At 46.0% G+C, this 140,885-nt stretch overlaps 5 protein-coding genes across 9 annotated transcripts; 1 reads left to right on the top strand and 4 right to left on the bottom strand.

Moving 5' to 3' along the window:
• Positions 1–12,864: 12,864 nt before the first annotated feature.
• Positions 12,865–14,794, bottom strand: FOXS1 (forkhead box S1). The gene has a single exon (XM_087888963.1). It carries the CDS (start codon positions 14,755–14,757, stop codon positions 13,315–13,317), a length of 1,443 nt encoding a protein of 480 aa, XP_087745089.1. The 5' UTR covers positions 14,758–14,794; the 3' UTR covers positions 12,865–13,314.
• Positions 14,795–24,571: 9,777 nt separating this feature from the next.
• On the bottom strand, positions 24,572–47,531 carry LOC117657233 (interferon regulatory factor 4-like). 2 transcript variants are annotated; one of them, XM_034405371.3, is made up of 8 exons: positions 47,097–47,531; positions 46,023–46,218; positions 40,312–40,403; positions 32,683–32,773; positions 30,519–30,635; positions 28,423–28,818; positions 27,375–27,493; positions 24,572–24,823 (listed from the first exon to the last, which is right to left on the bottom strand). In XM_034405371.3, exons 1-8 carry the CDS (start codon positions 47,268–47,270, stop codon positions 24,656–24,658), a joined length of 1,353 nt encoding a protein of 450 aa, XP_034261262.2. In that variant the 5' UTR covers positions 47,271–47,531; the 3' UTR covers positions 24,572–24,655. The 2 variants fall into 2 exon arrangements, with proteins under 2 accessions (XP_034261262.2, XP_034261263.2); XM_034405372.3 differs by lacking the exon at positions 30,519–30,635 and having other exon boundaries at positions 47,097–47,319.
• A 7,385-nt stretch (positions 47,532–54,916) lies between these two features.
• Positions 54,917–70,526, bottom strand: DUSP15 (dual specificity phosphatase 15). Its single transcript, XM_087888965.1, has 7 exons — positions 69,774–70,526; positions 68,541–68,574; positions 64,163–64,245; positions 63,136–63,185; positions 62,108–62,182; positions 58,233–58,407; positions 54,917–55,562 (listed from the first exon to the last, which is right to left on the bottom strand). The coding sequence occupies exons 1-7, from the start codon at positions 69,792–69,794 to the stop codon at positions 55,341–55,343; spliced, it is 660 nt and encodes a 219-aa protein (XP_087745091.1). The 5' UTR covers positions 69,795–70,526; the 3' UTR covers positions 54,917–55,340.
• A 3,769-nt stretch (positions 70,527–74,295) lies between these two features.
• Positions 74,296–103,546, top strand: TTLL9 (tubulin tyrosine ligase like 9). Of its 4 annotated transcripts, none has more exons than XM_087888960.1 (15): positions 74,382–74,506; positions 75,884–75,930; positions 78,469–78,561; positions 81,592–81,703; positions 83,240–83,425; positions 86,327–86,395; positions 87,115–87,279; positions 88,746–88,836; positions 91,019–91,059; positions 92,938–93,025; positions 94,807–94,865; positions 97,177–97,373; positions 99,066–99,179; positions 101,671–101,792; positions 102,990–103,546. In XM_087888960.1, exons 1-15 carry the CDS (start codon positions 74,492–74,494, stop codon positions 103,058–103,060), a joined length of 1,470 nt encoding a protein of 489 aa, XP_087745086.1. In that variant the 5' UTR covers positions 74,382–74,491; the 3' UTR covers positions 103,061–103,546. The 4 variants fall into 4 exon arrangements, with proteins under 4 accessions (XP_087745088.1, XP_087745086.1, XP_087745085.1 ...); XM_087888959.1 differs by lacking the exon at positions 74,382–74,506 and adding an exon at positions 74,523–74,899; XM_087888962.1 differs by lacking the exon at positions 87,115–87,279 and having other exon boundaries at positions 74,296–74,506.
• A 1,837-nt stretch (positions 103,547–105,383) lies between these two features.
• PDRG1 (p53 and DNA damage regulated 1) lies at positions 105,384–117,461 on the bottom strand. The gene is made up of 5 exons (XM_087888966.1): positions 117,010–117,461; positions 115,500–115,575; positions 109,219–109,293; positions 107,223–107,303; positions 105,384–105,920 (listed from the first exon to the last, which is right to left on the bottom strand). The coding sequence occupies exons 1-5, from the start codon at positions 117,340–117,342 to the stop codon at positions 105,838–105,840; spliced, it is 648 nt and encodes a 215-aa protein (XP_087745092.1). The 5' UTR covers positions 117,343–117,461; the 3' UTR covers positions 105,384–105,837.
• Positions 117,462–140,885: the final 23,424 nt, after the last annotated feature.

The raw sequence follows: 140,885 nt of genomic DNA, 5'->3' as shown, positions 1-140,885 counted from the left end.
CATGCCCACCCACGATTTCCGCTGCTGGTTGGGGGAACCGGTCCAAACCAACTGGATGCCACCTCTGGTCCCTTCCAACTCTGATATTCTGATTACAGATTAATAGAGTTGGAAGGGATCTTGTAGGTCATCCAGACCAACCCCTCCTCCAAGCAAGAGACCCTCCCTACCCCATTTCTGACAAATGGCAGCCCAGTCTCTTTTTTAAAAAACCTCCAGTGTTGGAGCACCAGGAGACTGTGAATTCTAGTCCCGCATTAAGCAACAGAAACTAGTCAGATGACTTTGGGCCAATCACCAGGAGACAGGGAGTTCTAGTCCTGCCTTAGGCATGAAAGCCAGCTGAGTGACTCTGAGCCAATCACCAGGAGACGGTGAGTTCTAGTCCTGCCTTAGGCATGAAAGCCAGCTGGGTGACTTTGGGCCAATCACCAGGAGACGGTGAGTTCTAGTCCTGCCTTAGGTATGAAAGCCAGCTGGGTGACTTTGGGCCAATCACTAGGAGTCAGTGAGTTCTAGTCCCGCCTTAGGCATGAAAGCCAGCTGGGTAACTTTAGTCCAATCACTAGGAGTCAGTGAGTTCTAGTCCCGCCTTAGGCATGAAAGCCAGCTGGGTAACTTTAGTCCAATCACTAGGATGGAAAGGATGGAAGGCTGAGTCGACCTTGAGCCTGGCAAGATTCGAACTTACTTTAATTGCAGACAGCTGGTGTTAAATTGCAGTGCCTTGTCTGCAGAGCTATCCAGGCTCCTAACTGGATAGCTAACTCCTATCTCATCCACCTAACTGGATTCTGGGGGGAAACTCTTGAAATGCCAAATCTCTTGTAGACCTTGGCTCGGCTTCTGAGCTCAACGGAGACCGTAGCCAAAAAAAAAAAAAAACCCCAGAAAATAAAAATCCTTCCGCGTTCCCAGACAGTGTCCAGCAGACAGCCGGTCCTTGGAACCTCCACCCAGAAGCAGGAAGGGGAGAGTTTGTGGGGTGGGGGCTCTTCGGTGGAGGAAGGAACCGATCCAGGCCACCTACCGAGAAGGAAGGAGAGAAGGTGGGTGGGCAGGACGGAAGAGGAACGGAGACCTGACCCACTGAAGAGGAGTTTGGGAACGCTGCTATGTGCATGCCCTTCACGGAGAAGTCTGAAAGGATGCGCTTGAAATCATCTCTTTTTTTCTTCTTCTCTCTCTCTCTCTTGGAGTTTGGAGAGCTTTAAGCCAGCAGGAAAAGAGGTCCTGGGCAAAAAGCTTCCCCCCGCCAGCCATCTCAAGAGGCCCTTCTTTTGACTGCCATTACCAACTATTCTCCAATGATTTGGTCATTTGCAAGAACATAGAACAGATAATAGAACAGATAACAGAATAGGAGAGTTGGAAGGGATCTTGAAGGCCTTTTAGTCCAAGGGTCTCCAACCTTGGCAACTTTAAGACTTGTGGACTTCAACTCCCAGAATTCCTCAGCCAGCGGCTGAGGAATTCTGGGAGTTGAAGTCCACAAGTCTTAAAGTTGCCAAGTCTTAAAGTTGCCAAGTCCACAAGTCTTAAAGTTGCCTAGGACCCCTGTCCTAGTCCAACTGCTAGCCCATGCAGAAAGTTCTAATATATACTGTAATGTAGTATACAGGTAGTCCTCGACTTACGACAGTTCATTTAGTGACCGTTGAAAGTTGCCACGGCACGAAAAAAAAGTTGACTTAACGACTGTTTTTCACACTTACGACCAACACAGCATCCCCACATGATCAGAATTTGGATGATGCTGGGCCACTGGCTTATATTTGCGACGGTGTCCAGTGTCTCGGGTGTCATGTGATTCCCCCTTTTGTGACCCTCTGAATAAGCCAAAGTCAATGTGGGGAGGGGGGGAAGGAGACAGATTCACTTAACAACAGTGTTACTCATTTAACAACTGCAGGCGTTCACTGAACAGCCGTGGCAAGGAAAGTTGTAAAATGGGGGCAAAACTCACTTAACGAATGCCTCACTTCCTTTCCAATAGGAATTTTGGGTTGAAGTATGGTCGTAAGTTGAAGACTACCTGTACATGTGTACTGTAATGTAGTATATACATTATGGGTTGCTTATGCGTTATTTATATCCCCATATATCCTTTATGACAGGGATATCCTTGTCTTTTAGAATAGAATAACAAGAGTTGGAAGGGAAGGGACCTTGGAGGTCATCTAGTCTGACCCTCTGCCCAAGCAGGAGACCCTGCACCATTTCTGACCGATGGCAGTCCAGTCCCTTCTTGAAAGCCTCCAGGGATGAAGCTCCCACAACTTCTGAAGGCAACTTCTGTTCCATGGGTTGATTGTTCTCGCTGTCAGAAAATTTCTCCTTATTTCCAGGTTGAATGTCTCCTTGATCAGCTTCCATCCATTGTTCCTTCTCTGGCCTTTGATTGCTTTGGAAAATAGCTTGACCCCCCTCCTCTCTGGGGCAGCCCCTCCAATATTGGAAGATGCTCTCCTGTCTCCCCTGGTCCTTCTCTTCACTAGACCGGCCATGCCCATTTCCTGCAACCGTTCATCGTATGTTTTAGTCTCCAATCCCCCAATCATCCTGGTTGCTCTTCTCTGCACTTTTTCTACATGAGAGGACCTTCAGTTGAGCTCAGGCCAGCAACATACAAACTGTGTGACTCCGTTTTGGGGGGGGGGTGTTTGTAGATTTTTCTTGAGTCTGATGGAATGAGGACGATTGACATGCGAGGGAGCAGCTTCTAAGATTATAAGCTTACTTACGACCAACTTCAGCTCAGGGAAAATTTAACATCTTTTCATAAAATGTTTGGGTTCTTACAAGAGGTGTTATTTATTTAGTTCGTTGGATTTTTGTGTGTGTGTGTATTAGTCTGTCCTTATTTTTTTTATAAATAACTTAAGGTGGAGAACATACCCAACATACCTTCCTCCTCCTATTTTCTCCACAACAACCCTGTGAGTGGATTGGGGTGAGAGACAATAACTGGGACAGTCACCCAACTGGCTTTCGTGTCTAAGGCAGGACTAGAACTCACCGTCTCCTGGTGCTTGGCCCAAAGTCACTCAGTTGCTTTCATGCCTAAGGTTGCACTAGAACTCACCGTCTCCTGGTGATTGGCCCAAAGTCACCCAGCTGCCTTTCATGCCTAAAGTGGGACTAGAACTCACCGTCTCCTAGTGATTGGCCCAAAGTCACCCAGCTGCCTTTCATGCCTAAAGTGGGACTAGAGCTCACCATCTTCTGGTGCTTGCACCAAAGTCAGTCAGTTGCTTTCATGCCTAAGGCAGGACTAGAACTCACCGTCTCCTGGTGATTGGCCCAAAGTCACCCAGCTGCCTTTCATGCCTAAAGTGAGACTAGAGCTCACCATCTTCTGGTGCTTGCACCAAAGTCAGTCAGTTGCTTTCATGCCTAAGGCGGCACTAGAACTCACCATCTCCTGGGCTTGGCCCAAAGTTACCAGTTAGTTTTCATATCTAAAGCGGAACTAGAACTCACCGTCTCCTGGTGCTTGGCCCAAGTAACCCAGTCAGCTTTCATGCCTAAGGCAGAACTAGAATTCACCATCTCCTGGTGCTTGGCCCAAAGTTACCAGTTGGCTTTCCTATCTAAAGCAGAACTAGAACTCACCGTCTCCTGGTTTCTAACCTGGTGACTTCGCCACTAGATTCTGCCTGATGTTGGGGTTCCTGATGCTTTTGAACTCGGGTCTTGGAGAAGACATGTAAGAATATAATGGACACCCATTAAAGCTGAATACTCAACAAATCCACCCAATTCAGACCCAGATTTCCAGGCGCACAGTTTTATTTATTTATTTATTTATTAGTCATATTTCTATGCCGCCCACTTTTCAAGAGGACTTTGCTTCTAGCTGCAAGGAAGGTCGGCTTTGCTCTCAGCCTGGCAGCCAAACCCCTTTGGAAAAGTGCCCGCCTGGGGTCAGGGAGGCAGTGCAGGAGGAGGAGGAATGCCCTGGCTGAGAGTTGGCAGAGCTTCTGGGAAGCTTTAGAGCTCCAGATCCTCCTCCCCTCCCCACAGCCCTCCCCTCCTCCAGGCCCAGAGATTAGGAGCTGAAGGGATACCCCCACCCCACTGGTTTTAAAACTCCTTGCGGTTTTAAATTTATAATTGGTTTTAATTGGGTTATTTTAAATTGGTGGCCAAAATTATTTAATGTTTTTTAAATTGTTTTAAAATTTTATATGTTGTGTTTTTACCGTGGCTGTTCACCGCCCTGAGTCCTGTTGGAGAAGGGCGGTATACAAATAAAATAAAATAAAATAAAATAAAATAAAATAAAATAAAATAAAATAAAATAAAATAAAATAAAATAAAATAAAATAAAATAAAATAAAATAAAATAAATAAAGTGCCTCCAGCCCCCTCTGGGTGACCCCCACTGGAGGTTTTGAAGAAGAAATTGGATAGGCATTTGTCTGAAATAGTATAGAGTTTCCTGCTTCGGCAGAGGGGTTGGGATCGGGGTGAAATCCAACAGGTTCTGACAAGTTCTGGAGAACTGGTAGCAGAAATTTTGAGTACTGTTAGTTCGGAGAACCGGCAAATACCACCTCTGGCTGGTCCCAGACTGGGGTGGGAATGGAGATTTTGCAATATCCTTCCCTCAGGAGTGGGGAGGGAATGGGGATTTTGCAGTATCCTTCCCCCAGAGTGGGGAGGGAATGGAGATTTTGCAGTATCCTTCCCCCAGAGTGGGGAGGGAATGGGGATTTTGCAGTATCCTTCCCCTGCCACGCCCACCAAGCCATGCCCACCAAGCCACACCACACCCTCCAAGCCACGCCCACAGAACCGGTAGTAAAAAAAATTTGGATTTCAACACTGCCCTATACCATTTCAGTTGTCAATCTCTTCTTGGAAGCCTCCAATGTTGCAACAGCCACAACTTCTAGTGGCAAGCCGTTCCACTGATTAATTGTTCTCACGGTCAGAAAATTCTTCCTTATTTCCAAGGATCCATTGTTCCTTGTCTGGCCTTCAGGTGCTTTGGAAAATAGCTTGACCCCCTCGTCTCTGTGGCAGCCCCTCAAATATTGGAAGATGCTATCACATCTCCCCTGGCCCTTCCCTTCCCTTCCCTTCCCTTCCCTTCCCTTCCCTTCCCTTCTCTTCTCTTCTCTTCTCTTCTCTTCTCTTCTCTTCTCTTCTCTTCTCTTCTCTTCTCTCCTCTCCTCTCCTCTCCCCTCCCCTCCCCTCCCCTCCCCTCCCCTCCCCTCCCATCCCATATTTTCCATTCCTTCCCTTCCCTTCCCTTCCCTTCCCTTCCCTTCCCTTCCCTTCCCTTCCCTTCCCTTCTCTTCTCTTCTCTTCTCTTCTCTTCTCTTCTCTTCTCTTCTCTTCTCTTCTCTTCTCTTCTCTTCTCTTCACTTCACTTCACTTCACTTCACTTCACTTCACTTCACTTCACTAGCCAGGCCCAGTTCCTGCAACCGTTCATCGTATGTTTTACTCTCCAGTCCCCTCATCATCCTGGTTGCTCTTCTCTGCACTCTTTCTAGAGTCTCAAGATATTTTTTCTAGTGTGGTGACCAAAACTGGATGCAGGACTCTAGGTGTGGCCTTACTAAGGCTTTAGGGTCTCCTGGTCTGAGCAGGGGGTTGGACTAGAAGACCTCCAAGGTCCCTTCCAACTCTGTTATTCTATTCTGCTAGTTTAATGAAAAGGAGGACTGGGGGGGGGGACAGGATAACAGTCTTCCAATATTTGAGGGGCTGCCACAGAGGGTGGGAGGAGGGGGTGTCAAACTATTCTCCAAGGCACCTGAAGACCAGACAAGGAAGAATCAAGGAGAGATTCAACCTGGAAATATGGAGGAATTTTCCGACAGTGAGAACAATCAACCCATGGACCAGAAGTTGCCTTCAGAAGTTGTGGGAGCTTCATCACTGGAGGCTTTCAGGAAGAGACTGGACTGCCATCGGTCAGAAATGGTGTTGGGTCTCCTGCTTGGGTGGGGGGTTGAACTAGATGACCTACAAGGTCCCTTCCAACTCTGTTAATCTGTAAAAAAAGGATGCTGAGACTCTAGAAAGAGTGCAGAGAAGAGCAACGAAGAGGATGAGGGGACTGGAGGCTAAAACATACGATAAATGGTTGCAGGAACTGGGCCTGGCTAGTCTAGGGAAGAGAAGGACCAGGGGAGACAGGAGAGCATCTTCCAATATTTGAGGGGCTGCCACAGAGAGGAGGAAGGGGGTCAAGCTATTTTCCAAAGTCAGAAGGAATCATGGATGGAAACTGATCAAGGAGAGATTCAACCTGGAAATAAGGAGGAATTTTCCGACAGTGAGAACAATCAACCCATGGAGCAGAAGTTGCCTTCAGAAGTTGTGGGAGCTTCATCACTGGAAGCTTTCAAGAAGAGACTGGACTGCCGTCGGTCAGAAATGGTGTAGGGTCTCCTGATTGGGCGGGAGGTTGGACTAGATGACCTCCAAGGTCCCCTCCAACTCTGTTAATCTTTATCTGTATGTGTAAATTGAAGGTAGTCTTCAACTTGTAGTAAGACCGGGGCTTAGGAGCAGGCGCTCCTGGCTGGCTCGGGGGCTGCTGCGCCTTCCCAGCGAGCGGGGGAGCAGCTGCGGTGCGGGGCTGCGTTCCCAGCGCTGGAGCGCGGGAGGCCGGGCCGGGGGTGTGGGAACCAGACAGCCCGGGCACAGTTCATCGGGGGGCGGGGGGGGTTGTTGAGGCTTCCTCCAGCGCCCCCAGGGAGGGTCCGGCCCCTTCTTCCCCCCGCGGACGCCAGCAGCGGCTCCTCCGTCCCGACACGGGCTTTGCGCTGCCGGAGCGAAGCGGGGAAAGAGCCGCCAGTGGCTGTCTCTGCGTCCCGCGTGGGAGTGGGTCTCCTCTTGCCTCCTTTGGCCCCACAGCCGGCCGCCCCGACCCTGGAAGCTGCCTTCGCACAACCTAGAAACTCAGGGTTGATCCGTGCGGACCCAACTAGAGAACAATATCAGTGATCAGTGGGAGGGAGGTTTGAGGAGGAGGCGGACGAGGAGGACTGGGGGGCTCCTTAGTGCTCTCTGGGCTTGGTGCTTTTCTTGCAGCCGTTTTAGGACCCAACTACCGAACATCATCAGTGATACAAGGGAGTGAGGTTTGAAGAGGAGAAGGAGGAAGAGAAGGAGAAGGAGAAGGAAGGAAGATGGAGATTGGAGGAGAAGGAGAAGGAGAAGGAAGGAAGATGGAGATTGGAGAAGGAGAAGGAGAAGGAGGAGGAGGAGAAGGAGGAGAAGGAGGAGGAGAAGGAGGAGAAGGAGAAGGAGAAGGAGGAGAAGGAGGAGAAGGAGGAGGAGAAGGAGGAGAAGGAGAAGGAGAAGGAGGAGGAGAAGAAGGAGAAGGAGAAGGAAAAGCAGAAGGAGAAGGAAGGAAGATGGAGATTGGAGAAAAAGAAGGAGAAGGAAAAGATGGAGATTGGAGAAGGAGAAGGAAAAGGAGAAGGAAAAGGAGGAGAAGGAGAAGGAGGAGGAGAAGGAGGAGAAGGAGAAGGAGGAGGAGAAGGAGAAGGAAAAGCAGAAGGAGAAGGAAGGAAGATGGAGATTGGAGAAGAAGAAGGAGAAGGAAGGAAGATGGAGATTGGAGAAGGAGAAGGAAAAGGAGAAGGAGGAGGAGGAGGAGGAGGAGGAGAAGGAGAAGGAGAAGGAAAAGGAGGAGGAGAAGGAGGAAAAGGAGAAGGAGGAGAAGGAGAAGGAGGAGAAGGAAAAGGAGAAGGAGAAGGAGGAGGAGAAGGAGAAGGAAAAGGAAAAGGAGAAGGAAAGAAGATGAAGATTGGAGAAGGAGAAGGAGAAGGAGAAGGAAGGAAGATGGAGATTGGAGAAGGAGAAGGAGGAGAAGGAGGAGAAGGAGAAGGAGAAGGAGAGGAAGAGGAAGAAGAACCGGAAAAGGAGGGGAAGAAAGAAGGAGGAAAGAGGAGGAGAGAGGGTAAGAAATGGAGGAAGAAGAAAGGAGAGGGGAAAGAGGAGAGGAAGTAGAAAAGGGAAGGAGAGGAGGAATGAGGAAAGTAGAAAGAAACAGAAGAAGAGAGAGAAGGGAAGAAGAAAAGGAAAGGTGGTATTAAAATAAAGGAAGGAGATGGTAGAAGAGCAGACCTGAACAACTAATTAACAAATGGAAGTTAAAGAACAAGATGAATGAATAATGATTAATGATGGACAAAAGACTGTACATTTGAATATGTTGATAAAAAATAAAAATAAAAAACTTTTTTAAAAAAAAGGAAGAGGAAGAAGAAGGAAAAGGAGAGGGAGAAGAAGGAGAAGGAGAAGGAAGAGGAAGGGGAAGGAGAAGGAGAAGGAAAAGGAGAAGGAGAAGGAGAAGACAGTTGCATTCTCAGTGGTCCCTGGGCTTGATAGTTTTCTTGCAGACATCTCAGGACCCAACTATGGAACATCATCAGTGATAGAAGGGAGTGATGTTTGAAAAGGAGGAGGAGGAGGAAAAGGAAGACTGTGGGGTCCTTGATGATCTCTGAGCTTGGTAGTTTTCTTGCAGATGTTTCATTACCCAGTTAGGGAATACCATCAGTGCTGGAGGAGGAGGAGGAGGAGGAGGAGGAGGAGGAGGAGGAGGAGGAGGAGGAGGAGGAGGAGGAGGAGGAGGAGGAGGAGGAGGAAGACTGTGGAGTCCTTGGTGCTCTCTGAGCTGGGTGGTTTTCTTGCAAACGTTTCATGACCAGACTAGGGAACATGAGCAATACTAAGGAAGGAAGGACCTCCCTCCCCCACTAGCGCTACCACTGATGATGTTCCCTAGTTGGGTCACGAAACGTCTGCAAGAAAACCAGATAGAAAGGTAGGAAAAACACATAAATAAAGACATTAAATTAACTGCCCACCACCAGGGTAACAAGATATAGTCTCCTTTAATTGTGTAGATTTTTTTTAAAAAGATGGCCATGATCAAGAAATGATTTGCCACGGTTACTTTCAGGATATTCTCCCAACTGTTCAGCCTAAAGCTTTCCTTGTGGTGCCCCATCCGAGGACTAAAACCAGTTTCTTTGCTTTTCCATATCAAGAAAGACATGCTGGCTGGGGAATTCTGGGAGTTGAAGTCCACCCGTCTTAAACGCTGGCAAGGTTTAAGAAACAAATTGCAGATAGCATCTTTAAACACACTTAATCTGGTGTTTAGTCTAGTCTGGACGAACGTACAAAATTCCCCATTACCGCATCCTTAATTAAAGCAAGCGATTGGAGAACAGGTCCATGCAAAATCACACCGAGTGGGTTAACAATGCTTGTGTTTTATTACTGAGTGGGTGGCTGGGGAATTCTGGGAGTTGAAGTCCAAACAACTTCACAGTTTGCTCTCTAAGCAAACAAGGACGGGGAAATGGGGAACTTCCAGCTTCCTGCGGATTGTGACTCACACCCTGGCACAACACTGCTCTGCCTTTAGCTATCTAGCCATTTAAGGCTGGCAATCATCCTCCAACAGGGCCACGCTTGCAACTTCAACGGCAAAGAAATTGGCAACCGGATTGCCAACTGACCAGATGTGCTTCACTGCTATGTTTAATTCGATTTGCAGAAGAAAGCAAAATTTGATACGATTTGGAGACCTCGGCCCTGGCAGGCAGGCAAACGAACCCTTGCCCTTTAAAGAGTTAGAAACACAGAACCATCAAGACAGGCAGTCCTCGACTTACAACAGTTCGTTTAGTAACCGTTCAAAGTTACAGCGGCGCTGAAAAAAAGGAACTTACGACCATTTTCCACACTTACGACCATTGCAGCATCCCCGTGGTCAAATGATCAAAATTCAAACACTTGGCAATTATTCGATTTAGAATAACAGAGTCGGAAGGGGCCTTGGAGGTCCTCTAGTCCAACTCCCTGCTTAGGCAGGAAACCCTACACCACTTCAGACAAATGGTTATCCAACATCTTCTTAAAAATTTCCAGTATTGGAGCATTCACAACTTCCGGAGGCAAGTTGTTCCACTGATTCATTGTTCTAATTGCTCTAACTGATTCATATTTATGACGGTTGCATTTTCCCGGGGTCACGTGATCCCCGTTTGCAACCTTCTGGCGAGCCAAATCCATGGGAAAGCCAGACTCATTTAACGACCAGACTCACTTAATGTTACTTAACAACTGCAGTGACTCATTTTACCACTATGGCAAGAAAAGTTGTAAAACGGAACTAAACTTACTTAAATGTTTCATTAGTGGCAGGAATTTGGGGCTCAGTTATGGTCATAAGTAGAGGACTACCTTTATTTGGGTTTGCAGCAGGAGAACTCTCTCTTTAAAGGGCCAGAAACAGAGAACCATCAATCAAGAGGAAATTATAATTCATTTTTAATTTTGGAAAGCCTGGTCCAGCTCAGACAAATTCTTTTCCTCTGCAGCCAGTCCCACTCCCCAAAATCTTCTTTAGTCTGAAGAAGACTGAAATAAACTTGCTTTTAAAAAAAGCTTTCCTGTCCATTCCTTAAAAAGACAGCGGTTTTAAATCAAAGTTTCTTTCTCTCTTTTTTGTTAATCTTTAAAATAAAACGGTGCTTTCAAATACGATGACTTTTTTTTCTTTCCCTTTTAAAATGTGGTGCCTCTCTTATTGGTCTGGCTGGATAGGAAACATGTAAGTGAATCCCTGCCTTCCGTATTGTACAATTACAGGCAGTCCTCGACATATGAGCCTTGATAGTACAGTGGTCTAAAGCACCCTGTTATTAAGACCAGCTGCCTGCAATTACTGCTGGTTCGAATCTCGCCAGGCTCAAGGTTGACTCAGCCTTCCATCCTTTCTAAGGTAGGTGAAATGAGGACCCAGATTATGGGGGGCAATAAGCTGACTTTGTATAAATATACAAAAGTATGAAAGCTGTTGCTTAACGCCTTGTAAGCCGCCCTGAGTCTCCGGAGAAGGGCAGCATATAAATAAATAAAAAAAAAAAAAATACGACCACAACCGAGCCCCAAATTTCTGTTCTTGCTAAGCGAGACGGTTGTTAAGTGAGCTTTGCCTCCATTTTACCACCTGTCTTGCTGCAATCGTTAAGGGAATCGGTGCGGTTGTTAAATGAGTCACACGGTTGTTAAGTGAACCCGGCTCCCCCATGGACATTGCTGGACAGAACATCGCAAAAGGGGACCGTGGGACATTGCGACCGTCATAAATATGAGTCAGCGGCCAAAGCCTTTGAACATGGGACCAGGGGATGCTGCAATGGTCGTAAGAGTGAAAAACGATCCCAAGTCACTTTTTCTAGTGCCGTCATAACTTGGAACGGTCATTAAATGAATGGTCATAAGTCGAGGACTTGTTTTTGTTTTGTTTTTTTCCCTAGCCCATTCTGCAGTAAAGCTAAATATCTTGGATCTTCCTTGGCTGTGTTCACACAACATACTTAAACTGACGAGTGCATTAAACCCTTTTCTGGATTTGCAACCAGCAAAAATCAAGTTCAAACTGATTTGAATTTAGGAAAGTTAACAACAGCAGACAGGTAGTCCTCGACCTACGACCACAATGGAGCCCACCATTTCTGTTATTAAGTGAGACATTTGTTCAGTGAGTTTGGCCCCCGTTTTACGACCTTCCTCGCCTCGGTTGTTAAAACGTATATCACTGCGGCTGATAAGGGAGTAACCCGGTTGTTAAGTGAATTGGGCTTCCCCCATTGACGTTGCTTTGTCAGAAGGTCGCAAAACCTAACACCAAGACCGTCATAAATATGAATCAGCTGCCAAGTGTTTGAGTTTTGATCACCTGATCATGGGGATGTTGCAAAGTTAATTACTGTGAAAAGAGGTCATAAGTCACTTTTTCCCAGTGCCGTCGTAACTTTGAACCGTCACTAAATGAACAGTTGCAAGTCAAGGACTACCTGAACTTCTTTCACTCATTGGTGTAACAGTGTGAGTGTGCAAAGACCACCCAAATTTGCACTGTAAACTGATGACGTGGCTTGTTTCAGCCTTAGGACCTTCCTTACGTAGGCAATCCTCAAGTTACAACTGTTCGAAGTTAGAACAGAAGTGAAAAAAGCCACAAAGTACCAGTCCTCACACTTACGACCATCTTCAGCATTCCTTCCCCCCCCCCGCAGTCACATGATCAAAATTTGGGCCCTTGGCAACCGGCATGCATTTACGACGGTTGCAACATCCCGTCGCTCTGTGATCCCCATTTGTGACTTCCCAGCAAAGTCAAATTCGCTTAACGACTGCATGATTCACCTAACAACCACAGCAATACATTTAACAACTGAGGCCAAAACCATCGTGAAATGAGGCGCAACTCACTGAACAGCTGCCTCGCTGAGCGATGGAAATTTGGGCTCAACGGTGGCCATGAAGATTCGGTTAATGACCACATAATTCACTTAACGACAGCAGCGGTTCGCTTCACCACAGGTTGTAAAATCGAGCGTGACTCGACCTTTCTGGCCACCGTTGTTAAGTGAGTCACTGCAGTTGATAAGTTAATAACGCTCAATACTTAATGACCGTCTTGCTTAGCGATGGAAATTCTGGACCCAATTTGTGGTCATAAGTCGAGGACCGAAAGCAGGGGAAATTTAGATTTCTGCTCCCATTGATCCCAACGGACAAAACCCTTCCTTCCTCCTTGCTTTAACGCACTGCCACAAACTACAGCATGAGAAAACCATCGCTCCAAAAGTGGCCAAGCGTTTTAAGCTCCTCCAACCCCAATCTCTGGGGAGGACTGTCACCCCCGTTCCCATGATGTCATTCCTCCCAAAACAGCCAGCCCCAAAATAAACACACAGGCAACGAAACGATCGGGGATAAAATTGCCTCTGACCCTACGCAGAATGCCCCTTCTTCAACAACCCTGGGATTAAAAAATAATCACCCCAAAAAACGGCAAAATTCCAATTTTTTTTTTTTTTGGCTGGCATTTAATGTTTAACAATTTCCTTGTCAATTTTTTTTTTTGCCAAAGGCCGGCGTACTAAGGGTTCAAATGTCCCCTCTCTGCCCACCCACCCCTTAGTATCCACATTGCAAGAAGCTGGTTAGGTTGCAATGCTGGGTTTGGAAAGCTGGAATCCAAGGCGGGGCAGGATTCGGCCATCGGTGCGTTTCTGCCTTTCGCCTCGGGTTTGCGCTCCTGCCGAGGTCCACGAAGCCACGGATTCAGTGGAGAAGGAAGGGCCTTTTATTCCGATACACTAAAAATTGCGGTTTGATCAATCCGATGGGATCAAAATGCAGAGCTGGGGAGGACTCAAACAGCCTTCCCGTATTAGTTCTATCTCTAGATTTCCTTGAGTTCCTAATCTCCGGGGCCTTGATGGGGGCGACAGGACCCATAATTCCTCCCCGTCACTCAAAAAGGAACATACCCGGAGTCCTGTAGAGGCAGTGGGGCAGCCCCAGCTGATAACTGCTCCCCCCTTGGCGGGAAAAGGGGCTCCCGGGCCAGGCTTCCTGTTCCCCCGGCAGCTGCACGAAGGACGGGGGCTGGATGGGCGCCGCAGAATTGGCAGCGGGGGGTGAGGTCAGAAGGTGTTCCAAAGTGGGGCCCCGCATATTTTCATTGACGCAAAAATTCAAGGCCTGCAGACGGCACTGGTAACCCCCACCCCGAGATTCGGGATTGGAGTAGCCGAAGATGGGAACGACCGAAGCTTTGGCATAACCTTCGTTGCCGTCGACGGTGGGGAGGCCGCTGGGCGATGGATGCTGCCTGTGGGTGGGCTGAGACGCTTTGCCGGGCCCCATAAGAGCCGGGAAGTTGGGTGCAAGCTGGCCAAACGCTTGGGGGACCCCCTTGCCATCCTGCCCAGGCTTCGGTGGCCCCTGGGAAGGACGAGAGCTGTTCTGCAGGTTTCCATTTATCTCTGGGCTGGATCGGGAGGGCAGCCTCTCCGCAAGAGGGACCAGGGGGGCAACCTCGAGGTCATCCAGAAGGGCCTCTTTCACCTGGTAATTATTTCCCAGGGAGCAGAATCCTGATGGCTGGCTGTAGAGCCCAGCTTTGGGGCTCGGGACCCCGTGCAGATGAAAACACGGCATCTTGGCTCCCGAGGGGTTGATCTTGGCACAGGGCTGACTCCGGGGGCTGAGGAGCTCCGGGCAAGGCAGGATTGGATCCTCACCCTCCTGCCCACCCATGAATGGATTTAGGGGCAAGACCCCCTCAGGCCCTGGCACTGCCCGGCAGGAACTGTGGCCCTGCCCGGAGGCATCTTCTATCGGCGAGCCGTCTTCCATCTTGACTGCCTTTCCTGGCAATCTCTGGCCACTCGGCTGGCCCCTGCCACCCCGGGGCCCCTTCTTGGGCCCTTGGCCGTCCCCTGTGGCCCTGGACGGACCTCTCTTACGGGTGAAACGCTGCCGACGTCTCAGGAAGGAGCCGTTCTGGAACATGTTGTGGCACTCGGGGTCCAGCATCCAAAAATTCCCTTTGCCCGGTTTCTTGTGGTCCCGGGACACTTTGACGAAGCAGTCGTTGAGCGAGAGGTTGTGGCGGATGGAATTCTGCCAGCCTTGCTTGTTGTCTCGGTAGTAGTCGAACCGGGAGGTGATGAACCGGTAGATGCCACTCAAGGGCAGCCTCTGATCCGGACTGCTCTGGATGGCCATGGCGATCAGCGCGATGTAGCTGTAAGGGGGCTTGGTGCCCTCGGAGGACGGCAAGCGGGCGCCCACGCAGGATTCCGGGCCGTAGGCTGGGGGTCCCGCGGACGGAGCTCCACCCGCGGCGCCCGCTTCGCCCACGCGGGACAGGACCGGCCGTGGAGAGCCTGCAAAGTCCAGCTGCATCGTCCTTTGGCTGCCCGGACGGTCCCTTCGCCGGGTTTAAATTGCGCTGCGGTCCAGCCTCTGGGCTGCGCCGGGGGAAGGCGCTGGACGGCCCCACCTCCTCCCACGGGTGGGGAAAGCCGAGGCAGACGCGCGGGGCTGGCTTTCTCAGCCCACGGGGCCGGCCGAGCGGCTGGAGAAGGGTCATCTTTGGAGCGAGCCCCCCCCTCCAGGTGGGGAGAGAAGAGCCGGAGGGAGAAGGGAAAAACCCACGAAGGACGCGGGATGCTGGATTCCCAAGACCAGCGAAACACGTAGAAACGCGTCGACAGACAGACGGACACGGACCCACGGACACACAGTGGGATCTGGGCGCTGCCCTTTGGGGCTTCTTCCCCAGGTCCAGCAAGATTTTGGAAACGCGCGCGAGCCCACGCAGACACACCAACCAACCAACCGACCGACCGACCGACTCCGAGTTGGGCAAGAGCAAACCGAAGGGTTACAACGAGCCAGATGCTACTTTCCGAAAATCAAGCGGGGTGTTTAAAACACGCGCTCGCCTGCGCGCTCACGCAGGCACACCCGTGGGTGCTTCAACGCTGGAAGCGGGAAAGCCATCTTGTCAGAGGTGATACAGGGTGTCCTGCTTGGGCAGGGGGTTGGACTAGATGACCTGCAAAGGTCCCTTCCAACTCCGTTCTTCTCTTCTCTTCTCTTCTCTTCTCTTCTCTTCTCTTCTCTTCTCTTCTCTTCTCTTCTCTTCTCTTCTCTTCTCTTCTCTTCTCTCCTCTCCTCTCCTCTCCTCTCCTCTTCTCTCCCCTCTTCTCTTCTCTTCTCCTCTCCTCTTATTCTATTCTATTCTATTCTATTCTTTTTTTTTTATAGAAACTTTATTGAGATTTTTTACAGAACAAAAAGGAAATAAAAAAACAAACAAACAAACAAACAATCATTCAAACAATAACGTAGAACACATAAATATAATAAACATTTTCAATTTGTATCAGATATGCAGTGTTTTAACTATTTACATAAATGATACTTGTTGATATTTTGACTCACTTTTAACCAATATTTAACACACCTATTCTATTCTATTCTATTCTATTCTATTCTATTCTATTCTATTCTATTCTATTCTATTCTATTCTATTCTATTCTATTCTATTCTACTCTACTCTACTCTACTCTACTCAATTCAAATCTTTATTGTCAGTGCACAACATATGTACAATGAGATTGGTTGAGCTCCCTCAGTGCACCCCTCAACACAGAACAACTCATAGTGAAGGCAGAAAATTCCTAACCCAATAAATCATATTAACAAAACACCCAGTCCTATTGCATTGCATTCCATTCCATTTTCTATTCTATTCTATTCTATTCTATTCTATTCTATTCTATTCTATTCTATTCTATTCTATTCTATTCTATTCTATTCTATTCTTTATATAGCAACCCATCTTATAACCAACTCTACGCTGCTCCCAAATCGAAAGTAAAAACAAAAAACATGATAAAACTATAAAACAGCAATACATGTATTAAAAACAATGAAAAATGTGGCCTCTGTAACAGGCCCTGTCCTGCATATGAAATTGAAGTGTCCGGTGTCTTTTGCCAGCAAGACAAGAAAAAAACCTGAAATCCTCAAGAAGTTGAAACCATCAGGAAGAACGAGGAAAAGAGCCTGGAGAAAAATAGCCACGGCTTCCCTCTACTGGAAGATCCCATAAATAAACTTAAATCCAAAATTTAGATGGCTAGCTTGCACCTATCACCACCTGTCTGCCTGTCTGTCTATCTATCTATTACTTCTTTTATTTCAATGTATCATGATCTATATCATCTACCTATTTCTTATCTATCTACTGTATTTTCCTGAAAATAAAACCCTGTCTTATATTTTTTTGAACCCTGAAATAAGCGCTTGGCCTTATTGCCATGTGCTCAAAAGCCCGATTGGGCTTATTATCAAGGAACGTCTTATTTTTGGGGAAACAGGGTATCTATCTATCTATCTATCTATCTATCTATCTATCTATCTATCTATCTATCTATCTATCTATCTATCCATCCATCCATCCATCCATCCATCCATCCAACTATATCTATCTATCTATCTATCTATCTATCATCTATCTATCTATCTACCTATCTATCTATCTATCTATCTATCTATCTATCCATCCATCTATCCATCCATCCATCCATCCAACTCTATCTATCTATCTATCTATCTATCTATCTATCTATCTATCTATCTATCTATCTATCATCTATCTATCTATCATCTCATATATATATATATCTATTTATATATCAATATATCTATCTCTTATCTATCTCTTTTATCTATATAGAATAGGATAGAATTCTTTATTGGCCAAGTGTGATTGGACATACAAGGAATTTGTCTTGGTGCATACGCTCTCAGTGTACATAAAAGAAAAGATACGTTTATCAAGAATCATAAGGTACAACACTTAATGATAGTCATAGGGAAACAGTCAATATAAATCGTAAGGATACCAGTAACAAGGTTACAGTCATACAGTCATAAGTGGGAGGAGATGGGTGGTGGGAACGATGAGAAGATTAATAGTAATGCAGACTTAGTGAATAGTTAGACAGTGTTGAGGGAATTAGTTGTTTAGCAGAGTGATGGCGTTCGGGGGAAAAACTGTCCTTGTGTCTAGTTTTTTTGGTTGTTGTTGTTGTTTAAATTTGATTTATATGCCGCCCTTCTCCGGAGACTCAGGGTGGCTTACAATATGCTAAGCAATAGCCTTCATCCTTTTGTATATTTTATACAAAGTCAGCTTATTGCCCCCACAAACTGGGTCCTCAATTTACCCACCTTAGAAAGGATGGAAGGCTGAGTCAACCTTGAGCCTGGCAAGATTCGAACCTGCAGTAATTGCAGGCAGCTGGTCTTAATAACCCTGTTATTAAGGTAGCCCTGTACTACCAAGGCTCAGTTGTTCTGGTGTGCAGTGCTCTATAGTGTTGTTTTGAGGGTAGGAGTTGAAACAGTTTATGTCCAGGATGTGAGGGATATACAGATACAGAACAATTAAAACTCGGACCACACGTTTTCTGAATAGTTTTAATCCCAGAGCTATAATTGCACTCAACAATGAACTAAAAGGCCACCATCAGTGAGCTGTTGGACAGCGTTACTTGGTCTGTTGTGTGGATGTTTGGATGGTTCAGGGGTGGGGAATTTGTGGTGGGTGGGAGTGTGTTTGGGGATTGTTATGTGTGTTGGACCTGGTCTTTGGGTATTAAGTGAATTTCGTTGTATGGGTATTCTGTGTATACACTTACAATAACAATAAAGTTATTATCTATCTATCTATCTATCTATCTATCTATCTATCTATCTATCTATCTATCTATCTATCTATCTATCTATCTATTTATTATTTCAATTTATATGCCGCCCTCCTCCAAAGACTCAGGGTGGCTTACAATGCACTTACAGCAATAGCCTTCATTCTTTTGTATATACCTGCTTAGTAGGGCTTTTGGCCCCCCCATAAGTGGTGTTTCTACAAAGTCAGCTTATTGCCTCCACAATCCGGGTCCTCAATTTACCTACCTCGGAAGGATGGAAGGCTGAGTCAACCTTGAGCCTGGTGAGATCTGAACTCGCACTAATTGCAGGCATCTGGCAGCTAAGTGCTACATAACAGCACTTAGTCCGCTGCACCACCAAGGCTCTATCTATCTATCTATCTATCTATCTATCTATCTATCTATCTATCTATCTATCTATCTATCTATCTATCTATCTATCTATCTATCTATCATCTATCTATCTATCATCTATCTATCTATCATCTATCTCATGTGAAGTATTATAAAGGCTCTATAAAGCCCTTAGTAAGGCCACACCTGGAATTCTGCATCCAGTTTTGGTCCCCACATTACAAAAAAAAGAGGTTGAGACTTTGGAAAAAGTGCAGAGAAGAGCAACTAAGAGGATTAAAGGCCTGGAGACTAAAACATACGAAGAACGGTTGCAGAATTTGAGTTTGGCCAATCTGGAGAAGCAAAGGAGTAGGGGAGGCACTATAGCATTTCAGTATTTGAGGGGCTGCCCCAAAGAGGAGGAGGGGGTCAAATTATTCTTCAAAGCACCTGAAGGGCAGGACAAGAAGCAATGGATGGAAACTAATCGAGGAGAGAAGCAACCTGGAACTTAGAAGAAATTTATTGACAGTGAGAACAGTTTATCAGTGGAACTGCTTGCCACCAGAACTTTTGGGTGTTCCATCACTGAAGATTTTCAAGAAGAAAAGACGCCTGGAGGGTGGTTGGAGGTCCTCCCGATCCGAATCTGACCGGACATAGCTAAGAACCCATATTAGGTCTTATCTTGTGGCAATGGAAGCAGCGAAACGGCAGGACTTCGCCGCTCTCATTGCATCTGCAGAAAACCGCCCAGCCGCCCTGTTTAGGGTGACCCGCTCCCTCCTTAATCTTGGAGCGAGGGAGGACCCCTTGCAGGGCTGAACTGAGGATTTTGCACAGTTTCTGCAAGATAAAATCGCTCAGATCCGGACCCGGCTGGACTCCGACTGGGCAGAATCCATTGAGGAGACTGGGGTTTGTCTTGGCGGGGACATCTGGGTTGAGTTTGAGCCTGTTTTGTTGGATGAAGTGGACAGGATTATGGGTCGGTTGGGGACCTCCACGTGTTTATTGGACCCGTGTCCCTCCTGGTGTCAGCGCTTCAAGCTGCATTTACTCTAGCGCTGACATAAGAAGGAGAAGGGAGGCGTCTGGAAAGGGACGTTTGATTTTTCACCTACTTATTTTCCCTGGAGATAATATCCCCTAGGAGATGGGATGGGAGGGGGGAAATTCCTTTGAGCTGGAGCAATAGATTAGGGATAGAATTATTATTATTTTTTTTATTAGATTTATATGCTGCCCTTCTCCGGAGACTTACAATGCGTTAAGCAATATGACTTATAAGAATGACTTGGAAGATGGCCAATGAGTGCAGGGGAGTGGGGAACGGAAAGGGAGGGTTTTGGGTCTGGAAGTCAGTGTTGGCTTCTATGGAGTCGGATCTAGAATGTCATGCTTAATAAATAGGAGTTTTTCTTCAAAGACTTTGTTTGAAATGCAATTTATTTGAGACGACCTCGAAACCTGACACCTGGCTTGTTTCGGCAGCCAGGGAGGTGACCGGAGACTGGATCCAGGCTGTTGTCAACGCTTCGCTGAGGGAGGGGGTCTTCCCCGCTGCACTCAAAGAGGCGGTGGTTCGCCCTCTCCTCAAGAAGCCCAACCTGGACCCTGACTCCCTTAATAACTACCGTCCAGTCTCCAATCTCAAGGTTGTCGAGTCCGTGGTGGCACAGCAATTCCCTCAATTCCTGGAGGAAACTGACTACCTGGATCCTTACCAATCTGGTTTCAGGCGCTGTCACAGCACGGAAACGGCATTGGTCACCCTGGTGAATGATCTCTGGCGGGCCCGTATGGGGGTTGTTCCTCCATCCTGGTCCTTCTTGACCTCTCAGCGGCTTTCGATACCATCGACCGTGGTATCCTACTGCAGCGACTCAGGAGGTTGGGGTTAGGAGGTACTGTTCTTCAGTGGTTCTCCTCCTATCTCTCGGGCCGCTTGCAGTTTGTATCAGCGGGGGGTCAGAGATCCTCCCAGAAGCCCCCCACTTGTGGGGGTCATCGTCCCATGCGCTCCCACAGAGCAGGCCGCCTCAGGGTGCCGTCGGCCAAACAGTGTCGACTGGCGGCCCCCAGGGGGAGAGCATTCTCTGTCGGAGCGCCGACTCTCTGGAATGATTTGCCCCCCAAGCTCAGAATAGCTCTGGACCTCCTCTTTTTTCGCCGCGAACTGAAGATGTGGCTCTTCCGTCAAATAACTTGATCTGCTAGGGGTTGCACAAACTGTAATAATTTTAAATATGGTTTTTAAGGGTTTTTTGTAACTTATTTTGTTATTTTGTGATTTGTATTATTGATTGTTGCTGTAAGCCACCCTGAGTCCTTCGGGAGAATGGCGGCATATTTATTTATTTATTTATTTATTTATTATTTATTTATTTATTTATTTATTTATTCATTTATTTATTTATTCATTCATTCGTTTATTTATTCATTCATTCATTCATTCATTCATTCATTCAATTTCTATACCGCCCTTCTCCTGAAGGACTCAGGGAAAAATAAAATAAAATAAAATAAATAAATAAGAGACCAGCCAGCCACTTGTCTGAAATGATATTAGGTCTCTTGCTTAAGTAGAAGACCCCCGAAGTCCTTTCCAGCTTCTCTTTTGTGTCTATTCTGTCTGTCTGTCTGTCTGCTATCTAAGCATATCGTATCTGTCATCTGATCATTTAGATAGTACATACTTAGAATAAATAAATAAATGAAACCATAGCAAACAGTGGCTTTACTTAATGACCGCAGCATTCATTTTACAACTGCCACGTTCGCTTTATGACCACTGCATGTCATAAAATCAGGTTTATGACTGTCACAACATATGACCATGAATTTCTCTGTCGCTGCGGGAGAGTCCATGGGTTAACTCTGTCTTTCTGGAATAGACTGAGTAATTTTTGGAAGCCCTTAAGTAAAGAGCCTCGGTGGGGCAGCGGACTAAGTGCTGTTAAGTGCTATCACTTAGCTGCCAGCTGCCTGCAATTGGTGAGAGTTCAAATCTCACCAGGCTCAAGGTTGACTCAGCCTTCCATCCTTCCGAGGTAGGTAAAATGAGGACCCGGATTGTGGGGGCAATAAGCTGACTTTGTATAAAAAAGAACACCGCTTGGGAGGGCCAAAAGCCCGAATAAGCAGGTATATACATAAAAGTATGCAGGCTATTGCTATAATGCATTGTAAGCCGCCCTGAGTCTACGCAGAACGGTGGCATATAAATTGGACTAATAAATAAATAAATAAATAAATAAATAAATAAATAAATAAATAAATAAATAAATAAATAAATAATCTCTCTGTTTTCAATTCTGGAAAAAAAGAAACAAAAACGCATGAAAAGTCTGCAAATCCTCATTTTTATTTTTATCTTTATTTATTCCTTTTCGGTGGGCCGCACAGTTCAATCGAGCGATTCCACGCAGCTCAGGTAAGGTTGGTTAAACTGTTCTGCATCTTAAAACCTGCACCAATTTGTTTCTCTCACACTGCAATCCTCACACTCACACATACACACAACACACACACCCTGCAAAGACCCACAAGGGAGGCTGATGTAACTTCACAAGAGTTTAAAAGAATAATAATAGCAGGCATCACACGTAACTGCTGTGAAGAATATCAGAAGCTAGACTCAAGGGAGCCCTTGATTTAAGAGCACCACTGAGGCCAAATTTCCATTGCTAAGCGAGACAATTGAGTTTTGCCCCATTTTATGACTTTTCTTGTCCCAGTTGTTAAGTGAATTATGGCGGTTGTTCAGTTAGTAACATGGTTGTTAAGTGAATCTGGCTTCCCCATTGACTTTGCTTGTCAGGAGTCACAAGAGGAATTCATGTGACTCCAGGACTCTGGGACCGTCATAAATATGACTCAGTTGTCAAGCGTCCGAATTTGGATTACGTGACCATGGGGTTGCTACAAGGGTCATAAGTATGAAAAACGGTCATAACTCACTTTTTTTCAGTGCCATTGTAACTTTGGACAGTCACTAAATGAACTATTGTTAAGTGGCGGATTACCTGTAAATCTTCCTTTGTATCTTTTTCCTACTTTTTCCTTACTGCACTTTTCACTTTTCCTGTTGTTTTTCTTTTTCTTCCTGTTTTCACAGTTCTATTTTAGTTTACATTCATTCCTGTTACTGTCCTTCAAACGCTTCATAAATATTATACATATTAAAAAAAAGAACTTCCATGCCAAACACAGAACCCCTTTCTTTGTTATTTCTTTTCCCCCTGTTTTCTCTGTTCTGTTTTAGTTCTTATTGTTTAATTCAATTAAACAATAGTTTAATTCCTATTGTTCTTGAAATGTTTAATAAAAATTATAGATATATATTTAAAAACAGGACATCCAGGTGAAATCACAGAGTTCTTATACATACAACTGTTTTTCTAATTCTCTTTTTTCCTTGTTTCCTCTGTTCTATTTTAGTTTATATTCATTCTTCTCATTGTTCCTAAAATATTTAAAATATTAATTAAATTAAATATTTTAATTAAATATTAAAAAAGCAAATTCCAGTGCTCTTGTTCATAAAAGCTTTTTCTATTATTTCTCTTTTTCCCTTGTTTTTTTTTTGTTTCCTCTGTTCTGTTTAGAACACAGCAATCTTGAAATAAATACACTCAAAACCGTAGAAATGGTGGTGGATTTTAGAAGAAACCCTCCCATACTTCCACCTCTCACAATACTAGACAACACAGCATCAACTGAAGAGTCCTTCAATTTTCTAGGTTCTACCATATCTCAAGACCTAAAATGGACACCCAACATCAAAAACGTCATCAAAAAAGCACAACAAAGAATGTTCTTTCAGCACCAACTCAGGAAGCTCAAACTGCCCAAGGAGCTGCTGGTCCAGTTCTACAGAGGAATGATGGAGTCTGTCATCTGCACCTCCATAACTGTCTGGTTTGGCTCTGCAACCCTACAAGACAGACGCAGACTTCAGAGGATAGTTAGAACGGCAGAAAATACCATGGCTACCACCCTGCCTTCCATGGAGGACCTGCATACTGCACGAGTCAAAAAGAGGGCTGGGAAAATATCTACAGACCCCTCGCATCCTGGACATAAACTATTCTATTCTATTCTATTCTATTCTATTCTATTCTATTCTATTCTATTCTATTCTATTCTATATTTCTGTCTATCTGTCTGTCTGTCTGTCTGTCTGTCTGTCTATCTATCATCTATCTATCTATCTATTTATCATCTATCTATCTATCTAATCTTTCTTTTTATGCACACTGAGAGCATATGCACAAAGACAAATTCCTTGTGTGTCCAATCATACTTGGTCAATAAAGAATTCTTTTCTATTCTATTCTATTCTATTCTATTCTATTCTTTTCTATTCTATTCTATTCTATTCTATTCTATTCTATTCTATTCTATTCTCTGTTCTATTCTAATTCAACTCCTACCCTCAAAACAACGCTATAGAGCACTGCACACCAGAACAACTAGACACAAGGACAGTTTTTCCCCGAACACCATCACTCTGCTAATTCCCACAACACTGTCAAATTAACTTGGCCAATAAAGAATTCCATTCCATTCCATTCCGTCTATTCTAATTATTTCAAATTCTATTCTATTCTATTCTGCATTTTATTCTATCCTGTTCTGCATTCTATTACATATATATATGTAATATTTCTTTATCAGCAAAATATAAATTTGATATAAATATATATATATATAAACATATTTTATGTGTATATATATAATACACATTTTAAGAATGATAAGAATGAATATAAACTAAAATAGAACAGAGGAAACATATATCTATATGTTTTCTCAGGTTTTCGCGGGTGTTTGTATGTAGGTCTTTGGTTATTCGGGTCTTCTCCCACGTAAAATTGGAAGTAGCATGGAAGGAGCATTACTCCTGGAAGCATTGCTCCTGGAAGCACGAAGCCGAGAACACCAGCCTGAAGATGACGAATGAGACTTCGTCGAAACGTCGCCAAGACACTTCCAATTTTACGTGGGAGAAGACCCGAATAACCAAAGACCTACATATATATATATATAAACAAGGCTCACTCTCCCCCCTCATATTTTTTAATACAAATTTGCATATATTAAAAAAGTGACCTCCAGGCCAAACACAGAGTCCTTCTTCCTACAAGATTTCAGCCCAGACCAGCCATTGAATCCCTGAGAGAAGAGGCTGAATCTCGAGGGAGGGCTCCCGTGGTCAGGACTTCTCTATCAGGTCAGCGGTGACATCCGGAGCAGGGCAAGAGGAAGAGAGCTGCTGCAGGATCTGGATGATCTTCTTGGGCGTCTTTGGAGGGCAGGTCCGAGAGCCCTGGAGATACCGCTGGGCGTGAAAGCAGAGATTGCGGGCAAACACCGGTTCCACCTAGAGAGCAAGTATTAAAGGGAGAGGGGACATTTGTCAAGAGTATGCACAGGTCTATCACATGTATCAAACCAGGAGCAAGCCAACAGTCAACAGTGGTTTGTATCAAATAGTGGTTTTTATCTACCATAGGAATATGGGAATACTATACATACACATGCTACCCACAGTATCTAAATAAACAGCAATTACAGCAGGGAAGAAACTCGACAAACCAACCAACGTTCTAGCAGGGCCTCTTATAATTACAGAGGCTCTTAAAGGGATAACAGCCAAAAACACTGCTGACTCATTCCCTTCATTGCATCAGATGGTCAGCTCTCAAATTATCACCTTGACAACATTCCAGATGTATCCTCAAGCTTCTCCAAAGTGAGAGGAGGGCCCAGAAGTTGCATCTTACTAACGTGAAGATGACCAAGGGAGCCTCTCTAGAAAGCATGGTTATGGAGGAGAAGGAATTGAGAATGTTGACTAGGAATGAAGCTATCTAAGAAGAGATCTAGCAGGGGGAAATAGACATATCTCAAGGTTACATAGCTATGGAGTCCAAGAGGGACCTGGGAGTCTTAGTGGACAACCAGTTCAATATGAGCCAACAGTGTCCGGCGGCAGCCAAAAAAGCCAATGCAATCCTAAATTGCATTAACAGAGGGATACAATCAAGATCAAGGGAGGTACTAAGACCGCTCTATAAAAGCGTAGTAGGACCACACCTAGAATACTGCATCCAGTTTTGGTCACCACACTACAAAAAAGATGTGGAGACTCTAGAAAGAGTGCAGAGAAGAGCAACCAAGATGATGAGGGGACTGGAGGCTAAAACATGCAATGAACGGTTGCAGGAAGTGGGCCTGGCTGGTCTAGTGAAGAGAAGGACCAGGGGAGACAGGAGAGCATCTTCCAATATTTGAGGGGCTACCCCAGAGAGGAGGAAGGGGGTCAACCTGTTTTCCAAAGCACCCAAAGACCAGACAAGGAATAATGGATGGAAACCGAACAAGGAGAGATTCAACCTGGAAATAAGGAGAAATTTTCTGACATTGAGAACAATCCAATGATGGAACTGAAGTTGCCTTCAGAAGTTGTGGGAGCTTCATCACTGGAGGCTTTCAAGAAGAGACCGGACTGGCATCTGTCAGAAATGGTGTAGGGTCTCCTGCTTGGGCGGGGGGTTGGACTAGATGACCTATAAGGTCCCTTCCAACTCTGTTAATCTGTTAGGTGCTCTCTGAGCTTGGTTGGTTGTTTCCAGAAGTTTCTGCAAAGAGGAAGAGATCTCCAAGGATATGCACGTTGTATGGTCTTCCTGGTGTTTCCTAGAAAAACACTTTCTGGAGACCTCCGTGCAACCAGAGCTCTTCTGTTGATATTGCAATGGCCCTCATCCCTGGCCAAAATTCCACATTGGATGAAACAATAAGGTAGTCCTCAACTTATGACCACAATTGAGCCAAAAACTTTGGCTAAGCGAGACACTTGCTAAGTGAGCTGTGTCCCATTTTACAATCTTTCTTGCCACAGTCCTTAAGTGAATCACTGCAATCAACAACACGGTTGTTAAGGGGATCACATGACCCCGGGACACTGCGACCGTCATAAATTTGAACCAGTTGCCAAGCATCCGAGCTTTTATCACATGATGTGATGCAACTGTTGTGTGAAAAATGGTCGTGAAGTAACTTTCTTCAGGCCATTTGAATGGTCACTAAATGACCAATGTTGTAAGTCGAGGACTACCTGAGGTCCACAACGTATGACCGCAATGGAACCTACCGCATTGGTTGTTTGTTGTTACAGTTGTAAATTGGGTCATCCACGTGACCGACTCTATTTTACAACCTTTTTTTTTATGGTCGTTAAGTGAATCACTATGGTGAACCCACTGTTTGCTAAGTGGTGATTTTGCTGAAAACCATTAAGGAAATGCTGATTGTTGTAAATCACAGTCATAAATGCAGGTTAGTAGTTGCCAAGTGTCCAGAATGCGATCATGTGACTGCAGGGGGAGGGGCGGCCATCAGAACTTCGGAACTGGGTCGAAAGTCTCTTTTGGGACGGTCCGTTGTAACTCCAAATGGTTGCTAAGCATCTGGTTGCAAATCGAGGATTACCTACATAGAATTCCTTCCATGAAACGTTTGGTGGCCCATGAAACTAATCGCGAGACTTCGTGTCTTCCCATTGGCCAGCGGGCGCGAGCAGTAGCCAATCACTGCTTGAAAAATATGCTCCCTCCAGCCTGCTGGGAAGCGAGTTGTGCAGTAGAGAGAAAGAGAGGCCTGTTTTTTTGAGCCTCTCTTTCTCTCCAGCTCTGTATCCAGGAGGATCAGAGATTAAAAACGGGGTCATGGACATGTGTTAGATGTTTTCAGAACACAACTCATTGGATGGAGTTACTTAAACCCCGAATGTTCAGGGTCTGAGGATTAACTGGTCACTCCACTGACCCACTGTGATGTTTCTGCAATTCACAAACCCTCCATTAACCTGGTTAAGTCAGGAAAGATGGTGGCTCAATGGGACCCTTCGTGGTCGCCAAAATATTCACCTGGGCCGTAATGAACCTGTGGAGCTTCTGGTTGGGAACAGGCGGAAATTCTTCTCCAAAGCAGAGATGGATCTGGTACTGCGGTAGCGGCTTTCCGTGTCTCAGGAAACCTCGTAACTCTGGGAGAAACACAAAAGAGTTTTTAAGGATTTTTCTTGATAAAAAAACTGAACATTTAATTATATCGAAAAACGTGGACCTTTTTTTTTTTGCGAGAAATGGAAAGAAATGAAATTTTCATTCTGGGAATTGATTAGAATTATATGGGGGCACAGGAATAATATAGACCACTGATGGCTAACCTTCTTGCCGTCGGGTGCCAAAAGTGGGGGGAACTTGGGGGGGGTTCGCGTGCATGCCCACACCCATAATTCAATGCCCCCCCCGCCCCCCCGCACATGCATGTGCAGCGTGACAGCAAAAAGGTGAGCCCGGTAGGCCCGTTTTTCGCTCTCCGCAGGCTCCAGAGTCTTTCTTGGAGCCTGGGGAGGGCAAAAACAGCCTTATACACACACATCCCGGATGCCCTCCGGAGGCCAGAAACGGCCCGCTTCCCAACTTCTGGTGGGCCCGGAAGGCCTGAAAATCAGCTGGCCGGCCCGCACATGCACGCTGGAGCTGAGTTAGGGCAACGCTTGCGTGCCCACAGATATGGCTTTGCGTGCCACCTGTGGCACACGTGCCATAGGTTCGCCATCACGGATATAGACTAATATAGGACTCTTCAGAGTCCTATAGATGGCCTTGGCCCCCCAATTTCTGTAAACCCCCCTCCCCCTCACGCTAGCATTGCCATGAGCATCACAGGTGCCACAAGGACCCTACTGTCACAGCAAGCACCACGCACACACTACCATCCCGTAACCGTGCTACTGTCACTGCGAGTGGTGCATGTGCGCAACCATCGGACTCGCGGCCCCGTTCATGCAAGCACATGTATGCGTAAAGGCACCGCGCCCCCCGCCTTTGGGTCGCCAATCCAGAAAGGTTGGGGAACTCTGTTCTAACCTCCCCAAGCGAAACCTGAAGTGAGCAGATCGGGACTCACCCTGGAGGAATTGTTGCGTGTCCAACAGCCAATACGTTTTCTCTCTCTCCAGCTTGTTGGGCTGGTCCTTGTGGGGTGCCAGCGGCCCCTTCCAGTAAACCCGACTCTGGCACTGGCGTTTCATGAAGACTCCTTCTGGAGCTACCCAAAGGAGCACCCCACGATTCAAGTGGGGGAGCAACTTCTTCAAGACCCAGATGGCCTTGGGCCCCCAATTTTTGCAGCTCAGGATATCCGGAGAAGGGAACTGGATTTCTTCCATGCCGCTTGGACCATACAGGTCATCGTTCTCTGCCACCACCGGCTGGTAGGTGATTCGGCAACCTTCCGCTACGCTTGTCATCATCTCTTTCACTAGCACATCGTGGTAATAGAGGCGAACATGAAGGCAGCAATCTGGAAGGGGTTAAAAGGCCAGCGAGAATCAGAAATTGACACCATGATGTAGTTATGGAGTCTGTAAAGCCATATGACTCTTTTGGCTTGAAAGCAGAATCACAGAATTCTACGGCTGGAAGGGACCTTGGAGGTCTTCTAGTCCAGCCCCCTGCTCAAGTCAAATGGTTGTCCAGTCTGGGTTTTTTTTAAAGCCTCCAGTGATGGAGCACCCACAACTCTGGGAGTTAAGCCCTTCTGATGATTACAAGTAGTCCTCTATTTATGACAATTGAACCCAAAATTTGTGTTGCTAAGCGAGACAGCTGTTAATTAAGTTGTGTCCCATTTTACAAGCTTTCTTACCACAATTCTTAAGCAAATCCCTGCAGTTGTTAAGCTAGTAACATGGTTGTTAAGTGAATCTGGCCACTTAAGGGGATCACATGGCCCCGGGACACTGCAACCGTCATAAATGTAATTCATTGGTCAAGCATCTTGTTGTGGCCCGTCAGTGGCCTGTGCAGCTAGTAGCTGATTCCGACAGTGAGGAGGCTGGTGTGGTGCTGCGCCAGCACCCTGTGCAGCTGGCACTCGAGTCGGACAGTGAGGAGGCTGGAGAAGATGCGGTGCCAGAGGTGGGGATTCAGCCAGGGCCTTCAGAACCTCCAGAAGCTCTCATAAGTGAAGAGGAAGAAGAGGAGGAGCCTCTTCTCGATGCACAGGTGTGCACAGCTGTTAAAAGGCAGGAGTGGCTCCTCAGGAGGAGGTCTCCTCGAGAGTAAGGCTTGGGGCTAATTGGCCACTCCCTTAGCCTATTTAAGGAAGGATGACAACTGAGGCAATTTGCAGGGAACAACTTCGTTCACTCTCCTTTATGCCTTGATCTTAAGTTCTCTGCAAATTGCTTCTGGGCTTTCTGCCAACCCTAGTAAGATTACAATTATTTATTCTTTGGATTCTTGTAGGCTGTTAAGAAAGTTAATTAACAGCCTTTATTTGAAAAAGACTGATTTATTTAGTAAACTAAGGTTTGTACAGATTTTGTGTGTACTGCATTCTTTGGGGTCCGTAGCTGGGGCAGAACACATCTGAATTTTGATCACGTGACCATGGGAATGCTGAACACATATGACCATTGCAACATCCCCATCGTCACATGGTCAAAATCTGGACGCTTTGCAACTGACTCATATTTATGACGGTTGCAGTGTGAAAACTGGGTCCTCAGTCACTTTTCTCAGTGCCGTTATAACTCTGAACAGTCACTAAACGAACGGTTGCAAGTTGAGGACTACCTTTTGCAAACATACATGCTCATCTAAGTCTTTAGTTCATCCTGAAGAAGGTCAGTCTTTGCGGCTACGATTGGTGGACACTGATCTGAAGGCATTTAATCAATTAATCAATCAGCGTTTTTACTGTTGCATTTAGCTAATTTTTTTGTAAACTGCTCCAGCTTGCAACTTCCTTTCTCCAAATGAAGAAGAAAATAAATAGTTCTTCGAATCAATTGCAATTCCTCTTTCTGTGTTTTGTTTTGCTTTCCCTGGTCAATGATATGGAATGACTTTGTGCCAGCCTTCCCAATCATACCTCTCTGTGCCTCCCATCCTAAAGCCAACCAACCCCGACCCAGCTTAGCTTTTACAAGCTTAGGCTCTGGTCAACGAGGTGCTGAACAGGACGCGGTGAAGAAATTCTCAAAACACCTCTCCTACCTGAATTGATGCTTTTGCTGGGGACAAACTGTGAACTTGGACTAACGAAAGCCCGGTTTGGAAGCTGGTAGATCTGTGATGGAGCCCAAGTGTGGAAAAAACCTTTCACCTGACACCCTGTGGAGCGGAGCACAACAAATGTTAAGAGTTGCTTGAATGAAGTACTAATTGCATTTATCCACTTTGGCTGAATCCATTCTGATGGGTTTGTAGAAAATCCTGAAGTAATTCCAGGAGCAGATTTTCCTGCCGGCTTCCCCAGAAAGTCATTGGGGAAGCCATTGGGGATTTTTTTTAGGATCCAAGCTTCGTTTCGCCAGATCGGCACAGGAGTTTCCTTCTGCCTTCTCCTTCCTAAATAACTCTTTTCTCTCCATCTGCTTAACGACCACACGGTTGCTTAATGACAGCAACTGGGTGAGCCAGGATTGCGGTCGTTGTGCAAAGAAGCCACGTGGGCATCTTATTTAACAACTGCTTGACTTAGCAACTGAGATTCTGGTCCCAATAAATCGAGGACTATCTATACTGTAAATCTCCAGAAAACAATTGTGATCCTGGAATACCCCGCTTTGTTGGTGCATTATTGTTTTTGTTGTTCCACTCCATTATAGCATACAAACCCACCCCAGATCAGACCTCATTAAACATACAATGCTGTTATTTTTATTTTTTTTATTGATTTGAATCCCTCCTTGGATTTAACTGTGCCACCAAGGCACCAACTGTGCCTTGGTGGCACAGTTGTTAAAGTGCTGTATCACAGGAGAATTCTGCTGCAAACTGCCAGCAGTTCGATCCTAACTGGCTCGAGGTTGACTCAGACTTCCGTCTTTCCGAGGTGGGTAAAACGAGGACCCAGATTGTTGGGGGCCAGAGGCTGACTCTGTAAACAACTTAGAAAGGGCTGTAAACCACTGTGAAGCGGTATATAAGTCTAAGTGCTATTGCTATTACTATTGCTATTGCTAGCTTCCTTCCTTCCTTCCTAGCTGTGGTGGTGCAGTGGCTAAAAGGCAGTATTGCAGGCTGACTCTGCCCACTGCCAGCAGTTCGATCCTGACCGGCTCCAGGTTGACTCAGCCTTCCATCCTTCCGAGGTAGGTAAAACGAGGACCCAGATTGTTGGGGGGCAAGAGGCTGACTCTGTAAACCGCTTAGAGAGGGATGTAAAAGCACTGGAAATAGAGGCGGCCAGAATTGCTCTGGCACAAATGTGGAAACAGATCAATATACCACCCGAAGAAATAGTAATTAAAAAGATCCTCAAATGTGCTGAAATGGATAAAACGACAATGGAGATTAAAGAAACAGATGATTCAGACTACTATAAAGTATGGAATAGATTCTATACATGGCTAGAAAATAGAAATCAAAACAAGAAATAAGACTGTAAATTGAAATTTGATTAATTGGAAACTAAGAGTATTGAATACTGGTAAGGATAAAATATTAACTATATTAATTAAATAGGATGTAAGTATATGTAACAATTTAGTTCATAAGAATGTTCAATATGCTTACACAAGAATAAGAGAATGATAAGATTGAATTTAAAAGTAAAGATAATTGTCGATGCAGAAAGTTGTAAAATATTATATAATGTTGTTATTATGTTTTGTATTTTAACGTTTGGTGTATGTGTAAGTTCTTTTTTTCTTTTTTCTTCTTCTATTTTTCTATTATGTTTTTGGTTTTAAAAATGTAAAATATTCAAAAATATGTAAAAATTATTATTTTTTTAAAAAGCACTGGAAACGGTATATAAGCCTAAGTGCCATTGCTATTTGTACAAATAACTCAAAGCAATGCACTATCCTTATCATGATAGGGATAGAGCCGAGGTGGCGCAGTGGTTAGGGTGCAGTACTGCAGCTACTTCAGCTGACTGCTAGTTCAGCAGATCAGCGGATCAAATCTCACCGGCTCAAGGTTGACTCAGCCTTCCATCCTTCCGAGGTGGGTAAAATGAGGACCCAGATTGTTGGGGGGGGGGCAATATGCTATTTAGTAGACTGTCTTTGGTGTAAGCCGCCCAGAGTCCTCGGAGAGTGGGCGGCATAGAAATATGACTAATAAATATGAATAATAAATCATGTCCTCAAAATGGGTCTCCATAAATATTTCAGTCAGAGATGCAGAGAAGCCCTCGCTTCCGCCTTACCCTGGAGGTCTCCACTCCTCAGCTTCTGTGGGAGCAGAGCACTCCCTGGCTCATTTTGCGTTTTCCCATCAGGCTCCGAAGATGGCTTGGCCTAGAAAGAAAGGAAATAAAAGTGGTTGAAATTGGGAAGAAGGCACCTAAATGCGCATTCTGGAATTTTGTGGTGGAGGGGAACAAGCTATTTTCCTGAGGGCCAGACAAGGAATAACGGATGGAAACCGATCAAGGAGAGATTCAACCTGGAAATAAGGAGGAATTTTCCGACAGTGAGAGAACAATCAACCGATGGAAGAGAAGTTGCCTTCAGAAGTTGTGGGAGCTTCATCCCTGGAGGCTTTCAAGAAGAGACTGGACTGCCATCGGTCAGAAACTGCGTAGGGTCTCCTGCTTGGGCGGGGGGTTAGACTAGATGACCTACAAGGTCCCTTCCAACTCTGTTAATTTGTAAAGGATATTGAGACTCTAGAAAGAGTGCAGAGAAGAGCAACCAGGATGATGAGGGGACTGGAGACTAAAACGTACGATGAACGGTTGCAGGAACTGGGCCTGGCTAGTCTAGTGAAGAGAAGGACCAGGGGAGACAGGAGAGCATCTTCCAATATTGGAGGGGCTGCCCCAGAGAGGAGGAAGGGGGTCAAGCTATTCTCCAAAGCACCCGAAGGCCAGACAAGGAATAATGGATGGAAACTGAACAAGGAGAGATTCAACCTGGAAATGAGGAGACATTTTCTGACAGAACAAACTACTGATGGAACAGAAGTTGCCTTCAGAAGTTGTGGGAGCTTCATCACAGGAGGCTTTCAAGAAGAGACTGGACTGCTGTCTGTCAGAAATGGAGTAGGGTCTCCTGCTTGGGAGGGGGGTTGGACTAGATGACCTACAAGGTCCCTTCCAACTCTGTTCATCTGTAAACCTCGAGCAAGAGGGTGTTAAAAGCTTGGAGTCCTTATTGTGTTGAAAGCAATGGAGACATTCCTCTGCCTCGTACCCCCTCCTCCCGGAATTCCTGAAGCCTGTCAATCCTCCTTCAACTTCAACCCTAGGCAAGAACGATCTATGACTCCATTGTTAGTGTGGGGTATAGTTTTACTAAAGTCAAGTCGAGCACAAGCAGTCCTTGACGTGCGACCATAATTGAGCCCAACATTCATGTTGCTAAGCGCAACATTTTTTAAAATAGTTTTTTAAATTAGTTTATAATATAGCATACAAAGAAAATATAAAAGTAAATAGTAAGGAAAATAGGAAAGGGAAAAGTGAGGGGAAAGAAAAAGGGAAAAAGAAAAAAAAAAGGCCTTGACTTCCAACTCCCTTTGATGCCGTAGAATAAGGCATTAACCTCAAACCTCATCTTTTTACTTTTACGTAATCGTATTAAGTAGCCATTTCTATAACAACAGATCTATCTCATCGGTAAACCCCAAAATCAAAGTTTCTCTTTTTTTTCCTCCCTCGAGCATGAAGTCCAGAAGAGGTTTCCAAGTAGAAATAAAAATATTTGTATTTTTTTTCCCGCTGATCAAAGCAGTCAATTTAACCATCTCTGCTAACTCCATCAGTTTTTGCAGTCATTGTGGGGATCGAGGTGACCTTCACTAAGCGAAACCTTTGTTCAGTGAGTTTTGACCCATTTTACTTTTCTTTTCCCCCACGGTTGTTAAGCAAATCATTGCAGCTGTAAAGTTAATAACCCGGTTGTTAAGTGAATTTGCCTTCCTCGTTGACTGTGGGGAACAGGGGTGATTTTAGTAGGAAACTGGCATGGGAACCTCAGACCTGACTTTGCCTTATTGTATGGGCAGTCCTCAACTTAAGAACAGTTCACTTAGTCGCTGTTCAAAGGCACAGTGTCACTGAAAAAAGTTACTCATGAGCATTTTTCACACTTATGACCGTTGCAATATCCTCATGGTCAGGTGACCAAAATTTGGACACTTGGCAACTGATTCACATTTATGACGGTTGCAATGTCCCCAGGTCACCTGACCCCCTTTTGCGACCTTCTGATGAGCCAAGTCAACGAGGAAGGCAGATTCACTTAAGAACCGGGTTATTAACTTTACAGCTGCAATGATTTGCTTAACAACCGTGGGGGAAAAGAAAAGTAAAATGGGTCAAGACAGGATAGCAGTCTTCCAATATCTCAGTGGCTGCCATAAAGAAGAGCTATTCCCCAAAGCCCCTGAAGGCAGGACAAGAAGCAACAGATGGAGAGTAACCAAGGAGAGAAGCAACTTAGAACTAAGGAGAAACTTCCTGACAGTGAGGACAATTAACCAGTGGAACAGCTTGCCACCAGAAATTGTGGTTGCTCCATCACTGGAGGTTTTTAAGAAGAGATTGGGCAGCCATTTGTCTGAAATAGTATAGAGATTCTTGTCTGAGCAGGGGGTTGGACTAGAAGACCTCCAAGGTCCCTTCCAACTCTGTTATTCTATTCTATTCTATTCTGTTCTGTTCTGTTCTGTTCTGTTCTGTTCTGTTCTATTCTATTCTATTCTATTCTATTCTATTCTATTCTATTCTATCCTATTCTATTTTATTCTCTCTTCTATTCCATTCCATTCCATTCCATTCTTCATTCCAATATCTATTCTATTCTATTCTATTCTATTCTATTCTATCCTATCCTATCCTATCCTATCCTATCCTATCCTATCCTATCCTATCCTATCCTATCCTATCCTATCCTATCCTATCCTATCCTATCCTATCCTATTCTATTCCCCCACCTTCAGCGCAGAGACCTTAGGAAAACTCCTCGTTACAGAAAGTTGCATTTTGCCTTCAGCTGCTGCCCCATTGCCAGGTCTTCCTTTCTCGATCGGTTAAGTCTTTTCGCTATTTTGGAATCGTTCCGTGGCCCAAGAAGCCACGCCATGCGTCAGACAAATAAGACCATCCGGTCCCCCCTGGAATCTCTGCACGCAGTGGCAAACCATATTCCACTTTTCCCAAAACTTTTTCATGCGCCATAGAAAAAATCCCAGCATGGAGGAAATTTATACCAGGAGCTGTCGCCGATTTGACAGCAGATAATCCATTCCATTCCATTCTCTGTTATCTCTTCTATTATCTCTCTTCTCTTCTTCTCTTCTCTTCTCTTCTCTTCTCTTCTCTTCTCTTCTCTTCTCCTCTCTTCTCTTCTCCTCTCCTCTTCTCTCTTCTCCTCTTCTCTTCTCCTCTCTTCTCTTCTCCTCTCTTCTCTTCTCCTCTCTTCTCCTCTCTACTCTTCTCTTCTCCTCTCTACTCTTCTCCTCTCTACTCTTCTCTTCTCCTCTACTCTACTCTTCTCTTCTCCTCTCCTCTCTTCTCCTCTCTACTCTTCTCTTCTCTTCTCCTCTCTACTCTTCTCCTCTCTACTCTTCTCTTCTCCTCTCTTCTCTTCTCCTCTCCTCTCTTCTCTTCTCCTCTCTACTCTTCTCTTCTCTTCTCCTCTCTACTCTTCTCCTCTCTACTCTTCTCTTCTCCTCTCTTCTCTTCTCTTCTCTTCTCCTCTCTTCTCCTCTCTACTCTTCTCTTCTCTTCTCTTCTCTATTCCTCTCTACTCTTCTCTTCTCTTCTCCTCTCCTCTTCTCTCTTCTCCTCTCTACTCTTCTCTTCTCCTCTCTTCTCTTCTCCTCTCTTCTCTTCTCTTCTCTATTCCTCTCTACTCTTCTCTTCTCTTCTCCTCTCTTCTCTCTTCTCCTCTCTACTCTTCTCTTCTCCTCTCTTCTCTTCTCCTCTCTTCTCTTCTCTTCTCCTCTCTTCTCCTCTCTACTCTTCTCTTCTCCTCTCTACTCTTCTCCTCTCTACTCTTCTCTTCTCTTCTCCTCTACTCTACTCTTCTCTTCTCTTCTCCTCTCTTCTCCTCTCCTCTCTTCTCCTCTCTACTCTTCTCTTCTCTTCTCCTCTCTACTCTTCTCCTCTCTACTCTTCTCTTCTCCTCTCTTCTCTTCTCCTCTCCTCTCTTCTCCTCTCTACTCTTCTCTTCTCCTCTCTACTCTTCTCTTCTCTTCTCCTCTCTACTCTTCTCCTCTCTACTCTTCTCCTCTCTTCTCTTCTCCTCTCCTCTCTTCTCTTCTCCTCTCTACTCTTCTCTTCTCTTCTCCTCTCTACTCTTCTCCTCTCTACTCTTCTCTTCTCCTCTCTTCTCTTCTCTTCTCTTCTCCTCTCTTCTCCTCTCTACTCTTCTCTTCTCTTCTCTTCTCTATTCCTCTCTACTCTTCTCTTCTCTTCTCCTCTCCTCTTCTCTCTTCTCCTCTCTACTCTTCTCTTCTCCTCTCTTCTCTTCTCCTCTCTTCTCTTCTCTTCTCTATTCCTCTCTACTCTTCTCTTCTCTTCTCCTCTCCTCTTCTCTCTTCTCCTCTCTACTCTTCTCTTCTCCTCTCTTCTCTTCTCCTCTCTTCTCTTCTCTTCTCCTCTCTTCTCCTCTCTACTCTTCTCTTCTCCTCTCTACTCTTCTCCTCTCTACTCTTCTCTTCTCTTCTCTTCTCCTCTACTCTTCTCTTCTCTTCTCCTCTCTTCTCCTCTCCTCTCTTCTCCTCTCTACTCTTCTCTTCTCTTCTCCTCTCTACTCTTCTCCTCTCTACTCTTCTCTTCTCCTCTCTTCTCTTCTCCTCTCCTCTCTTCTCCTCTCTACTCTTCTCTTCTCTTCTCCTCTCTACTCTTCTCCTCTCTACTCTTCTCTTCTCCTCTCTTCTCTTCTCTTCTCCTCTCTACTCTTCTCTTCTCTTCTCCTCTCTACTCTTCTCTTCTCTTCTCCTCTCTACTCCTCTCTTCTCTTCTCTTCTCTTCTCTTCTCTGCTCTGCTCTACTCTTCTCTACTCTTCTCTTCCCTTCTCCTCTCTACTCCTCTCTTCTCTTCTCTTCTCTTCTCTACACTTCTCTTCTCTTCTCTTCTCCTCTCTACTCTTCTCTACTCTTCTCTGCTCTGCTCTTCTCTACACTTCTCTTCTCTTCTCTTCTCTTCTCCTCTCTACTCTTCTCTTCTCTTCTCCTCTACTCTTCTCTTCTCTTCTCCTCTCTTCTCGTCTCCTCTCCTCTCTTCTCCTCTCTACTCTTCTCTTCTCTTCTCCTCTCTACTCTTCTCTTCTCCTCTCTTCTCTTCTCCTCTCCTCTCTTCTCCTCTCTACTCTTCTCTTCTCTACTCTTCTCCTCTCTACTCTTCTCTTCTCCTCTCTTCTCTTCTCTTCTCCTCTCTACTCTTCTCTTCTCTTCTCCTCTCTACTCTTCTCCTCTCTACTCTTCTCTTCTCTTCTCCTCTCTACTCCTCTCTTCTCTTCTCTTCTCTTCTCTTCTCTGCTCTACTCTTCTCTACTCTTCTCTTCCCTTCTCCTCTCTACTCCTCTCTTCTCTTCTCTTCTCTACACTTCTCTTCTCTTCTCTTCTCCTCTCTACTCTTCTCTACTCTTCTCTGCTCTTCTCTACACTTCTCTTCTCTTCTCTTCTCCTCTCTACTCTTCTCTTCTCTGCTCTTCTCTACACTTCTCTTCTTTTCTCTTCTCCTCTCTACTCTTCTCTTCTCTTCTCTGCTCTTCTCTACACTTCTCTTCTCTTCTCTGCTCTTCTCTACTCACTCTTCTCTTCTCTTCTCTTCTCTTCTCTTCTCCTCTCTACTCCTCTCTTCTCTTCTCTTCTCTGCTCTGCTCTGCTCTTCTCTACACTTCTCTTCTCTTCTCTTCTCCTCTCTTCTCCTCTCTTCTCCTCTCCTCTCCTCTCCCCTCTTCTCCTCTCCTCTCCTCTCCTCTCGTCTCCTCTCCTCTCCCCTCCCCTCCTCTCCTTTCCTTATTCAAACCACTTGTTTTCAGAATGGCTGCATTTGGAACGCAGTTGCATTCTTTTCTCTGGCTGGGTGTCCTTGAGGTATTGTCTCCAGCCGGCACAAAGCAGTTTGGAGTTCCCCTTTACCCAAACAGCTTCCCTTCCCTCCCCCCTCCCCCCTCCCCCCCCCAAGGCTACGGCAGGCTGGCATTGAAGCAAGGCGGAAGCGGGAGCGAGGTGGCAGATCTGATAAAGGCTTTTTCTGGCTGTTCCCTTGAAAAGGGAGACAGTCTGGGAAGATTCTTGTAAACATGCGAGCAGCAATAGAGAAGCACGGTGCAGCTCTGGTTACTTGTGCCGGTAGTAGTTCCAGATTTGAAGCTGCTATTTTCATCTTTAGGGAAGCTGAATTTTAAAAGAAAAATCCAGAGCAGAAACTTCCCGTTCGAGGCAGAAATAATCTCAGAGGAAAGCTCTGTTGTTAGGATACAAAAAGTCCCATCCCACCCACCCACCCCCCGCTTTGCAAAATAGCGGCTGCAAAGCTGGCTGAGGAACTCTGGGAGTTAAAAGTCCACAAGTCTTAAAGTTGCCAAGGTTGGAGACCCTTCTCTTAAAGCCATGCAACGAAGACTGATGAGCATTTTAATTTTGGTACTCACGGGGAAAATTGTGTTTATTTTGATTCAATTTAGGTAATCATTAATTAAATTAAAGAAAATAAAGGTAAGTTCACCACCCAGAGACACTGGTTGGGATGGGCAGCAATTGAAATGGTGGGGAGGGGGACGGAGGGAGGGGAAGACAGAGAGAGAGACAAAGAAAAGCAGGGAGGAAAAAAGGGGGGAGGGAGGGAGAAAAAGACAGGAAGGAAAAGGAAAGAAGGAGGGAGGGAGGGAGGGAGAGAGGGAAGGGAGAGAGGACGGAGAGTAGAAGGAAGGGAGGGAGGGAGGAAGGGAGGAAAAAGAGGAAGAAGGGGGGAGGGAGGGAGAAAAAGGCAGGAAGGAAAAGGAAAGGAGGGAGGGAAGGAAGGGAAGGAAGGGAGGGAGGACGGAGAGTAGAAGGAAGGGAGGGAGGGAGGAAGGGAGGAAAAAGAGGAAGAAGGGGGAGGGAGGGAGAAAAAGACAGGAAGGAAAAGGAAAAAAAGAGGGAGGGAGGGAAGGAGGGAAGGAAGGGAGGGAGGACAGAGAGTAGAAGGAAGGGAGGGAGGGAGGAAGGGAGGAAAAAGAGGAAGAAGGGGGGCGGGAGGGAGAAAAAGGCAGGAAGGAAAAGGAAAGGAGGGAGGGAGGGAAGGAGGGAAGGAAGGGAGGGAGGACGGAGAGTAGAAGGAAGGGAGGGAGGGAGGAAGGGAGGAAAAAGAGGAAGAAGGGGGGAAGGAGGGAGAAAAGACAGGAAGGAAAAGAAAAAAGGAGGGAGGGAGGGAAGGAAGGAGGGAGGAAGAAATGGAGAAAGGAAGAAGAGGAAGGAAGGAAGAAGGGAGGGAGGGAGAGAGGGAGGAAAGATACAGGCTGGCTTTTCAAGCAGAATATTCTTCGAAATCTACATCGTGATACATTTAAAACAGTGGAAATTTATTCATTCATTCCACAGTCAAAATGTCACCCCAGTGATCACCTTTTCCTACCTGCTGGCTGGGGAATTCTGGGAATTCCACACACCTTTGAGATGCCAAGTCTGAGAAACATACATGCATACACACAGACCTAACCTAACACCAATCGATGCTTCTTTGCCAAACAAAGTTAAAGGAAAAACATGCAAATATTCCTCCCCATTATCTACCATAATCCCCAGCTGCTTGGTGCAGGTGAGCGGAGATCTCGTTTGAGTAGGAATCTGTTCGGATGATGTTTACAGGATCTGAAGAGATCCCACTCAGGTGCTTACCTTGCCTGAGAAGCCATGGGCTGCATCCACTCCAGGTGCTGGTGCCAAGGGACGTTTTGACTGCAGAGGAGAATCCATTCCGCTTTCCTTCTCTGGAAACAACGATAGCAAAGAGACAAAAGGTAGATTCGCACAACCCCACCACCCCCTCCAGACTAAGCTAACACCAACTTGGAATAGACTAGGTTTAATATTTTGTTTATGGCGGGCAGGCAGGGCGGGTGAGTGGGCGGGGCCAGCCAGAGGTGGTATCTGCCAGTTCGGCGAACCAGTTAAAATTTCCGCTACCAGTTCGCCTCTAGTCGCCATGATGTAAAAAAGATGTGGAGACTCTGGAAAGAGTGCAGAGAAGAGCAAACACAGATGATTAGGGGGGCTGGAGGCTAAAACATATGAAGAACAGTTGCAGGAACTGGGTATGTCTAGTTTAATAAAAAGAAGGACCAGGGGAGACATTTTTTATTTATTTATTTATTTATATTTAAATTTATATACCGCCCTTCTCCCGAAGGACTCAGGGCGGTGAACAGCCAAAGGTAAAAAGACATAGAATACAGACATTTAAAAACAGTTTAAAATATATTAAAACAATTTGGCCCAACAATTAAAATACCCCATTTTAAAATTACAATTAAAATTAAACAATTGGAGAAGTTAGGCCAGCCCGGCTTGTTGAAATAAAAAAGTCTTGAGGGCCCAGTGGAAGATACGTAAGTCCGGAATCGTCCGTAACTCCGGGGGGAGCTCGTTCCAGAGGGCAGGTGCCCCCACAGAGAAGGCTCTCCCCCTGGGAGCCGCCAGTCGATATTGTTTGACCGACGGCACCCCGAGGAGGCCCTCTCTGTGGGAGCGTACTGGCTGGTGGGAGGCTCTCGGTGGCAGAAGGCGGTCTCGTAAATATCCAGGTCTTAAGCCATGGAGTGCTCTAAAGGTGGTCACCAACACCTTGAATCGCACCTGGAGGACCACCAGGAGCCAGTGCAGCTCGCGCAGGAGAGGTGTTACATGGGAGCGCCATGACGCTCCCATAATCACCCGCGCGGCCGCATTCTGGACCAGTTGGAGCCTCCGGGTGCTCTTCAAGGGGAGCCCCATGTAGAGAGCATTACAGTAGTCCAGGCGACATGATAGTAGTGTCCCGATATCTCAGGGGTTGCCACAAAGAAGAGGGAGTCAAGCTATTCTCCAAAGCACCTGTGGGCAGGACAAGGAGCATCAGATGGAAACCCGTATTTTTCGGCATATAAGAGGCAATTTCTCACCCCATCCCCCAAAAGTGGGTGGAAATGTCTGTGAGTTTTATAAAGTGAATGTTGCCGAAGCCCCACCCACCCACCGGCCCCCACCCTTCAGCGTCTGCCTCCCAACAATTTGCCTCCTTGCAGCAAACAGCAAACAGCCTGGTCAGCTTCAGCACAGCCTGATTTAGCACAAGCAGCTGATTGGCGGTTAGATCGGCCTCCTGGAATACTGCCAGGAGCTATTCCTGTTCCAGGCTGCAGGGATCGCTGCTGCCCATTGGCGCTGCCTCCGCGCACCCCATTTTCAGCCTCCGCGTGCCCCATTTTCAGCTCGTTCCAGGCAGTGAGGATTGCCGGCGCTGCTTATCGCCGCGAAATGGCGGCAGAGGTGATTGGCGGTGATCCCACTGCCTGGAACAGGCCAAAAACGGGACATGCGGAGGTTGAAAATGGGGCTCGCAGAGGTCAAAAATGGGGTGCGTATAGGCGGCAATGGGTGGCGGCAATCCCCTCAGCCTTGGAACAGCTGATCGGCAGTATTCCAGGAGGCCAATCCAACCGCCAATCAGCTGCTCGTGCTAAATCAGGCTGTGCTGAAGCTGACTAGGCTGTTTGCTGTTTGCTGCAAGGAGGCAAATTGCTGGGAGGCAGAGGCAGGTTTTTTCCCCCCCTTGTTTTCCTCCCCAAAAGCTAAGTGCGTCTTATGATCCGGAGCATCTTATGGTCCGAAAAATACGGTAATCAAGGAGAGAAGCAACCTGGAACTAAGGAGAAATTTCCTGACAGTGATAACAATCAGTGGATTGTTCAGAAGTTGTAAATGCTCCATCACTGGAAGTTTTAAAGAAGAGATTGGACAACTATTTGTGTGAAATGATGTAGGGCAGTGGTTCTCAACCATCCTAATGCCGCGACCCTTTAATACAGTTCCTCATGTTGTGGTGACCCCCCAACCAGGGGTGGGTTCTAAAATTTTTTTACTACTGGTTCTGTGGGCGTGGCTTATTTTGTGGGCGTGGCTTGGATGTCATGTGACTGGGTGGGCGTGGCTAGCTGGTCATGTGACCGGGTGGCCATGGCTATGTGTATAGGGACTACTCAGAGGGCTGAAAAAAGTCATTTCTGACAGGTCCTTGCACTTTTGACTGGTCCTCACACTTACGACCATTCTCAAAAATAACTTTTTCAGCCCTCTGAGTAGTCCATGTGCAGCAAAGACCCTACATTACTTTCAGTTTCGTTTTTTCAGCATAGCTAGGGGGAAAAAAAAATCTGCTCCTCTCTTTGCAGCTAGCAAGAGAACCCTCCGCAAAACAGCTGAGAGAAAATCAGCTGAGAGTCCGAGGCTGATCAAATCAACTTATGGTAATTAACCTATGCTGAAGCTGAAAGGGGCTGTTTTTTCTATTTTTGCAGGCACCGGTCTACTCATTTGTTTTCTTTTAACACTGATCAGCTGTAGGGCGGCCCTTTGAAACCCCGCGGCAAGAATTTAAACAGTTTTTTTCCCTCTAGCCATCAGCTGGGACTCCGGAGGCAGCAATAGATTGGGGGTGGGCGGGGTAAGCGAACGGCTGGCGATCCAACAGAGCAGAGAGTGAGGGTGAGTGAAGGCGTGGAAGGAAGGGGCGAGAGAGGGCTTTGGCGACCCCAGTGAAATGGCCGCTCGACCCCCAAAGGGGTCGCGACCCCCAGGTTGAGAACCGCTGATGTAGGGTTTCCTGCTTGAGCAGGGGGTTGGACGAGAAGACCTCCAAGGCCCCTTCCAGTCCTGTCCTTTCCTATTTCTATTCCATTATTATCTGGTTAACCAGGGTCTTTGATGTTCTGTCGAAGGCAGCTAAAGGGTTGTATGCCCCGAGGGGTAGGGGTGGGCTGGCCTTTTTGTAGCTGGCCAGGGAAAAGGCAGAAGTTGACACAAGTGTAGTCAGATGCCAATTAGTCTGTAAACCTGGAGGGTCCCAGAGGCCCCCTCCTCTCCCCTGTACCTCAAGTAGAGTTTTCACAAAAGTGCCCCCATTGGCACCATCAAGGGGATGAACTGCAAATTCACCTTTGATTTTGAATTTATGGAAAGGGAGGTGTGAAAACGTGGCCTTGCAGCCTTGCTTGGGGTGCAGAACCACAGATTTGGAAGGGACCTTGGAGGTCTTCTAGTCCAACCTCCTGCTCAAGCAGGAAACCCTATACCAGAGATGGGTAACCTTTTTTTTTTTTTTTAATTTGATTTATATGCTGCCCTTCTCCGAAGACTCAGGGCGGCTTACAATGTGCTCAGCAACAGCCTTCATCCTTTTGTATATATTTATACAAAGTCAGCTTATTGCCCCCACAAACTGGGTCCTCAATTTACCTACCTTAGAAAGGATGGAAGGCTGAGTCAACCTTGAGCCTGGGGAGATTTGAATTTGCAGTAATTGCAGGCAGCTTGATGTTAATAACAGTAATTTAGTCTGCTGCGCCACCAGGCTTCTTTTTGCCGTCGTGTGCCAAAAGTGGAAGGAACACATGGGGGGGGGGTCACGCATGCACCCACACCCATAATTCAATGCCCCCCCACAACCCGCCATCCTACGCATGCGTGCATGACCCCCCGCGGACAATCGCTTTTGGCACACGATGGTCCGGTGGGGCTGGTAGGTCTGTTTTTCGCTCTCTCCAGGCTCCAGAGGCTTTCTAGGAGCCTGGGGAGGACGAAAACCGCCTTCTCCCCTCCAGAGGCCCTACAGTGGCCGGAAACGGCCCATTTCCCAACTTCCTTTAAAGCGCTCCATGACATGGGACCCGGGTACCTTCGAGACCGTCTTCTGCCACCAACAGCCTCCCACCAACCAGTCCGCTCCCACAGAGAGGGTCTCCTCAGGGTGCCATCGGCCAAGTCATGTCGGCTGGCGACACCCAGGGGGAGGGCCTTCTCTGTGGGAGCCCCAGCCCTGTGGAACGAACTGCCCCTGGAAATTCGTAAGATCTCCGACCTCCGGGTGTTTCGCTGCGCACTGAAGACCCTGTTGTTCCGCCAGGCCGGGCTATCAACGTAATAATTTTAAATTGGGGTATTTTAAATTTTTGGGTTTTTAATCGGCCAAATCTATTTAATTATTTTAATTTTTAATCATTGTTGTGTCCTGTGTTTTTAAATTGGCTGTACACCGCCCTGAGTCCTTCGGGAGAAGGGCGGTATAGAAATAAAATTATTATTATTATTATTATTATTATTATTATTATTATTATTATTATTATTATTATTATTATTATTATTATTATTCTGGTGGGACTGGAAGGCCTGTTTTTTGCCCTCCCCAGACTCCAGAGGCTTTCTAGGAGCCTGGGGAGGGCAAAAACCGCCTTCCCCACACACACACCCCAGAGGCCCTCTGGAGGCCGGAAACAGCCCGTCTCCCCTGGTCCTTCCCTTCACTAGACTGGCCATGCCCAGTTCCTGCAACCGTTCATCCTATGTTTTAGTCTCCAGCAGGGTGGATAAAAATCAATGATTTTTTTTAAAAAAATCAAAAAAATCAGATTTTTTTGATTTAAATCGGATTTTTTTTTATTTTTATCGAATTTATTTTAATAAAAAACTTTTGGGGTAAGAATCTATCGTAAGATAGTTTTCTATTTAAGATACATAAATAATTTAGTTTATTCAGCCTGAAATGGAGCTTAGTTATGTAGCAGGAGGCCGTATATTCTGCAACACGGGGACTATCGGTGAGTCAACAGTGGGTCAAAGGAGTAGCAGAGATGACAGTTGCTCTTTAAAAATTGTGATTTAAATCGAGTTGATTTAAATCAAGCCTTTCTACTAGTGATTTAAATCATGATTTAAATCCACCCTGCTCAACACTGTCAATCTATTCACTAAGTCTGCATTACTATTACTCTTCTCGTCGTTCCTATCACCCATCTCCTCCCACTTATGACTGTATGACTGTAACCTTGTTTGCTGGTATCCTTACGATTTATATTGACTGTTTCCTAATATGATTTGATTGCTTATTTGTTCCCTACGACTATCATTAAGTGTTGTACCTTATGATTCTTGACGAACGTATTTTATTTTTCTTTATGTACACTGAGAGCTTATGCACCAAAGACAAATTCCTTGTGTGGCCAATCACACTTGGCCAATAAAGAAATTCTATTCTATTCTATCGAAGTACCTTTTGGTCCCAGCCCTCAATCTCCTGGAGGGCACCCCCCATCACCCCAAAAGCAAGCAAAACTCCCCTTTTATTTTCAGATTCAGCCTTTATTTGGGGGGGGGGGCGGAGGCAACTGCAAATAGGAGATAGACTGGCATGCAGAATTGACCTGGCCGATTTCAGGGGGACCCCCGAGAGGGAGACCCTTGGAGCCCTCCCCACCCCCAGAGGTCCTGAGCCTATGCTCCTGTCTCCAGCTGGGGGTGGAGGGAAACCGAACTCTCTTCCCAAGCCCCCTCCCCTGGTTTTTTTTTTTTGGTCCTACCTGTGTTTTCTTGGGCCGCCTCGGGAGAGACCACCTGGTAGACTTTGTAAGGCTCGGAGGCCTCCAAGAGACTTTTCTCGGGCACCTCTTTAAAATCGGGGCTTTTGTTGAGGGCGCAGCGGAGACGCGTCTTCCAGACGGAGGGGTCGGCTTGATCCAGCCCTTCCCGGTACTTGCCCTTGTAGACTGCCCAGGCCTGCGGGGGGGGGGGGGGGGGGAGGGGAGGGAGGAAAGGAGGGGAGGGGGCTGTCAGAAAGCCCAGGCAGAGACACCCCCCCTGCCAAGATACTCTGATGCCTGGTGGCTCAGCAGACTAAAGCACTGTTATTAACACCCACTTACATCTGCTGCCTGCAATTACTGCAAGTTCGAATCTCACCAGGCTCAAGGTTGACTCAGCCTTCCATCCTTTCTAAGGTAGGTAAAATGAGGACCCGGATTGTGGGGGCAATAAGCTGACTTTGTATAAATATACAAAAGGTATGAAGGCTATTGCTTAACGCATTGTAAGCCGCCCTGAGTCTCCGGAGAAGGGCGGCATATAAATCAAATTTAAAAAAAGAAGAAGAGGAGGAGGAGGAGGAGGAGGAGGAGGAGGAGGAGAAGAAGAGGAGGAGGAGGAAGCAGAAGAAGGAGGAGGAGGGGGAGGAGGAAGAGGAAGATAGGAGCCCTGGTAGCACAACAGACTAAAGCACTGTTATTAAGACCAGCTGCCTGCAATTACTGCAGGTTCGAATCTCGCCAGGCTCAAGGTTGACTCAGCCTTCTATCCTTTCTAAGGTGGGTAAAATGAGGACCCAGTGTGTGGGGGCAATAAGCTGACTTTGTATAAATATACAAAAGGATGAAGGCTATTGCTTAACGCATTGTAAGCCGCCCTGAGTCTCCGGAGAAGGGCGGCATATAAATCAAAGCAAATAAATAAAATAAAATAAAAAATACCCCACTGCAACTGCTCTCTATTCCCCAGCCAGCCGGGGAAGGGCGTCTCTTGGATACCCGGGGCGGGCGGGGGGGGGGTGTTGACGCAGGCGGGGGTCCCCGACCCACCCCCCCACTCCGACCCCGTCGTACCTTGAAGAGCGCCGCGTCCTCCCGCTCGCGGTAGTCCTGCTTAGCGGCGTGTTTCCAAGGGATGCGGAAGAGCGTCTTCCGCCCGTCCACCCAGCGCAGTCCCGGATAGCGACCGCTCTCCACCTGGGCCAGCAGCCACTCCTTCAGCCGCATGGGCTGCGGCGCCTCGGCCATGTGGCCTCCCTCTTCCTCGGGGGACCCCCGGATCGAGGGCTTGAGAGCCGGCCGAGCCGAAAGGCCCCCGCCGCTGCGGAGAAGTCGGGCGAAGCAGCAGCACCGTCCGCGGGGAAAGCGAAAGGCGGGCGGCACTTTCACTTTCGTTTTCGCTTTCACTCTCACTCTCACTCTCACTCGCTTCCCTTCTGCGTGCGGGGCGGCCGAATCCGAGGACTGCGAGGAGCCCAAGCCCAGGAGGGGCTCGGCGGGAGGGACCCGAGGAGGAGGGGTCCAAGCTCTTGTCCAAGCCTCCTCCCGGGGTGGGTCGTTCCGCGGGTGAACCCCTTCTTCTGACGGCCCGAGAATTTCTCCTTAGGGTTCGGTGGGGGTCGCTCCTTCCTTGGTCGGTTTCCAGCCGCTGAGTCTCGCTTTTCATGGGGTTCGGGAAATAAGTTGACACACACACCCCCAACCCTCTTCTTTGGGGCAGCCCCTCCAATATTGGAAGACTGCTATCGTGTCTCCCTTAGTCCTTCTTTTCTCTGGACTAGATCTCTCTCTCTCTCCTCTCTTTTTTCTCTCTCTCTTTCCTCTCTCTTTTTCTCTCTCTCTTTCCTCTCTCTTTTTCTCGCTATCCACTCCCTCTCTTTTTCTCCCTCCTTTCCTCTTTCTCCCTCCCTCCTCCTCTCTCTCCCTCCTTCCCTCTTTCTTTCTTTCCTCTCTCTCTCTTTCCCTTTCCTCTCTCCCTCTTCTCTCTCACTTTCTCTCTCTTGTTTCTCTCTCTTTCTCTCTCTCTCCCTCTCCCTCTCTCTCTCTCTCTCTCCCTCCTTTCCTCTTTCTTTCTCTCTTCCCTCTTTCTCTCTCTCTCCCTTTCCTCTCTCCCTCTTCTCTCTCACTTTCTCTCTCTCTTGTTTCTCTTTCCTCTCTCTTCTCTCTTTCTCTCTCTCCCTCTCCCCTCCCCCTCTCTCTCCCTCCTTCCCTCTTTCTATCTCTCTTCCCTCTTTCTCTCTCTCTCCTTTTCCTCTCTCCCTCTTCTCTCTCACTTTCTCTCTCTCTTGTTTCTCTTTCCTCTCTCTTCTCTCTTTCTCTCTCTCCCTCCCCCCTCCCCCCTCTCTCTCCCTCCTTCCCTCTTTCTTTCTCTCTTCCTTCTTTCTCTCTCTCCTCTCTTTTTTCTCTCTCTCTTTCCTCTTTTTCTCGCTATCCCCTCCCTTTCTCTTTCCTCTCTCTCTCTTTCTCTCTCTCCCTTTCCCCCCTCTTTCTCTCACTTCTTCCCTCTTTCTCCCTCCCTCCCTCTTTCTTTCACTCCCTCCTTCCCTCTTTCTTTCTTTCTTTCCTCTTTCTCTCTCTTTCCCTTTCCTCTCTCCCTCTTCTCTCTCACTTTCTCTCTTGTTTCTCTCTCTCTTCCCTCCTCTCTTTCTTTTTCTCTTTCCTCTTTCTCTCTCTCTCTCTCCCTCTCCCCTCCCTCTCTCTTTCTCTCTCTCCCTCTTTCCCTCTTTTTCCCTCCCTCCCTTTCTCCCTCTCTCTAGCTCATCTACCTACCTACCTACTTTCTATCTATCCAGTGGTGGGATTCAAGTAATTTAACAACCGGTTCTCTGCCCTAATGATTTCTTCCAACAACCAGTTTGCCAAACTGCTCAGAAAGTTAACAACCGGTTCTCCCGAAGTGGTGCAAACTGGCTGAATCCCACCACTGTATCTATCTATCTATCTATCTATCTATCTATCTATCTATCTATCTATCTATCTATCTGCTATCTATCTACATATCTACCTACCTACCTACCTACTATCTATCTATCTATCTATCTATCTATCTATCTATCTATCTATCATCTATTATATATAGATTATCTATTTATCATCTTTCTTTCTTCCTCCCTCCCCCATCTATCTCTATTATCTATCATCCACCCATCCATCTATCTGTCTATCATCAATTTAGATAAATAGATAAGATAGATAGATAATTATCTTTCTATATATCTGTTTGTCTATCATCTCTCTATTATCTATGTATCCATCCACCCATCATCCCTCTCTCTCTCCCTCCCTCCCTCTCTCTCTCTTTTAGAAATCCTGACTTGTCTGCTGGGGAGGGGGCTGCTGGGGGATACTGCATCTGTGTCGCCCCCAAAATATATAGAGCCAGCCTCTTTTATTTGGTGGCCCCCTCTGGTTAAAGCTACTGGGGCTCATTTAAGGCACTGAGAGGAAGCAGCCCACCCTAATGGTGCTTCCATGCCACCAAGTCCTTCCCACTGTGGGAAGGCCACCTTCGAATTGTGGAGGGCAGACCTTCCAGTTTTCTTTGACTCAGTTGGAGGGAGGCCATCACGGAAAATCCCGCCTGCCCCTTGTAAAACCTCTGACTGCGTTTGCGCAGGACGCTTGACTTCGGTTAACCTCTTTGGTGTGTTTACACAATGCATTGAATTGTAAATTAATCCAGTGGGTTAGAGTTCTTTTGCTACACAAAGCTACTCAAGGCTGATTGTAGCCAAGCGCATTTTGGAGGAAGGAGTAAAGAGAAAGTGGAAGTGAGTTTTTTTACAAAGTGCTATGTAAGGTTAAAAAAAAAAAAATCTTTTTCTGGGTTTGTTTTGCTTTTTGAAATATTAAAAAAAAATCTTTTCATAAATCGTATATTTTTTGCTTGTTTGTTTGTTTGATTTCTATAGCTACCTAAAATAAAATAAAATTAAAAAAATGAAATAAAAAAATAAAAAAAATACAATACAATACAATAATAAAATGAAATAGATAAAATAAATTATAAAATACAACAAAATACAATAAAATAAAATATAAATTAAAATATAAAATACAATGCAATAATAAACTAAAATAATAAAATAAAATAAAAATATAACATAAACTAAGAAACTAAAATAAACAATAAATTATAAATTATAAAATAATATAAAATATAAAATAATATAAAATATAAAATAATATAAAATATATAAAATATAAAATGAAATGAAATAATCTTGCAGGAACCAGGAAGTTCACGCCTTCTGTTGTTCTTTGAAATTTCATTCTCACCCCCCCCCAACCTCATCCTGCCCCCCTTTTGCAAAGCTGTCAAGATGGGGTTGGGTTCCTGCCCGCAGAGGGGGGAGGAGGGGGGAGGCAGAATGTCAGTTAAAGCCGGTGAGATGGTTATTTTAATCATTGTTTAGCTTGTATCTTGGCTGCCGGTTGAGTGTTGATGTAGCTGCTTGTCTTGTTGTGAGCAGCTGATGGAGGGAGGCCAGCGTCACCAAGGTGTAAATTGAATAAACGAATAACAACTTGTACGGCTATTTACTCCTCTTATCATGTTAATAACAAGGTAATCCACTCTCTTATCATCTGGGTTAATAGCCCAGGAATCGTGGTTTATTTTGATATTACGATGTTCTGCCTTACCTTGCTTTTATGAATTTCCAAGTTTTGAAAATGTCTTCTGCTATCAGAGCCACGCTGACTCCTCGCTGGTGTACAAATATAAGTAGTCCTCATTTTGCAACTGTTCATTGAGTGACCATTCAAACTTACAACCGCGCTGGAAAAAGTGACTTCTGATCGTTCTCAAACTTACGACCATCGCAGGTCTCCATGGTCAAAATTGAGGAGCTTGGCAACCGACTCATATTTATGACGGTTGCAATGTCCCTGGGGGGGGGAAATCACCTGATCCTCCTTTTGCGACCTTCAGACAAGTGAAGTCCACGGGGAAGCCAGATTCACTTAACAACCATGTCCCTAACTTAACAATTGCAGTGATTCCCTTAACGACGGTGGCAAGAACGGTCATCAAACGGGGCAAAGTTCACTCAACTGTCTCATTCCGCAGCATCAATTGTGGTCGTAAGTCGAGGACTACCTGTGACATAAAATAAATCCCTGCAGCCATAAACTACCCAATCTATCTGAAGATACTTTCTCAGGGGGTCAGCGTGTCCTGCAAACTCAACTGTCAGATCTTTAGCTGGACATGATCAACGGCGTAGTGTGAAAGCAGCTGTTGAGGTCTATCATGTCATGGATAGCCAACCATTGGTGGACTCTCCTGGACACCAACAAACCAGGTTCAGCTGGAGTTGTGCAACGAAACGGTCACAAGATCATCGGTGCACAACATGATTGCGTTAACAATCAAGCCTGCCTTGTCATGGATCTCTCTGGACTCCAGACGTTTATCTGGACCAGAGACAGATTGTCTCCTGGACACCTGGGCTGCAATTGGACAGTATTAATAAAGGCATAAATATTTTCTTGATGTATGAATTTTATCCGCCACCCGTTTCACTATCCAGAGCGACTCTGGGTGGTTTACAATCAGAGGTGGGATTCAGCCGGTTCTGGCAATCTCCCGGGGTGCAATCCCATGTGTTTTTGACACAATATCAGGGGTGAAATGCTCCCGGTTCGGACCGGATCGCCCAATCCGGTAGCAATGGCGGCAGGTGATTCGGAGAACCAGTAGCAAAAATCCCTGCGCCCCCCCCATGCCCAGCTGAGCCGCGCGATCATCAGAGGCATTTTTTTATTTTTAAAAACATTTTTAAAAGCAGTATATGCAAAAGTATGAAGGCTATTGCTTAACGCATTTTAAGCCGCCCTTAGTCTCTGGAAAAGAGCGACATATAAATTGAACCAATAAATAAATAAACTTTTTCTACAACCTCTTCAGCCGAAAAAAAATGCTTTTAAAAGCCTCTGACGATCCCAGCTGAGTTGCCTGATCGTCAGAGGCTTCTAAAAGCATTTTTTTCTGCAACTTCTTGGGGTTGTAGAAAAAAAATGCTTTTGAAAGTTTTTTTTTTTAAAAAAAGTTGGCCACGCCCACCCAGTCACATTAACCCCCCCCAAGCCACGCCGACAGAACCGGTGGTAATAAATTTTACATTTCACCACTGCATGTGTGGACGGTGCACGAGAGCGAATTACTGTGTTGTTTGACGCTGCACGCATACACGGATGGCACAAGCTAGCGAATTGCCGTGTTTTGTGATGCCGCACGCATGTGCAGATGATGTGTGTGCGAGCAAAGCACACACACTCACATTTCCGGTGCTGGGTGAACTGGTTGCTACAGTATGTGAAGCCCGCTTCTGCTTACAATGAGATAAAAGCAGGGGTGAAATGCTCTGGGGGTGGGTCTAGATTGATTCTAGATTCTCCAAGGTTCCTTCTAACTCTGTTCTTAAGGACTATGATAACAATCGTCCAATATTTGAGGGGCTGCCCCAAAGAAGAGGGAGTCAAACTATTCTCCAAAGCACCTGAAGGCAGGACAAGAAGCAATGGGGGGAAACTCATCAAGGAGAGAAGCAACCTGGAACTAAGGAGGAATTTTGTGACAGTGGGAACAATTAACCAGTGGAACCACTCGCCACCAGAAGTTGTGGGGGTTTTGATTATAGAGGTTTTCGATAATAGACTGGACAAGCATTTGTTGGGGGGTTGGACTAGATGACCTATAATGTCCCTTCCAACTCTGTTAATCTGTTAAGGATGGTACGGGATAAGCTCTCCTGCCTTGAGCAGGGGGTTGGACTAGAAGACCTCTGAGGTCCCCTTCCGTCCTTATGATTTTTTTTATGTCCTGAACAAGAGTGACTGATGAATCCTTATCATCTGGTCACATTTGACAAGAGGGAACAGTGACCAATCCTAGTTACTAAGCCTTTATCACCATGCTTTTGTTGGCACGAGGCTCGTGGCAGGCACAGGGATTGGCAGTCAAGAAAGCGAAAATTATTCCTGGGTTCAAAGCCAATTTTCTGAACGAATAAAACAGCTTTTTTATTTGGCCGGGGGAAATTGGCAGGCAGAAAGACTTGATGGCATCCGCCACCCTAAATTTGGTCTTGGAAGTAATCCGATTTTCTGAATGGGCACAATACACGAATCTCATGCGCCAAGACGTAAAACGCCAATGAAACCACAGGATGAAAGGATAATCCTGATTCTAAAGGTTATTTTACTTTATTTATATTTATAATCAAATTTCTATACCGCCCTACTCCCGAAGGACTCAGGGCGGTGAAGAGCCAAGATAAAATACGGATAATACAAATATTAAAAATCCCTTAAAATTATTTGGTGGGCATGGTGTGGCTTGTTGGGTGTGGCAGGGGAAGGTTACTGCAAAATCCCCATTCCCACCCCACTCCAGGGGAAGGATACTACAAAATCTCCATTCCCACCCCACAGATACTGCAAGATCTCCATTCCCACCCCACTCCTGGGGGAAGGATATTGCAAAATCTCCATTCCTACCCCACTCCAGGGGAAGGATACTGCAAAATCTCCATTCCCACCCCACGGATACTGCAAAATCTCCATTCCCACCCTACGGATACTGCAAAATCTCCATTCCCACTCCTCTTCTGTGGGAAGGATATTGCAAAATCTCTATTTCTACCCCACTCCAGGGGAAGGATACTGCAAAATCTCCATTCCCTTCCCACTCCAGAGGAAGTATACTGCAAAATCTCCATTCCCATCCCACTCCTGGGGGAAGGATATTGCAAAATCTCCATTCCCTTCCCACTCCAGGGGAAGGATACTGCAAAATCTCCATTCCCACCCCACGGATACTGCAAAATCTCCATTCCCACCCTACGGATACTGCAAAATCTCCATTCCCACTCCTCTTCTGTGGGAAGGATATTGCAAAATCTCTATTCCTACCCCACTCCAGGGGAAGGATACTGCAAAATCTCCATTCCCTTCCCACTCCAGAGGAAGGATACTGCAAAATCTCCATTCCCACCCCACTCCTGGGGGAAGGATATTGCAAAATCTCCATTCCCTTCCCACTCCAGGGGAAGGATACTGCAAAATCTCCATTCCCACCCCACGGATACTGCAAAATCTCCATTCCCACTCCTCTTCTGTGGGAAGGATATTGCAAAATCTCTATTCCTACCCCACTCCAGGGGAAGGATACTGCAAAATCTCCATTCCCATCCCACTCCTGGGGGAAGGATATTGCAAAATCCCCATTCCCACCCCACTCTGGAGCCAGCCGGAGGTGGCATTTGCTGGTTCTCCGAACTACTCAAAATTTCCACTACCGGTTCTCCAGAACCTGTCAGAACCTGCTGGATTTCGCCCCTGGTGTCCTGTCTAGCAATGTTTTCGATGTTAAAAAAAAAATCATCTGAGTTTAATTTGTGTTTGCTTCTCTTTTTTTTTTTTATTAAAAACAGTTCTTTGATTTCCTGCCCAAGTGACTCTGCCAGTCTAAGTGATCTCCAGATCCTCTAGATCCAGTTTGGGATAGGTAAGATGCCACGGTAAATTTTCTACCAGTTTACTACAGTACCAGTTTGTTAGCAGAGGGTTTTGAAACTTTAATCTTCTCTTTATTAAATTATGATTGCTCTTCCTGTTATCTAGTTTGTCATGAATATAATATATAGATGGCAGGTTAATAATTTGCAAATAGATTTACTAGTTTAAAAATGTTTTGGGGGGAGAGCTGTTTCTCAAGGGATGGGAACCAATATTCAACTAGGCAGGATAATATGTATATATGTTTTAATTCAATTCAATATTTAATATTTAATAATATTTAATAAAAATGTTTATTTTTATTTGTTCTGGTCTCTGGTCTCTGACTGTAATAAACTGAATTGAATTGAATGTACAGTATATACAGTATGTTTTGGTTTTCTTTGTCTCTTTAATGCACTTTTTAAATGTTTTATAGCAGTTTTTTTTTTCCTTTGGTTTTTTTTTTAAATTTTGGAGTTTTGTATTTTAACGTTTTTCGAATAAAATAAAAATAGTACATCCTGGAAACCCCTTTCACCATTTTTGGGGTGCTTTGAGTTGAAAATCCTTCCGATGGGAATTTGGGAGTGTATAACGGCCTCTTGGTTGCGATAGGTGATCGGAGCAGTAGAAAATATGCCAGCTTTGCCTGGCACTGCCAACGTTTTCCAGTTCCTCATCTCCACCTTTGCCCGGTCCTGTTTCTGTTTCCTCTTAGGGATGATAACGGACGAGATCCCTCTTGTCTGGTCCTGCTTTTCCTTCCCCATCGCGGGAATCTCTTTGCATTTTCCCAAAAAACTTTGGAAAGTTTCATTTAAGACAGCTGGGCAAACAGGAAAAACTGTCCTTCACCCGTATCAGAAAAGAATCCATGTGTTTGACCCCGCGGCCGGTGCTCTTGGGCCCCGGGGTCGGCCAAGGCCGCTCGGGGCTGCGGGGCTCCAGCTTTCGGCCAGATGGCAGAAGACCCCGGAGAGCTTCACGGTCGTTGAAGAGGGTTCCTCGGGGTGGAGGCTGAAGCTTCCGGCGGATCTGGCAAGGACACACAAGGCAACGGATGAGAGTTGGGGGAACTCCAGGGTGGAACTGGGACTTTCCGATTTTCGTTTTAAAGGGTGCAAATTCCAAATCTGGCTTTAAACCGCCCTTCCCAGCAAGTTTTCCACCTCTATGAATGAGGAGAATGGGACAGACTCTTTCAGATTAGAGTTTAGAGGTTGGAAGTGGACTTCAATACCCAGAATTCCCCAGCCAGAGGTTAGAGATTGGAGGGGGCCTTCAACTCCCAGAATTCCCCAGCCAGAGGTTAGAGGTTAGAGATTAGAGGTGGACTTCAATTCCCAGAATTCCCCAGCCAGAAGTTAGAGGTTGGAGGTGGACTTCAATTCCCAGAATTCTCAGCCAGAGGTTAGAAGTTAGAGATTACAGGTGGACTTCAATTCCCAGAATTCCCCAGCCAGAGGTTAGAGATTACAGGTGGACTTCAATTCCCAGAATTCCCCAGCCAGAGGTTAGAGATTGGAGGTGGACTTCAATTCCCAGAATTCCCCAGCCAGAGGTTAGAGATTACAGGTGGACTTCAATTCCCAGAATTCCCCAGCCAGAGGTTAGAGATTGGAGGTGGACTTCAATTCCCAGAATTCCCCAGCCAGAGGTTAGAGATTGGAGGTGGACTTCAATTCCCAGAATTCCCCAGCCAGAGGTTAGAGATTGGAGGTGGACTTCAATTCCCAGAATTCCCCAGCCAGAGGTTAGAGATTGGAGGTGGACTTCAATTCCCAGAATTCCCCAGCCAGAGGTTAGAGATTGGAGGTGGACTTCAATTCCCAGAATTCCCCAGCCAGAGGTTAGAGATTGGAGGTGGACTTCAATTCCCAGAATTCCCCAGCCAGAGGTTAGAAGTTAGAGATTACAGGTGGACTTCAATTCCCAGAATTCCCCAGCCAGAGGTTAGAGATTACAGGTGGACTTCAATTCCCAGAATTCCCCAGCCAGAGGTTAGAGATTACAGGTGGACTTCAATTCCCAGAATTCCCCAGCCAGAGGTTAGAGATTGGAGGTGGACTTCAATTCCCAGAATTCCCCAGCCAGAGGTTAGAGATTGGAGGTGGACTTCAATTCCCAGAATTCCCCAGCCAGAGGTTAGAGATTGGAGGTGGACTTCAATTCCCAGAATTCCCCAGCCAGAGGTTAGAGGTGGACTTTAACTCCCAGAATGCCCCAGCTGGCATGTCTGACTGGAGCATTCTGGGAAATGAAGTCCACATAACTTACATATTTGAAAAACAGTGCTAGAGATCAATCTTAATCATCATCATCTTCATCCAGGGTACAGGAAGGGAGGTATCTACCTGTCTGCTGATGAGTACCTTAGCAGCATTGCTTCTTAAGAGGGAAACCCCTTTGCCAACCTGGTGCCCTCTACATGGGTGGGCTAAGCTCCCCCAGCAGGGCACGGGGGCAATTCCCAGGGACAGGAAGGGGGTCCCAGGACTTCTCTCGTTTGACCCCAAAGCAGTGCGGGTGGTTTTATTCAAGGCTGCCTGCTTTATGGGTAGAACCTCGACTTAGGACCACCATGGAGCCCAAAATGTCCGTTGCTAAGCGAGACAGTGGTTAAACGAGTTTTGCTCCGTTTTACGATCTTCTTAGCCACTGTTGTTAAGTGGGACACGGCAGTTGTTGAGTTAGTAACGGGGTTGTTAAGTGAATCCGGCTTCCCTGCTGACTCTGCTCGCCGCAAAAGGAGATCACAGGACCCCGCCCCCTCCCCCGGGGAAGCTGCCCCCGTCATAAATATGAGTCAGTTGCCAAGTGTCTGAATTTGGACCACAAGGATGCCGCAGAGGTCGTAAGTGTGGAAAACGGACTCATAAATCTTTTTTTTCGGTGCTTTTGTAACTTTGAACAGTCACTAAACGAATGGTTGTAAGTCGAGGACCACCTGTATTGGTAGACCAGACAGGAAACACAGCCAGGTAAACTAATTGTAAACCTAAAATTTCAGCGTCCCTGTGGTCACGTGATCAAAATTGAGACACTTAGCAACCGACTCATATTTATGACGGTTGCAGTGTCCCGGGGTCCTGTGGGATCCCCTTTTGCGCCCTTGCTGACAATTAAGGTCATTGGGGAAGCCAGATTCACTTAACAACTGCGTTAGTCACTGATCAACTGCAGTGATTCACTTAACGACGCTGAGAAGAAAAGTCGTAACACGGAGCAAAACTCACTTAACATACGTCTCACTTAGCAAGAGGAATTTTGGGCTCAAAAGTCGAGGACTACCTGTACTGGTACTCAGATTTACGACCGTTGCGGCATCCTGGTGGTCACGTGATCAAAATCCAGATGCTCGGCAAACTGACTCATATTTATGATGGTCGCAGTGTCCCCGGAGTCAAGCTTTTGCAACCTCCTGACCAGCAAAGTCGATGGAGGAGCCAGATCCACTTAACAATTGTACGATTCACATAACAACCTCCGCAAAAAACGGTAAAAGTGAGTGATTCACTTAACAACCTCCGCAAAAAACGGTAAAAGTGAGTGATTCACTTAACAACCTCCGCAAAAAATGGTAAAAGTGAGTGATTCACTTTACAACTGCATGGCTTAGCGACGGACGATCCAGGGACAGTTGTCATAAGTTGAGGACTGGCTGCACCATTACAAGGCCAGAGATGCCTTAGTCTTATTCCTCACCTTCTGCACTGACCGGCTATGTCCGAACTCCTCCAGCTGCCGACGGAAACCAAGGTTGGGGTTGGCCACTGGCCGCACGGCCTTGACCGCTTCGAGGGCCTCGAGCCAGCCCAGCTGCGTCACCGCCATGAGGTAGGCCAGGACGATGGTGGTGCTGCGGGAGATCCCAGCTAGGCTGGAAGGCGAGTTGAAGGACAGGATTAGAACCCGGAGCCCTCTTGCCCTCGGCCACCCCCTCTCTCTGCCAGTTTCCCCGCAGAGGCTGAGTGACAGGGCACCCCAAAAGTCTCCGAGTTGCTGGGTGTTCCCACTTTTTTTTTTTTTTGTAAAAAAAAAACCATAAACATAAAATACATCTTTTTAGAACGAAGCATTGATCCGGTCAATAAATATAAATATAAAAAATAAATATAAAAATTGGTACAATCACAAATTCATCTTTAACAACAACTCATCTCCACTAATCATCATCTTATAAAAATAATAAAAATAAAAATAAAACAGAGAGAGAGAGAAAAAAAAAACCCCACCTCACAATAACTCGCTCAAAACAATTACCTTTTTATTATTTCACCTCAGATCTTAATTTCCAAATAACACAACTTAATGTTTAACACAATTGCTTCCCAAAAATTCTACCTATTTTATAATACCATTATCCCAAAACCCGTTACTTAAATCCTTAAATCCTAACTCAATATCATTTCATTACCTTTTCTTTTTGTTTAGATGAATGTATCTTAAAAATATAGTATTTAGTATTTATTAGTATTTATTTAGTATTTATTAAATTTTTATACCGCCCCCTCTCCCAAAGGACTTGGGGCGGTGAACAGCCAGAATTAAAAACACACAATACAAATATTAAAATACATTAAAACAAAATTAAATTATCTTTGGCTTCTCCAATTTAAAACCCCTTACCCATAAAATTCACCCAATTAAAAATTTTATAAATCATTGCTATTATCATAAACAATATCTTAACTATCACTCACAGCAAATCATCTTCATTCCTGTTCATCTCCTAATTTTCATCCTAATTTTCATCATCCTAATTTTACTAGTAATCACAACATAATCATCTTTAATTGTTTATAACAGCACTTCATCTTCATCTTCATCCTGGCCTAAATCTTCTCCCCTTTTAAATATAAATTTTAAATACAAATTTTAATCTGTTTAAATTATGGGGTATTTTAAATTCAGCCAAATTATTTAATTCGTTTTTAATCTATTTTAAATTTTTGTATCTCTGTGTTTTATCTTCTGGCTGTTCACCGCCCTGAGTCCTTCGGGAGAAGGGCGGTATAGAAATTTAATAAATAAATAAATAAATAAAAATAAATCTCAATCCTCATCTTTTACTTTTAATCCCAACGTAGTCATTTTTATTTTTACTGTTGAATCCAGCATAGTCATTTATTTTTTACTGTTATTTGGGTGTTCCCACTTTGTATTGGTTGATGGTGGCCTGGCGTAATGTGTGAACGCGGTCAAGTTGGTTTGTAAATCACGGCTTATGGGTTAGTAGAATGTGCGAACCCAGCCATGCGGCTGGGTTTAATGTATATGGTTTAAAATACAATTAGCCAGAGGAACAGCTTGCCTTCAGAAATCGGGGGTGCTCCATCACGGGGGGTGGGGGTGGGGTTGAGCAGGGGGCTGGACTAGATGACCTCCAAGATCCCTTCCAGCTCTATCCTATCCTATTAAGTGAGAAGGTGGCTATTTTGGTTCGTAAATCATGGCTTATAGTTTGGTATCCAGTGTGAACCCAGTCTTCTGGATGATGGTATGTATATGGCCATCTTGGTTCATGCATCGTGGTTTGAAGCTTAGTATAAAGTCTGAACCCGCCTGTTGTGGAATGAAGGGACCAAACAACATTCCTGGGTCAGCCAGAGACAGTTTTATTGCGCAAGGTTCAGAGCCAGATTTGTACCTGAAGCTTTGAACCAGGAAAGAACTCTGATACAACTGTTTTTATACATTTCTAAGACAAAGGATTCGGTGAGATCATGCATTTTCCATATATGGTTAACATGAGATCATACATTCTCCATATATGGCTAACACACACCTGTCATATGATAATTGACACACTTCCTAATTACTAAACCATTAGTAAACCATTATTTTTAGTTTATAAGATTATCTTACCTTAGACAACCTTCCTTAAGAGCTATGGTTGCTAATGGGAAATTTACTGCTGTCCTTGGGTAAATTTATTGGATTAAGTAACTCTTTGTAACATATATATCCTTGTGTCATTCACAGTGAGGTCACTCAGATGTTTTCCCTATGGCTGTTCTTCCGTGACATCTAGGTCTCATCAGAAGATATATTACCACTTAATGGGGTTTAGCTGATTTTTAATATAATCTCCAAGCAAGGACTTTTCTCTCTTATAATAATGTGAATAGGGAGGGTCCTTTAGAGTTCATGTAGCTGACTCTGTATGATTCCTTCTTTTATCCACATTACGCCCATCTAGGTCTGTGATGGCGAACCTATGGCATGCGTCAGTGGGCACGCGAGCATTGCCTTAGCTCAGCTCCAGCGCGCAGGTGTGAGCCGACCAGCTGATTTTTGGGAAACAGGCTGTTTCCGGCCTCTGGAGGGCCTCTGGGGGTAGATGGGTGGGTGGAGAAGACCCATTTTTTGCTCTCCCCAGGCTCCAGATGCTTTCTAGGAAAGGCTTTCTAGCTTCCCCCCCCCCCAAGGCCCTCTGGAGGCTGGAAATGGCCTGTTTCCCGACTTCCGGTCCCACCCCCCAATAAAGCCTCTGGAGACTGGGGAGGGCAAAAACCGGGCCTACCGGACCCACCATGCCAGCGTGCCAAAAGTGGGGGGAGCGTGGGGGAGTCACATGCGCATGCGTGGGACACATTAAATTATGGTTGTGGGCATGTGCGTGCACGACCCCCTGCGCTCCTCCCACTTTTGGCACGCGACGGCAGAAAGGTTAGCCATCACTGATTTAGGTTATGGTTTAGTGATTACATGCATTTTGGTATGTAAATCTAGGCTTAGTCCAAAGAGTAAAGCCAACGATCTAGGTTTGTAAATCACGGCTTATTGGTTAGTAGGAAATGTGTACCCAGCCATCTGGATTACAACAATATCAAGTGTGAGCATGGCTATTTGGCTTCATAAATCATAGTTTATGGTTTAGTATTCAGTGTGAATTCAGCTGCCTGGATTATGGTTAGTGTCACATATGAATACGGCCACTTTGATGCATATATCATGGTTTATAATTTAGCATGAAGTCTGAATCTATTTATTCTGGATTATCCCTTAGTGATTACACCCATTTTATCATATAAATCATGGCTTAATAGACAGAATAAAGCCAACCATTGAGATTTGTAAATCATGGCTTATCGGTTAGTAAAATATGTTAACCCAGCCATCAGAATTACGGCTGGTGTCAAGTGAGTATACGGCCCCTTTGTTTGTACATCATGGTTTATATTTTAGCATAAGGTCTAAACCAACCTATCTTTATTATGGTTTAGAGATTACACCCATTTTGGTAGCAAATCATGGCTTAGTTCAAAGAATAAAAATTATCTAGGTATGTAAATCACGGCTTATGGTTTAGCCTGAAGGGCAAACTTATTTGGGTTTGTTCCGTCAACCACAATAATTTAGCGTAGTGTTTCTCCACTTTGAGATGGGTGGACTTCAACTCCCAGAATTCCCCAGCCAGCCGGCTGGGGAATTCTGGGAGTTGAAGTCCACCCATCTCAAAGTGGAGAAACACTGTTGTAGCCTATTTCATGAACCCATTTTGAGGGTCCCAGACATATTCTGCCCCCAGACCCACAAACCTCCCCCCTCTTCCCCCCCCCAATTTTTCTACCTACCAATGAACGAGGCAGGTTCCTCCTTGCAGCCGACAGGAATGAATGAAATTGATGCATTTCTTAAAATGCTGCTTGCTGGATGGAGAGAGAATTGGGAGGAAGCAAAACCCCGATATTTTAAAAGGTTTATGATGCTTCGAAAGAAAACTCTGGCTATATGCAGTCCTCCAGTTACAACTATCCATTTAGTGACCGTCCGAGGTTGCAACAGCACTGAAAAAAGTGACTTATGACCCCTTTTTCACACTTACGACCGTTGCAACATCCCCGTGGTCACGTGATCCAAATTTGGACGCTTGGCAACTGGCATGGACTTACGACGGTTGCAGTGTCCAGGGGGTCATGTGATCATCTGGACCCCTTTAAAGATGTGAGGACTACAATTCCCAGAATCCCCCAGTCAGCCAAGCTGGGCTGGGGAATTCTGGGAGTTGAAGTCCGCACATCTCAGAGTATCCAGAACTGGAAATTGAAGTCCACAAATCTTGAAGTTGGGAGTTCAAGTCCTCCATGTTTTAAAGCCAACGTGCTGGATGGGGAATTCTGGGAGTTGTAGTCCATGCCTCTTAAAATGGCTGAGGTTGAGAAACACTGCATTACAGCAACATCCGTCACAAGAAGGTTGAACAGCGCGAAGAACCAGAGTCTCCGATCTATTCTACCGCCATTTTACCTGGATGATGACGGAATCAATCTGGATTATGTTCTAGGAGTGGTATAGGGGCCTAGAGGTGGAGCTCTCACCTCACAAATCAGGAGTTCGATCCTAGGTAGAGGTAGATATTTCTCTCTCTGGGCACACTGAGGATATATCTGCTGAACAAAACTCCGCACTGGAGACAGGGACGGCATCCGGCCATTAAAACTCTCTGCTAGCTCTATTCAGTTGCCCAGACTCCACCCCGCAAGGGATTATGGGGTCGTTTAAAAGAAGATGGATGAATCTAGATTATGTTTTAATGGACCCCACTATCTTTCCTCGTTAAAAAGAATAAAACATGGCTGAAAAATAATAAATAAATACTTACATGTTGGCCTCAGGTGTGTCTGGCAGGACAATCCGAAGGTAAGTGATTCCCTAGAAAAGACCATGAATATCGTTGAGGAACATCTCCAGAACCTGAAGTCAACTTCCGAAGTCCTACAGATCTTCTCACTTTGACAGTCTTTAGGTATCTCTGACTTCAATATTACCTTGTCACCTCTAGCTAGCATCAGTGCAGGGGCTGGGGATGATGGGAAGCCTGATCCCATCAGAGAAAGCCATCATGAGGATTGAAGATAATTCCAACCCCTTTCTATGTTCTCCACAGATTGCAACAGGGAGACAAATAGGTAGTCCTCCACTTAAAACCATTCATTTAGTGACAGACACTGAAAAAAGTAACTTAGGACCGTTTTTCACACTTACGACCGTTGCAGCACCCTATGGTCACGTGATCAAATTTCGGATGCTTGGCAACTGGCTCCTATTTACGATGGTTGCAGGATCTCCTTTGATGACCTTTCAACCAGCAAAGTCAACGGGGAAGCCAGATTCACTTAACAACCGTGGCAAGGAAGGTCGTAAAACGGGGCAAAACTCACTTGTCTCGTTTAGCAACGGAACTTTTTTGAGGTTCAGTTGTGGTTGTAAGTTGGAGTGGTGCGGTGGCCTAGAGATGGAGCTCTCGCCTCACAATCAGGAGGTTGTGAGTTCGATCCTAGGTAAGGCAAATATTTCTCTCTTTGGGCACACTCAGAATATATCTGCTGAACAAAACTCCGCATTGGCGACAGGAAGGGCAGCCGGCCAGTAAAACACTCAGCTCCATTCAGTTGCCCAGACTCCATCCCAATGCAAAGGATTATGGGATAATTAAAAGATTATGATGATGATGATGATGATGATGAGCTGTGGTTGTAAATTGAGCATTTGATGCAATAGAGCTTCCAGTGGGGCTCAGTTCCAAGGACCAACATCCATTCTGCTGCCTCCAGCTTGATGCAGTATCTCGGGTTGTCACGCTAGACGCCCCTCCCCCCACCAGTTGAAACCCCCCCTCCCCCCCTTACCGGAATGAAGGGCTGTGGGGACTCGTGAATGGAGACGATGTGGGTGATTTCGTTCCTGCTCAGCTGATCGAGGTCTTTGGCATCTAAAAGAGAAGGAGGAGGAACAGAGAGCCATTGTTACAGACGTCCTTCCCTATTCTACACAGATGTTCTCGGCGCGCATCCTGCAGAAACGCTGACACGCACCAGCACACGGAATGTCCCATGTGCACGGAGGCCTCTGGCGTCTCAACCCACCGTGACGTCCTGAAGCAGGCATAAGAATAGGAATAGGAATAGAAACAGAATAGAAATAGAATAGAAATGGGAAAGAATAGAATAGAATAGAATAGAATAGAATAGAATAGAATAGAATAGAATAGAATAGAATAGAATAGAATAGAATAGAATTTGAAATAATTAGAATAGAGTAGAATAGAATAGAACAGAACAGAACAGAACAGAAATTGAAATAATTAAAATAGAATAAAATAGAATTTGAAATAATTAGAATAGAGTAGAGTAGAGTAGAGTAGAATAGAACAGAACAGAACAGAAATTGAAATAATTAAAATAGAATAGAATAGAAATTGAAATAATTAGAATAGAATTTGAAATAATTAGAACAGAATAGAATAGAATTTGAAATAATTAGAATAGAATAAAATAAAATAAAACAGAACAGAACAGAACAGAATAGAATAGAATCGGAATAGAATAGAAATTGAAATAATTAGAATAGAATAGAATTTGAAATAATTAGAATAAAGTAGAGTAGAGTAGAGTAGAATAGAATAGAATAGAATAAAACAGAACAGAATAGAATAGGAATAGGAATAGGAATAGGAATAGAATTTGAAATAATTAGAATGGAGTAAAGTAGAGTAGAGTAGAGTAGAATAGAATAGAATAAAACAGAACAGAATAGAATAGAATAGAAAAGTGGAATGGAATGGAATAGAATAAGAAAGAATAGAATAGAATAAGAAAGAATAGAATAGAATAGAAGAATGGAACGGAACGGAACGGAACAGAACAGGAATAGGAATAGGAATAGAATTTGGAATAATTAGAACAGAACAGAATAGAGCTGGAAGGGAGCCTGAAGGTCTTCTAGTCCAGCCCCCTGCTCAGAAGTCCACAAGTCTTACAGCTGCCAAGTCTGAAGACCTCTGACCTCTGACCTATACCCTTTCAGATCAGTGACTGTCCAGTCTTTTCTTAAAGAAGCCCAAATTCCCTAACGCTCCTTCGCCAAATCCTAATTCCGAGCATCCTTTGAAATGCACCAATCAGCCGGTTGACATCTGCTGGATTAAATTTATTTATACCAGCTGTGGGCTCACTTTCCAGAGCCTTCGGGTGCGTTTTTCTGCTTTGCAACTCAGCCTCTGGGACCCTTTTCGTGCAAAAAAATAAAATAAAAAAATCACAGGTAGTTCTCAACTTACAACAGTGCGCTTAGCGACCGTCCGAAGTTACAGTGGCACTATACAAAGTGATTTAGGACCGTTTTTCACACCTGCGACTGTTGTAGTATCCCCATGCTCACGTGATCAAAATTCGGACGCTTGGTAACTGACTCATATTTATGACGGTCGCAGTGTCCCGGGGTCACGTGATCCTCCTTTTACGACCTTCCGACCAGCAACGTCAACGGGGAAATCGGGTTCACTTAACAACCTTAAGAATTGCAGCAATTCACTTAACGACTGTGGCAAGAAAGGGGGCAAAACTCCCTTAACTGCTTTGCTTAGCAATGGGAATTTTGGACTCCTTTGTGGTTGTAACTCGAGGACTATCTCTAGACATTGGCCACACGGTTGAATCCGGCTTCTCCCTTGACTGGGCTTGTCAGAAGGTCACAAAATGGGATCGTGGGGCACAGAAAACCGTCCCGAGTACATGCCAGTTTCCCAACCTCTGAATTTTGACGATGTGATCACAGGGACGCTACGATGGTGGTAAGTGTGAGAAATGGTCGTAAGTCACCTTTTTCAGCGCCGTTGTCACTTCAAACGGTCGCTAAATGAACCGTTGTAAGTCGATAAGGACTACCCGCATGTATTTCCCTGGGTTTTCAAAGCGATGTGTCTGTGTATGTGTTCTGCCCCAGCCTCGGACCCCAAAGAACACAGCACATACAAAGTCTATACAAAACTTAAATTTACTAAAATAACTCAGTCTTTATCAAAACAAAGGCTATTAATAAACTTTCTTAACAGCCTACAAGAAACCAAAGATAAAGTAATCACAATCTTACTATGATTGGCAGAAAGCCCAGAAGCAATTTGCAGAGAATCCAGACGTGAAGGAGAGTGAACTAAAGTTGTTCCCTGCAAATTGCTTCAGTTGGTGTTCCTCCTTAAATAGGCTAAGGGAGTGGCCAATTAGCCCCAAGCCTTACTCTCGAGGAGACCTCCTCCTGAGGAGCCACTCCTGCCTTTTGGCAGCTCTGCGCGCCCGTGCATCGGGAAGAGGCTCCTCCTCTTCTTCCTCTTCACCCATGGAAGCTTCTGGAGGTTCTGAAGGCCCTGGCTGAATCCCCGCCTCTGGCACCACATCTTCTCCAGCCTCCTCACTGTCCGACTCGAGCGCCAGCTGCACAGGCTGCCGGCGCAGCACCACACCAGCCTCCTCGCTGTCGGAATCAGCTACTAGCTGCACAGGCCGCTGACAGGCCACAACAGTATGATGTTCCTTAAGAGTTCTTAGAAGTTTAGCTGGCGGAGTGTCCAGATCCTTTTTCAGGCACTGCTGAACAGCTGGCAGTGACTCACTGGGGCATCACCCCCCCCTCCATGCCCACCCACCCAAAATGCAGACGGTGACTGTTCTTTCCGGAGCGCATGCTGAGCTCAGCAGGACTCACTGCACCGTCCCTGGCAATCTGAGCACCAGGAAACGACGATTGCATGCAGCTACTCCTGCGTAGACCACCCCCCTCCACAACTTGCCTCCCCTGACGCCCCCCCCCCCCCCATTTTAATCCTGGCCACAACTCCAGGCATTGATTTATTGATTGGATGGGTTTTTTAAAAAAAAATTCCTGCCTTTATTTTGTTTATAAATAACTCAAGGCGATATGCATACCTAATATTCCTTGCTTCTCCTATTTTTCCCACAACAACAACCCTGTGAGGTAGGGCTGAAAGAGAGAGAGAGAGAGGGAGGGAGGAAGGGAGAGAGAGAGAGAGAGAGAGAGAGAGAGAGAGAGAGGGAGGGAGGGAGAGAGAGACTGGCCCAAAGACACCTAGCTGGCTTCAGTGGCTAAAGTGGGACTAGAACTCACTGGCTCCTAGTGATTGGGCCAAAGTCTGATGATGATGATGATGATGATGATGATGATGATGATGATGATGATGATGATAATAATAATAATAATAATAATAATAATAATAATAATAATAATACTCGGAACAGCTTACATCCTCCGACGATACCTTAACAGTTCCTAGGTCCTTGGTTAGGACTCGAGCTGCTGAGCTATTAACCAGCCTCAAAGGCTGTGAATCTCACTAAAGATTAACTAATAATAATAATAATAATAATAATAATAATAATAATAATAATAATAATAATAATAATAATAAATAAGGGGCATGCATAAGCGCACCAGCGTGCCTACCATCTCCGTCCTAATGTTCTCTTTTATTCGTATCCTTTTCATGAATTTATAATTATGTTTACACTTGTATCTGTCATAAAATACATGCTTGATGAAATAAAGTAAATAATATATATATTATATATAAACCTTTTGAGAAAAGTGTATTTTCCAAAACTAGCTAATCGTAATAACACAACCTGTTTTTGGAGTAGTACCATAAAATTATATATCAATGGAAAGATAATTTAATCCAGAATGTAATGCAATAACTTCTAGGAAGGATTTGCTATTAGAATAGTAGTTGGAAGTATAAAGAAGAAAAGTGAAACACAAAGAAAAAAATGAAATATACAAAAATGATCACCGTAGAAAAAATGAAATATGCAAAAATTATCACATCAGTTAATACTTAGTTGGGTAACCTTTAGCGTGAATGAAGGCCTTACAATATCTTCCCATGGAGCGAACCAAGTCTTTTAGTTCTGCAGCTGTTATCATGTGAAACCAAGATGGAATGGTGGCTTCTGTTAACTGGGTTTATTGCTGGGTCGCTTTTGACTAACCAAGTTTCTTTAGTCGGTTCCATAGATTTTCCATTGGGTGAAGGTCTGGGCTATTCCCAGGCCATTCCAGCAGTGGAATAGGATTATCTTGAAACTCCCAATAAAAAAAAAAGTGGTTATTAGCCATCAAACCTCAAAAAAACACTTTCCCCAAAAGGTTTCCACAATTTTGGCCGCTACTGTAGCTCAGTTCACCACCTCTGTGGCAGGTTCACTCTTCACTTACCTACAATGTTCCCAAGAAAAAGACCAGGAAGAATCTGTAAAAGTTTTAAAAAAAAAATATTAGTGTACATATTTTTTATGATTCATACCACACTTTAGCCTGCCCTACAAAGGCATCGAACAGGTCACAATTCCTCGCTTCACCCAAAGCCAACCCTCCGGCATCACATTAAATCTGAATATAATTCATTTCTTCAGGCCACGCGTGCCACCTGAAGCCAATATTTACACTGGCTAAAACCTCAGTTTAGGGTTTAATATGTCAACCAAGAACAGGAGAAAAAAATAAATAAATTTCAGATCCAAAGCCCCCCCCAGCTGATTTTTCAGGCCCAATTCAAGCAGTCCTTGACTTATGACCACAACTGAGTCCAAAATTTCTGTTGCTAAGCAAAACATCTGTTTAGTGAATTTTTGCCTCATTTTACGACCTTTCTTGCTACAGCTGTTAAGTGAATCCCTGCAGCTGCTAAGTTAGTAACGTGGTTGTTAAGTGATTTTGCTTGTTGGAAGGTCGCAAAACGGAATCATGTGACCCTGGGACGCTGCCACCGTCATAAATATGAGTCAGTTGCTAAGTGCCTGAATTTTGATGACGTGTCCACGGGGATGCCCCAACAGTCATTAAGTGTGAAAAACGATCGTAAGTCGCTTTTTCAACGCTGTTCTAACTTTGGTCACTAAATGAACGGTCGTAAGTCGAGAACTACCTGTAATTTATTTCTTCAGGCCTAACATGTCACATGAGTCGGTTAAAACCCCAGTTTAGGGTTTAACGTCTCACCCAAAACCCGAAACAACCAGGAACAATACAATAATAAATTTCAGAGTGACAGATTCAAAGTCATCCTGCTGATTTTTGATGCCTCGAGGCAGAATTAGAACTCGCAGCTGCTGATTCCTGGTCCAGAATGTTCCCCGCTACACCCATCTCTCCCCCCCACCCCGAGTGACTCACGAGAGAACACAACACACAACACCCCTATCAAGGTGAACCAAACCTTTACATCGCCGTCCTCAAAGAAAAGTTGACAATACAACAACTTCTCTCGAAAGCCAAAAGGAAGAAAAACCTCAATCTTAGAATACAAACTGTAGTTGTCGGATGTAAATTGGGGAAGGGGTGCTTTTAACGTGGTTTGTCCTCCCCTTTTCTCTCTTGCTTTGAATGCAGGATGTCCAAACTTCACAAAGATGTTATTAAAAAAAAAAAATTAAACATCTGATTTCCTACCTTATTCATGCCGTTGCCCATAACTTTTCAAAGTGACCTTAGCAGCTCCCAAGGCAGACTGAATGTCCAAATGTCCAGCGATGGCCACTTCCCTGGGGCAGGCTCTGGGGCAAGATTTACACCCCCCCAGGCTGGCGGCCCCTCGTTCTCCGTCCTTGGCCCGTCCCCAAAACAGCAATCTTCCCGAGATGTGTGAGTGTGTGACAGCTGCGTATTTTGTGGCACGGAATAAAATCTGCAGAGGCTGTGGGTTGCACTGTCTTTCTTTTTTTTTATTTTCTCCTCCTCTTCCTCCTCTGCTGGCTGGCTCATCAAAGGAGCTGCTCCTATCAAAATGCCTTTTCCAGGGTTGGAAAAAAATCCCACCTCCTTGCAAATGGGGTGGGGGTGGGGGAGAGAGAATCACCCTGGCCTGGTTGCATGGCTGTTGCAAACGCACAACGCACAAAAGGCTTGTGGTGTGCAAGAGAATGCATTCTTTTGTTTCGCGGAGGCAGCTGCGGCTTCCTGGCATTTTGGTTTGGCACCGGATGGCGGGGTGGGGGTGGGGAACAGGACCCTGGAATAGCCTGTATTAGCAAAGCAAGCCCACCCCCCCACCCCCAGCCCACTTCGGGGAGGTCACCAGATATGTTGGTGCTTCTGGGCAGCCACGGGTGCCACGGGTGCCACGGAAAGGGCTGGCCCAGAGTGAGCAGCGCCAAGGGGAAGGCAAGGGGCATTTTGTCCTTCTGGGGCTGAACATGGAGAGTCATTCCAAGAAGCGTGGGGGTGGGGAGGGAAGGGGGGGGGGAGAACAGGGGAATGCAATGTTCCCAAGCCAGTGGAATGTGCCAAGCTGGCACTGCTTGCGGGAAGTAATTGAACCCTTTTGGGGAGGGGGGTCAACCTGCCCAAAATAGAATCTTCCAGGATCAAGGCCACCTTGCCCCAGTCGTTCGGGGTGGGTGAGGGGTGATTGGAGGGGAGCAAGTTCCCGTTTCCAGCCAGGGGCTCTTGGGAATCTGTTGGGCGATAGGAAGAGGGGCAGGCGGAGGAGAGGATCTGGAATCTTATTTTGATTTTGAATCAGAATAGAGCTGGGAGGGACCTTGGAGGTCTTCTAGTCCAGGCCTCTGCTCGAGCAGGAGATCCTATATATACCATTTCATTTGAAAGCAATCAACCTTAACGCCTTGTAAGCTGCCCTGCGTCTCCGGAGAAGGGCGGCATATAAATCAAAATAAAATTAAAAAAAAAAACCCGATGGAACAGAAGTTGCTTTCTTTCTTTCTTTCTTTCTTTCTTTCTTTCTATATTTATTTAGTTGTTTGTTTGTTTATTTATTTATTTATTTATTTGTTTGTTTATTTATTTATTTGTTTATTTATTTATATGCCGCCCTTTTCCGGAGTCAGGGCGGCTTACAACGCGTTAAGCAATAGCCTTCATACTTTTTGTATATACCTGCTTAGTAGGGCTTTCGGCCCCCCCTAAGGGGTGTTCTTTTTTTTAATATAAAGTCAGCTTATTGCCCCCACAATCCAGGTCCTCATTTTACCCACCTCGGAAGGATGGAAGGCTGAGTCAACCTTGAGCCTGGTGAGATTTGAACTCACAGTAATTGCAGGCAGCTGGCAGCTAAGTGCTACTTAACAGCGCTTTAGTCCGCTGCACCACCGAGGCCTTCGGAAGTTGTGGGAGCTTCATCCCTGGAGGCTTCCAAGAAGAAACTGGGCTGCCATCGGTCAGAAATGGTGTAGGGTCTCCTGCTTAGGCAGGAGGTTGGACTAGATGACCTACAAGGTCCCTTCCAACTCTTTTAAACTGCTATCTGTATCAGACCTGTGACTGTCCAGTCTCTTCTTAAAAACCTCCAGTGATGAAACACCCATAACTTCTTGTGGCAAGCTGTTCCACTGGTTAATCGTCCTCACTTTGGGGAAGTTTCTCCTCAATTCCAGGTTGTTTCTCTCCTTTAGTTTCCATCCGTTGTTTCTTGTCTGCTTTTCGGGTGCTTTGGGAAATAAATTGACCCCCCCTCCTCTTTGTGGCAGCCCCTCAAATACTGGAATGCCGCCATCATGTCATTTATCTCATCATTTTTCTCTGGGGGTGGGGCTGTCACAGAGAGGAGGGGGTCAACTTATTCTCCAAAGCACCAGGGCAGGATGAAATAATGGGTGGGGGCTTATTAAGGAGAGATCCAACCTGGAAAATTTCTGACAGGGAGAATAATTAAACAGTGGAACTCCCTGCCACCAGAAGTTGTGGGTGCTCCATCGCTGGAGGCTTTTAAGAGACTGGAAAGACAGTTGTCTGAAATGGTATACGGTCTCCTGCCTGAGTAGGAGGCTGGACTAGATGACCTCCAAGGTCCCTTCCACCTCTTGTTCTTCTGTAATTCTGTAAGGGTCTCCTGCCTGAGTAGGGGGCTGGACTAGATGACCTCCAAGGTCCCTTCCACCTCTTGTTATTCTGTAAGGGTCTCCTGCCCGAGTAGGGGGCTGGACTAGATGACCTCCAAGGTCCCTTCCACCTCTTGTTCTTCTGTAATTCTGTAAGGGTCTCCCGCTTGAGTAGGGGGCTGGACTAGATGACCTCCAAGGTCCTTTCCACCTCTTGTTATTCTGCAAGGATCTCCTGCTTGAGTAGGGGGCTGGACTAGATAACCTCCAAGATCCCTTCCACCTCTTGTTATTCTGTAATTCTGTAAGGGTCTCCTGCCTGAGTAGGGGGCTGGACTAGATGACCTCCAAGGTCCCTTCCACCTCTTGTTATTCTGTAAGGGTCTCCTGCCTGAGTAGGGGGCTGGACTAGATGACCTCCAAGGTCCCTTCCACCTCTTGTTCTTCTGTAATTCTGTAAGGGTCTCCCGCTTGAGTAGGGGGCTGGACTAGATGACCTCCAAGGTCCCTTCCACCTCTTGTTATTCTGCAAGGATCTCCTGCTTGAGTAGGGGGCTGGACTAGATAACCTCCAAGATCCCTTCCACCTCTTGTTATTCTGTAATTCTGTAAGGGTCTCCTGCCTGAGTAGGGGGCTGGACTAGATGACCTCCAAGGTCCCTTCCACCTCTTGTTATTCTGTAAGGATCTCCTGCTTGAGTAGGGGGCTGGACTAGATGACCTCCAAGGTCCCTTCCACCTCTTGTTCTTCTGTAATTCTGTAAGGGTCTCCTGCCTGAGTAGGGGGCTGGACTAGATGACCTCCAAGGTCCCTTCCACCTTTTGTTCTTCTGTAATTCTGTAAGGGTCTCCCGCTTGAGTAGGGGGCTGGACTAGATGACCTCCAAGGTCCCTTCCACCTCTTGTTCTTCTGTAATTCTGTAAGGGTCTCCCGCTTGAGTAGGGGGCTGGACTAGATGACCTCCAAGGTCCCTTCCACCTCTTGTTCTTCTGTAATTCTGTAAGGGTCTCCCGCCTGAGTAGGGGGCTGGACTAGATGACCCCCAAGGTCCCTTCCACCTCTTGTTCTTCTGTAATTCTGTAAGGGTCTCCTGCCTGAGTAGGGGGCTGGACTAGATGACCTCCAAGGTCCCTTCCACCTCTTGTTCTTCTGTAATTCTGTAAGGGTCTCCCGCTTGAGTAGGGGGCTGGACTAGATGACCTCCAAGGTCCCTTCCACCTCTTGTTATTCTGTAAGGGTCTCCTGCCTGAGTAGGGGGCTGGACTAGATGACCTCTAAGGACCCTTCCACCTCTTGTTCTTCTGTAATTCTGTAAGGGTCTCCCGCTTGAGTAGGGGGCTGGACTAGATGACCTCCAAAGTCCCTTCCACCTCTTGTTCTTCTGTAATTCTGTAAGGGTCTCCTGTCTGAGCAGGGGGCTGGACTAGATGACCTCCAAGGTCCCTTCCACCTCTTGTTCTTCTGTAATTCTGTAAGGGTCTCCTGTCTGAGTAGGGGGCTGGACTAGATGACCTTCAAGCTCCCTTCCACCTCTTGTTATTCTGTAATTCAGAATGGTAGTACAGTGGTCTAAAGCACCCTGTTATTAAGACCAGCTGCCTGCAATTACTGCAAGTTCGAATCTCGCCAAGGCTCAAGGTTAACTCAGCCTTCCATCCTTTCTAAGGTAGGTGAAATGAGGACCCAGTTTGTGGGGGCAATAAGCTGACTTTATATAAATATATAAAAGGATGAAGGCTATTGCTGAGCACATTGTAAGCCGCCCTGAGTCTCCGGAGAAGGGCGGCATATAAATCAAATTAAAAAAAAAAATTCTGTAAGGGTCTCCCACTTGAGTAGGGGGCTGGACTAGATGACCTCCAAGGTCCCTTCCACCTCTTCTTATTCTGTAAGGGTCTCCTGCCTGAGTAGGGGACTGGACTAGATGACCTCTAAGGACCCTTCCAGCTCTATTCTGATGAAACTCCAAAACAGGTCGGGGGAGGGGAGGGGAGGAGGGGAGGGGAGGGGGTGTTAGAAGATATCCGGGGGGTCGCAGCTTGGATGGCCTGCAGGTGCGGAGCGTTACTCCCGAGGAAGCCAGCCCGGGGGGCTTCCAAAATGCAGAAGCCCCTCCCTCCCTCCCTCCCTTCCAAAGTTGGGACCCCCCCCCACCTCCTCTTTTAGCCTTACGCCGCTCTGCAAAAGAGAGGAAGCGGGGCGAGACCACCCACCTGGCCTGCAATAAGGAGCGGGGGGGGACTTTCCTCCGCCCCCCCTCCCCACTAAGCCCCGCCCAGAGAAGCCCCGGTTGCCCCGGCGACGGGACGCGCATCGGAGGAAGGACCAGCATGGCCAAGAACAAGGTGGGGCAGCGGGAAGGGAGGAAATCCCCCACACCGGGGAGGGGGGCATCGCCTTCTCCAGCCCCTTCCAAAGCCCATCGTCCCCAGCCGTACGAGCTAGGCGGGTTTTGGATGGAAATAAGGCCGGCTGGGGACGATGGAGGGTCCGTTCCTGCCCAACTGGCCCCGCGGTGGTTGAGCATCACGCAGGAGTGGATGATGGGGCTTGTAGTCCACCCTTCGACCCTCATCCCTGGTTGGGAAAGACAGGGATGCCCCACCCGGGGTTTTTAAACCTTTGCAAGTTGGCATTGCAACGCGGGGATGGGCAAGCGATCGCGGCTTGCAACATCGAAAGGGATCAATCGTGGCTTGTTCTGGTTTGGTTTGAAACTGGATCCTGGTTTGTCAAACGTGGGTGCTTTTAAGAGGGGTGGGCTTTGAATTCCCAGAATTTCTCAGACCGTCTATAAAGATAGCGCTCCAAAGTGAGCTCCAAATTTCGGTCGCTAAGTGAGGCAGAGGTTAACTTCGCCCCGTTTTACGACCTTCCTTGCCACTAAGCGAATCACTGCAGTTGCTGAGTTAGTAACCTGGTTGCTAAGTGAATCTTAACCACCCTGTTGACTTTGCTCGTCGGAAGGTCACAAAAGGGGATCACATGGTCTGAGGGGACACTGCAACCGTCGTAAGTATGAATCCGTGGCCAAGCGCCTGAATTTTGATCATGTGACCGCGGGGATGCTGCAACGGTCGTTAAGTGTGAAAAATGGCCCCAAGTCACTTCTTTCAGTGCCCTTGTAACTTCCGTCACTAAATGAACCATTGTAAATCAAGGACTACCTGTGCCCCACAAGTAGCTGGATTGCAGCAGATAGAAATGTGGGAAAGAGATAAAAAAATCACTACAGATGGTCTTCCATTTACGACCAAAACTGAGCCCAAAATTTCTGTCGCTAAGTGAGGCAGTAGTTAATTTCCCATTTTACGACCTTCCTTGCCACTAAGCGAATCACTGCAGTTTGTAAGTTAGTAACCCAGTTGTTAAGTGAATCTAATTGGATTGCAGTAGGATAGAAAGGCCGCGAAGAGATAAAAATATCAATTCAGGTAGTCCTCGACTTATGACCGCAATGTGAGCCAAAATTTCTGCCGCTATGCAAGGCAGCTGTTAAGTGAGTCATGCCCGATTTTACAGACTTTTTTGCTAAGTGAATTTCTGAGTTACAGGTTGTAAGTATTGGTAAAATCTCTTAACAGAAAAAAACATCTTTAGTAAAAATATCGTCTTAATTACTCAATAATTCCTAAAGGTCTTTTTTTAAAAAAATATCATTCCAAAGAAGCAGAAAGTTATTTTGAAACTGTTTTGAATATGTCAATTTGATCTCGTTGCAGAATACAAACCATAAAGGACCATATGGTTGCCAAAAGCTGAAAGAACGGTGAGTGGGTTTCTTTTTAATATTCAATTTTTTTAAAAAAAGTTTTAGGCAGGGAAAAAAAAAATCCCCAAAGGTATAATAAGTACAAATTAGGTGAAACCTGGCTCAAAAACAATCGTTTGGACCTTGGAGTTCCAGTGGACGATCGCTTAAACATGAGCCAGCCGTGTGCAGCAGCAGCCAATAATTATATAATTTAAATTATATAAATTTAATAAATAAATAAATAAATAATAAATAAATAAAAAGGCCAATGCGATCCTGGGTTGTATAAACAGAGGCATAGAATCAAAATCACGTGAAGTTTTAGTACCGCTTTGTAAAGCCTTAAATAAGGCCACATCTGGAATCCTGCGTCCAATTTTGATCCCCACATTACAAAACAAAAAAGAGGTTGAGAGTTTGGAAAAAGTTCAGAGAAGAGCAACTGAGCAACCAAAAAGAAAGAGAGAGGAGGGGGGAGAAGGAGGAGGAGGAGAAGAAAGGAAAGGAAAGGAAAGGAAAGGAAAGGAAAGGAAAGGAAAGGAAAGGAAAGGAAAGGAAAGGAAGGCAGGGAGAGAGAGAAAGAAAGAAAGAAAGAAAGAAAGAAAAGAAAGAAAGAAAGAAAGAGAAAAAGAAAGAAAGAAAGAAAGAAAGGTCAGCAGCCAAAAAGGCCAATGCGATCCTGGGTTGTATAAACAGAGGCATAGAATCAAAATCACGTGAAGTATCAGTACCGCTTTGTAAAGCTTTAGTAAGGCCCCACCTGGAATCCTGCATCCAGTTTTGATCCCCACATTACAAAAAAAAAAAAGGTTGAGAGTTTGGAAAAAGTGCAGAGAAGTGCACCTGAGCAACCAAAAAGAAAGAGAGAGGAGGGGGGAGAAGGAGAAGGAGGACAAGAAAGAAAAGAAAGAAAAGAAAGAGAGGGAAGGAAGGAAGAAAGAAAGAGAAAGAAAGAAAGAAAGAAAGAAAGAAAGAAAGAAAGAAAGAAAGAGAAAGAAAGAAAGAAAGAAAGAAAGAAAGAAAGAAAGAAAGAAAGAAAGAAAGATCAGCAGCCAAAAAGCTAATACAATCCTGGGTTGTATAAACAGAGGCATAGAATCAAAATCACGTGAAGTTTTAGTACCGCTTTGTAAAGCCTTAGTAAGGCCCCACCTGGAATCCTGCATCCAGTTTTGATCCTCACATTACAAAAAAAAAAGAGGTTGAGAGTTTGGAAAAAGTTCAGAGAAGAGCAACTGAGCAACCAAAAAGAAAGAGAGAGGAGGGGGGAGAAGGAGAAGGAGGAGAAGAAAGGAAAGGAAAGGAAAGGAAAGGAAAGGAAAGGAAAGGAAGGGAAGGGAAGGGAAGGGAAGGAAGGAAGGAAGGAAGGAAGGAAGGAAGGAAGGAAGGGAAGGCAGGCAGGGAGAGAGAGAAAGAAAGAAAGAAAGAAAGAAAGAAAAGAAAGAAAGAAAGAGAAAAAGAAAGAAAGAAAGAAAGAAAGGTCAGCAGCCAAAAAGGCCAATGCGATCCTGGGTTGTATAAACAGAGGCATAGAATCAAAATCACGTGAAGTATCAGTACCGCTTTGTAAAGCTTTAGTAAGGCCCCACCTGGAATCCTGCATCCAGTTTTGATCCCCACATTACAAAAAAAAAAAGGTTGAGAGTTTGGAAAAAGTGCAGAGAAGAGCAACTGAGCAACCAAAAAGAAAGAGAGAGGAGGGGGAAGAAGGAGAAGGAGGAGAAGAAAGAAGAGAAGAAAGAAAAGAAAGAAAGAAAGAGAGAGAAGGAAGGAAAGAAGGAAGGAAGGAAGGAAGAAAGAAAGAAAGAAAGAAAGAAAGAAAGAAAGAAAGAAAGAAAGAAAGAAAGAAAGAAAGAAAGAAAGAAAGAAAGAAAGAAAGAAAGAAAGAAAGATCAGCAGCCAAAAAGCTAATACAATCCTGGGTTGTATAAACAGAGGCATAGAATCAAAATCACGTGAAGTTTTAGTACCGCTTTGTAAAGCCTTAGTAAGGCCCCACCTGGAATCCTGCATCCAGTTTTGATCCCCACATTACAAAAAAAAAAGGTTGAGAGTTTGGAAAAAGTTCAGAGAAGAGCAACTGAGCAACCAAAAAGAAAGAGAGAGGAGGGGGAAGAAGGAGAAGGAGGAGAAGAAAGGAAAGAAAAGGAAATTTGCTTGTTATCCATACTAACAAACTTTCATTGTATATAGTTGATCATTCTTGTAAACCTTTTGAGTTCCTAATTTGTGTTTCTATTAACCAACCATAGGTCTATCATACAGGTCTGTCGTAACTTTGCACCCTTGCTAAGCAACCAGTCACAAGTCAAGGAATACCTGTACGTTATCCCACTTATGCTTCATGAGGTCTAGCGACATGTCAAAACAGGCCCTAACAGCCGTAAAACCCACGAATGGAGCAATCTTTGTCTTTCTTCGTCCTCTTATAATTCGGGGCCCTCTAAGAAAGGAGCCAATGGACTGCTGCTTCCGATATATAAAGTGTGCTTGCTATTTTGAAAGAAAAGGGATTTTTAATTTCATTTAATTTTATTTATTTTTTTGAAACAGGGAACCCCGAGCTTCCATCCGATTCAAGTGTGCCCTCACCAACACCATCTTAGATGTCCTTCAGCAGCGACCCGGATGGGTGGAAGTGAAAGAGTTGAGATTTATTTATTTATTTATATGATGGAGACGATAAAAGCTGGCAGGGCCCGAGAAGACGTTTGCCAGCATTCTGATGCTGCCATAAAAAGACGAGGCTTGACTTTTCACCTACTTATTTTCTCTGTAGATAATATCCCCTAGGAGATGGGATGGGAGGGGGACATTCCTGTGGACTGAGGTCAGAAGCTGGGGAGACTGGCTTGGAAGATGGCCAGTGAGAAGATGAGAATTGGGGAACGGAAAGGGAAGGGTTTGGGGGTCAGAGGGTTAGTATCGGCTACGACGAAGTCGGGGCCAGATCTGTCGTACTCCATAAATGGAATATTTCAGCAAAGATTAATTGTTTGGGAGTGCAATTTATTTGAGATGACATCGAAACCTGACGACGTTTCTCTCTTCCACGAAAGCTTAGGGGAAAAGCAGAATTTCTGGTTGTTGGTGGACACCAATTCAGAAAGTCTGGAACGGGGTTATATCTGAGATCAAGGATTAGAGCTGCTCCTTTGGATCAAAATTTAGGAGATAAAGGAGAATATTTGTAGCTCGGGGGTTGAAATGAGGGGTCCCTGGTGCTCTCTCTGGGCTTGGTGGTTTTTTTGCAAGCGTTTTATGGCCCAGGTAGGTAACATCATCAGTGCTGGAGGGGAGGAGAGTTTGGTGGCGGAGGAGGAGGAGGCGGAGAATTGTGGGGTCCTTGCTGGTCCCTTTCTCAGCTTGCTCTAGCCCATCGTTTCGGTCTGTATCCGCTACCGTTCTTCTATCCCGTCCTTGCATGGTTGAGCAAGGCATCGGGCTCGACACCCTTGGTGTTATCCAGACGTTTCATGACCCAACTAGGTAACATCATTGTCAGGTTTCGAGGTCGTCTCAAATAAATTGCATTTCAAACAAAGTCTTTGATGGAAAAACTCCCATTTATTAAGCACGACATTCTAACTCCGACTCCATCGTAGCCAACACTGACTTCCAGACCCCAAACCCTCCCTTTCCTTTCCCCACTCCTCTGCACTCATTGGCCATCTTCCAAGTCACTCTACCTCTAATCTACTGCTCCAGCTCAAAGGAATTTCCCCCCTCCCATCCCATCTCCTAGAGGATATTATCTCCAGGGAAAATAAGTAGGTGGAAAGTCAAACGTCCCTTTCCAGACGCCTCCGCTTCTCCTTCTTATGTCAGCACTAGAGTAAATGCAGCTTGAAGTGCTGACATCCATCAGTGCTAGAAGGGAGGGGGATTGCAGAGAGGAGGAGGGGGAGGATTGGAGTGTCCTTGGTGCTCTCTGAACTTGGTTGTTTTCTTCCAGACATTTCATGACCCAACTAGGTAACATCATCAATGCTAGAACAGATGGGTTTGCTCGCTGTTTTTATATGTACAGGGCAAGTCTCTTGTGTATAAACAGAGAGCAAACCCACTCCCTTCTAGCCTCCTTCTAGCCTCCTCCAGCCCTCCCTCCCTCCTAGCACTGATGATGTTACCTAGTTGGGTCATGAAATGTCTGCACCAAGGACCCCTTCATCGTCATTGTCCTCCTCCTCCTCTTCCTCCTCCTCCCTGCAAACCCCACTCCCTTTCAGAATTGATGATATTACCTAGTTGGGTTGCGAAACGCCTGCAAGAAAACAGCCAAGCCTGTAGTAGACTCCTTCTTTTCTTGTGCTGGGAATTGAACCCCAATACATGTGTTCTGTCCCCCTTCCCCACACAGGCAAACACACCACCAGGCGCGCCTGCCAAGATTTTATTAAGCAATCAGACTAGAATCCCTTGCAGATAAGAGTTTTGGCAGTAAACTGCGAAATGCCTGCCAAGTCAGTTTTCACTCACAGTCAGCAAGAGAGAGTTTATCCTCAGTCCGGTCCAGTAGCAAAAAAGTAATCCACGAAGCAAGAGTTAGCCAAGGTCCAATCCAAATAAATTAGCCAGATTTCAGGTACGCGATGTGACTCTCAGGTTTTTAACTTTGTCCGTCACAAAGCCTGAAGAGCAATCAGCACACCCACTTTTATTCCTGGTGGGGCGTGGCTCAGTGGCTCAGCTCAATCTCTGGCCCTCCCACGCCTCTTCCGTTGCTGCGCCCGCTTCTCCCTCCGACGCTGCCTGGGATCAAACCAGGATTCATCATCCTCGCTCCCTATCAATTGGTGCTCTGATATGCCTTCCTCCTGGCACATCCCAGGCTGTTCCTCCTGGCCTTCGGATGGAACCTGAGGCATTGCCAGAGAGGAGGGTCCTGGAGAGGGAGGCCTTATCAGTTCCTCCCCATCACCTTCGGAGTCCTCCTCCTCTGTTAGGACAGGCTCGAGAGTCGGAGTCACAACAACATGCTAATAAAAATGAAATATACTTTACAGTTGGTTATTAATGGCCCATTTGGCTTTAGATGTAAATTTTAAACAACGTTGGGCTTATCAACGTTGCCATTTGAGAAATCGCAGCTAACGCAAAACCTCTCTCTGCTTTTGAACATTATTAGCCTGGGGTATTTCCCAGCCTGGGCATCTTCAAGATGTTTGGACTTCAACTCCCAGAATCCCCTGGCCTCTGCTCACTGTTTCTAAAAACCTGTTCCCCTGTAATGCTGCTTCTCACACTTCCGGGGTGCCGCTGTTCCCCATCGGCACACACTGCGAAGTTCTGGGGCCTGTGATGTTGACTGTAGAATTTTAGAACCACACTTTGGGTGTCTGCGGTGGCCTAGAGGTGGCGGTCTCGCCTCACAATCGGGAGGCTGTGAGTTCGATCCTAGGTAACGGCAGATATTTCACTCTCTCCGGGTACACTGAGAATATATCTGCTGAACAAAACTCCGTATTGGCAACGGGAAAGGCATCTGGCCATTAAAACACTCTACTAGCTCCATTCAGTTGCCCAGACTCCACTCCGCAAGAGATTATGGGGGTCGTTAAATGAAGATGATGATGATGACTTTGGGGTGTCTGGGGTGGGGAGGGTGCACTTTCACCTTGAGAAAGCTAAAAGAGTTGCTGGCTGACGCCTCTCCGTTTGGCCTTCCTCCCCCAGCGAGGGCGAGTGGGACTTCTACTGGTGCGACGTCCGCTGGCTGCAGGAGAATTTCGACCACACCTACATGGACGAACACGTCCGCATCAGCCACTTCCGCAACCATTACGAGGTGGGCAAACCTGGGCAGGGAGAGGGCGGGGCGGGGGACAGGTGAGAGCAGGTTGGTCCAGATGCCCTGGAGACGGTGCTTTAGGGGTGCACAGGGAATCTGCGATCATCAGGACCTCATTCGGCAACTGATGCTATGTTGTCCGTAACAGAAGAACAGAGTCGGAAGGGAACTTGGAGGTCTTCTAGTCCAACCCCCTCATCAAGCCAGGAGGCCCCCATATACCATTTCAAGCCTGTCCTTTCCCCAAAGACCAGCTGGCTGGTGGGAGGCATGCACGCATGCATGGTGGAGCTGAACTGGGGCGACAACTCACGTGCCCACAGAGAGGGCGCTGCGTGCCACCTCTGGCACACATGCCATAGGTTCGCCATCACGTCTCTATGTTATTTCAGACAAATGGCTGTCCGATCTCTTCTTAAAAACCTCCATTGATGGAGCAACCACAACTTCTGGTGGCAAGCAGTTCCACTGGTTAATTGTTCTCACTGTCAGGAAATTTCGCCTTAGTTCCAGGTTGCTTCTCTCCTTGATTCGTTTCCATCTGTTGCTTCTTGTCCTGCCTTCAGGGGCTTTGGAGAATAAATTGAGCCCCCTCTCTTCTTTGGGGCAGCCCCTCCAATATTGGAAGACTGCTATTATGTCATCTTTTCATCAAACTAGACATACCCAGTTCCTGCAAACGTTCTTCATATGTTTTAGCCTCCAGTCCCCTAATCCTCTTTGTTGCTCTTCTCTGCACTCTTTCCAGAGTCTCCACATCTTTTTTACATCGTGGCAACCAAAACTGGAGACAGTTTTTCAAGTTGAGTCTTACCAGTGCAGTATAAAGCAGAAAGGATGCTGCAATTAAAACCGTCATAAGTCCGCTTTTGTGGTACCATTGTGATTCCAAATGGCCACTAAATGAACGGTTGTAATTTGAGGACTACCCGAATTGAAAAGTACAGCCAGAGGCAGGCTGTTTATTAAGCTGAGTTCTGCTGCCTTTGGGGCAGAGGTGAAATGGTACTGGTTCGGGCCGGTTTGCTCGAACAGGTAGTAAAAAATGCTACCGGTTCACCAGAACCGGTAGTAAAAAAAATGCTTTAAAAAAGTTTTTTAAAAAAGGTTCTGAGGATCGCGCGGCAGAGCTGATTGGCACAGCTGATTGTTGGAACTTTTTAAAAACTTTTTTTTAGTTAAAAAAATGCTTTAAAAAGTAAAAAAAAAGAGTTGGCCACGCCCACCCAGTCACATGATAGCCACCAAGCCATGCCTACAGAACCGGAAGGGAAAATTTTTGAATCTCACCACTGCTTCGGGGGTCCTGGAGGATCCTGTCCTTGACCCCTTGAGCTCCCCTCTTCAGATGTAGGACGATAGTTTAGTGGGGGAGCCCTTGTGCCCCCCGTAGAATCTCTTTCTCAAATGAGGAATAGATGTCTCTGAATGAGATTCCTCTGAGGGCCAGTTCTAATCCAGGGGGATCCAGGGGCCCGATGCAGGGCCCACCCTTGGCTGAAGCTGTTCTCCTGCCTTTCTTGCCCCTGGCAGCTGACTCGGAAAAACTACACCGTCAAAAATTTGAAGCGCCTCCGGAAACAGCTGGAGAGGGACTCCGGGAAGCTGGAGGCCATGAAGTGTGACTTCTTCCCCAAGACCTTTGAGATGCCTTCCGAGTATCACCTGTTTGTGGAGGAGTTTCGGAAGAATCCCGGCATCACCTGGATCATGAAACCGGTGAGGGGGGGGGGAGGAGGAGGAGGAGGAGGAGGAGGAGGAGGAGGAATGCAATGTCGATGGTGCTCTCTGAGCTTGGCTGTTTTCTTGCAAACATTTCATGAGCCAACTAGGGAACATCATCAGTGCTAGAAGGAAGGAAGGAAGGAGGGAGGGAAGGAAAGAAGGAAGGAAGGAAGGAAGGGAGGGAGGGAGGGAGGGAGGGAGGGGAGGAGGAAGAAGAGGAGAAAGAGAAGGAGAAGGAGAAGGAGAAGGACTGTGATTCCTCCTTCCCTGGTGCTCTCTGAGCTTGGCTGTTTTCTTGCAGATGTTTCATGACCCAACTAGGGAAGATCATCAGTGCTACAAGGGAGTGGGGTTTATGGAGGGGAGGAGGGGAGGAGGAGGACTGTGGGGTCTTTAGTGGTCTCTAAGCTTGCAGACGTTTCATGACCCAACTAGGGAACATCATCAGTACTAGGAGGGAGTGGAGTTTGAGGAGGAGGAGGAAGGCAGGAGAGGAAAGGGAGGAGGAGGAGGAGGAGGAGGAGGAGGAGGAGGAGGAGGAGGAGAACTGTGGGGTCCCTGGTGCTCTCTGAGCTTGGCTGTTTTCTTGCAGACGTTTCATGAGCCAACTAGGGAATATCATCAGTGCTAGAAGGAAGGAAGGAGGGAAGGAAGGAGGGAAGGAAGGGAGGGAGGGAGGGAGGGGAGGAGGAAGAAGAGGAGGAGAAGGAGAAGGAGGAGGAGGAGGAGGAGGAGGAGGAGGAGGAGGAGGAGGAGGAGGAGGAGGAGGAGGAGGAGGAGGAGGAGAACTGTGGGGTCCCTGGTGCTCTCTGAGCTTGGCTGTTTTCTTGCAGACGTTTCATGAGCCAACTAGGGAATATCATCAGTGCTAGAAGGAAGGAAGGAGGGAAGGAAGGAGGGAAGGAAGGGAGGGAGGGAGGGAGGGGAGGAGGAAGAAGAGGAGGAGGAGGAGGAGGAGGAGGAGGAGGAGGAGGAGGAGAACTGTGGTTCCTCCTTCCCTGGTGCTCTCTGAGCTTGGCTGTTTTCTTGCAGATGTTTCATGACCCAACTAGGGAATATCATCAGTGCTGGAAGGAAGGAAGGAAGGAAGGAAGGAAGGAAGGAAGGAAGGAAGGAAGAGGAAGGAAGGGAGGGAGGAGGACGAGGAGAACAGTGGGGTCCTTGGTGCTCTCTGAGTTCAGTTGTTTTCTTGCAGATGTTTCATGACCCAACTAGGGAACATCATCAGTGTTAAAAGGGAGTGCGGTTTGTGGAGAGGAGGAGGGGGGAGGAAAAGAAGAAGGAGAAAGAGGATGAGGAGGAGGAAAGAGAGAAAGGAGTTGGAGAGAAGAGGAGGAGGAGGAGGAGGAAGAGGAGGGTCTGCTCCATTAGATCTCTTTGATTTCATAATCCGCCCTCCCCCCCCCATGCAAGGAAAAGGGAATTTCAGCTTCCCAGCAAGGTTTGTGCAATGGGAGGCAGCAGCCCCCAAGGATGTTTTTGAAGGTGGTTTGAAGATGAATGGGGGGTGGGGGGTGGGGGGGTCTGGCAGGGAGGGAGGGGAGCCTCCCTAGCTGCTTATCTAACCTTCTGACGAGCTAAGTCAATGGGGAAGCCAGATTCACTGAATGACCATGTGGCTAACTTAATAACATCAACGAGTCACTTAACAAGCACGGAAAGAAAAATTGTAAAATTGAGACCAAACTCACTTGACAGCTATTTTCCTGACAGTCAGAACAATTAACCAGTGGAACAACTTGCCACCAGAAGTTGTGACTGTTCCAATACTGGACAACCATTTGTTTAAGCAGGGGGTTGGGCTAGAAGACCTCCAGGGTCCCTTCCTAGTCCTAGTCTTGTCTTATCCTATCCTATCTATCCTATCCCATTTTCCATTCCATTCCATTCTATTCCATTCCCTATTTTCTTTTCTTTTGTATTCCATTCCATATTTCTTTTCTATTCCATTCCATCCCACTCCACTCCACTCCATTGTATTCCATTCCATATTTTCTTTTCTTTTCTATTCTTCCATATTTTCTTTTCTATTCCATTCCATTCTTCTCCATTCCATTCCATATTTTCTTTTCCATTCCCTATTTTCTATTCCATTCCATCTTTTCTTTTCTATTCCATTCCACTCTACTCTATTCCATTCCATATTTTTTTTCCATTCCATATTTTTCTATTCTTTTCTATTCCATTCCACTCTACTCTATTCCATTCCATATTTTCTTTTTTCCATTCCCTATTTTTTTTTTTTTAAATTTAAGGACAATTACTTTATTCCATTAGTCAACAAGATGTCAATGGAATTTATTCCCACCTTCAGTATTTGATCAGATGATACAGTTTCCACAATTTAATCTGCAATCTTTCAAAAATCAAATAGGAAAAAAGTATACATCGTTACTGATTAAAAATGAAATGATCAGTTAGATTTAATGTCTCATAGAAATTGGGTTTCCTATTTTCTATTCCATTCCATTCTATTCCCTTCCATATTTTCTTATCTTTTCTTTTCTCTTTTCCATTCCATATTTTCTAGTCTATTATATTACATTACAGATTTTCTTTTTTTCTTTTCTTTTCTTTTCCATTCCATATTTCTTATTCTCTATTCTATTCTATTCTATTCTATTCTATTCTATTCTATTCTATTCTATTCTAGTCTAGTCTAGTCTAGTCTAGTCTAGTCTAGTCTAGTCTAGTCTAGTCTAGTCTACTCTCCTCTCCTCTCCTCTCCTCTCCTCTCCTCGCTTAGCCACAGGCATTTTGAACTCAGTTGTGGTCCTAGGTCAAGGACTCCCTGTAACGTTAGAATTAGCTCATCTGGTCACCTTTGGCCTACCTGGCAGGGTTGATGGAAGATCTCTCAAGAAAGCGAGTGACTCTCTTCTTTGTCTCCGCCAGGTTGCTCGATCTCAAGGGAGAGGCATTTTTCTCTTCCGGAAACTCAAGGATGTGATTGATTGGAGGAAGGTGAGCTAATACCTCCTTCTTCTCACCTCTGAGGAAGGGATTAGTTGGGAAGAGGCCACCTTGAAGCTTGGCTCGGTGAGTGGCCCTTTGGTCTTCAGCTGCTCAAGGCTGATGCCTCCAGTCTTCTTTTGATCCTTAGACCCGGGGCTGGTCCACCATGGAAGGTGTGGATGTCCTTCTGAGGTTCTGCAATGGAGCCACCAATGGGGAACTTCTCAGGTTCTCAGGTCTGGAAAGGATTGCTAGTCCTTCTCCACTTTGGTGGCATCTCAGATAGGTTCCCATTCAGTCTTATCCAAGACACAAAGCTCTTGAGAATCTGAGTGGAGGAAGCTCATCTTCTCCTCCAGCCTTACCAGTCCAACCAGAAGCCTCTTAAGAAGTTGGGGAGAAGGAGCAGGTCAGATAGGTCCGTTGGCTTGGAGAGCCCATTGAGGGGGTCTCCAAAGGGCTTCTAGGATGACTGGACATTCTGTCCATGGATGGGAAGGAACGTAGACGTGACTTTGGGAAGGGGAAGAGAGATGGGACCATTAAGGAAGGAGAAAAGTCACTGAGTTCCAGGAAAGGGGAAGGTGTGAGGAAGAAGCCCACCCCCTTGGTTATAGCTGGTGGAAGAGGAGGCAGATTCCGACACGTTTCACAATTCTGTTCTTCTGTCTTCCATCAATACAAAGCATGACCACAATCCATGATGCCATTCCTGGTTCTTTACCTAGCTTATCTCCAAGAGGTCATGGTGGGCTCCGTTCCTACGTTCCCCTGGTACCAAACAACGTAAGAATCAGCCTAGTGGGTGTCCATTTCAAGTGATCCCTTGGGGACCGTGGGAGGACTATCCCCGCCTCACCAAAGATCTCCCGGGAACTCTCCACCTTGCAAAGGTATTACCTTGGTTCCTCGTAACCATCCTTGGGCTTCTCGGGAGGTTTGACGATCTAGAACAGGGGTCTCCAGCTTTGTCAACTTTAAGACTTGCGGACTTCAACTCCCAGAATTCCTCAGGGCTCAGGAATTCTGGGAGTTGAAGTCCACAAGTCTTAGGGTTGCTAAGGCTGGAAAGTTGCCAAGATTGGAGACCCCGATCCAGAAGGAGCTGCTCCTTTGATGACCTAGAAGGGCCCTATGCTTCTCCTTTGATGTTCTAGAGCAGGGGTGAGGAACTATGGCCCTTTGATGATCTGTGGACTTCCAACTCCAAAAATTCCTGAGCAGGCATGGCTACCTCAGGAATTCTGGGAGTTGAAGTCCACAAGCCATGAAAGGGCCATAGCCAGTATGGCTGCCTCAGGAATTCTGGGAGTTGAAGTCCAAAAGTCATGAAAGAGCCATAGCCAGTATGACTGCCTCAGGAATTCTGGGAGTTGACGTCCACAAGCCATGAAAAGGCCAAAGCCAGTATGGCTGCCTCAGGAATTCTGGGAGTTGACGTCCAAAAGTAATAAAGGGGCCATAGCCAGTATGGCTGCCTCAGGAATTCTGGGAGTTGAAGTCCAAAAGTCATGAAAGAGCCATAGCCAGTATGACTGCCTCAGGAATTCTGGGAGTTGAAGTCCACAAGCCATGAAAGGGCCAAAGCCAGTATGGCTGCCTCAGGAATTCTGGGAGTTGACGTCCACAAGCCATGAAAAGGCCAAAGCCAGTATGGCTGCCTCAGGAATTCTGGGAGTTGACGTCCAAAAGTAATAAAGGGGCCATAGCCAGTATGGCTGCCTCAGGAATTCTGGGAGTTGAAGTCCAAAAGTCATGAAAGAGCCATAGCCAGTATGACTGCCTCAGGAATTCTGGGAGTTGAAGTCCACAAGCCATGAAAGGGCCAAAGCCAGTATGGCTGCCTCAGGAATTCTGGGAGTTGAAGTCCAAAAGTCATGAAAGAGCCATAGCCAGTATGACTGCCTCAGGAATTCTGGGAGTTGACGTCCACAAGCCATGAAAGGGCCAAAGCCAGTATGGCTGCCTCAGGAATTCTGGGAGTTGAAGTCCAAAAGTCATGAAAGAGCCATAGCCAGTATGACTGCCTCAGGAATTCTGGGAGTTGAAGTCCAAAAGTCATGAAAGAGCCATAGCCAGTATGACTGCCTCAGGAATTCTGGGAGTTGAAGTCCACAAGCCATGAAAGGGGGCATAGTTCCCCACCCCTGATCTAGAAGGAGACAATTTTGCTGCTCCTTCTAGATCTTGGCCAGATGGAAGGACATTCCGCAGGTGGTCACAAAGTCAAGATGGAGGCTGCCCCCGTGGAATCCCGCACACATGGACCAAGGCCAGGTCTTTCCTGCCTCCGATATCTCCCTGCAGGTGCTGGTTCTGTTCTTCCTAAACCCACCGGGACCCCCGGTTTCTTCCCCAGGATGCCGTGCGCCCCGATGATCAGAAAGATGACATTCCGGTGGAGAATTACGTTGCTCAGCGTTATATCGAGAACCCGTACTTAATAGGGGGTAAGTTGCCCATTTGCATGACCCAGATACAGGCAGTCCTCGATTTACGACCACAATTGAGCGCAACATTTCTGTCCCTAAGCGAGACAGTTGTGAAGTGAATCTCGCCCCGTTGGATGAGCTTTCTCGCCACCGTTGTTAAGCGAAACGCTGCAGTTGTTGCGTTAGTAACACGGTTGTTAAGTGAATCTTGACCTCCCCATTGACTTTGCTCATCAGAAGGCCATAAAAAGAGGATCACGTGACCCTGGGGCACTGCGCCCGTCGTAAGTATGAGCAACATGGTTGTTAAGTGAATCTGGCTTCCCCGTGGACTTTGCTTGTCGGAAGGTCGCAAATGGGGATCACGCGACCTCTGGACACTGCAACCGTCGTAAATAGGAGTCAGTGGCCAGGCCTCCGAATTTTGATTGTGTGGCCGTGGGAATCCCACAATGGTTGTGTTTAAAAATGGTCATAAAAGCCATTTTTTTTCAGTGCCGTTGTAACTTTGGACGGTCACTAAATGAACTGTTGTAAGTGGAGGACTTCTGTACACCCAACTTCCTAGCTAGCCATGTCCAAATTTCTTGGAGAGCATCTACTGTCAGGCCCAAAGAACCAAGGAGGACACGTAGAGTTACTTCTGAGTAGTGTCTTTATTGCTGTTCTCCTACAGACAGAATCCTACCACCGCAACGGAGCCTTAGCCATTTCTGTTGCTAAGCGAGACGGTTGTTAAGTGAATTTTGCAGCGTCCCGAGGTCACCTGATCCCCTTTTGCGACCTTCTACACAACCAAAGTCCGTGGGGGGAAGCCACATTCTCTTCACAACTGCATTACAGGTAGTCAACTTACGACCCCCGATGATCGCAAGACCACAATATTTGTCATTAAGTGAGTTTTGGCCCATTTTAGGACCTTTCTTTCCACGATTTATTAAGTGAATCACTGCAGTTGATAAGTGAGTAACCCGGTTGTTAAGTGAATCTGGCTTCCCCATTGACTTTGTTGGGTCAGAAGGTCGCAAAAAAGGGGATCGTGTGACTTTGGGACACTGCGACCGTCATAAATATGAATCATGGGTCTGAATTTTGATCCTGTGACCCTGGGGGGGCTGCAATTGTGTGCAAAACGGTCCTAAGCCACTTTTTTCAGTCCCGTTGTAACTTCGGTCACTAAATATGTGCGTGTGTGTGTAATTTTTTACATATTTATTTCATTCTGAGCACCCTTGAAGTTGGGGTGCCCTGGGGAGAGGCCAGTCCATCTATTGAGATCCCCGGAATGAAGACACCGTATCACAGAACAACATTCAGACAGAATAACAGAGTTGGAAGGGACCTTGGAGGTCTTCTAGTCCAACCCCCTGCTCAGGCAGGAGACGCTATACAGAATCACAGCACAACAAGAGTTGGAAGAGATCTTGGAGCAGGGGTGAAATGCTCCCGGTTCGGACCGGATCGCCTGATCCGGTAGCGATGGCGGCGGGTGGTTCGGAGAACCGGTAGCAAAAATCCCTGCGCCCCCCCCCACCATGCTCAGCTGAGCCGCACGATCACCAGAGGCTTTTTTTTTAACTTTTAAAAGCATTTTTTCTACAACCTCTTCCGACGAAAAAATGCTTTTAAAAGTTAAAAAAAAGAAGCCTCTGATGATCCCGCAGCTCAGCTGGGATCGTCAGAGGCTTTTCAAAGCATTTTTTTCTGCAACCTCTTGGCTGAAGAGATGGTAAAAAAACTGCCTTGAAAAGTCTCTGACGATCCCAGCTGAGTGGCCTGATTGGCAGAGAGGCTTTTCAAAGCATTAGAAAAAATGCTTTGAAAGTTTAAAAAAAAAAAAAAAAAAGTTGGCCACACCCACCCAGTCACATTACCCCCCCCAAACCACGCCCACAGAACCGGTAGTAACAAATTTTACATTTCATCCCTGCCTTGGAGGTCCAACCCCCTCCTCGGGCAGGAGACCCCCACAATATTTCTGACACCCAAAACTTCTGGTAGCGGGCTGTCCCACTGGTTAATTGTTCTCACGGTTATGAAATTCCTCCTCAATTCCAGGTTGCTTCTCTCCTTGATTAATTTCCATCCGTTGCTTCTTGTCCTGCCTTCAGGGGCTTTGGAGAACAGCTGGATTCCCTCTTAATAAAAATCCAATGAACGTTTTATTGATTTTATTCATTTATTTCTCTTTGTTTCCCAGGTCGGAAATTCGACTTACGGGTCTACGTTTTGGTAATGTCGGTGAGTGTTGGTAATGTCGGTCGTCTTTTCTCTTCCCATTCTAGTGCAAAGGCTTTTTAACCAAATTCAAGGTGAAGGGATTCTGGGAATACAGGTAGTCCTCGACTTACGACCACAAGGGAGCCCAACATTTCCGTTGATAAGTGAAAAAATTGTCAAGTGAGTTTTGCCCCAGGTTACGACCCTTTCTTGCCCCGCTTTTTAAGCAAATCGCTGCAGTCGGTAAGTGAGTAACCCGGTTGTTAAGTGAATCCGGCTTCCCCATCGATTTTGTTTGTCAGAAGGTTGCAAAAGGGGATCGTGTGACTTTGGGACACTGCGACCGTCATAAATATGAATCAGTTGCCAAGGGTCTGAATTTTGATCACATGACCATGGAGATGCCACAAAGATTGTGACTTATGAGTAACTAACGGTCATAAGTCTCTTTATTCCCTGCCCTTGTAATTTTGAATGGTCACTAAACGGACTGTTGTAAGTCGAGGACTACCTGTAAGGATAGTCCTCGACATACGACCGTAACGGAGAATGCCCATTACGGTTGTATGTCATCACTGTTCCAATTTTACGACCTTCATTATGGCTGTCGTTAAGCAAACAGGATTGTCTGTCATGAAGTGAGCTCTGCATTTCTGATGGCCACGCCCCCTGCGGTCACATGACCGGATTTGGTGAGCTTAGCAACCAGGGGTAAAATCCAGCAGGTTCTAACAGGTTCGGGCGAACCGGTAGCGGAAATTTTGAGTAGTTTGGAGAACCGGCAAATACCACCTCTGGCTGGCCCCAGAGTGGGGTGGGAATGGGGATTTTGCAGTATCCTTCCTCCAGGAGTGGGGAGGGAATGGGGATTTTGCAGTATCCTTCCTCCAGGAGTGGGGAGGGAATGGGGATTTTGCAGTATCCTTCCTCCATGAGTGGGGAGGGAATGAGGATTTTGCAGTATCCTTCCCCCAGGAATGGGGAGGGAATGGGGATTTTGCATTATCCTTCCCCTCCATGCCCACCAAGCCACACCCACAGAACTGGTAGTAAAAAAATTTGAATTTAGCACTGCCTGTTTCTAGTGTCTGGCATCACATGACAGTGATGTGTGACATTTTTGCCAACAATTTGATGTTTGCTTCTGGTTTTCATTAAAAATGCCTCACAGCAAGCCATGGGTTCGCTTAATGACTGCAGTGTCTGCTTTATGACCACCACATTTGCTTAATGATTGCTGCAAATCAGTGGTCATAAAATCAGGCTGGTCTCCTGACCTGCTTTACAACCGTCGAGACTTAAGAGGCTCCATTACTGTTGTAAGTCAAGGACTACTTTCTGGCTGGCTAGGGGATTTTGGGAGTTGAAGTCCGTTCATCCTCAACCATTCATCCTCTTTCATCCCCTGGCTAGGGGATTCTGGGAGTTGCATACTTCCTCAACCATGTTGGGTAGGGAATTCTGGGAGTTGAAGTCCATTCCTCCTCGAGGATTCCGACTATGGGATTCTGGGAGTTGAAGTCCATACTTCCTCAACCATGTTGGGTAGGGAATTCTGGGAGTTGAAGTCCATTCATCCTCAACCATTCATCCTCTGTCTAGGGGATTCTGGGAGTTGAAGTCCATACTTCCTCAACCATGTTGGGTAGGGAATTCTGGGAGTTGAAGTCCATTCATCCTCAACCATTCATCCTCTGTCTAGGGGATTCTGGGAGTTGAAGTCCATACTTCCTCAAGCATGCTAACTAGGGAATTATGGGAGTTGAAGTCCATTCATCCTCAACCATTCATCCTATGGCTAAGGGATTCTGGGAGTTGAAGTCCACCTATCTTAAAGTGGCCCAGATTGAAAGTTCTGGGACGATCCTGCCTCTCCTCACCAACTTCTCTTTCCCGCAGTATCTCCCTCTCAAAGCGTGGCTGTACCGAGACGGTTTTGCTCGCTTCTCCAACACGCGATTCACCTTGAACACCTTGGACGACCAGTGTATCCCGTTACCTGCTTCCAGAGAGACCTGGAGGGACTACTGGGCAGGGGGAGGCAGGGACGTTAAGAAGGGGTGGGTGGGTGGGGTCCTGCTTGAATTGCAGGGAGTCCCTCTTGCTGGCTGGAAAACCCAGGAGAGTCAATGTCCCTATCAACTTGCAAAGCTTTCAAGTTGCCATGAGCAGGAGGGAGGGAGAACTGAAGTGCATTCCATACATTCTTTCTGACCGCAATCAGAAGGAGGGTGTTAGGTTTCACAGCCAGCCAAAGTGGTTAATTGGAGAATGTGATTTATGACATGGCCAGGGAGGAGGGGAGAGACAGGGTCATAGGGGAACGTAAATCTACGTGGGATCAGTCCTAACTGCATCCGAGTATTGCCGGAATGTTGCTCCTAAATAAATGACTATATTTCCTTTGAAGTTTGGATCATGGCTCATGAATTAATTAGGGCATCTTTCGGAAACTTGACAGACAGTTAGGACTGATCCTGCGTAGATTTACGTTCCCCTATGACCCTGTCTCTCCCCTCCTCTCTGGCCATGTCATAAATCACATTCTCCAATTAACCACTTTGGCTGGCTGTGAAACCTAACACCCTCCTTCTGATTGTGGTCAGAAAGAATGTATGGAATTCACTTCAGTTCTCCATCCCTCCTGCTGATGGCAACTTGAAAGCTTTGCAAGTTGACAGTCCCCATGAAAGCTGGGGAATTCTGGGTGTTGGAGTCCTCCTATCTTAAAGCATGCCGGCTGGGGAATTCTGGGAGTTGTAGTCCTCCTATCTTAAAGCATGCCGGCTGGGGAATTCTGGGAGTCAAAGTCCCCCCCCCATTTCTCATTTTGGTGTGTCGTCAAATTAAATGTTGACTCCTAGGAACTGCCTTGCCAGTGCTGCCTCCTTAGGGCTAAAAAAAGAGTGACTGGCCCACGATTACCCAGCATCGCTGGCTAAGGCAGGTGTATTCGGGTCTTGTTTCGACGAGGTTCCTCTCGTCATCTTCAGGCTGGTGCCTTCGGCTGAAGGCACCAGCCTGAAGATGATGAGTGGGACCTTGTCAAAACGTTGCGAAGATACTCTCAATCTTACATGGGAAAAGACCTGAATACGCCAAGACTTGCATACCTCTACTTTACCTATGCACCCTGGAGTGAATGGGGTCTTAGGGCTTATTGTGGAGGTAGGGCTTATATTGGTGCACATCAGAGGTGGGTTTCAGCAGGTTCTGACCAGTTCTGGAGAACCGGTAGCTGAAGTTTTGAGTAGTTCGGAGAACTGGTAGTAAAAATTCCGACTGGCCCCACCCCCATCTATTGTCTGGCTCCCGAGTCCTAGCTGATAGGGAGGAAATGGGGATTTTGCAGTAACCTTCCCCTGGATTGGGGAGGGAATGGAGATTTTGCAGTATCCTCCCCCTGGAGTGGGGTGGGCATGGAGATTTTACAGTATCCTTCTCTTGCCACGCCCACCAAGCCATGCCATGCCCACCAAGCCACACCCACAGAACCAGTAGTAAAATTTTTTGAAACCCAGCACTGGCGCACATGTAAAAATCAAGCTAGGACTTACTTTTGGGGGTAGATCATTTTCAGGGAAACACGGTAGGAAGTATTAAATGAAGGCGGATAAGTCAACAACGGTGAAGGAGACAGCTGTGTCTTTTTCAGCGCTGCTGTAACTTTCAGTGGTCGCTGAACGAATGGTTGAAAATCGAGGACTTTCACTTGCCCGCATGGTTTTCTTTCCACCTGCATGATCCTTACATCCCTTTTGATACCAGACATTCACCTCACCAATGTGGCTGTGCAGAAGACGGCCCCCGACTACGATCCAGAGAAAGTAAGTCTTTTTCCCCCCTTTTTTGTAATGTTCCGTTGATAGCTCTTGATCCCTCTGGCCATATAAGGCCGTACAGAAGTTCTTGGAGCAGTTTACAAAAAATCCCGTTTTTTAAAAACAAAGCAAAAAATAAGAACGGAGCTCCATGGCGTCCATTCTGGTGGACTGGAAGCGTTGCGGCGAGACAGTTGGGGAATTTACAGGCTCCGATGAGCTCCGCAAAAACCTGGACTGACGAATCATCGCCAAGGGATCTTTGGACCGGAACCGTCTTGAAGGGATGGGGGTGAAGGAGAGGCACCTCGGAAGACCAAGAGGAACAGGCAAGTTCCTCGATGGTCAGAGGTAGCTCCCTACGACTTGGCGGCAGGGGCGGCAGCCATTGCGGCTGTCACGAAGCTGGGGCAACCGGACTTATCGTGGAGCAGGAGCGGTGAATTGAACGGAGTTTTTGGGGCTGCTCTGATGTCTGTCCGCAGCTGCCATCAAGATCGTTTTCTTGCAGATGTTTCCTGAACCAACTAGGTCACATCATCCGTGCTAGATCTTCTTATGGAGTGGGGCTTGTGGGGAGGAGAAGGATGACCGTGGGGTCCTTGGTGCTCTCTGAGCTTGGTGTTTTCTCATGACCCAACCAGGAAGCATCATCAGTTCTAGAAGGGAGTGCAGTTTACTTTCTGTTTATATGCTTGCCCTGTCAGCACCAAGGACCCCACAGTCCTCTTCTTCCTCCCTCCTCCTCCTCTCCCTCAACCACCTCCTTCTCCTCCTCTTCGCAACCCCACCCCTTCTAGCACTGATGCTTTCCTCCTGAGTTGGAAGGGACCTTGGAGGTCTTCTAGTCCAACTCCCTGCTTAGGCAGGAAACCCTACACCACTTCAGACAAATGGTTATCCAACCTTTTCTTTAAATACTTCCAGTGTTGGAGCATTCACAGCTTCTGGAGGCAAGTTGTTCCACTGGTTAATTGTTCTCACTGTCAGGAAATTTCTCCTTAGTTCCAGGTTGCTTCTCTCCTTGATTAGTTTCCACCCATTGCTTCTTGTCCTGCCCTCAGGGGCTTTGGAGAATAGCTTGACTCCCTCCTCTCTGTGGCAGCCCCTGAGATACTGGAAGACTGCTATCATGTCATCCCTAGCCCTTCCTTTCATTAGACTGGACATACCCAGTTCCTGCAACTGTTCTTCAGATGTTTCAGCCTCTAGTCCCCTAATCATCTATGTTGCTTTTCTCTGCACTCTTTCTAGAGTCTCCACATCTTTTTTACATCGTGGCAACCAAAACTGGATGCAGTATTCCACGTGTGGCCTTACCAAGGCATTATAAAGTGGTATTAACCCTTCACGTGATCTTGATTCTATCCCTCTGTTGATGCAGCCTAGGATTGTGTTGGCTTTTTTTGGCAGCTGCTGCACACGGCTGGCTCCTATTTAAGCGATTCTCCACCAGGATTCCAAGATCCCTCTCACAGTTACTACTATTAGCACTGAGGATGGTCCTCAGTTGGGTCATAAAATGTCTCCAAGAAAGCAACCAAGCTCAGAGACCAGCAAGGACCCCCGAGGAGTCCTCCTCCTCTTCCTCCTCCCCCACAAACCACACTCTCTTCTAACACTGATGAAGTTACCTAGTTGGGTCATGAAATGTCTGCATGACACCAAGCTCAGAGACCAGCATGGACCCCACTCCCTTCTAGCACTGATAATGTTCCCTAGTTGGGTCATGAAACATCTACAAGAAAGGCCCCCAAGCTCAGAGAGCACCAAGGACCCCACAAACTGACCGCTATGGAGCGAAACAAATCCCCAAATCTGTGGATGGGGGATGGGCCAACAGAGGACCAATGTTAGGGTGCTGAAGACAGAGAAGCCCCTTTGGGAGTCTCATTTCTGGAAGTGAACCTCAGACACAGTCTTCCTTCAAGGACTTGTTGGCTTGTGGTGAAGGTCCTTCCCCCATGCAGAACCCACCTCTGGCCTTCTGTCAGGGTGTTTACAGCGTGACTACTATTTCGAGACCACCAGCTCCACAGGCTGCTGGCGGACCACAACATATATACAGACATACACGTGGTAGCCACATACCAGGCAAGCAAGCAATCTTCACCTCTACACGGAGAACTACAACGCAGATAGAACACGAGGAGAGAGAGGGAGAGAGATGCCCTCTCATGGCCTCCCTTATATAGACAGCTTCTTAAAGGGGCAATAACCCTCCTGACTCATCCTCAGTCCGTCATCCTGGTCCACAGCCTTACAGCGGCTGGTCAGCTTTAAATCTTCGTGACCCTGTCACTTTCTTCGCCTGCAGGGCTGTAAATGGATGATCCAGCAATTCCGCCTTTACCTGACGGCCAAGCATGGGGCCGAAGCCGTGGAGATGCTCTTCTCCGAGATGGACAACATTTTCATCAAGAGCCTCCAAAGTGTCCAGAAGGTCATCATCAGCGACAAGCACTGCTTTGAGCTCTACGGCTACGACATCCTGATCGACCAGAACCTCAAACCGTAAGGAAGGCAGCGGGGTGGATCTTCAGGCACTGTTCCCCAACCTTTGACCTTTTAAGACAGGGGGGACTTCGACACTCGGAATACCCCAGCCAGCCGATCACTGATTTGCTTAGCAGCTGGAAATTCTAGTCCCAATTGGAGTTATAATATGAGGGCTGCTTGTTCTTTGGTATCAACACTGGTCCTTGGTGCTCTCTGAGCTTGATGGTTTTCTTGCAGACTTTTCATGACCCAACTAGGGAACATCATCACTGCTAGACGAGAGGAGGGTTATAGAGGGGAGGAGGAGGAGAAAGTTGGAGGAGAAGGAGAAAGAAGAGAAAAAGAACTATGAGGTCCTTGGTGCCCTCTGAGCTAGGTAGGTAGAGGAAAAAGGACATCACGCTAGGAGGAGACACTATGGTGGGGGGAACCGGACTTCCGGTTGGCTCCAGAATTGAACGGGGGGCTTCAGTTAGGGTCTTTGTGGCTCTTTGAGTGTTTAAGGTTGCTGACCCCTGTACTAGAAGGTAGAGGAGGAGGAGGAGGAGGAGGAGGAGGAGGAGCACTAGTGGAGTCCTTAGTGCGCTCTGAACTAGTTTATTTTCTTGCAGACGTTTTATGACCTAACTAGGTAACATCATCAGTGCTACAAGGGAGGGCAGTTTCAAGCACTGATGATGCTACCTAGTTGGGTCATGAAATGTCTGCAAGAAAATAAACTAGTTCAGAGCACACCAAGGACTCCACTAGTCCTCCTCCTCCTCCTCCTCCTCCTCCACCTTCTAGTACAGGGGTCGGCAACCTTAAACACTCAAAGAGCCACAAAGCCCCCCGTTTAATTCTGGAGCCAACCGGAAGTCCGGTTCCCCCCCTCCCATAGTGTCTCCTCCTAGCGCGGCGTCCTTTTTCCTCTACCTATCCCAACTGAAAGCCCTATCAATTGTGGAGCTGACTGGTGACAGGGAGCCACAGCAGAGGGATGAAAGAGCCACATGCGGCTCCAGAGATGCAGGTTGCTGACCCCTGTTCTAGTACCAATGATGTTCTCTAGGTGGGTCATGAAATATCTGCAAACCAACAAGGTCAGAGCGCACAAAGGACCCCGCAGTCCTCTTCCTCCTCCACTCCCTTCTAGCACTGATGATGTTCCCTAGTTGGGTCATGAAATGTCTACAAGAAAACAACCAAGCTCAGGGAGCACCAAGGACCCCACCGTTATCCTCCTCCTCCTTCACTTCCTCCTCCTCCTCCCTTTCCTCTCCTGCCTTCCTCTTCCTCCTCAAACTCCACTCCCTCCTAGTACTGATGATGTTCCCTAGTTGGGTCATGAAACGTCTGCAAGAAAACAACCAAGCTCAGGGAGCACCAAGGACCCCACAGTCCTCCTCCTCTTTCTTCTCCTCCTCCTCTTTCCTTCCTTCCTTCCTTCCTTCTAGCCCTGATGATGTTCCCTAGTTGGGTCACGAAACGTCTTCAAGAAAACAACCAAGCTCAGGGAGCACCAAGGACCCCACAGTTCTCCTCCTCCTCCCTCTCGCCACAAACCCCTGTCCCTTCCGCACAGATGATGCTCCGTCACTGGGTCATGAAACATCTGCAAGGAAAAGGCCCCCGAGTTCCAAACAACTGGACTAGAAGAACCGTCCAACCTTTAGCCTACAACAGATCCCCTTCTGCCCCTGACCTCCTTTGTGCTGTCCCGCACAGGTGGCTGCTGGAGGTCAACGCCTCCCCTTCTCTCACCGCTAGCAGCCAGGAAGACCACGACCTCAAGACACGCATCTTGGAAGACACACTGAACATTGTGGACATGGAAGGCCGGTGAGTAGAGCACGAAGACGGGTGGGTGGGTGGATGGGGAGGTGGCGTTTCAACCCAGTTTTTCCACAACGTAACATTAGGAGACACCAAGCAAGCTTTCAAAATACGTAACGCAACTTCCTTATCGCCCTCACTTCACGCAGAGATGGTATTCAGCTGGTTCGAACCGGTTCAGGCGAACCGGTAGTGGAAATTTTAACTGGTTCGCCAAACCGGCATATACCACCTCTGGCTGGCCCCGCCCCTGCCCACCCATAAAGGGACGGGCCACAGGAGCTGCCTTTTCTGCGGGCGTGGCTTGGCGGGGTGATGTCGAGTTGGCCATGCCCACTCAGTCACATGACCCGCCCCCCCACCAAGCCACACCCACAGAACTGGTAGTTAAAAAAATTTGAATCCCACTACTGGTTTCTTCCATAAACCAAGATCTGACCATATATGATCCATTAGGTTGGTCATCTTCTTCCACCTGGTCCCTTCCAGATAGAGCAACCAACAGCCATGCCATCCGGGGGGGAAGTTGTTGTTGTTGTTGTGGGTGGAGGTTCATTCTCCGAACTTGTGGGTTGGTTTCCCAACATTTCCTTACCAGGCTAGGTAATGTTGTGACCTGTTGTGAGTCATTACAAGACACAATTAGTCCCAAACAAACCTATTTTATTGTAACAGCTGAGATTTACGTTCATTCCCAGCCGAGTCCCAATTAGTTGCAAAACACGTCCTTCGGGATAATCACCAACCTTTATCTTCTTCGACACCCTGCCAAAGGCCTTACTTGGCAAAGCCCCACAAAGTTCAGAAACAAACAAGAGATGCCGACTGGAAACAGAGTTAGCAACATTGCTTTCCTGCAAAGGGCCCACGTGCCTTTGCTCCTCTTTTAAGCCTTATGGGTGGGAGGGGCCAATCATCTCCTGGCCTTACTCCCGAGTTGTCCCTTTTGCTTCAGTTGTTTGTGCCATCTGGCAGCTCTCCACATGCGCACACTAGGAACAGGCCCCTCTTGTTCCTCTGCCTCTCTGCTGTCTGACTCTGGAGGCTCCGGAGTCCACGCATGACTCCCAGATGGCCCTGGCCCTATCTCTGCCTCCGACGCAGAGCCTTCCCCAGACTCCAGGACCGGCCCATGGTCCTCCCCAGCCTCCTCACTGTCCGACTCCGCTGCCAGTTCCGCAGGCTGCTGGCGGACTACAATAGGTAACCTCTTCAGCCGAGTTTAGGAGGAATGTCAGAGTCGTTCTAAGGGCGCTTGAGGTGTGGGTGTGTCGTGAGGGTCTTGTGATGGGTCAGGTGTGTGTCATCAGCGGGTCTTGTGATGGGTCTTGTGATAGAAAGGTTACCTTAGGTCAGGGTCATTGGGAGGTGAACTGCCGGTTGGTTGAGGTTCAGTGGTATCTCTGGTTGGTTGAGGATCGAAGCCTGGCCCTCCACAAGCCACCCCATCAACAGACACACTGACCTGCAACCAGCCTACGAACCTCTCAAAATCCAAGTCAACCGCACAGCCAACCAAAGGGAGCACCGACCCTCAACCAACCCACGCAAGACCCCTTCCCCACCAGGAGTTCGCCTCCCAATGATGTAACCTCCCCATCACAAGACTCACTGATGACTCACACCTGACCCATCACAAGACCCTCACTTGAAAGGGAAGGGACCTTGGAGGTCTTTCTCGTCCAGCCCCCTGCTCAAGGAGACCCTATACCATTTCAGACAAGTGGCTGTCTAGTCTCTTCTTAAGAACCTCCAGGGATGGAGCTCCCACAACTTCTGGTGGCAAGCAGTTCCACTGGTTAATGGTTCTCACTGTCAGGAAGTTTCTCCTTCATTCCAGGTGGCTTCACTCTTTGGTTAGTTTCCATTCATTGTTCCTTCTCTGGCCTTCAGGCGCTTTGGAGAATAAATTGAGACTCACCCACCCCTCTTTTTGTGGCAACCCCTCAAATATTGTAAGATGCTACTGTGTCACCCCTTAGTCCTCCTTTTCTTTCTTTCTTTTCTTTCTTTCCTTCCTTTTCTTTTCCTTTTTCTTTCTTTCCTTCCTTTTTTCTTTTCCTTCCTTTTTCCTTTTCTTTTTTCTTTCTTGCATTTTCCTTCCTTCCTTTCCTTTTTCCTTTTTTTCTTTTTTCTTTCATTCTTTCCTTCCTTTTTCGTTCCTTTATTCCTTTCTTTCCTTCCTTCCTTTCTTTCATTCATTCATTCTTTCCTTCCTTTTTCTTTTCCTTCCTTCCTTTCCTTCTTTCTTTTTCTTCTTTCTTTCCTTCCTTCCTTTTTTTTCCTTCCCTTTCTTTCCTTCCTTTCCCTTTCCCTTTCCTTTCTTTCTTTCTTTCCTTCCTTTTCTTTTCTTTCTTTCATTCTTTCCTTCCTTTCCTTTCTTTTCTTTTATTCTCTTTCTTTCCTTCCTTTTTTCTTTTCCTTCCTTTCCTTTTCTTTCTTTCTCTCTCTCTCTCTCTCTTTTCTTTTTTCTTTCATTCATTCTTTGTCCTTGCAGTTTGACAGGGAAGGAAAAACGCGTTGGGGGCTTTGATCTCATGTGGAACGATGGCCCCGTCAGCAGAGAAGACGCAAATCTGGACACGCCGATGAATGGCTTCGTGGCAAACACGCACCTAGGTACTGCATCCGATGGCCTTTGGGAGGGTGGTTGAGGGTAGGATGCTGATGTTTTGGAGGCTGGCAACGCCTTGGGTGGGCTGGTCCAAAGACAGGTAGTCCTTGACTTAAAAACAATTCGCTTAGTGACCATTCAAAGTTGCAACAGAACTGAAAACTGCCATTTTTCAGAGTTACGACCTTTGTAGCATCTCCATGATCAGGGGATCAAAATTCAAATCCTCGGCAACTGGTTCCTATTTACGACGGTTGTAGCGTCCCTGGGTCACGTGATCCCCTTTGGCGACCTTCTGACAAGCCAAGTCAACGGGGAAGCCGGATTCGCTTAACGACCGGGTTGCTCACTTATCAACTGCCGTGATTCACTTAACAACCGAGGCCAAAAAGGTCGCAAAATGGGGCAAAACTCAAACGTCTCCCTTAACGAAAGAAACTTGGGGCTCAATTGTGGTCATTAAGTCGAGGACTACCCGTCGTTGAAGCTGGATTTGCTTAACAACCGCACGGCTCGTTTAACAACTGCAGCGATTTGCTTAACGACCAAGGTTAAAAAAAAAAAAAAAGGTTGCAAGATCGGACACAACTACTGCCTTGCTCAGCAATGAAAATTCCGGTCCCGATCGTGGTCATTAAGTCAAGGACCCCCTGTACTATTTTTTAATTTGACCTTGTCATATCTCCAATACTGGAGGTTTTAAAGAAGAGACTGAATAACCATTTGTCTGGAATGGCACAGAGTCTCCTCCTTCAGCAGAGGGTTGGACTAGAAGACCTCCAAGGTCCCTTCCAGCTCAGTTCTGAATTGAATTGCCTAAGGAAGAGAAGGACTGGGGGGGGGGTGTGACCTGATAGCAGCATTCCAATATTTGAGGGGCTGCCCCAAAGAAGAGGGGTTCCACCTATTGTCCAAAGCCCCGGAAGGCAGGACAAGAAGCAATGAATGGAAGCTTATCAAGGAGAGAAGCAACCTGGAGTTGAGGAGAAACTTCCTGACAGTGAGGACAATTAACCAGTGGAACTACTTGCCACCAGAAGTTGTAGGTGCTTCATCCCTGGGGTTTTTTTAAAGAAAAGACTGGACAGTCATTTATCTGGGATGTTGTAGGCTTTCCTGCCTGAGCAGGGGGTTGGACTAGAAGACCTCCAAGGTCCCTTCCAACTCTGTTATTCTATTCTATTCTATCTCCTCCGCTGCAGGTTACAGCAATGACAGAAAGAAACAGCTGAAACAACTTTTCAAGTCGATCCAGGCTCAGCAAAAAATTTAATGCCCAGCCAGAAAGATGGCTGGATTTTTTAAAAAAACAACAACCACCAGAAGCCGGACAAGGGATGGGAGGGTTGGGGGAGCTCCCCTGCTTTACAGAGCTAAACCAGGAACCGTTTCCAAGATTCCTGCCTTCACCTGGATGTCAGCTGGAAAGTCCCTTTATTTTGGAAGGGGTCACAATCCTTCAAACCTTGGAGGAGTTTCGACTGGCAGGCTGATCGTGGGCACCGAACGGCTCTGAAGATGGACGGACAGCTAAGTTATCTCCATGGCAGAGATGGCTTCCGGAGACGAGATTGGCTGAGAAACGTGGGAAAAGGCTGTAAGATGATGGCTCTGCCCAGGGGCAGAATTGCCACCCGCTGGCACTGAAGCTGGGCAGGAAGAGGAAATCTGAACGAAAGAAGGCTTCTGCTCATCCGGATTCCAATATAAATCTTTTGGAACGAGCGAGAATCATAAAAGAACGCCTTTGCACTACAAAGCATTTGAAAACCTTCTTTTGATCTTGATGGCAAAGATTCATTGGGAGTTGTGGGGTCCTTGGTGTTCTCAGAGCCAGGTTGTTTTCTTGCAGATGTTCCCTTACCACGCTAGGTAACATCATCAGGGGTACAAAGGAAGTGGGGTTTGTGGAGTGGAGGAGGATGACAACAGGGGGGGTCCTTGGAGCTCTCTGAGCTTGGTTGATTTCTTGCATGGATGACCCAACTAGGGAGGATCATCAGTGCTAGGAGGGAGTGGAATTGGAGGAGGAGGAGGAGGAGGAAGGCAGGAGAGGAAAAGAAGAATGAGAGGGAAGGGAAAGAATAGAATAGAATAGAATAGAATAGAATAGAATAGAATAGAATAGAATAGAATAAGGATAGGATAGGATAGGATAGGATAGGATAGGATATTGGAATGGATAGGATAGGATAGGATAGGATAGGATAGGATAGGATAGGATATTGGAAAGAAGAGAAGAGAAGAGAAGAGAGAAGAGAATTAGGATAGGATAGGATAGGATAGGATAGGATAGGATAGGATAGGATAGGATAGGATAGGATAGGATATTGGAATGAATAGGATAGGATAGGATAGGATAGGATAGAACATTGGAAAGAAAAGAAGAGAAGAGAAGAGAAGAGAATTAGGATAGGATAGGATAGGATAGAACATTGGAAAGAAAAGAAGAGAAGAGAAGAGAAGAGAAGAGAGAAGAGAATTAGGATAGGATAGGATAGGATAGGATAGGATAGGATAGGATAGGATAGGATAGGACAGGACAGGACAGGACAGGACAGGACAGGATAGGATAGAATATTGGAATGGATAGGATAGGATAGAATATTGGAATGAATAAAATAGAATAGGATAGGATAGGATAGGATAGGATATTGGAATGAATAGAATAGAATAGAATAGAATAGAATAGAATAGAATAGAATAGAATAGAATAGAATAGAATAGAATAGAATATAGAATGAGGATAGGATGGGATGGGATGGGATAGGATAGGATAGGATAGGATAAGATAGGATAGGATAGGATAGGATTCTTTATTGGCCAAGTGTGATTGGACACACAAGGAATTTGTCTTTGATGCATCTGCTCTCAGTGTACATAAAAAGAAAAGATATGTTCGTCAAGAATCCTAAGGTACAGCACTTAATGATAGTCGTAGGGAACAAATAAGCAATCAAATCATATTAGGAAACAGTCAGTATAAATCGTAAGGATACCAGCAAACAAGGTTACAGTCATACAGTCATAAGTGGGAGGAGATGGGTGATAGGAACGATGAGAAGATTAATAGTAGTGCAGGCTTACTGAATAGTTTGACAGTGTTGAGGGAATTATTTGTTTAGCAAAGTGATGGCGTTTGAGAAGAAGGAAGAGGAAGAAAAGGAAATGGAGGAGGACAACTGTAGGGTCCTTCTCTCTGAGCTTGGCTGATTTCTTGCAGACGTTTCATGACCCAATTAGGGAACATCATCATCAATGCTAGCAGGGAGTGAAGGAGGAGGAGGAGGAGCAGGAGGAAGGCAGGAGAGGAGAGGGAAGAGGAGAGGGAGGGGGAAGGAGGAGGAGGAGGACTGTGAGCTTCTTCGTGCTCTCTGAGCTTGGCTGTTCTCTTGCAGACCTTTTGTGACCCAACTAGGTAACATCATCAGTGCTACGAGGGGATGGGCTTTGCTCTCTGATTAGATACAGTGACCACTTTAAAGAACAGCCTAATGAAGGAATCGCCAAAAAGAAAACAACAATCCCAGCAACATCCCAGCAGGATAAAGTACGATCTATAAACAGAGAGCAAATGTCAAGAGTTTTAAAACTCCATGTCAAGAGTTTTAATAGAGACTCAGGCAGACACAACCGAAGCAAAGCAGAGACCATTTTCCACCCTTCTCCCAACAGATGTTGGAAGATGTTGTTCAATTTATTGTCGCACAGGCCCTGCACATAGAGGCTAGAAAACTGTGAAGTCCTACAACCTCATTTTCAATCGTTCGCATTCAATATCAAATCTCAAAAGTGCAAAATTCTGACCTCAAGGAACTCTTTCTCCTCAAATATTTGTCAACTGTCCATAAAGCGTCAACGATGTCTTCTCCAGTCAGATATGGAGGCATCTCACTAGCTTTAAGAAAGGGGCATAAATGATACCCATAACATGCTCAACTGCTCGTCAAACACTCAAGAGCATGGATGCGTGGAGCGTGGAAGGTAATTCTCCTTTGCATGCTGCCCACGCCCGACAGCTGCCGTGTGAATCCACACCAGGAGAGGGCCTCAGTTGTCCACCACTTTCTTCATGAACCACATTTCTTCAGCGGTCAAGGGTTTCAAATTGTAGCCTCTCAGTTCTGGTTTACCTTCAGGAAGATTAAGGAGACATTATTAAACCATTAGGAGCCGGTTTGGTTTAGTGGCTAAGGCACAGGCTAAAAAAATGGGAGGCAGTGAGTTGTAGTCGCCAGTTCACTGGCATGAAAGGAGGCTGGGAGACTTAGAGCCAATCGCCAGGAGATGGTGAGTTCTAGTCCTGCTTAGGCATGAAAGCTGGCTGGGTGATTTTGGGTCAATGACCAGGAGACAGTGAGTTCTAGTCCCACCTTAGGCAGGTAAGTTGGCTAGTGACTTTGAGCAAATCACCAGGAGACTGGGAGTTCTAGTCTTGCTTAGGCATGAAAGCCAGCTGGGTGACTTTGGGCCAATGACCAGGAGACAGTGAGTTCTAGTCCTGCCTTAGGCATGAAAGCTGGCTGGGTGACTTTGCGTCAGTTCCTGTCTCTCTGCCCACCCCATCTCACAGGATTGTTGTGGGCAAAATAAGGAGTATTCGGTATGTATAAAAATAAATAAAGCCAAGATAGAAATGCTAAATAAAATTAAGAAATAAAAATAAATTTAAAAAAGAACCTGTCTCTTCCCTCCCAGTCTCTCACATTGCCTCTGGGATTGAGATGGAGGGAATGGCCATAAGATGTCCAGGGAACCACTGTGAATTGGGGGGGGAAGGGAACAGATGCTGGGTTTCCCAGCTCCTAGTCCAGCCCCTTCCCCACTGCCCCACATGGTTCTCAGGAACTACCTTACAACCTTTAAGACTGGAGGGAAAGAAATCTTAATTGTGGATGCTCAGAACAGAACCTAACAATAGCCCCAAGCAAAGGATTGTTTATGCACAAAAGTGGAAAGCAGAGAATATACCTTCGGAGGGAGAAGTAATTAAAAAAAATCTTAGATTGAGCAGAAATGAATAGATTAACTATGATGATAAAGGAAAGAGAAGATACAGAATATTTTAAGATATGGAATAAATTTTACTATTGGTTAGAAAAGAGATACAAATAAGTTTTTAAAAGAGATTGGAAAAAAATTGGTTGTAATTAGAATAATATATTAGTGGAAAATCTTTGTAATGGATTTGGTGAGATTGAAGACAGAAGAGGTAGAGAAAAGAAGAAACTTTTGAAGATAACACTGAAATGGCACATGGAAGAAATGAATGATGTACTAAATGTTTGCCTTAAAAAATATTTTTTTTAAAAAAAGAATAGCCCCAAGCAAGATAAGATGCACTTCACGCAATTAGCAAATTGAAAAGGGCAAAGAAGAAAACGCGGCTCAGGTTTCTTTTGGAACCAGGTTAGGGAGCCAGGTGGGTTACCTACCTTGGGCCTCCATGAGGTTGCTGACTTTCGCTCGGAGTTCCTGCTGCGATTTCCCGATTTCTTCCTCCAACAGCTCTTGATCTGCGGAAAGACGAGAGGAAGGACCAGCTGCGGGTGAGATTGCAGGCCCACAGGGAGGCCTGCTGGAATTGATTCCATTAATTCAAATTAATCCAGGTAGCCATTCGTTTAGCAACCGCTCGAAGTCGCCACACTGAAAAAACTGACTTATGACTGGTAGTCACACTTACGACCACTGTCTCTGTCTCTGTTTCACACGCACACAGTGTAACCCCTCGCAGGTAGCCGAAAACAAGCCTGAATTTTTACCCTGTAGAGTCATTCTGATAGGGATCTGATTGTCCATATTTTGCGCCTTTCAGCCAAAGGTTCTGAAAAGCTGAGATGCTTAGACACACAGGTGGTTTTGGTTTACCTTTTTTTTTTTTAAAGAGGCCTTCTCAAACAGAACTGCAGATGGCTCCTGAGAGACATGTGCCGAGACTGGCACCGCTTTCTAACAGCATGGCAAGCCCTTATGCCACCCTCACGAGAAGGAATGAGGGGGACAACCCAATCTGGTTCCTGAATATGCTGAACCTCCCACAGGGAAAAAAAAGCAAGGAGGCGGGGAAGAAAGAGGCGAACGAACCAAAAAGAACAAAAGCTTTTGTTTCTCTCTTATTGGAAATAATTTAATTTAGCCTTCGGCCCCTTCAGCTCCAAGGGGGAGACGTGTATGCTGTACAGGCAGCCTGAAAAATCTGTTTTCATTTCATATCTAAGACTAGGATGGTGATGCTTTCCTAATCAAAGGAGGAATTTCATGGAAAAATGGGGTTCTTGGTGCTCTCTGAGCTGGGTGGTTTCATGACCCAACTAGGGAACATCATCAGTACTAGAAGGGAGTGGGGAGGAGGAGGACTGTGGGGTCCTTGGTGTTCTCTGGGCTTGGTGGTTTCCTTGAAGACCTTTCATAACCCAACTAGGTAACATCATCAATGCTAGAAGGGAGTGGGGTTTGCAGAGACAAGGAGGAAATGGAAGGGGAAGAGGAAGGAGGAGGAGGACTGTGGGGTTTTTGGTGTTCTCTGTGCTTGGTGGGGTTGTTGTTTTTTTTGGCAGACATTTCATGACCCAACTAGATAACATCATCAGTGATAGAAGGGAGTGGGGTTTGCAGAGACGAAAAGGAAGAGGAAGAGTAGGTGAAAAGTTGGGTCCTTGATTCTCTCTGAAACCTTGGTGATTTTCAGACTTTTCATAACCCAACTAGGTAACATCGTCAGTGCTAGAAGGGAGTGGGGTTTGCAGATTGGGGGAGGGAGGAGGAAAGGAGATGGAAGAGAAAAGGAGGAGTGGAGAAGAGGAAGAGAGGAAAGGAGGAGGGGAGGAGAAGAGGGGAAGGGAGGAGGAGAACTGTGGGGTCCTTGGTGCTTAACATCATCAGTGCTAGAAGGGAGGGGGGTTTGAAGAGGCAAGAAGAGGAAGAGGAAGAAGAGGAGGGGTCCTGGGTGCTCTCTGAGCTGGGTTGTTTTCTTGCAGAGTTTTCATGACCCAACTAGGTAACAACATCAGTGCTAGAAGGGAGGGGGGTTTTAGGAGAGGAGGAGGATGAGGATGACTGTGGAGTCCCTGAGGCTTTCTGAGCTTGGTGGTTTTCTTGCAGACATTTCATGACCCACTAGGTAGTATCATCAGTGCTAGAAGAGAGTGGTGTTGCTCTCTCTTTACATACATTCTGAGAGTCAAAATCAGTGTGTCATAAAGCCACCAAGCCTGAGAAAGACTGTTATAAATTACAATCCTATCAGCAATCACAAATCTCAGCCACCGTGAGGGAAGAGTGGAAGAAGTCTTCAATATTTTCCCGTGTGAGACACAGACAGGAACCGGTCTGACGCCATTCTGTGCGTCTATCCAATCCTGCCCAACTGAGCCCTTGAACCTTTAATTCTGCAAACAGATCGCAGAATTAAATTAGCGGGAACCTCACCTCTCTGTAGCATCTCCTGGGTCTTAGTTTTTGGAAGCTGTATGAACATACTCCCGAAGCAAACCGTGGCTTTGTCTGAAAGCAAGAAAAGAAGGCATGCTGAATTTTAAAACATCAACATTTTTTTAAAATAAATTTAAAAAAACCCTAAACAGGTCCTGTTTTAAAAATGGCAGCATCCTGGAGCAGAAACATGACACTTTCCAGATATGGCTGAACTACAAGCCTCAGCAGCATCTGGTAAGGGGCAGATGCTTAATTTAGAGAAGGCATGCTTAATTTAAAAGCATCAACAAGATTTTTTAAATTTTGAGGGGTTGATCTAAAGTTAGTTTTCTATTTAAGATACCTTAATACTTTAGTTTATTCAGCATGAAATGGAACTTAGTTTTGTAGCATGAGGCTGTATATATCATCACCGCTACCGGCTCGGCCGAACCGGACCGAACCAGGAAGAACCCACCACTGGCATGAGTGCTGGAGCTGAGCTAGGGCAATGCTTGCGTGCCCACAGATATGGCTCCGCGTGCCACCTGTGGGACAGGTATAGGGTCTCCTGCTTGAGCAGGGGGTTGGACTAGAAGACCTCCAAGGTCCCTTCCAGGCTCTTGTTACTGCTACATTCTCCCCAGGGGCCAGGGGCCCCTCTCATCCCACTGCGTCAGTGCAGGCCAAGCGTATTTATTCCAGTTTGCCCCCATTAATGCAAAAGTGACATAATGTCTCAGAAGTTTGCTGTGAAAAATATTTCCCCAGAGGAAAATTGGCTGCCAGGAGGGCAGACATTAGTCACTGGCGGTAACGTGGATTTAGAAAAAAAGAGAGGAAAAGAATGAGACAGAAAGAGAGAAAGATAGCGAGAGAGGGAAAGGAAGGAAGGAGAGAAAAAGACAGAGGAACAGAGAGAGAAATAAAGAGAGAGAGAGAGAAGAGAGAAAAACAGAAAGATAAAGTGAGAAAAAGAGGAAGACAAAGAGAGACAGAAAGGGAGAGAAAAGAAAGAGAAAGAGAGACAGGAAGAGAGAAAGAGAAAAGAGAAGGAAAGTGAGAAAGGAGAAAGAGAAAGAGGCAGAGGAAAAGAGAGAGAGAGATGGGGGAAAGAAAAAAAAGAGGGAGAGAAAGAAAAAGAAAGAGAAAAAGAGGGAAAGGAAAAAGAGAAAGACAGAGGGGGGAGAGAAAAAAGAGGGAAAGAAAGAGAAGAGAGAGAAAGCAAGAAACAGGAGAAGAGAAAGAGAAAGAGAGACAGGAAGAGAGAAAGAGGGAGAGAAAGAGAAAAGAGGGAAAGTGAGAAAGGAGAAAGAGGCAGAGGAAAAGAGAGAGAGAAATGGGGAAAGAAAGAAAGAAAAAGGAGGGAGAGAAAGAGAAGAGAGAGAAAGCAAGAAACAGGAGAAGAGAAAAAGGAGAGAAAGAGAGAGCGCAAGCATAAGACAAAGAAGGAAGGAAGGACCTGCAAAATTTTGAAGAACTGTCACAGAAGGTCCCAATCACTCTCTATCTTCTGATGTGTTGTAATTGTTCTTTTTTAAAAAAAAAATAGCATTTAAAAATGTTCTCCGGTGACAAGCATTTCAAAACAACAAACACCACCACCACCACCGAGCCAGACCAACGCCCGGAATAAATTGCACTGCACACATACACACTTCTTGCAACAAAAAAAGGAAAGTCGCTTCAGCAAGGATGCCCCAAAAGAGAAGAGAAAAAATCTGATTTTTGGGCCTTGGATGCGATTTATTAGACAAGTGGTTAAAAAAAACCACAACAACGATGTATTTAGCGGATAAGAAGCCAGAGGCAGAGCTGAAAAAAATATTTCAAATTTTCTCGGACTCAGCAGGAACGTTTTCATGTCTCCAGTCAATTTTTCCTGCTTTTGCCATCTTAAAGCTTCCAGAAAGATAACAATCACTCAAGCAGACATATAAGCAATTTAAACAAAACCTTACAGGACATTTTTTTTAAAAAAAAAAAACTCCATTTTCTCTGAAACCTAGACAAGCTTGGCTGGTTTCTACAAGAAGCAAATATAGACACTCCTCCACTTACGGCCAATCGCTTAGTGACCGTTAAAAGTTACAACAGCACTGGAAAAAAAAATTCTTATGACTGTTTCTTCACAATTACAATCATCGCCACATCTCCAGGCTCACCTGTCAAAATGCAAACATTTCTGACTCATATTTATGACGGTTGCAGAGTCCCGGGGGGGTAACACAATCTCCTTTTGCAACTTTCTGACAAGCAAAGTCAATGGGGATTCATTGATCAACCGTGTGACTAACTTCACGCCGGCCGTGATTCCCTTAACGACGGTGGGAAGAAAGGTCGTAAAACGGGGCACAGCTCCCCAAACAATGGTCTCGCCTAGCAATGGAAACGTCGTAAGTCAAGGACTACCTGTGTTATTGCGATTCCAGGCACGTCGACCGTGACGGATACCTGCCGGAGAGCTTGGGTGAATGCAAATTGGTATTTTTGTTCCATTTCCTTTGTTTAGACACAGCAAATTCAGCCCAGAATTACGAGGCTTACGATATTTGGTGGGGGGGCGTGCGCTGCAAATTAGTGTTTATTCTCAAGGAGCTACATCATTTTGCCTGGGAGTTGTTGAATTTGGAAAAAGGAAAAAAAAAAAGAGGGAAGATGAAGAGGCCTGACAATGGAAGGCATTTTTTCTGTTCTGGCAACGATCAAGCTTCCATTCAAATTGAGCTTGTTAACATCTCCCACAATTAGCTGCTTTTGTAACACGGAGCTCGTTCCTCACTTCAGGCCAAGGATGTTTTCTTCCACAGTTGATTTGCAGGCTTGAATCATCCACGGAAGAAAATTATTCCAAGTTATAAAACTCTTCCTCCCCTACCCCCACCCCAATTTCCGGCAGTCTGCTTTCTTTCATTCTTTAGAAACTCTTCCAGTTTAGCTAAAGGTGGCTAGGAATGGTGGCAGGAACTGGGGAAAAAGACATTTTTTAAAATTTTTATTTTATTTTATTTCGAATTTATATACCGCACCTTCTCCCGAGGGACTCAGGGCGGTGTACAGCCAGCTAAAAACATACAATACTAACATTAAAAACAATTAAAAGGCTATATATTAATTTGGCCCCAATTTAAAATGACAAACCAGTTAAAAATGTTTTTAAAAAATGTTATGTTAAGCCAGCCCGGCTTGTTGGAAAAAGAAAGTTTTAAGGGCACGGCGGAAGGCACCGAGGTGCACACGCTAGCAGTCTTCCAATATTTGAGGGGCTGCCCCAAAGAAGAGGGGGTCAAGCTATTCTCCAAAGCCCCTGAAGGCAGGAGGAGAAGCAATGGATGGAAACTCATCAAGGAGAGAAGCAACCTAGAACTAAGGAGAAATTTCCTGACAGTGAGAACAATTAATCAGTGGAACTGCTTGCCACCAGAAGTTGTGGGTGCTGCATTACTGGAGGTTTTAAAGATAGGGCAGATACTTGTCTGAAATGGTATAAGGTTTCCTACATGACAGTGTATTAGACTACAAGGCCTTTAAGGCCCCTTCTAACTCTGTTATTCTGTTAAATGTGGGTTATTTTTAGGGACAGTCTGCAGCACGAATAAGAAGATGGCGAACCTATGGCACCAGTGCTGGAAGTGGCATACAGAGCCACCTCTCCGGGCACGCAAGCTGTCACCCGTTGCTTCTCCGGGGTTCCGGCACGCCGGCCAGCTGATTCTCACGTGCGCGGGACCGCAGAAAACTGGAAAATCGTTTTCCTGGCGCGCGCATGGGCACCGGGTGGCTGCTCTTCCGGTTTCCGGCGAGCACATTCGCACCAGCCAGCTGGTCTTCGCACACGCATGGGCGCTGGAAACCGGAAAAGTGGCCGGTGCACATGCGCGCGCTGGAAACCGGAAGATCATCTTCATGGCGTGTGCGTGGGCACGCTGGACGGCTGCTATTCTGGTTTCCAGCACGCGCGCATGTACACATGCTCCCGTTTTGGTGCCGAAAAGGTTTGGCAACCCTGGAATTAGGATATGACCGCTGGGGCGTGACCACTGAACTAAAGACAAGGATAGAGAAAGCTCGAACGGCGTTCTTCGAGATGGTGGTTTTCTGCTGTCCCGACATAAGCCTAAGACTGAAAATGAGGCCTGTCCGATGTTCCATCTTTTCTATCCTGCTCTACGGAGGGGAGAGTTGGTCTCTGACGGAAAGCCACTTGAAGAGACTAGAAGCATTTGAAATGTGGATTTACAGGCGGCTGTTAAACTGGTGTTGTGGCCTGTCAGCAGCCTGTGCAGCTAGTAGCTGATTCCGACAGCGAGGAGGCTGGTGTGGTGTTGCGACAGCAGCCTGTGCAACTGGCGCTCGAGTAGGACAGTGAGGAGGCTGGAGAAGATGTGGTGCCAGAGGCGGGGATTCAGCCAGGGCCTTCAGAACCTCCAGAAGCTCCCATAAGTGAAGAGGAAGAAGAGGAGGAGCCTCTTCTTGATGCACGGGCGCACAGAGCTGCCAAAAGGCAGGAGTGGCTCCTCAGGAGGAGGTCTCCTCGAGAGTAAGGCTTGGGGCTAATTGGCCACTCCCTTAGCCTATTTAAGGAGGAACGCCAACTGAAGCAATTTATAGGGAACAACTTTAGTTCATTCTCCTTCGAGTCTGAATTCCCTGCAAATTGTTTCTGGGCTTTCTGCCAACTCTAGTAAGACTGTGATTACCTTATCTTAGAATTCTGGTAGGCTGTTAAGACAGCCTTTGGTTGATAAAGACTAAGTTATTTGAGTAAAATAAGCTTTGTATAGAGTTTGTGTGTGCTGCGTTCTTTGGGGTCCGTAGCTGGGGCAGAACTGGGTTGACAAAATCAGAAATGAGGAGGGGATAAGCTCCCTGGGAAAACCAAGGGAAATCATCAAAACCACTAAAAAGGAAAAGTTGGAATATTTCGGACATGTGATGTGACACTTCAGTTAATCCTACAATGAAAGATTGAAGGCAAACAAGGTCCAGGCAGAAGAAGAACATCATGGCTTCAAAATCTAAGAGACTGGATTTGGACAAAACTCAGCAGCACTTTTTCGTGCGGCTGTTGATAAAAATAGGATCGCCAAGATGATCGCCAACGTCCAATGAAGGATATGGCACAAAAAGAAGAGTAAGAATAGGAAGGGAAGGGAATAGAGTTGGAAGGGACTTTGGAGGTTTTCTAGTCCAACCCCCAGTTCAGGCAGGAAACCGTATACCAGGGGTCAGCAACCTGCGGCTCTGGAGCCGCATGTGGCTCTTTCACCCCTCTGTTGCGGCTCCATGTCACTCAAAATATGTGTCACAACTGCCAATGTGTGACACCCACCAGCACGTGGTTTATTGAGCTTTTCAGCTCTCTGATAGGCTAACCATGGATAAATCCAAGAAAAAAAAAGTTTCAGAAGAAAACAGAACATTTATTTCAACTACATATGCTAGTTTTGTGGCCACTCAAGAAACAGTCAGGCACGGGAAGGGTTTTGTGGCTCCCGGTGTTTTCTTTTCTGTGGGAAATGGGTGTAAATGGCTCTTTGAGTGTTTAAGGTTGCAGACCCCTGCCCTATATCATATCAGACAAATGGCTGCCCAATTTCTTCTTGAAAACCTCCAGTGTTGGAACATTTACAACTTCTGGAGGCAAGTAGTTCCACTGATTAATTGTTCTCACTATTATTAAATTTCTTCTTAGTTCTAGGTTGCTTCTCTCCTTGATTAGTTTCCATCCTTTGCTTCTTGTCCTACCCTCAGATGTTGATTTTACAGCTATTGCTAAATTATTATAAGTTGTCTGTGAGCCTCAAGTGATGGGGAGTGGATGCAATTGTAAAAAAAAACCAAAAACAAATAGAGATAATCCTTGAATTACAATCGCAATTGGAACCAAACTTACTGCTCTGAGTCATTGCAGACGTAAGTCGAGCTGGACCCAATTTTATGACAAGTTTGGCAGTGGTCATTAAGCGAATGCAGCTTTCACGGTGGGTATTTTTTTTGCCAGAAATCAACAAAAAACCTCACAAATCATGATCCTGTGACCACAGGGTGCTGCAGCTGGTTGTAAATGCCAGTCTGTTGTCAAGGGCCAAAATTACAATTGTGTGACTGCAGAGATGGTGCAACGATTGTTAAGGGCAAATTCAGGTCATAAGTCACTTATTTGACAGACCAAATCAGTGTATTTGAACCCTGGCAACTTTTAGATGGGTGGACTTCAACTCCCAGAATTCTCCAGCCAGCCAAGATGGACCAAAAGTCTGACTTCTTCACACAATTCCAGAAGAAAAACTCACCAGCTGAATTCAATTCCTTGCTCAGGGCTCTTAAAGCTTCCCGGTTCTGGTTCCGTTTCTGATTCAGATCGACAATCTACAGGAGACATGGACAAAATCTCAAGCTAGTCTCACTCACAGTCACTTTGGAGGGGAATGGCTGGGATAGGAAGGGAAGAAGGGAGGGAGGGAGGGAGGAGAGGAAAGAAGGAAAGGAAAGGGAGGGGAGGGAGGGAGAGAGAGAAAGAAAGAAAGAGGAAGGAGAGGAAAGGAAAAGGAAGGAAAGGAGGGAGGAAAGGAAAGAGAAGAATGGAAAGGAAGGAGAGAGAGACAGAGAAAGAAAGAAAGAAAGAAAGAAAGAAAGAAAGAAAGAAAGAAAGAAAGAAAGAAAGAAAAGGGAGGGAGAGAGGAGAGGAGAGGAAAGAAAAGGGTGGAGGGAGGGAGAGAAGGTGGGAGAAAGGAAGGAAAGAAAAAAGAAAGAAAGGAGAGGAAGAAAAAGGAAGGAGAGTGAAGAGAAGAAAGAAGGGGAGGGAGGGAGAAAGAAAAAAGAAAGAAGGAGGGAGGGAGGAGAGGAAAGAGAAGAAAAAAGGGTGGAGGGAGGGAGAAAGAAAGAAGGAAGGAAGGAAAAAGAAAGAAAGAGAGGGAGGAGAGGAAGGAAAAAGGAAGGAAAGGAGGGAGGGAGGACAGGAAAGAGAAGAAAAAAGGGGAGGGAGGGAGAAAGGAAGGACGAAAGAAAGAAAGGAAGGAAGGAAGGACGATGGGTGGGTGGGAAAAGGAAGGAAGGAAGGAGTGTGGGAGAGAAGGAAGAAGAAAGAAGGAAAGGAAGGAAGAAAGGAGGGTGGATGGGAGAGAAGGAAGGAAGAAAAAGAAAGGAAGGAAGGAAGGAAAGAGGGTGGATCGGAGAGAAGGAAGGAAGAAAGGGAAGAGAGGAAAGAAAAAGGAAGGAAACAAAGAAGGGAGGAAAGAGAAGAAAGAAGGACAGGAAGGAAGGAAAGAAAGGAGGGAGGGAGCAGAGGAAAGAGAAGAAAGAAAGAAGGGGAGGGAGGGAGGGAGGAAGGAGGGAAAAGATATTAAAACAATGAATATTGTTATGGGGCGAGGTGTTAAGTCTCCCTGTGTAGAAGTTTTAAAATAAGAGGTTTTTACAGATATTTTCCCTGGAGAACACGCGTGGGTGGGGCTGTCCATTGCTTAGGGGTGGACTGGACGACCTTGGGGGACCCCTTCCAAGGAGACAATTCTCTGGACGTGGCCTGAGGGGGGGGGGTTGGTTGTTGGACTAGTGGATCTCTAGGGTTCCCTTCCAAGTGGACAGTTGTCCACTTCCTTCTCGCGATCCCCTATTATTCCTCCACCCCAAGTGTTTGAAATCTTTAATCTTGTTGTATATATTTTATATTATATGGGGGGGGGGCGTAAATTTCTAGGCCTGCCTTGTTCTAGGCGCGGGGGGGGGGGCAGGCGAAGGACTACAACCCCCATCATGCCTCGCGGCGCCGCCAATTCACTGCAACGGCGCTCCCCGGCCTACCTGCTGCCTAGTGGCCATCACCTCTTCGGCCAGCGCCTCCACTTCGGCCAAGTAGCGGAGCACGAAGTCCGGATCCCCACTGGCCATCGCGCCGGATCTCGAAGGAAGAACGATGCCGCGACTCGACGCGGTGCGGCCTAGTCGGCGCAGGCGCCTGAGCCGGGCGGTTGCCATGGCGACCGGCCAGGCTTTGAGGCCTACACCAGGCCTTCGCGGGCCTCCCTCACCGAGCTGGGAAGGAGGCGGGCCGCTAACCCGCTTCTTCTCCGCGGGCGACAGCCGGGGAGGGCAGGCGGGCCTTCCCCGGATGCCCTTCGAGGCCTTGGACTCCATTTCCCCTCCTCCTCGGCCTCCCACGATCAGGATGGGCTCGGATTAGCTCTGGCCTCCTTCCTAACGCCGAGCGGCCCTTTCCTGGTAGTTCTCTGAGGATGGATTACAAATCCCATCATTCGCCCTCTTGCGGGGGCCGTGGGGCTGGGCATGATGGAGAACTGAGTGATGCACTGAAAACCGCCAGAGACAGAAGCAAGGAAGACCATGGCCAGACTTTTCCAGTGTGAAACTCCTTGCTGGGTGTGTGTGTTGTCTGAACCCAATCACTTGGGTCAAGCTTGACCTGCTTTAGGAAGGAAAGACCTGCTGGTGGCATTCACATGACACCCAAAGCTTCCTTTTGAAATGTGGGGCCAACCCAGCCAGTTGTGCCAGCATTGTGTGAACATCAAAATGGATTAATTCACCAACCCTGATTTGGACCAAGGGATGAAACATGCACCATATATCACCAAATTTCTTTCTTTCTTTCTTTCTTTCTTTCTTTCTTTCTTTCTTTCTTTCTTTCTTTCTTTCTTTCTTTCTTTCTTTCTTTCTTTCTTTCTTTCTTTCTTTCTTTTTCTTTCCTTCCTTCCTTCCTTCTTTCCTTTCTTCCTTTCCTGCTTGTTGTTTTTATAAAGAACGTAGTGCCAAAGGTGCTTTTTCAGGAGGCAACTGGACTTTCTGGTTTTTTAACAGATTAACCCTGCAGGTTAATCTACTCCAACCCCCTGTCCAAAGGACCCTGCAGGTCATCTAGTCCAACCCCCTGCCCAAGCAGGAAGACCCTACATCTGCTTCTACCTAAGATCGAACTTACAACCTCCTGATTGTGAGGCAAGAGCTCCACCTTTGAAGACGTTTCGCTTCTCATCCAAGAAGCTTCTTCAGCTTCAGAGCTCGCAAGAAAGTCAGTTGTCATTTAGGACAGAGTTTTATCAACCTTGGCAATTTTAAGATACGTGGTCTATAACTCCCGAAATGTCTTCGAAGAAAAAAAACAGAAAGTCCAGTTGCCTCTTGAAAAAGCACCTTTGGGACAACCATGACCTGAATGGCTGAGAAATCTCCATAGACAACATAGTAAACACCTGCCACCTATTTTCCCCTGTGAGGTGGGTTGGGCTGAAAGACTGACTGGTCGAAAGTCACCCAGCTGGCTTTATATGCCTAAGGCAGGACTAGAACTCTCCATCACCTGGTGATAGACTCAAACTCACCCACCTCTTTTTGTGCTCAGGTGGGACTAGAACTCTCTCCTGGCGATTGACCCAAAGTCACCCAGCTGACTTTCATGCCCAAAGTGGGACTAGAACTCGCCATCTCCTATCTATTTCTATTTCTGTAACAAGATAAAATTTTAATCTTCCATTTCTCTTCCCCAGTATATCTTTCATTCACTTCTTGGAAAGGAAAAAGAGAATATATCCGCTGTCAGCACTTCAACCTGCATTTACTCTAGTGCTGACACAAGAAGGAGAAGAGGGGACAGCTGGCAAGAGGACGCTTGACTTCTCACCTACTTATTTTCCCTGAAGATAATATCCCTTAGGAGATGAGATGGGAGGTGGGACATTCCTGGGAGCTGAAGTAGTAGATATGGGGAGAGTGATTTGGGAAGAGGGCCAATGAGACGCAGAGAATTGGGGAACAGAAAGGGAAGGTTTGGGGTCAGGAAATCAGTGTTGGCTACGCCACAATCAGGGACAGGTTGTTGTGCTTAATAAAATGAAAGATTTCTTCAAAGACTTATTTGTTTGGAAATGCAATTTATTTTATTTGAGACGACATCGAAACCTGACATCCGCATGATATATATAAGAGATGAATCCACATACAGACGGGAGGTTGAACAACTAGCCTCGTGGTGCAACCGGAACAATCTGAAACTGAACACACTCAAAACTGTAGAAATGGTGGTGGACTTTAAGAGAAACCCTCCCATACTACCACTTTTTACAATATTAGACAACACAGCATCAACAGTACTTAAATTTCTAGGTTCTACCATATCTCACGACCTAAAATGGACACCCAACATCAAAAACGTCATCAAAAAAGCACAACAAAGAATGTTCTTTCTGCGCCAACTCAGAAAGCTCAAACTGCCCATACAGGAGCTGCTGATCCAGTTCTACAGAGGAATTATTGAGTCTTCATCTGCACCTCTATAACTGTCTGGTTTGGCTCTGCAACCCAACAAGACAAACACAGACTTCAGAGGATAATTAGAACTGCAGAAAAAACAATGGTTACCAACCTGCCTTCCATGGAGTCAAAAAGAGGGCTGTGAAAATATCACAGACCCCTCGCATCCTGCACATAAACTGTTTCAACTCCTACCCTCAAAACGACGCTATAGAGCACTGCACACCAGAACAACTAGACACAAGGACAGTTTTTTCCCCAATGCCATCACTCTGCTAAACAACTAATTCTCTCAACACTATCAAACTATTCACTAAGTCTGCATTACTATTAATCTTCTCATCGTTCCCACCACCCATCTCCTCCCACTTATGACTATGACTGTAACCTTGTTGCTCGTATCCTTAAGATTTATATTGACTGTTTTCTAATATGATTTGATTGCTTATTTGTTCCCTATGACTATCATTAAGTGTTGTACCTTAGGATTCTTGATGAATGTATCTTTTTTATTTATTTATTTATTTTATTTATTTATTTATTTTTATATGCTGCCCTTCTCCGGAGACTCAGGACAGCTTACAATGTGTTAAGCAATAGCCTTCATACTTTTGTATATTTTATACAAAGTCAGCTTTTCTTTTATGTACACCGAGAGCGTATGCACCAAAGACAAATTCCTTGTGTGTCCAATCACACTTGGCCAATAAAAAATTCTATTCTATTCTATTCTATTGTGGAACAAAACTATATTCAGATAAGATTTTTTCCCATTCCTCTATGCCTTCCTTGCCCTGACATCTTTCTCTGGCCAAAACTGCTGTGCTGGATGATTTGCTGCAGAAGCGGCTTTCGAAGAGTTGGCAGGCCAAAATGGGGAAGGGTTATGGCATCTGTCGGGGGAAAATGGCTGATTCCTGGAAGAGAAAAAGCCAGCAGAACTTTTGATGAACTGGCAACTCTGCTGCACGGAGTCCTAAATTACCTTAATGTAATTAAACTGGATCACTGGGTTCACGAGAGGCATCTGTTAAAAGCGCAGAACCAATAAAAGTGAGAAATTGTGGCTTCTAGGAGTCTTGTGTCTGCCAGAAAGCCAATTGTCATTTAGGACAAAGAATTTTTCAACCTGGGCAATTTTAAGATACATGGTCTACAACTCCCAGGATTCATGCTGGCTGGGGAATTCTGGGAGTTGAAGTCCACGTGTCTTAAAAGTTGCCAAGGTTGAGAAAAGCCAAGATTTAGGAGATTATTATCTTTTTTTTTTTTTTAATGGAGACCCTTTCCTTGCTGCCCAAATCCCTTGCTAGGAATATAGGCTTGGAATATAGAGCTGGGTCATAATTCATAGGCTGGGAAAACAGTTGTTAAGTGAAGGTAGGTCCATTTTACAACCTTTCTTGCCACGCTTGTTAAGTGACTCACTTACTTAAATAAGTAAGTGTTGTACCTTATGATTCTTGATGAACATATCTTTTCTTTTATGTACACGGAGAGTGTATGCACCAAGACAAATTCCTTGTGCCTATAGCGTTGTTTTGAAGGTAGGAGTTGAAACAGTTTATGTCCAGGATGTGAGGGGTCTGTAGATATTTTCCCGGCCCTCTTTTTGACTCCTGCAGGATACAGGTCCTCCATGGAAGGCAGGTTGGTAGCCATGGTTTTTTTCTGCAGTTCTAATTATCCTCTGAAGTCTGTGTCTGTCTTGTTGGGTTGCAGTATAGAATAGGGTCTTCTGTTTGAGCAGGGGGTTGGACTAGAAGACCTCCAAGGTCCCTTCCAGCTCTCTTTTGATTCTTGTTCAGTCCATGAGATGTGTAATACCGGTAATAGTCTCCAGGACTACTCTTGAAAGGCATCCATCTGTTTTGGAATCCATCTGTTTTTTTAAAAGTCCACCTGGGAATTTTCAGAATTGCACCTAGGAGTAAATAATTCTAGTTTCAGTGGGCCTTTCTCCAGTTTAAGGGAGCCTCAGTTCTTTGCACGCTCACGGCACAAAACTTCCCATTGCAGATATCATCTCGGCCCCCGGAACGGAGGGCTGTTTGTCACACACAGTTCGCCCCAGCACCTCCCGGATAAAACACACTGACGTTGGCTCTTGCACAACTACCACCATCCGACACATGAGCTCATCGCTGTCACAGAGGGACAGATTTGTTGAGGTTTGGCTTTGACCCCGAGAAGAGAACACCGCCTGCGGCTGACGGTGTCTGATTTTATTTATTTATACCTCCTTTTTAGAAAAAGCTGGTTCGTAAATAACATGACGCTCAGCCCTAAATCCCGAGGAACAAAATCCAGTGGCTTGTGTTAACCCAGGGAAATAAATAACTTATGTCTGAGTGCAAAAGTGGGGCTTAATCAATTTGCAAAGATGGTGTTTTGTTCCATAAACTCACATGCGTCAGATAAAGAGCGGGGGCTGTATGTCTCCAATCTGTTAAACTTGGTTAGTGTTAACTTATATAAATCTTTGTTGTCGTTATTGTAACATGATGTGCAACACAGACTATTTGGTAATATTATGATTCAGTGTTTTGTTTGAATCCAGGACATGAATAAATATTAATAATAGTGTAGTGGTTAAGATGCTGGCCTAGAAACCAGAAGTCGGTGAGTTCTAGTCCTGCCTTAGGCATGAAAGCTGGCTGAGTGACTTTGGGCCACTCACTAGGAGATGGTGAGTTCTAGTCCTGCCTTAGGCATGAAAGCTACTGGGTGACTTTAGGCCAATCACCAAGAATCGGTGAGTTCTAGTTCCGCCTTAGGCATGAAAGCGGGCTGGGTGACTTTGGGCCAATCACCAGGAGTTGGTGAGTTCTAGTCCTGCCTTAGACATGAAAGCTGGCTGGGTGACTTTAGGCCAATCACCAAGAATCGGTGAGTTCTAGTTCCGCCTTAAGCATGAAAACGGGCTGGGTGACTTTGGGCCAATCACCAAGAGTTGGTGAGTTCTAGTCCCGCCTTAGACATGAAAGCTACTGGGTGACTTTAGGCCAATCACCAAGAATCGGTGAGTTCTAGTTCCACCTTAGGCATGAAAGCGGGCTGGGTGACTTTGGGCCAATCACCAGGAGTTGGTGAGTTCTAGTCCTGCCTTAGACATGAAAGCTGGCTGGGTGACTTTAGGCCAATCACCAAGAATCGGTGAGTTCTAGTTCCGCCTTAAGCATGAAAACGGGCTGGGTGACTTTGGGCCAATCACCAAGAGTTGGTGAGTTCTAGTCCCGCCTTAGACATGAAAGCTACTGGGTGACTTTAGGCCAATCACCAAGAATCGGTGAGTTCTAATTCCACTTTAGGCATGAAAGCCACCTGGGTGACTTTGGGCCAATCACCAGGAGTCGGTGAGTTCTAGTCCCACTTTAGGCATGAAAGCTACTGGGTGACTTTAGGCCAATCACCAAGAATCGGTGAGTTCTAGTTCCACCTTAGGCATGAAAGCCACCTGGGTGACTGGGCCAATCACCAGGAATCGGTGAGTTTTAGTCCCACCTTAGGCATGATAGCTTTTGGGTAACTTTGGGCCAGTCCCTCCCTCTCAGCCCAACCAACCTCACAAGATTGTTCTTGCAGGTACAATACGAGGAGGAAAAGTATTAGGTACGTTCATCGACTTGAGTTACTTATAAAATAATAAAAGTAGGATGAAATCCAATTTTAAAAAATAAATAAACAATGCAACAGTCAAATTATGGTGGTTGTCTGATACGATATTCTGATCTCAAATTAACCAACCATATTTTAGGCTACCGTTGTGTTTCTCCACATTGTCAACGTGAAGATCTGTGGACTTCAATTCCCAGAATTCCCCAGCCAGCCATGCTGGCTGGGGAATTCTGGGAGTTGAAGTCCGCAGATCTTCATGCCGGCTGGGGAATTCTGGGAGTTGAAGTCCACAAATCTTCATGCCGGCTGGGGAATTCTGGGAGTTGAAGTCCGCAGATCTTCATGCCGGCTGGGGAATTCTGGGAGTTGAAGTCCGCAGATCTTCATGCCGGCTGGGGAATTCTGGGAGTTGAAGTCCGCAGATCTTCATGCCGGCTGGGGAATTCTGGGAGTTGAAGTCCGCAGATCTTCATGCCGGCTGGGGAATTCTGGGAGTTGAAGTCCACCCTCTGAAACCCAGGCAGTGGCTAAAGTGCCCATTCGCTTTCTTCTCATGCCAGTGGCATTCCGTTCAGAAATCAGATTTAATTGCTGCTCTTGTGCCAGCAGCCATCATCCACCGCTGGCCGTTTGAGGTCCAGAGCAGCTGCAAAACCATCAGCTGGAGAAACCTCACCTTGCCTGGCTGCACAACCACACCTGAGCCAGCCACGTCCCTGGTAGCCTTCCGTTCTGCATGCTCACCTGCAATTTGCAACCTTAATAGCTGAGATCCAGGGTGATATTTGCAGACAAGGAACTAGCAGGGTCCACCAGGTTCAGACAGGGGACGAGGGGGCAAATCCTTAGGAAAGGGTCGATGTCTATGAAGAGTCTCAGTCATCCAGGTGATGGTTGTCCCAAAGGTGCTTTTTTTCAAGAGGCGACTGGACTTCCTGGTTTTTCTTTGAAGACATTTCACTTCTCAACCAAGAAGCTTCTTCAGCTCTGACAGGATGGCGGGGAATGGAAGGATTTATACTCCTTGCAGAAAGCTGGCCATTGCATCCTTTTAGAGGGTCGTTGAGGCCACCTGGAAGTTTATCTGTGTCCTGAGGGTCACCTGAGTGGTGCAAACGGGTGTGGAGCCTTCTTGGAACTGTTGAAAGGACCATGTTGTAGACTGGAGATGGATGATGTCGTATCCCTCCCCCTCTGTTGAGAGAGGGCTGTTCAATTTGGACACGGATGGCCTCTTTGACCCCTCTTCCAAACCAGCAGTCTTCTCTGTCCAAAATGTGGACTTTGCTGTCTTCAAAAGACAGCCTTTGCCTTTGTCTTCTAAATGAAGATGGATGGCCGAATCTAGTCCTATGTAGTTCTAGTTCTCCTATGTTGTGTCATGCATTTGTGAAGTGGCTGTTTTGTTTCCCCAATGTACAGATCTGCACGTGGGTCACTGCATTGTACTGCATATACCAGGTTGCTCAGTACATGTTTTGGGACCAATTTATTTGAAGGACCATCTTTTCTCAGTCACATCTACCGGACTGTGGATTGTTCAGTTTGGACACAGGTGGCCTCTTTGACCCCTCTTTCAAATCAGCGGTCCTCGCTGTCCAAAATGTGGACTTTGCTATCTTCAAAAGAGTGGCCTTTCTGATATTTGATGTTAATCTCTCTGGGTGTTGATAGCTGGCCAGGTATGTAGATGTTGTTTTTCTCTATGTGCCCGTTGATGGCTGATTTGCCTGAGTGCCAGGCATCCAGCTATCCTCTATGCCGGGGGTCTGCAACCTTAAACACTCAAAGAGCCATTTGGACCTGTTTCCCACAGAAAAGAAAACACCGGGAGCCACAAAAAACTTCCCATGCCTATTTCTTGAGCAGCCACAAAACTACCCTATATAGTTGAATTAAACGTTCTGTTTTCTTCTGAAACTTTTCTTTTCTTGGATTTATCCATGGTTGGCCTACCGGGGGTTGAAAAGCTCAATAAATCGCGTGCCAGCAGGTGTCTCACATTGCTGATTAGCAAGGATGTATGCAAATCTCAATCCAACCTGTTGGAAATGCAAGCAAGGACAGGGAACCTTCTTCCATGTCTGGTGGCTTTGCCCCAAAATTAAGAAATATTGGATAAAAATAAAAATTTGGATTTCAGAAATAATTGCGGAGGATATTGAGTTAGAACCAGAATTTTTTTTGTTAGGAATGCTCAAACAAAACATTAGAAAGGAAAAAAAGTACCTAATATTACATATAATTACGGCAGCTAGATTAGCCCTAGCACAAGTCTGGAAAACAGATCAATTGCCAACGGAGCAGCAAATAATTCAAAAAATTTACACATGTGCAGAAATGGATAGATCAACGTTGAAATTGAAAGATAAGGAAGACTCTCAGTATTTTAAGATATGGGACAGTTGGTATGAGTGGATAAACCAATGGAAAAGAAGGTAAAGTCAAAATTTAGTAAGAAATTAAAAGTAATAATTATACACCGTCATTAAGGGGGAAAAAAGGGAAAATAAGTTTTTGTATATATGTGTACTTATATACATTATATATACTTTATATATATTGTTTGTTGATATTGTTCACTGTATTTTAAGGTTGTGAATGTTTTATACAATTTTTTTTTTAAAAAAATCTAATAAAGTTTGTTTTTAAAACCAAAAAAAAAAAAAAAGGAATTCTGGGAGTTGAAGTCCACAAGTCATAAAAGGGACACAGTACCCTACCCTTGCTCTAGTGTTTTTGGACTTAGTTTTGTCTAGGATGAGCACCGTTTCTCACTTAATGTTGTTCCCCTCCAAGCACTCATGCGCCTCTAGAGAGCCCAGGGCAGAACCTCAGCCATAGATGGGGTCAATACGAACATTAAATCAGAGACAAGCACGCCAGGACTGAGATCATGGCAGACAGTGAGCTGTCACGACTTAATTGATTGCCAAAACGACTTCTAGATTATGCCGCACGAGGCTATGAATAGGAGCCGATGTTTCACTAGCCAACCATCAGATGCATTGTCAAACGGGGCACAAAGAACCAGAAGTCATTTCATCAACAAAAGAAGTTTCGTTCATCAGAAGAGCTGCCGAGCCTGTTGCTGCTGGAAGGACTACGATCCAGAATTCAGCCATAAAGAAATCATAGCATTGCAGAATTGCAATCCTCAAGAATGTGTTTTCTCAAGCTTGGAGATTGTAAGATGGGCAAACATCAACTCCCAGAATCCCCCATCCAGCATCGATGGACATCAACTCCCAGAATCCCCCATCCAGCATCGATGGACGTCAACTCCCAGAATCCCCCATCCAGCATCGATGGACGTCAACTCCCAGAATCCCCCATCCAGCATCGATGGACGTCAACTCCCAGAATCCCCCATCCAGCATCGATGGACGTCAACTCCCAGAATCCCCCATCCAGCATCGATGGACGTCAACTCCCAGAATCCCCCATCCAGCATCGATGGACGTCAACTCCCAGAATCCCCCATCCAGCATCGATGGACGTCAACTCCCAGAATCCCCCATCCAGCATCGATGGACGTCAACTCCCAGAATCCCCCATCCAGCACGAAGAGCAACAAAGATGATTAGGGGACTGGAGGATAAATCAATCGAAGGATGTTGCAGGAACTGGGTATGCCTAGTTTAGTGAAAAGAAGGACTAGGGGTGACATGATAGCAGTCTTCCAATATTTGAGGGGCTGCCACAAAGAAGAAGGGGTCCACCTATTCTCCAAAGCACCTGAAGGCAAGACAAGAAACAATGGATGGAAACTAATCAAGGAGGGAAGCAACCTGGAACTAAGCAGAAATTTCCCAACAGTGAGGACAATTAATCAGTGGAACAACTTGCCACCAGAAGTTGTGGGTGCTTCATAACAGGAGGTTTTTAAGAAGGGATTGGATAACTATTTGTCTGAAATGGTGTAGGGCCATGATAGCGAACCTATGGCACGTGTGCCACAAGTGGCACGCGGAGCCATGTCGCCTGGCACGCCAGCTCAGCTCTCAGCCTCTCTAGAAGTCTCTGGAGGCTGGGGACAGCAAAAAAGTCACTTCCTGCCCAACCAAAACTTGGAAAACGGGCTGTTTTGGGCCTCAGGAGGGCCTCCGAGGGATGAGGAAGGCTGTTTTCGCCCTCCCCAGATGCATAGAGAGGATCTGGAGCCAGGTGAGAAAGAAAAACGGGCCTACTGGACCATCGCATGCCAGGAGCGGGGGGAGGGGGGTCACATGCGCAGAGGCAGGGCGCATAGAATTATGGGTGTGGGCATGTGTGCACATGAACCTCCCCCGCCCGCCCCCACTTCCTGGCACGCGATGGCAAAAAGGTTAGCCATCACTGGTGTAGGGTCTCCTGCCTAAGCAGTGGGTTGGACTAGAAGATCTCCAAGGTCCCTCCCAACTCTGTCATTCTGTTTGTTTGTTTGTTTGTTTGTTTGTTTGTTTGTTTGTTTGTTTGTTTGTTTGTTTTAATACTAATGAGAAATCTGGCTTCCTTTTTGCTGATTCTGGGGAAGGTTTGCTACGGCTTGGCATTTGTCTGATCTCTTCCGAAAGCTTTCGCTTCATCGACCGCGCTGCAGCCGTCACTTTGACAGAAAGCCCTTCCCAAGGAAGGCAGGTGTAGCTTTCTCACTGGGGAAGACCCAGAAGTGGTTTTTGATGGGTCCCAGGACACCAGCAACAGGCCAGGCGAACAGATGGTGGCAATCTGTGGCAGGGGGTGGGCGGGTGGGCAAAGACATTTGCAAGCAAACTGGTGTTTTCGGTCACATGTGCATCGTACGATGTGGGGCAACGGTGAAAGATTTTTGCTCTCGGGAAGCTTTCCATGATCCTGTAACTACGTTTATTGATCAAATGTTTTTTTTTTAATTTATTACGTATCACTCAAAAAAGAACAAAAGAACAGAAAAAAAGGAAATGAAAGACAAAGATAATTATAATGACAATCGATGGCAAAACTATTCCTAAAAAGTGCTTTTAAGAAATGAAAAAAATATAATAGGAAAAAAAAGAAATCAATATATATCAGTATAGCAATTAATGGTTACAATTCTCTCTATATAATTATGTAACAGAAACATTATACTATATATCTATATATCATCTATATCTATCTGTCTCTCTATCTATCTATTATCTATCAATATCTGTCTGTCTGTCTGTATATCTATCTATCTATCTATCTCTATCTAACTATCTTCTATCTATCATCTATCTAATCTATCTCTGTATATCTCTATATCTGTATCTATCATCTATCTATCTGTCTATTATTGATAGATAGATAATATCAATATCAATGATAGATGATATCTATCAATATCTGTCTGTCTGTCTATCTACATACTTACCTATCTATATCTATCTATCAATCTATCTATCAATATCTGTCTGTCTATTCTATCTATCTCTATCTAATTATCATCTATCTATCATCTATCTAATCTATCTATCTCTGTATCTATATCTATCTCTGTATCTATCTAATCTCTATCTATCTATCTATTATCTATCTATCAATATCTGTCTCTGTCTATCTACCTACCTACCTATCTCTGTCTATCTATCTATCTATCTATCTATCTATCTATCTATCTATCTATTATCTATCAATCTATCAATATCTGTCTGTCTATTCTATCTATCTATCTATCTATCTATCTATCTATCTATCTATCTATCTATCTATCATCTATCTAATCTATCTATCTCTGTATATCTGTATCTATCTCTATTATCTATCTATCTATCTATCTATCTATCTATCTATCTCTATCTATCTATCTATCTATCTATCTATCTATCTATCTATCTATCTATCTCTATTCATCCACTCTGTATACGTAAACCCAAATCCTGCACCCGTTCTTTGTATGTTTTAATCTCCAGGCCTTTGATCATCTTAACTGCTCTTCTCTGAACTTTTTCCAAAGTCTCAACATTGTTTTTTAAAGTGTGGTGATCAAAATTGGTTGTAATATTCCAGGCGGGGTCTTCCTATAGAGTTTTATAAAGCGGTGCTAATACCTTCACATGATCTTGATTCTACACCTCTGTTTATTAGCTTTTTTTGGCAGCTAGATGACCTCCGAGGTCCCTTCCAGACCGAGGATTCTATAATTCTTTTTCGGTTTCCCCAGCTCAGGCCCATTTCTGGCAAGGGCTTCCTTCGTGGCAGGCCCGAAACAGTCACCTCTCCCCGCACGGTTTAAGATCAAGCCAGCAGATGCATCACGAGTAATAAAGATCATTGTTTCGTCTTACATAATAATGTCTTATGAAAGATGGCTTCCTAAATTTGGAAACTGGAGACGGATCATAACCAGAGAAGGTCTGTTCTCGTTCAGACAGGCTGTCCCTGGAGAGACCCCCGAGATGCACCTGGGAAGCCGAGCCGAGTGCATGGCACTGATTGGAATTGCAATTCTGGCAGAGAAGTTATTATTTTTTCTCTATTTTATTCTCTCTATTTTATTCTCTCTCTCTTTTTAATTTTCTCTTTCTTTCTTCGCAGCTCAAGTGGTGTGACATGGGAGCGTGTACGGAAAAAGACTTCCCCATAATTAATTAATACCAATTATTTATTACCATCATAATTATTACTATTACGTGGAAGAATTGTAATACCTGTAGTCCCCCCGCTTATGACCAGTCCTTGCCTTACGTCCAGCGGCTTAGCGACCGTTCAAACTTACTATTGACCCTAAAAAAGATGCTTAGGAAATGGATTCCAAGTTCCATCATCCTCCCCCCCTCCTGTGGTCACGTGACCACATTTTGGGCAACTTCTGATTTCCAGCAAAAAAAGTGACCCACAGAGAACAATGCGTTCACTTAACGACTGCCAGATTCAGTTTACGACTGCTGCGTCCGCTTAACGACTACAGCAAAAAAAGGTCCTAAGGCTGTACTACCAAGGCTAAAGAGCCTTGGTAGTACAGTGGTCTAAAGCATCCTGTTATTAAGACCAGCTGCCTGCAATTACTGCAGGTTCGAATCTCGCCAGGCTCAAGGTTGACTCAGCCTTCCATCCTTTCTAAGGTAGGTTAAATGAGGACCCAGTTTGTGGGGGCAATAAGCTGACTTTGTATAAATATACAAAAGGATGAAGGCTATTGCTTAGCACATTGTAAGCCCCCCTGAGTCTCCAGAGAAGGGCGGCATATAAATCAAATTTTTAAAAAAAAATCGAGCATGTTTACATGGTGAGCCAGTTTACAACCGTCACAATTTATGACCAAAATGAGTTCGCTTGACAACGGGCACAAGAAAAGTCATAAAACCAAGCACAGCCCTGCCTGCGGTGATCCCCTTCTCCCCCATCACAACTTATGACTGAAATTGCAGACATGTGACCACAACTGAACCCCAAAATTTCCAATGCTAAGTGAGGCAGTCGTTAAGTGAATTAAGCGTGCGGCCCGGTTGCGAACCGGTAGTAAAGGTAAATAGAACCCATCCCTGGAATAGGGATTTTGCAGTATCCTTCCCCCAGGAGTGGGGATGGAATGGGGATTTTGCAGTAGCCTTCCCCCAGGAGTGGGGAGGGAATGGGGATTTTGCAGTACTCTTCCCTCAGGAATGGGGATTTTGCAGTACCCTTCCCCCAGGAGTGGGTAGGGAATGGGGATTTTGCAGTACTCTTCCCCCAGGAATGGGGATTTTGCAGTACCCTTCCCCCAGGAGTGGGGAGGGAATGGGGATTTTGCAGTACTCTTCCCCCAGGAATGGGGATTTTGCAGTACCCTTCCCCCAGGAGTGGGGAGGGAATGGGGATTTTGCAGTACTCTTCCCCGAGGAATAGGGATTTTGCAGTACCCTTCCCCCAGGAGTGGGGATGGAATGGGGATTTTGCAGTACCCTTCCCCCAGGAGTGGGGATGGAATGGGGATTTTGCAGTATCCTTCCCACAGGAGTGGGGAGGGAGTGGGGATTTTGCAGTACCCTTCCCCAGGAGTGGGGTGGGAATGGGGATTTTGCAGTACCCTTCCCCTGCCATGCCCACCAAGCCATGCCCACCAAGCCACGCCCACAGAACCGGTAGTAAAAAATTTTGAATTTCACCACTGGACGTAAGTCACTTCTTTCGGTGCTGTTGCGCCTTCGAACGGTCGCTAAACAAACTCTGGTACGTCAAGGGTTACCTGTATGTCAAAAGTCACCCACGTGGTTAGTCCGTGAGGCGATTGGTTTAATGGTGTAAAAAAAAAAAAAAAAAACCATGGTTAAATGTGCATTGCACACCCAAGGGAGAAGAGGATGGAAAAGAATCCATTAGCTATTGGGGGAGAAAAAAAATGTCCTTATTGCTATATAGCCACACGCATTTGCAACGGAATTGCTCCTTCCGGAGCCCTGTAAACACACAGTATAAATAATAAATGCACACAGACATAGGAAGAGGATGAAAAGCAGAGCAAACACTCTGAGCACACACCGTCTTTAAAAAAAAAAAAATACACATATGCTTCCTGTAAAAATAAATAAATAATAATAATAAGGATGTGAGCGGTTGGAAAACAATTCAGAAGTGCTTTGGGTCTCTCCGGAGCGGAGTGCCTGTCTGCCATTCATTTAAAGTCGCCACGGAATAGGCTCAGACTGAACACGTAACGCCTGATTGTTGCGTTCACACACAAAGTATTTAATCTGGTATTTGCTGAGAGTGGGAAGGGTTAATCAGAATCACAGAGTTGGATGGGAACTTGGAGGTTTTTTAATCCAGAGGTCTTCAACCTTGACAACTTTAAGCCTGGAGGACTTCAACTCCCAGAATTCCCCAGCCAGCAGCTGGCTGGGGAATTCTGGGAGTTGAAGTCCGCCAGGCTTAAAGTTGCCAAGGTTGGAGACCCCTGTTCTAGTCCAACCCGCTGCTCAAACAGGGGACCCTATACCCGTGATGGCGAACCAATGGCACAGGTGACACACGTAGCCATATCAGTGGGCACGTGAAGTCAGTTCTGGCGCGAAACAGGCTGTTTCCTGCCTCCTGGGGGCCTCCGGAGATGGTGGGGAAGGCTCGTTTTTTGCTGTCCCCAGCCTCCAGAGCCTCTCTAGGAAGTTGGCAAACGGGCCGTTTTCGGCCTCCGGAGGGCCTCCGGAGGGCCTCCGGAGGGGGTGGGGGTGGGAAAGGCCATTTTTGCCCCCCTCCAGACTCCTAGAGAGGCTCTGGAGGCTGGGGACAGCAAAAAACAGGCCTTCCGGTCCCACCGGAAGTTGGCAAACGGGACATTTCTGGCCTCCGGAGGGCCTCTGAGGTGGGTGGGGAAGGCCGTTTTCGCCCTCCCCAGACTCCTAGAAAGGCTCTGGAGCCAAGTGAGAGAGAAAAACGAGCCTATCATCACATGCCAGGAGCAGGGGGTCGCGGAGGAGGGTCATGTGTGCATGCATGGGGTCAGGGCGCATTGAATTATGGGTGTGGGCATGTGGGCACACGACCCCCCCCCAGCCACCCCTCCTGGCACACGATGGCAAAAAGGTTCGCCATCACTGCATAGGGTTTCTTGCCAGAGCAGGGGGTTGGACTAGAAGACCTCCAAGGTCCCTTCTAGCTGAGTTTTCCTATTCTATTCTATTCTATTCTATTCTATTCTATTCCATCCCATCCCATCCCATCCCATCCCATCCCATCCCACTATCTCCCCAGTCCTTATTTTCATTAAACTAGACATACCCAATTCCTGCACCCGTTCTTCGTGTGTTTTAGCCTCCAGAATCCTGATCATCTTCGTTGCTCTTCACTGCACTCTTTCCAGAGTCTCAACATTGAGTCTCAACATAGAGCCTTGGTAGTACAGTGGTCTAAGGCACCCTGTTATTAAGCTGGTTATTAAGATCAGCTGCCTGCAATTACTGCAGGTTCGAATCTCCCCAGGCTCAAGGTTGACTCAGCCTTCCATCCTTTCTAAGGTAGGTAAATTGAGGACCCAGTTTGTGGGGGCAATAAGCTGACTTTGTATAAATATACAAAAGGATGAAGGCTATTGCTTAACGCATTGTAAGCCACCCTGAGTCTCCGGAGAAGGGCGGCATATAAATCAAAATTAAGAGAAAAAAAAACATCTTTTTTTCTATCGTGGTGACCAGAACTGGACACAGGATTCCAAGGGTGGCCTTATCAAAGCAGTATAAAACTGTGCTAACACTTCACATGATTTTGATTCTATCTGTCCGTTGATGCAGTCTAGGACTGCAATGGGTTTTAATCAGTGGAACGACTTGCCACCAGAAGTTGTGGCTGCTCCATCACTAGAGATCTTCAAGAAAAGATTGGGCGACCGTTGTCCGGGATGGTATAAGGACTTCTGCCGAGGGTTGAAGATCTCCAAGTTCCTTTTCAGCCCTAGGATTTTATGATTCTATGAATTCATCCATTGCTTTGATTTCAGGATCGATTAAACTATAAACGGAGCCAACAGGCTACATTTCAGCAACACACCAACCAGCTGTGATTCAATTCAGCCAAGCTTCGCAAATTGCCTCTTTTATTTATTTAATCTTGCTTTTGAAATAATAACAAAGAAAAAGGACAAAAGGAGGAAAATACAACGATAATAGTATTTATTATACTATTGTATTTATTGTAGCATTTATTAAACGATGGAGAGGCACCCGTTGCCAAAAAAAGAATTTAAAAGGATACTGGAAAAAAAATGCTTTTATCAAAAACGTGAAAGAAAATACAACAAAGAAAAGAAAAGCACAATAGGGTATGTAATTATAACAAGGAAGACAGATAGTTCTCAACTTACAGCCATTCGTTTAGTGACCAATCAAAGTCACAATAGCACTGAAAAAAGTGCCTTAGGGCGTTTCTTTCACGCTTACCATCCATCCTGACTGGAGAATTCTGGGAGTTGAAGTCCGAAAGCGGCTAAAGTTGGACAGCCCTGGTATAGAGTCTCTTGCTTGGACTAGAAAACCTCCAAGGTCCCTTCCAATTAATTCTGTTAATTCTGTATTTATTCTGTATCCGCTTCCAGCTTTATCTAATCGCCTGCAACGTCACCGTGACAGACTAACAGAGTTGGAAGGAAGGGACCTTGTAGGTCATCTAGTCGAACCCCCTTCCCAAGCAGGAGACCCTACACCATTTCTGACCGATGGCAGTCCAGTCTCTTCTGGAAAGCCTCCAGGGATGAAGCTCCCACAACTTCTGAAGGCAACTTCTGCTCCATGGGTTGATGGTTCTCACTGTCAGAAAGTTCCTCCTTAATTCCAGGTTGAATCTCTCCTTGATCAGCTTCCGTCCATTATTCCTTGTCTGGCCTTCAGGTGCTTTGAAAAATAGCTTGACCCCCTTCCTCCTCTCTGGGGCAGCCCCTCAAATATTGGAAGACTGCTATCCTCTCTCCCGTGATCCTTCTCTTCACTAGACCAGCCAGGCCCAGTTCCTGCAACTGTTCTTCATATGCTTTAGTCTCCAGGCCTGCTTTGATCATCTTGATAGAGTCAGATTAACAGACTTGGAAGGGATCTGGTAGGTCATCTAGTCCAACCCCCCGCCCAAGCAGGAGACCCTACACCATTTCTGAGAGATGGCAGTCCAGTCTCTTCTTGAAAGTCGCTGGTGATGAAGCTCCCACAACTTCCGAAGGCAACTTCTGTTCCATCGGTTGATTGTTCTCACTGTCAGGAAATTTCTCCTTATTTCTAGGTTGAATCTCTCCTTGTTCAGCTTCCATCCATTGTTCCTTGTCCTGCCTTCAGGTGCTTTGTAGAATAGGTTGACTCCCTCCTCTCAGGGGCAGCCCCTCAAATCTTGGAAGACTGCTATCCTGTCTCCGCTGGTCCTTCTCTTCACTGGACTAGCCAGGCCCAGTTCCTGCAACCGTAACCGTTCCTTCTTTTTAATGCGGATATTTCCATGATGAGGGTGAGTCAGCTCTCCAGGAAAAGTTGCCATGTTAATGGGATTTAAATATTTTAGCAGATGCATTGGGAAATCGTCAACAGGAAATGAGAAGGTAGGCCAAAAGCTCTTCAATTCCATGTTGTTAGCTCTGCCAAAACCAGCCTTTGCAGTTCCTTCCACAGAATATTCCACTCCCGGTTTTCTTTCCAACAATAAAATCCAGCAATTGAATTTGGGGAAGGGAGACAAACCTTTTTAGGGGTTATTCTTCTTACCCAAGGGCATCGGATCAGCTTGATAATCTACCCCAAATCGACAGCAACCACTCAGAGAAACCTCCAATGTTGGAGCACCCACAACTTCTGGTGGCAAGTTGTTCCGCTGGTTAATTGTCCTCACTGTTAGGAACTTTCTCCTTAGTTCTAAGTTGCTTCTCTCCTTGATTAGTTTCCATCCATTGCTTCTTGTCCTGCCTTCAGGTGCTTTGGAGAATAGCTTGACTGCCTCTTCTTTGTGGCAGCCCCTGAGATACTGGAATGCTGCTATCATGTCTCCCCTAGTCCTCCTTTTCATTAGACATACCCAATTCCTGCAACCGTTCTTCATATGTTTTAACCTCCAGCCCCCTAATCCTCTTGGTTGCTCTTCTCTGCACTCTTTCTAGAGTCTCCACATCTTTTTTACATCGTGGCGACCAAAACTGGATGCAGGATTCCAAGTGTGGCCTCACCAAGGCCTTATAAAGTGATATTAACACTTCACGTGATCTTGATTCTGTCCCTCTGTTGATGCAGCCTAGAACTGTGTTGGCTTTTTTGGCAGCTGCTGCACACGGCTGGCTCAGATTTAAATGATTGTCCACTAGGACTCCAAGATCCCTCTCACTACTATTGAGCCAGGTACCACATAGACGGTACCTGTGCCTTTTGTTTTTCTGGCCTAAATGTAGAACCTGATTTTCTTGCAAATGTAGATGCAGACATCATAAGTCGCTTTTTTTCAGGATCGTCGTAACTTTGAACAGTTGTTAAAGAAATAGTCCCAAGTCGAGGACTCTCTGTATGTAACCAAGGATGGATCTTTGATCTTGCAGCCACTGCCATCATCTTGACTTGTTTCAATTCCCCTTTGCCGTCCCTGATTCTCGGACTGACAACAACCCCGAACCCTAAAAGACACAATCTAAGACAGTGTTTCTCAACCTTGGCCGCTGGACGATGTGTGGACTTCAACTCCCAGAATTCCCCAGCCAGCTGGCTGGGGAATTCTGGGAGTTGAAGTCCACACATCGTCCAGCGGCCAAGGTTGAGAAACACTGATCTAAGCTATCACAAAACTGTAATGAAAGTAAATAAAACAGAAACAGAAATTCTTCGTTTCTAACTTTTTTTGCAGGAAACTCAGATAAATAATATGTGAAATTAGACCAGTAATGAAAAGTGCAGAGCCTCTCACAGAGCTTCAGGGCTGAAACATTCAAAGGAAGGGAATGGGGAAAAGTAAAAATGTGGCTGTCGGAATACCAACCAAGAACTAAGGAAGAATTTTCCTGGCAGTGGGAATCATTAACCAGTGGAACTCCTTGCCTCCAGAAGTTGTGGGGGCTCACTGGAGGTTTTTAAGAAGAGACTGGACAGCCACTTGTCTGAAATGGAATATGGTTTCCTGCCAGAGCAGGGAGTTGGACTAGAAGACCTCCAAGGTCTCTTCCCACTCTGTTATTCTGTCTCTGTTCCATTTATTTTTTTAAAATTATTTTTACTGAACATATTTCATCATTTTATATCACATTTACAGTCTTTACAGTGCTCCAGCATCCATAATAGTCATACATTCGTAACAATTACATTCCTTATTCTTGTTCTGCCCCCAGCTTCGGATTCCCAGAGAATGTGACACATACCAAGCTTCGCAAACACTGCTTAATTCCAAACAAACCCCTTTCAAGAATGCAGGCTTCCCGTGCAAAGGGTCCTTATCAAAGTTATTAAGAACAAAATCCGGCAAAGGTTGGCAACCAGCCCAGAAAACCAGATATGATAAGACACTCACTCTTCAAAAATGCTCTGTAATAATTACACGTTGTTTCCTGCAAGAAATTACTAACTGCGTGCGACTTAAATAGGCTAAGGGAGTGGCCAATTATCCTCAAACCTTACTCTCGAGGAGACCTCCTCCTCCTCCTGAGTAGCCACTCCTGCCTTTTGGCAGCCCTGCGTGCTCGAGCATTGAGGAGAGGCTCCTCCACTTCGCTCTCTCCACTTGAAGGAGCCTCTGGAGGTTCTGAAGGCCCTGGCTAAGTCTCTGCCTCTGGCACCACATCCTCTTCGGCCTCCTCGTTGTCCGACGTGAGCGCTGGTTGTGCAGGCTGCTGGTGCGACCCCACACCAGCCTCCTCGTCGTCGGGATCAGCCACAATCCGCGCAGGCCGCTTGTGGGCCACAACAGTTCTTCCTTTAACTATATACATTATGTTTGAATTTTAATATACCTCTTAAATTACCTTTATATTTAATCTGTTCTCTAAATCATTTGTACCATGTGTCCCAGACCAAAGATTATTCCGTTTCCCCTCTTTCTTTTAATTCCAATGTTAACCTGTCCATCTCTGCACAATCTAACACTTTTTTGATCACCATTCCATCGGAGGGGCTCTCTGTTTCATTTAGTTTGGCCATGTCACGCTAGGGAATTCACTAGAGGAAAGCAATTACGTTGGGAAGAGTCAGCAGTTAATCTGGCTGCGCCAACAACTGTGCACTGTGCTGCGTCCTTGGCTCTTGGGCATTTTAATTTGTATATTTGTACGGTGAGGTGTAGCTGTGAACATAGTTTCCTATGTTCCCCCGTAGCTACTAACAGTTGTGGAAGCTGGACCTTAAGAAAGCAAGTCAGGGAGAAAAGGGACTCATTTTGAGTTGGGGTCCTGGAGAAGGCACCTGCGTGTTCCTTGGACAGCAGAGGGGACTAACAAGGAAGCTCATAACACCAGACATGTCGCTGGAAGGCAAAATCATTGTTAAGGATATTCTTGGCTCATAACCGATGTTGTAGGTTATTGAGCAGAGTACCCTTTGAGTAAACGCATGAAAAGTGACTGGGAGTAGTTGTGAACATTCACAGTCAACATACAAACACACTGAGTTGTTGTAGTCTTTTACTTTTAGGAAAAAGTAAAGCATAGTCCAAAAACAATCCAAGTCATACACAGATAAGAAGAGAGTTAAAAGATCAATCCAGGTATATTCCAAGTACAAAGTCTTCTTACCAGTTGTAGCCATACACAATAAAACAGTTCTTCTTGAGTTTCAAACAGGACCAAGTTCAATATCAAAACATTCAATGAATAGTAGAAAGCAACATGTAGCTATGATCAAACAGTGATCATGCAGAGAGGACAGGTAGAGAGTTATAGCAAATAAAAAATGCATCTCACTTATTTTGGCCCTATCATACGAGGGAACTCACTGGAGAAATCAATTATTTGGGAAGAGTTAGTGGTAAAAGGCCGCCAAAGAACTTGGTGGCTGGACACCAAAACTGACACCAGCTAGAGCATCGGAAAACTCAAAGAAGCAGTGTCGGGGTTCCAAGTAACACCCCCAAAAAAAGAAGACTCCGAGGCTTGAGTTTTCTCAAAGTTCCTTTTTATTAGAGATGTCTTATTGGCACATGTTGTGGCCCGTATGCGGTCTGTGCAGCTAGTAGCTGACTCCGACAGCGAGGAGGCTGGTGTGGGGCTGCGCCAGCAGCCTGTGCAGCTGGCACTCGAGTCGGACAGTGAGGAGGCTGGAGAAGATGTGGTGCCAGAGGCGGGGATTCAGCCAGGGCCTTCAGAACCTCCAGAAGCTCCCTTAAGTGAAGAGGAAGAAGAGGAGGAGCCTCTTCTCGATGCACGAGTGCGCAGAGCTGCCAAAAGGCAGGCGTGGCTCCTCAGGAGGAGGTCTCCTCGAGAGTAAGGCTTGGGGCTAATTGGCCACTCCATTTAAGGAGGAATGCCGACTGAAACAATTTGCAGGGAACAACTTCGTTCACTCTCCTTCGCGTCTTGATCTTAGTTCTCTTATCAGTTTCCTGCAAATTGCTTCTGGGCATTCTGCCAACCCTAGTAAGATTACGATTATTTATTCTTTGGATCCTTGTAGGCTGTTAAGAAAGTTAATTAACAGCCTTTGTTTGAAAAAGACTTGATTTAATTTAGTAAACTAAGGTTTGTACAGACTTTGTGTGTGCTGCGTTCTTTGGGGTCCGTAGCTGGGGCAGAACAGCACATCTGAGAAAACCTGAATCTGAAAGGTCTCTGGGTTTTCCCCCTCCCAAAGGAAAGTCCAAGTTCCTGCCCAACACCCACATGTTCATCACATCGTCCAATCCAAGCACCGTCCCAACTGGAGATGCCTCTCAGTTCCAGCCCTCCAGGTGCAGGGCAAGATATCCTTGACTCTCTGAGAAAGGAATGTTATTATGACTATATATCACCCTGGCTCCATATAATTCCCCCCTCCCAGTTTCCCACAGTACTAAATGTGGCAGGCCTGAAGATCCAACAAAAAAGTTGGCTTCCAGGCCTGACAAACAGTGCAAGATCAGAAGACGTGGAGAGACCACCTGACCTAAGGGTCAGACACAACTCAATGGATAACCTCAGCGGCAGCTGCATCACTTGAGCAGGGGGTTGGACTAGAAGACCTCCGAGGTCCCTTCCAACTCTGTCATTGTGCTGTTGACTAAGAATACTAGGGAAACTGTTGGAATCACCTAATCTTTGGTTCTAGAAAGCTGACTTAAATTGTCATTACAGTAATCACAATCTTACTAAGGTTGGCAGAAAGCCCAGAAGCAATTTTGCAGAGAATCCAGACGCAAAAGAGAGTGAACTAAAGTTGTTCCCTACAACTTGCTGCAATTGGTGTTCCTCCTTAAATAGGCTAAGGGAGTGGCCAATTAGCCCCAAGCCTTACTCTCGAGGAGACCTCCTCCTGAGGAGCCACTCCTGCCTTTTGGCAGCTCTGCGCGCCCGTGCATCGGGAAGAGGCTCCTCCTCTTCTTCCTCTTCACTTATGGGAGCTTCTGGAGCTTCTGGAGGCCCTGGCTGAATCCCTGCCTCTGGCACCACATCTCCTCCAGCCTCCTCACTGTCCGACTCGACCGCCAGCTGCACAGGCTGCTGGCGCAGCACCACACCAGCCTCCTCGTTGTCGGAATCAGCTACAATCTTCACAGGCCGCTGACGGGCCACAACATTGGGTCAGGAAACATCTGCATGAAAACCACGAAGATCAAGGACCCCACAGACTTCCTCCTCCTCCTCCTCTTCCTCTTCCCCTTCCTCTTCCTCTTCCTCTCCATCATCATCATCCCTCACCCCCTTATGGCTGAGCGTTCTCTCATCGCTGTGCCAAAACGTGTCCTATAAATTGGGACTCCAAACCACCGAACAACTGAAACTCCTCTTGACCCCAGAGCCTCTCTGAAGGGCCTCTCCAGAAGACACAAAGCACAACGTTTTAGGGTGCCACAACAAATCACGAAGGCCATCCGTCCCTGTCTCTAGCTAGCTGCTCGTTCATCACGATCTGGAAGGCTGGTCTCTAACCTTGAAGATGCCAGAATGACAAAGCGTGCATTGGGGCACCGTAACAACAAACTCATCTCTTTCGCACTTGTGTTGCACGCAAGGACATCAGGGGCCTGTGTGTGTGTGTGTGTGTCTGCACAATGGAGCCAGAGATTCTGCCCCTTGCCCCACAGACGTCCCTTAGGGGAGCTGTCTGGGATAAGCCGCCATGATGTCACTGCACAAAGCATGCAAAAGGGAGTATTTTGGGCAGGTCAGCCTGGCTTTGATGCCAAGGGCAGAATTCTGCCGAGGGGTGCAATGCCCCCAGGAGGCAGTTGTGACATTCTCCTTCCTGTGGACACTATCAGGCTTAGCA

This window comes from Pantherophis guttatus, chromosome 3 (assembly GCF_059756535.1).
Source record: "Pantherophis guttatus breed Tessera chromosome 3, ASM5975653v1, whole genome shotgun sequence".
Classification (NCBI taxonomy): domain Eukaryota; kingdom Metazoa; phylum Chordata; class Lepidosauria; order Squamata; family Colubridae; genus Pantherophis; species Pantherophis guttatus.
Note: the sequence above shows the minus strand (reverse complement) of the source record. Positions and strands in the feature narration are given on the sequence as shown.

Excerpts from the sequence above, each read along its gene's own strand:
- FOXS1 (XM_087888963.1), bottom strand. The coding sequence starts at position 14,757 with ATGCAGCTGGACTTTGCAGGCTCTCCACGGCCGGTCCTGTCCCGCGTG.
- TTLL9 (XM_087888959.1), top strand. The coding sequence starts at position 74,810 with ATGGGCAAGCGATCGCGGCTTGCAACATCGAAAGGGATCAATCGTGGC. Across the intron at positions 78,562-81,591 it reads GGATGGGTGGAAGTGAAAGA|CGAGGGCGAGTGGGACTTCT; the intron begins GTTGAGATTTAT and ends TTCCTCCCCCAG. Across the intron at positions 86,396-87,114 it reads ATGTGATTGATTGGAGGAAG|CTTATCTCCAAGAGGTCATG; the intron begins GTGAGCTAATAC and ends TTCTTTACCTAG.
- LOC117657233 (XM_034405371.3), bottom strand. The coding sequence starts at position 47,270 with ATGGCCGAGGCGCCGCAGCCCATGCGGCTGAAGGAGTGGCTGCTGGCC. Across the intron at positions 28,819-30,518 it reads CAGCAAAAGCATCAATTCAG|ATTGCTGCCTTCATGTTCGC; the intron begins GTAGGAGAGGTG and ends AACCCCTTCCAG. Across the intron at positions 27,494-28,422 it reads CACGCAACAATTCCTCCAGG|AGTTACGAGGTTTCCTGAGA; the intron begins GTGAGTCCCGAT and ends TGTTTCTCCCAG.
- PDRG1 (XM_087888966.1), bottom strand. The coding sequence starts at position 117,342 with ATGGAGTCCAAGGCCTCGAAGGGCATCCGGGGAAGGCCCGCCTGCCCT. Across the intron at positions 115,576-117,009 it reads TGATGGCCACTAGGCAGCAG|ATTGTCGATCTGAATCAGAA; the intron begins GTAGGCCGGGGA and ends TGTCTCCTGTAG. Across the intron at positions 105,921-107,222 it reads CAACCTCATGGAGGCCCAAG|GTAAACCAGAACTGAGAGGC; the intron begins GTAGGTAACCCA and ends ATCTTCCTGAAG.
- DUSP15 (XM_087888965.1), bottom strand. The coding sequence starts at position 69,794 with ATGGGCAACGGCATGAATAAG. Across the intron at positions 68,575-69,773 it reads TGGGCAACGGCATGAATAAG|ATTCTTCCTGGTCTTTTTCT; the intron begins GTAGGAAATCAG and ends AAACTTTTACAG. Across the intron at positions 55,563-58,232 it reads ATAGCCGGTCAGTGCAGAAG|ATCCGCCGGAAGCTTCAGCC; the intron begins GTGAGGAATAAG and ends TGTCCTTGCCAG.